Raw genomic sequence first — 144,179 nt, forward strand, 5'->3', positions numbered from 1 at the left:
TAACAGACCTGTCTAGTCAAGCATTTATTGCAACCTTAAAGCGTTTTTTTCAGCAGGAGAGGCAAGTGTGCACGCATATTTTCAGATAATGCAACCAATTTTGTTGGTAGTAACGCAGAATTAAAGAAATTGAATAGGCTAGTCAGCAAACCAGATGATGAATTAGGTAACTATTTATCGAGTGAGAGCATTGATTGGTCGTTCATTTCCCCTAGAGCTCCCAATCATGGAGGTCTTTGGGAGGCAGGTGTCAAATCTATTAAGTTTCATTTGAAACGCGTAGTAGGCAATTTGAAACTAACCTATGAAGAGTTTCTTACAGTAATTGCTCAAATTGAAGGCATTTTGAATTCTAGGCCCTTGCAACCTTTATCATAAAAACCAGAGAATTTTGATATCTTGACACCAGGCCACTTCCTGATAGGCAGACCTATCACGGCTATTGCAGAACCTAATATTTTAAACGTTAACGATAATAGATTAAAGAGCTGGAAAATATTGACTAAAATAGTGCAAACAATTTGGAAGTATTAGAGAAATAACTATTTGAGTGCAATGCAAGGAAGAGCTAAATGGTTCTTTGAAAAAGACAATGTCAAGGTTGGAACTATGGTAATTTTAAAGACTGATAATGTTCCTGTATGTAACTGGCCTCTTGGCAGAATCGTAGAGATATTCTTAGGTAAAGACAATAAGGTTAGAGTAGTTTCAGTGAAAACGAAAGGAGGAATTTTTAAAAGATCAATTAATAAAATTTGTCTTTTACCTATGGCAAGTTTAACAAAATGTATATTTGTAATTAATTATTGTATTTTCTTATTATAGTAGTTTGATTTTGTTGATGTTATTACTTGATGCTTACAATTATTTACCTGTATTTCGTATTGTCACTCTGTAATTTTTTATTGTAAGATCTAATTTTGAATGATTACATCATGTCAAGGCGGGCGGTATGTTGCGCCTGCGCGCGCATTTCATTACTAACGTCGGCGCATGCGTCTTGAGCTCTTGGAGTTTGTAACATGAGATTGTGAGCTAAGAGCTGAGAGAATTCGTGGCTTCGAGTGGCCATGAACGATGTAAATTAATGAGAATTAAAGTGAGATATAATACAGTCCATTGTTCCTGAGTTTATTGAATTATAGTGTAGTGCCTGTGCAAAACAGTACCTAATCTGAATATATTTTTATGAATATTTAATAAATAAATAAACAAATAACAGGTTTTAAACAATAAATTTATTACATTTCAGTTCATTGTAAATTAACACAAGAGTTCTATGTCTCAATAGGAAAAATTGGTAAAATTATACAAATACTGTATTACAATACAAATAATAAAACAAAATACATAACCAAAAATAAATAACTTAGTGAATGTGTAAACATCTTTAAAAATATCGCTAGTCTTGTATTCTTTCAATAAACAACACAATCCCATTTAATTATAACTTCGTTGTTTTACTTCATAAATAATGATTACTTATTGCAGCAAAATCTGTATTAAAATCAGATAATAATCTATGAAAAAAAGCTTCCAGAAGCCGAAACCAAGAATACAAACAACTTTCTGAATGTAGAAATAATTTTAACATATAAATTGATCCATTTGTGAAGCACCGATGATTCACACAGCTTTAAACAATACAAAATTTGAGTCACACTCGATGAACATGGCTCCGAAAAGTAAGGCCGCTATGAATCATCGATGATGTACATGGCAGTCAATGTGTTAAAGTGCATGTAAACACTCAATTACTAAAATAAAATAATTTTTTAGCTAATCGTGCATAGTTTAATATCTGTACAGCTTAAAAAGAACTGTGTAAACTGTTTCATTTGACTTATGAATAATTTAGTGGGCAGTTTTTTTATTACGCACATCGGTGCTACATAAACTGCCATAAAAAATCAGCTAGAATAAGCTAATGTTTGGTCTTCATGACAGCTGGACGTGCTAGTCATGAGAACAGGCAAAGGCCAAATGCGATAATTCTTTATATCATGACCTGCATTCTCAAATATAATTTTTTAAAACTGTTTTCGATAATTCGAATAATATTATATACCAAGTTCGCAATGCCAAAAATGAAAAAAGTGGCAAGCATATTAAAAAAATGTGTTTAAATTATAGCGATTTAAAAATCTAGTTAACTGATAAATGTACGAATTATTTAAAATTTATAAAAAGTATTGTCAGTCTGTTATTGAACAGTTACATTATTTATTATATTTGTGAGACGAAAATGCATAGTTTCTAGAGATTCTTAGATTCAATAACGGTAACTGTTAAAAGTTAGCTTTAAAAAAAAATGTGGATATTGTTTTTAAATATGATTAAAAAAATGGCATAACATTTGCATCATATTCAAATATCACACGAAATAATTTTAAAAAAGTTTCCCTTTATTTAATTAACAGGGCATAACATGAAATCATTCACAAATATTCAAACGTGATGAAATCGTTCATCACCTTATTTGTGACGGAATAAAACAAAATGCAGTAAACTCTCTAGTTGCGTCCATCTCTGAAAAGAACAAAATATGTCTAAGACTAATATCGGTACTGAAAATCACTTTCGCACAAGATCGAAATCATATGGAACCTTGAGAAGTAGAGAGGATCACCTCAAAAACAGGTAAGATCTAAATACTGTTAATTTTTAAAAAAGTTAAAATAACTTAATTTTTTAGAACTATCCTGAAACTGAAACTGAAAGCGAAACTAACGATATATTATTTCAGTTAGGTGTTGCGTTGTTTAGAATAAAGACATAAATATATGAGAACTTCATTAATGTTTCTTAAACTTTTTATTTACACAGGAGTTCATCTGTCAAATTTATTGTAAATCACTTAAAATTGCTGAATATGAATTATTTTAAAATTACGCTATGAATATACATTTATAACAGAGAAAGGAATGTGACATTCCAAGTCATTTTATGTCTCATGATTATCAATAAAGCTCTAAATAAACATCGGTAAAATAAATTAACATCTCTCTAAGATCTAATATGAGGTATGGTTTTTTCTACAGCCAGATAGGTCGTGTATCGTGACGGCATACTAGACAGGACGCAGATGAAGAGCCCCTATGGCAGTCGGTCTCATTCCTGCAACAAGACAGTTTTCAACTCCAGGATGGTTCTTGGAGGGGGAAAAATTGCCCTCTTAAGAGCGTCCCAGACATGCTTTATATGGATATATTATTTCAGTTAGGTGTTGCGTTGTTTAGCCAGGTGGCAAATATCCTCACTTTCCAGGTTACTGTTGACCAGCTGAGCCCCATGTGGACGAGCTTTGTCATCCATTAACAGGAACACCGGACCAACTGCGCTCCTGAAACATACGATCTAAGATTGCCTCTCTATACCTCATAGAAATCAGAAAGCGTTTGTCAAACACATGAAGGGGGTGTGGGGCCGTTCAGCATAATACCTACCCATCTATTACACATCCACCACCGTAATGATCCTTTCCCATGATGAGGGGAGGGATGGTATCGTGTTCCAGGCTCTTTCCAGATGCAGACACAATAAGAATCAATGGCCAGGCATATCTCGGCTCGTGTAAAAAGCACGCACTGAAGTCTGTGTATTGAAGTGAGCGGAACGCAAATCCTTTGATCCATATCCTTTGATTATCTAATCATTCCGAAATATGTTTATCAATTTCACGCTGCTCTGCGGGGGAAGGGAAACGACACAGCGAGCAATGAATTGGAAGTTGATCTGTCAGCACTATCCTTATCTTCAGAGCAGATGTTTTTATTTTATTTGGCTTATAATTCTTTACTAAATGCAGTATTTCATCTCGATGTACTCGGTCTCTGATATGATTTAAATCAAGTTCCTAGTCATTATAATTCGCTTCCGATAGTGAAGAAAGTGACTCAGAGGTTATTGAAAACGAAAAAATTTCTATTGACAAATTAGTCGGTATTCTCGACACAGCAATTGTAGGACTTGAACAGCGGAACTTTGTAACTAAACAAGAAATTATGTCTGTTTAATAGAATTAAAGAGGAAGTATTATCACATGAAACGAAGCAAATTAAACAACTTACATTGAAAGAAATGTTTAATAAAATAAACAAATAAATATTTGGCTTTTTCTTTTTGTAAATTTTGATACCCTTTAGATCATAATTGCTCTTTATTTCATAAATTACGGTTTAATATTTTTAATTTTATAATTTCTGCATGCCATCTTACCAGATTTAAACTGATGATCTATAATCCGGAATCGCCGAAGTCCCGACGAGTCCGGATTAACGATTTTTGACTGTATTATGCAGCAAGGATGATAAATACTTCAATAGAATAACAAAATGTAGCCCAATGAAGATTCAAGAAAAAGATTAAGAAATGCTCATGTTTTTTATTACATTGCTTCTTAAGCTAAAAAAAGTTAGAACTACCGCGAGTGATTTGTTTTCTCATAAGCTCAAGATTTGATTATCTCTGAAAACAATCATCTTGCAGAGGTAAAATGGCAGTATTGAATAAAAATTCTAGTGAATCTAAAGTAAAATGAAATAAGTTTTGTACACACACTACAGTTAAAAAAAAAGTTGTGGTTGGATAAAAATGCACTTGGTTACATATGCGGCATTAAACTGACATTTCAAGTTTAATAATTAAATGCAAAAACAAATTTAGATGGAAAAATCAAAATTTTATGCATGCACACACACACACACACACAGGGGTGTTAAGGAATATTCTTTGATATCGCCAAGAGATGGCGTTAGGAGTCCATCTATTGGCTTACTTGACCTTTCCCCTTCTGAACACGTGACTTGAAAAAATATTCTTCTTCTTGAAGGTAGAATTTCGATGCACTACGCAATAGAATTCGATTGAGATTTTAGCTGGAACTATTCAGTTCTTGCCTTTTGAGCATTAAATATTCGATTCAGGCATTTTAGCCTACATTGTATATATGTAAATATTAAGTTTAATTAAAATTTATGGAAAACCCTCCAGGCCATGCATCTCGTCTTTTGGATTATGAGTGATTCGACTTTGATCTAAAACTTTCGTTACATAATGGTGCATCGGCTCCAGAAAAGAATCTGATTAATTTGAAGATTTGTGTTTTTCGCCCTTTGGATTAGCTTTGTAAGCGAAGACTTCTCACGGTAAGTCTCCTTTGATAATTTATTAAAATGGAACAGAAGACACTAATTAAGAATCGAGCACATATACGTGCTTCTGTAACTCAAATTATTAAAAATGTAGATGAGTATTTAAAAGAAGAAAATCAAGAAGAGTTAGAAACTTGTTTGGAATTGTTAACTAGTAAAGACACGGAACTACATGATTTAAATGAAAAATACAAAATTTGATTGAAGATGAATCAAAATTAGATTCAGATATTAACACTTCTATAGAATATAACGATAAAATAATAATAGCGAAGTCTAAAATCAACCGCTATTTAAGGAAATACAATACTCAAAATATCAACACGAATTTAAATAATTCATCTACAGAAGTTGAAACCAAAAGACAGATTGAAGGCAATGTGAAATTGCCCAAACTGTTAATTTACAAATTTTCCAGAGATTATAACGACTGGATGAATTTTTGGAATTCATTCAAGGTTACTATTCATGACAATGTTACACTTTCGAAGATAGAAAAATTTAATTATTTGAGAACTTATTTATGTGGAAACGCAGCATCAGCCATAGAAGGTCTCTCAATCTCAGAGGCTAATTATGACTCTGCTATAGACATTCTTAAAAATAGATTCGGTCAAAGTGACCTTATTATCAATACACACATTTCTAATCTCTTAAATTTAAATCCCGTTCAAAGTTCAAGTGAAGTGGCAAAATTGCGAAAACTTTATGATACAATTAATGTTCAAATCAGAAGCCTTTTAGCATTCGGTGTGAAACCAGAAACATATTCCAACATGTTTATTCCAATTTTGATGAAAATTGTCCCGAACAATATAACTTTAGAATTTCATCGTACAAATACTGAAAATCCTTCAACCTATGATTTAAACAAATTTCTAGACTTTCTCCGATTAGAAATAGAATCGCGAGAAAAGATTAATTCGTTATCCTTTCCACGCAAGTCAAACCTGGAAATGAAATGTATTAACAGATATCCATCGACGCCGAAACATAAACAAACTGTCACCACACATGAATTTATGGCAGCCGCGTCATCAAATGGAAACTGCATTTTTTGTTTTCAAAACCATGACTCAGAGTCCTGTTTATGCCTTACAGTTAATGAGAAGAGAGATATTTTGAAAAAACAAGCGCGTTGTCTGCTTTGTTTGGCCCATAAACACAAAATCTCACAGTGCCGGCAACGCCAAACTAAAACTTGTAAAATTTGCAAAGGTAAACATTCAGAAGCCATATGTTTTAAATCCAGTTGGATAGTTAAAAATACACCAAGTGGTAAAAAGGATAGTATATTAATTTCGAAAAATGATACACAAACTAAGGAACAGAAAGAAGAAATTGTTTCTTCCGTTTCATATAATGCAAATAATACAATTCTTTTACAGACTTGCACGATAAAAGTTAAAACAGCTAAGGAAAAGGTGTTTGCCAGACTTCTCTTGGATAGTGGAAGTATGAAAAGTTTTTGTGCTCGCGAGTTAGCGGACAGATTAAACCTCGAAGTCATAAGAAAAGAAAAATTGACTGTCTACACTTTTGGGAATACTTCTCCCATCCAAAAGAATTATGACGTAGTTAAATTAACTTTAGAACATAGAAGTTCTCCTGATTCTAGAATAGAAGTTGAATTATTAGTAACTGATCATATATCAGGTACAGATATTCCACCTCCTAAATCAGAAGAAATTAAGCAAAACAGACAAAAAATTTGATGCTCGCAGATTTTCCCGATTGTAAAAAACCCATTGCCATTCTAATTGGTGCAGATTATTATTACAACATAGTAATGGGACACGTTAAATGCTTAAGCAAAAATCTTGTTGCAGTGAAAACTATTTTCGGCTGGTGCCTACATGGACGAAAAGGTGATGATGATGTCTCTTTAGCTTTCAATGTAGTTGTAGGGGAAGATTTGATTTCCAAACAAATAACAAAATTTTGGGACTTGGAAAACTCAGGACTTATTGATAAGAGGTAAAACTTCGATTCAACTGAAAATGAAGTCGTCGAATATTTCGAATCAAATATAACATATGAAAATTCTCGCTATAAAGTTAGATTGCCTTGGAAACATGACACATCAAATCTAAATAATAATAGGGAAATCGCAGAACAAAGATTTCATCGACTTAGAAAACGATTTAAAAAAGATCCTAATCTATTTTCCAAATACAGGAATGTATTAAGAGATCAGTTAAAACAAAATATTATCGAACCAGTTTCAGAAATTTCAAATGAAGAGGATGTCGTGTTTTACTTGCCACATAGGGAAGTTATACACGAGGATCGAGCTACAAGTAAATTACGTATTGTTTATGATGCATCATCGCATGCCCCAGGATCTTTTTCTTTAAATGACTGTCTACATGTTGGGCCAAATTTATACCCTGAAATATTCGAAATATTGTTAAGATTTCGGTATAATCTAATAGCCTTCACCGCAGATATAAAACAAGCCTTTTTACAGATTCTCATACATGAAAAGGATCGAGACGCAACCAGGTTTCTGTTTTCCGATTTCCCTAATGATGAAACCATTTCTCCCGACATATATAGGTTCACTAGAGTTTTATTCGGAATAAATAGTAGTCCATTTCTACTAGCCGCTACCATTAAACATCATCTGAAAAAATATAATAAACTTTATCCTACAACGGTTAACTTTTTGAATGAGAACATATATGTAGATGATGTGATTGGAAGCCAACCAACGATCAATGAAGCATTAACCACGAGTCTAGAATCGGTCCAAATATTTAAGGAAGCAAGCATGCAGCTTCACAAATGGCATAGTAACTCAATACAATTACATGAATTGTGGGTAAAACAGGGTATCGTTCCAGATGAAAATCCTGAAGATTTTAATAGAGAAAATTTCCCATTCAAAGTCTTAGGTATGGCATGGGATAATTCAAAGGACTTACTGTATTTTGATGTTTGGAACTTATTGTCTTTCACATCTAAACCAATAGAAAAAAAAAACGATTTCTTCTACAAGTGTTGGGTCGGATATTCGATCCGATTGGAATTTTAGGACCTTTCATTGTTAGAATAAAGTGCTTAATACAGAAGATTTGGATGTCACAAATAGATTGGGATGAACCGTTACCTGAAGATTTGTCCTCTGAATGGAGAAAGTGGTGTGAAGAGCTACCTCAAATGGCTGAATTCTCCATCTCTCGTTACCTTTTCATGCACTCGAACATTAATGTCGAAAATCTCAAACTACATTGCTTTTCAGATGCAAGTGTCAAAGCCTATGGTACAGTCGCATATTTACGTTTCACGACAGAAAATAAAGAAATCAAAACGGCCTTTGTCTCTTCTAAAAATAGGGTAGCCCCACTAAAATCCCTTACTTTACCGAGGTTAGAATTAATGGGGGCATTGTTATCAGTTAAGTTAGTCAGCAATACTCTGAAAGCACTGAAATTGAGAATTCCGTGCTATTTTTGGACAGACTCAACAATTACTTATTTTTGGATGCAGAAACAACCTGAAGCCTTCAAACCCTTTGTCAGGAATCGTGTCGAAGAAATACAAAAATTGAGTTCACCTCAAGATTGGCATTATTGCCCAGGTGTCGACGAACCTGCAGATCTCGTATCTCGGGGAACGAAGATTTCCAAGTTAATAAATGAGACCATTTGGACGCAAGGTCCCCAATGGCTTCAACTCCCTCACGAACTTTGGCCAAGATTAGATATTAAAGAAACAATAGATGAAAACAAGCTGGAATACCGAAAGAGATCCGGTGATATACATCAACTTGAATGTACAATCAAAAAAAGTGCAGATGATCTTTTTGACATATCAAAATATAGCAAATTAGAGAGGGTGTTGAGAGTCACTGCTTGGACAACACGTTTCATTAAAAAATTAAGAAAAACTAGCGACATTCAAGGAACTCTCACAGCTGAAGAGTTACAAGAAGCAGAAAATTTCTGGATAAGATCAGAGCAAAAGAAGTTTTTTGCCGAAGAATATAAATCCCTCAAAGAAGGTAATTCAGTTGGAAAAAATTCTCCTTTGTATAATTTTCTTCCTTATATTGATCAAAAGGAAATCATGAGGTTGAGAGGAAGACTGGAATTTTCTGACTTCTCACTAGATAATAAACATCCAATAATCTTACCTAAAAATTCTCGACTAACGATTCTGATTGTATGCAAAGAACATGAGAAGATAATGCATGGAGGAATTGCTGCAACTTTAGCTAAAGTCAGATCACGCTTCTGGATTCCTAAAGGACGACAGTTAGTCAAAAAAGCATTAAAAGGTTGTACAATTTGCCAAAAATATTTAGCTAAACCAGCAGACCAGATGACAGCACCCTTACCAAAGGATAGAATCCAAGAATCGCCTCCATTTGCAGTCTGTGGAATTGATTTCGCCGGACCAGTTTACGTAAAGAATTCTAAAGACACTAAAAAATCCTATATTGTTTTGTTCGTTTGTGCAGTAACCCGAGCTGTACACTTAGAACTTGTATCAGATATGTCAACAGAATCCTTTTTACTTGCATTTCGCAGATTTTTGAGCAGAAGAGGAAACTGCGTAATCATCTACTCTGACAACGCCAAGACCTTTAAGAGGACAAAGAAAGAACTTGAGAATTTTTCAAAAGTTTTAAAAGATGACAAATTCAAGAATTTCATTGCCAAAGAAAGAATCCATTGGAAATTTATAATCGAACAAGCCCCATGGTGGGGAGGGTCTTATGAGAGACTTGTTAGATCTGTTAAAGAATGTTTAAGAAAAATCGTAGGAAAAGCATTGTTGACTTTCGAAGAAATGTCTACACTACTTGTCGAAGTGGAGTCAGTTCTTAATTCACAACCTCTAAGTTACGTTTACAACGACAATGACGAGCCGCAACCGTTGACTCCAATGCACTTCTTAAACATTGGACAAACTGATTTGAAGTATCCTTTGACCTTTGCTAGAATCATCGGTAGCGAAACGACAAGAAAAACGCTGTTAAAAAGAAAACGTTATCAAGAATTGCTGTTAAAACAGTTGTGGTGGAAATGGAAGCAACAATATTTATTAGATCTTAGAACTGCCCATTTCTTGAAGAATCCGCAACTTCAACCAGAACTAAAAGTAGGAGATGTTGTTTTAGTCGAAGGAGATAATAAAAACAAACTCTTATGGAAACTTGGTAGAATCATAAAAATTATTCCTGGACGTGATGGTAAAGTCCGATCATTCGAATTAAAAACTGGTAATGGGACTTTAAAACGTACTGTTCAACATCTATATCCTCTTGAACTTTAGATATTTTGAACTTTAACGATTTAGTTATGCTTTTTTCCTTTTTTGTCTATTAATGATTAAATTGAATATCCTTAGTTAAGTTTGTTCAGTTAAGTGGAAAATATTTTAAAATTTAGTTCATTTATTAGTTATAACATTTATTATTTGATACCTGTATTGGAATTGAAGTGTTTGACTAATTAGTATATTTTAATATTTTTATAGAATAGTGATTTATGTACTTGATTGTATGTATAACTGAGTTAGATGAACTCTTGTCAGAGTTCAGGTGGGGAGTGTGTTAAGGAATATTCTTTGATATCGCCAAGAGATGGCGTTAGGAGTCCATCCATTGGCTTACTTGACCTTTCCCCTTCTGAACACGTGACCTGAAAAAATATTCTTCTTCTTGAAGGTAGAATTTCGATGCACTACGCAATAGAATTCAATTGAGATTTTAGCTGGAACTATTCAGTTCTTGCCTTTTCAGCATTAAATATTCGATTCAGGCATTTTAGCCTACATTGTATATATGTAAATATTAAGTTTAATTAAAATTTATGGAAAACCCTCCAGGCCATGCATCTCGTCTTTTGGATTATGAGTGATTCGACTTTGATCTAGAACGTTTCGTTACAGGGGGGAGGGTAAAGATGAAACTTATTTGTTTATTTTTATTAACAACAATTTATTCTTGTACTGTAATACATAAGAATTATAACTATCTCTGCCATATTCACTAAATGGAAAAAATGAATAAAAGTTTATATTAGGATATTTGAACACAGCAAAGAATATGAGGGCTATCTGCCTACCTTAAGGAAAAATGGCTCACATTTACGTTACACATAGGAAAAACCATACAGCCTGTACTTTCACCTATGATCAAACTTCCAGCATTCAGCAGTCTTAACTACTCAGCTACGTGTGGGACTAAGTCAATAATCAGAATTAATATTTAGATATTCTATGACTTGAACCTAAGTATAATATATAGTGTTTATTAAAATGTTTTAGGTAAATCTAATGTAAAAAAAACTTAAATGTTTCATTTACTGATATTTTATGTATGAAATATATGTCTTCTAGAAAAATTTTAATTGCTTAGATAAGAAGAAGTCTTTTGAGTAAAAAAAATCAGTATGTTGTAGTTCTCCATCCACACATTAATAGTTCAAAGCACATTGAAATCATTAGAAATGGGCTAGCCGTAAAGGTGGTTTTGTGGTTTTTCTGGATCCTAAATAGAATACCAGCCATAAAGGTAATTTTTATCTTTAGATAGTTAAGTCATTGTGTGCTTTTTCATAATCATTAAATGCTATGTTACAGAAATTTAGGTCAGTTATCTAATTTGTGATTATATTGCTCAAATGTGTAAAGCTTAGTTAAAATTTTGATGTAAGCACAATATCAAGATACCACACTATCTTGAACTTTTAATTATATCAGTCTTTGGAAATTTTAAGGTATTTAATTTTTAAATGTGTGAGTAGTAAACTAATACATATCCATGTCATAATACATTTTAAGCTAATAATGAAATGCAAGATCATCACAAAGAAATTGGATTATTTTTATAATTTAACTCAGAAACATTAAATCATTATTTAGCATTTTAATGTACATTTTTGAATAAGAAACTTGATTATACACAGATCTAATGCTTTTTTAGAATGAATTATAAATAATTAAGGACATCAGCATCTCCTCAGCTGGAAATGGAACCAAAATTAACGAAACCACAGCACTAACAATTCTGTTATTAAATCAGCTATTAAATAACAAATATAATTACTAATTTTTCAATAATTTAAAGTGATTATAAAAATATTTCACATTATAATATAAATGTTTCTCCCTACAAAATGGTAAAAGCATTAAAATTATTGACTAGCTTTTGAACAATTAAGTACTATGTGACGTCATTAGATTATTTTGAAGCAGGAGGTGTGAAAAATATGCTATGTTCTCACAGGAACCCTGGAACTCTCGACTATGCATCGAGTCTGTTTTCAATTACACCTTGAAGACATGTGGAAGGACAGGAGAAAATACTTTATAACTATCTTACAAGTTAATGATCAACAAACATTTTGAAAGGAACAGAATACATCTACAAAGACAAACTATTAGGACAAACTGGTAATATTTGAGTTGATCTTCATCACTAAAATAACCTTAAAATACAAGTTCTAGTAACCCAGTAGAAACATAAAATCATTATTTACCATCTTAATGTACATTTTTAAAAAAGAAAATGAACTATACAGAGATCTAATGCTTCCTTAGAATGAATTATAAATAGCTAAAGATGTTAGCATTTTCTCGCCTAGCAGAGGAACGCATAAATTCAAGAAATCAGTGTTACCTACTCTGCTATTAAATCAGTTGCATGTTAAAGTTTTAATCTTTAATTTGCACAGATTTAATCAATATATATACTAATTTTTCAATAACTGGAATAAAATCTTTAAATCTGTTTATTTTTATGGAGTCAATAAACAGTTTATTTTTGTATTTCTTATATCAAGTGCCCAGAAAATATCCAGTATGATCATTATGTATTAGTTTCTATACTATATTAACTTATCAGTTGTATTTTGCTGTTTAACTTGAAGCGAAAAATTAAAATCAATGATACTTAGCTTTTAGTTGCCTTTCATTTTTTAATTAATCTCAAATCAAACATAGCTCAGTTTGCTTTATAAATGAAACTAGCTATTCAACAGAAAATTCTTCAGCAAAGCATGTGAGTGCTATTTGTCAAAAGGGAGGAGTGCTTTTGTGGAAGACTTTCTAGAGGAAACTGGTTGGTATCCAAGTTACACATTGGAAATTTGCAAAAATGCTCATGTAGCCAACCCTTTCGATTGGAATCCAACTCAGGTCAAACTATTAGTATTCAGTAACTTTACTGCTTGGCCACTGATGGGATCCAAATCAAACATATGTTTAATTATGAAAATGAGCTTTTGAACAGAAAATTCTAAAAGAAACGATAATTACTTATCCAAAACAAAAGTAACATAAATTTATCCAAACCATTTTAATTTGCTAATTAAAGGATATTTAAACAGTTTATTTATAATTTGAAACCATGCAATATGATTTCTTAATTTTTTACAAGGTTTAACCATATACAACATGATACACCATTTACTTATTATTAACTAATTGTATGAGGTGCATAGAAATTTGATGAAAATCTCAATTATAAAATATAATTTACATATCACAATGACAAGTTTACATAAGTAAGTTGAATCAAGGATATTTTGTTGTTGCATATCTGTTACAATATAAAAACAGGATCAAATTAAATTAAGATAAATTAAAATTATTAAACATTTATTATTATACTTGTTTTGTGTTATAAAAACCTGCTGAAATCGGTGTAGAGTAATAGCTATTCTGATCATTCACAATTTACGAATTTTATTTGAGAAAAGATAACATAAGTTCAAAATTATAAAAGAACAATCTAACTATGAGATGATAGAAAATAAAATTAGGACTAATATTTTGAAACTACATTTGTTCATAGATTAATAAACCATGCTTCATATCGAAAGACATTTGATGATCCTGATAAAAACTTAATTCAGGAAATACTGAAAAATTATTTCAGTGATACGAATTATTGTTATAGTATTAAGTGATTAAAAATTACCCAATATAAAAATATTTCAGAGTATACTGTAAATGCTTCTCCTTATAAAATAGCGTTTAATACGTTAAAATTAGTGATTAGCTTATGGAAAATTTCTGTCTGCATACGAACAACAAAGAACAAAAAATTTCAGTAAAGAACAAAGAAAATGCGCGAAGATCCCAAAATCACGACAAATTGGCGACATTTCAGTTGCTCTTCATTACTATGACAAACATAAAGTTCTTCTTCTAGTAACCCGGAGACAAACCTCTTCATCTGAACGTCATGCGTGATTGACATTCATTATAACCAATGAGAGGGTGCCATTTAGTGGGAGGAGCGAGAAGAGGTCCGGTTAATAACGTGTCCCCTAATACTAGCTGCCGCCAGATAGGTTGACTGCAGCGCTAATTCAGTGCAGCGGTTGCGCTGTACCCTTCCCACGCAACGACTCCCCCCCCCGTCACTCGTAAACAGAACTGCAGATCGTTTTAGCACCGCTCAGGTTTTGTTTAAAAATTTAGTTTATTTAAAGTAAAACATTTATATTGCAAATTACGTCGTTTTGGTTGAAAAAAATCCAGTAATATAAAAAATTTATAAAAATAATATAATTTAAAAAGAAGGTAAAATAAGAAAATAATATAATTTAAAAAGAAGGTAAAATAAGAATAAAATAAATTTCTAAATATTCAAATATTCTTACTTTGCACCAGATGATTTTTTATAATAATGATGTAACAACTACATATGTATATAATTTATTTTACAGGAAAAAATTTATAGAACCAATGTTTTTATATATGAGTAATTTTATTAAATAATTTCAAGAAACAGGCAATGAGTAGAAAATACTAAAAATTTTATTATTACTAGTAATAATACAAATAAAACTAACAAAATGTACTTAAAATTCTTTTACACCAAACTACAGTCTTTTTTTAAATAAAATATTAATGTATACATACAGTCAGAAAAACTGTTGATTTTAATACAAATAAATATTATTTTTGGATTTATTGCTAGTTGATAATAACCTGGCTTGAAAACCAACTTACTTAACTCTTTATATCACCACACAAAATTGTAGCCATAACACCTTTAATTTTTTAAAAAACAAATGAGGAATTAGCATAAAATAATTATGAAGCATTACTACACTTTTCAGCAACTTCTTGATTAGATGTTCCAGACAGTGGCATAAATAGAAGTCTTGGGCCCCTATGCAAAAACATTTCCTGGGCCGCCTCTCCCAATAAATTTAATGTGCTTAAAAATAAAATAACATCAAGGATTCCTGAAGCCAATGTTTTCATGATGATTTTTATCACATCTGGATTAATTGTTAAAAAATAAAAGCACCTTCTTAGGGAACCAGTTAAAAGGTACATGAAGAAAGAATAAAAAGGAAAATATTTTCCCTTAACCAGCTGTTGAAATGCAAATTTGCTTTGGTCTCGGTATTTGACGCCAGATGATTTTAATTATTTAAGACTTTAATTTAGCAAACTTATAAATAATTAGTTATATTATAAACTGACAAGTGAGTGAATCACAGAGTACTATATTAATATATAGTACTCTGTGATTCACTCAGCTCACAAACATGATTTATGAAATAATATACAAGTAATAAATAAGAATTTTTATAATGTAAATGATACATTTGTTAAATATAAAACATATTTATCATAAACTTCATAAATAAAACTATTTGAATATATAATTTTTGTAGAAAATATGTATGGTAAAGTTTTTTTCTGTCCTTTTAAAAAAACTTTTGGTACACTCAACTACTTGAATACATTATTTTTATAAAAAAATATGAATGTTAAAGTTTTTTTCTGTTTCCTTTTAATTTTCCTCATCCTGTACTGCTTGCTCTTCATCTCTAATTCCTCCCCGTCTCAATAAGTGTAATTATAATGCTGGTGGTCAAAATTCATCATAAAGACAAAAATCCTTTACTAAAATTTGTGTCTAACCTTCATTTCTGCAAAATTATTTATCAATACTTGAACATCCATTTCAGCTTCAACGCTCAATAGTGATAGATTTATTAACACCCAATCTTGTGTCATAGTGTTTCTTGAATATATTTTTATTATTGAAAATGACCTTAGTGAATCTTTACTTCAAGGTAACTTGGCGATTTTTTGGCGACCAACCCTGCGAGTTTGTTTTTCGACGCCATTTTGTTTTAACGAAGCAAAGGCATTTTTTTTTTTTTAAATTTTAACTTGGTATCCATGTACACAATGACCTATTTTCACTTAAAAAAAATCAGAGAATTGCACATTCCCTTCACTTTAACCATCTACACATCAACCTGTTTTCACTTAACAAACACATAAATACTTGTTTAGGAAACAAGTATAAAGTTTCTTCATAATTAGTTAAAATAAAGTTGTATGAAACAAGTTTTGGATCAAAAAGCAAAAATCAGTTAGGAAAAGCAGATATATTTTAGGAGCATTAATATTTACGATCATTGCTGTTTTATTTGCATCTTGGAAAGCTATTTATGTCTCAGAAATTAATGATCTCAGATTTCCTGTCTTTACACTGCTTATAAATTAAGAAGTATCAATTTTTTATCTTAATCAATAATTATTATTATTCCCTTATATAAACAAAGTTGAGAAGTGGAAACATAAGCTGCTTCACTTTTATATCTCTGTTAAAAATTCAAAGTTTTGTAAATGTATATGTAACAAATATTTTCAATAATGCATTAAAACACTTAAAAAATAAATAACAAAATAATTGCCACCATAAAATACTGAAACAAGCATGAATACCAAAGTGATAATTAGATGTCATGCCATAATTGGTTCAAATGATTTGTATTGACACACAATTCACTTTGGAAATAAGAAAGCCCATTTTTGAAAAGATGATTGGAAACTCATAAGAAATTATCTTCTGCAAATTTACCTTAAAATGGACATAATTCAATGCTGTACACATTAGAGCAATTTAGAATATCCAAAGTGAAAATAGAAAAAGCAATATTTTCATTTCCATTTACGAAATAACAAGTTGAACATTATTTCGAAATAACAGTTGACAAGTTAATAATTAATTTATTTTTTATTTTTATCAATACATTAAATTACGTTGTTTGCAATATAGAGCATAAAAAATGACAGCTTTACAATAGTAATATACAATATGAATAATAAAATAGTATAATGGTTTAAACAGTAGGTTAAATGAAAAGAAATATCCATGAGGAATATGCACACAATGTTTACAACAGAAAGAATATATATTTCACACATTATTGTAGCATACTAACCATACATAATAATATGAATATACTATACATAATAATATGAAAAAAAAAAAAAACCCTCAGCAATTCACACAAAGTAGCACATACACCCTTTGCTTTTAATTTAGTTAATTACATTTCTATTAATGTTTTCCCTTTTGTAGTTTTTTCAGATCTGTGTTATATTTACTAATTTTTCTATTTTTTTCCCGAAGATGAATTTTTAAAAAAAAAGCAGAGGCAAAAGATACAATCTTCTTTTTAACATCATTTGAATTAAGTTCACAGCACAAAAACTGAAATACTGGTAACTGTGATAACACATTTTTCAGATTTTGCAAAATGTTACATATTGGCAAGTGGTGGGAGAAAAAATTATTTGCTTTCTGAAGAAGTTCAGCAATGCATTTTGTCATGCTTTCTGACGGATGTGTCAATCCTCCTTCCGTTATATCCTGATTTTTATATTCTTTAAGGTATAAAAATAGAGTATGCTGCAGCATTGGCTTTGTTCTGTCTGTCAGTGAAATACTGCATATATCACACTCATTAAGATTCAAGGAATATAATACCTTTCTGGATAAATATCCACTCAGATAAGCAACAACATTTTGTAACAAATTATCAAGTCTTTCAAAACATGCATCCTGACAAGGGGAATCAAAATCAATGACAAGAGAGTCATCAAAATCATCATTACTTGTAATTTGTCCTTCTTTCACCTCCTCCTTCTGTACTTCATTTTCCTCAATTGTAGTTGATGGTACTGCAGACAAAATGAAAAAAATAAATTTATCCCCATCTGGCTCACAATTTGAAAACTTATTTGTGTTACGGAAAGAATTTACACATGCAATCTTGAAAAGTGAAGAAAATTCATAAGCAGATGGATTTGTGGGATTGCCCCCACTCCCTCGGATACGACTGAAAAAATTTTCAAGACAATCCTGATTGCACCTCTTTGTCATAAAATATTCCCGTTCATGTAACATTTCTTCAGAAAGTTTTAGTATTGCTCCGAGAGTTTGCAACCAGCCTATTCTGCTACGTGGTCCTGAAGCATGCTTTCTTGGACATCTTGGTTTTGTGCAAGCGACTGCAAAAAAACCCATGATTCAACATATGCTATCATCTCTTTCCAAAAATTAATATGTGCAGAACCTTCTTTCACTGCACAATGGAGCTGTTTTCCTCTTAAAGGATTCTTTCGAGTTCCATTCATGGAGTCAAATAAATTGTCAATCTTTAGAATGAACTCTACTGTTGGAGCAGCACTTGCTTCTATCAGTCCAGACAAAATACACAGGTTCATTCCTGCTGCTACTGTGTGGCTGAACACTTGTGCAGCAAGAGCAACTTTCATGGAGTTTAATCCCATTGTATTTAAGTGTGCATCAGTCATTTTCGGTGCACAGCGGATAAGCAGTGTTTTATCTACTTCATGGAAGTCTCGAATGTATTTGAAAGATACGAATCCTTTACTTGTCTGCAGGTCATACTTCATAAGATTCCTCCTCAAATTTTTCAAAAGATGTGGTGGATCAAACAAACAATAAATAGTCTGTCCATTAAAATCAAAGAATGGTTTAAGAGAATCCACTCCTAAAATTCTAAACAACCTACTATTATTTTCCCCCTGGTCACAAACCAGAGCTTTAACTACGGCATTAGCATCCGATAATTTTGTTAAAGCTTCTGTGAGTATTTCTCTCAGTCTTTCTGCATTTATTGCATGGTTGGAGAAGTAAAATCCAAGTGGAAGTTTCTTCTTGCTGGTTAAACTTCTCAGCATTAATACTAGTACATGATTTGCAATTGAATCACTGGGAAAACCACCTAAATCCTCAAATCCAACTATGCGATCATTTTGTTTATCATGCACTAGACAGGGTTTCAATGACATCTCATCAAAGATCAATGCAAACATTCTTTCGTGATTTTCCTTATTTTGTAAAACTTGTTTTAGTGCTGATATCTGCACTGATTCCTGTACATGACAATTTTGATGAGACAAAACGTTGAAGAGTTCGTTCAGCTGGAAGTTCAAGGAACTCTTTCAAAACACGATAAGCTGCTCGACTTTTGCTGTAGATGCGGTAGGCATTGATTTTATCTGAATGCGTAAAACGTCTTCTTTTTGTTTTCTGGGTATTCAATGTTACCTGGCGTTGAATAAAAGAAGATAATTTTTTACTAACTCCTTGACTGGAAAGGGTTTTTTCAAGAGAATGAGCTGTAGAAAATTTCTTCTTAGATGACACAAATTTTAATTTCAGCCATCTTGCCATGTCACGATATTTTTTAACTTTTTTTGACAATTGTGATTTTCTGGGTGTGTATTTTTTCCCAGAATAATGTGACTTCGGTGTGCTACAGCTCACTGGTGTTGAAAATGACTGCTGTGGAATGAGAGACATTAAAGATGCATTACAAGTTGAAAGTTCAGTGGAGCAGACATTTTGATAAAGCTTATTGGGTCCTTGAACATTGGATATTAATTCCTGTTGAAAATCTGACTGATGATGTTCAGAACTTGGCACTGTGATATGATTTATCTCGGGCATTTTATCTCGAACTGAACCATTTGTCACAGAATTTGGCACTATCATGTGACTTAACTCAGGCACTTTATCTGGAACAAAACCCTTAGTCACCTGGAGTTTTGTAGAACATGGTACTGCATTGTGTACTAAACGATGTTTAGTAGTGATATTAACGAAGCACCAATCTTCAAAATGTACCATACATAGATAGGCTCTTTTGTGTAGGTCAGAGGCAGGAACACCCACAAGCTTTTTATTCTGCGAAGCCTTGACCCAAGCTTGACATCTAAAACAAAAAAAGATGGAAAATAAATAACTATACATATTAACTGCATTAGTTTAATGTATAATATAAGTTGCATTAATTTAGTGTTCTGGAGATAACCCTAATACTGCCCCCTCTCCATGAAGTAATTTTACTTTTTTAAGCATCTATGAAACACCAGCATACTTTTAAATAACAGATAATGAAATATTGATTAATGTGAATTATCCCTCTCCCCTACATTTAAATTGAAGCCTGTATTTCCTGAAAAGATGAAAGCAAAACTAGTGTCTTCATTGAACAATTTATTATAGGTTTGCCCCCAATCCTCTCCATGAAAATGTCATACGGACTAATACGATTTTTTTTTCTCATATCAAATAACAAAAATGAATAGAAAAAATAAATTTGACAATATTTTTTTCAATCTATGGGGACCAAAACAGCAAATTTCATGGCCCACGGGAATCATCACGTTCACACAGTAAGAGTCATTTACTTTTTATCACTTTACTTGGATAAAACAACTTCATTATTCTATTGATACCCATTCACCAATTACATAATCGTTTACCTGTAATTTGGACATCCATATTTTGTTTACTATTGTAAACAGTGCATTTTGCCTACACCTTTATAATTGGTAAACTATTCCTAAAAATAGATTTACAAACTAAAAGCATGTTCTTTTATCAATCATTTCACCTTAACAATCAAAGATCATTTTTTTATTATTATTATAATTCACGCCAGTAGCTTAGTCTAGCATGCAGTTAATGTAAAAGTACTGTAATGTGTTTTGTTTCAAACATTTCTCTCTTAACACCTTTTGATTATCCAGATCACAAACAAAAGCAATACATTAACAACTTTTAAGTTGCTTCAAAAATAACACCATTACTTTTAACAGGGTTAGGTGGCTATAATGTGCCAAACCTAAAGGAACTGTAATATAAATAACTCTGGATGTGCAATATTGCGGGAAGAAAAGGTCTAAGCTTCACTTTTTTTGTTTCTGAACCGGCAAATAAACGCCAAACAAATAAATGGGCGATTCTGCACTTAAGCCGAATTTTTAAATATCAATTTTTGTTTCCGAGTTTGAGGTACTTTATAAATTTTTCAGCAAAAGTTCAGGATGAGATACAAATAAATTAAATTTAACGAAATAATTTTTTATGACAAAAGTGGAAAGAAATCATAAAATAATTTAGTACTAACCTTTGTTCTTCCTTGGGAAATCTGTAGAAATGTATTCCATCACTTTTTGATTCAATCTTTCTATTACAGCCTTTAAATCTGCAGTAGCGATAAGCCATTACGTCAGAAAAATGAAAATAATAATGAAATTGGGTCTGAAAAGATCCGTTTGATAGAAACTGCAAAGAAAAATGTGCGTGAGTCAAATCAATGCAGGAGCTCTTGAAACCAGCATGGGCATTACGTTCAAAAACAACTGTAAATGGGGAGCATGCGCAGTTCAATTAATTGTGTTTCCACAGCGCAACCACCAGGAGCGCTGCGATCGCGACAGAGCGCAGGTTCGTCCATTGAGCTGATGACGCTTTATTATATATACAGCTTTGCATTGGACTAGCGTCTACATCACAAAACGGCAGCCTACGAGAGAGGCGATTCTATTATTTTCATCGGGGAGTAGGGAAGTTAGAATGGTTTTCTGAGGAATGCCAACGGCAGTGCACGATGTTTGCTTACATTAGGAAGTTCAGAAAATTGTAAAGGTGGATTGCCTTAGTTTCTGCGGTTACTTTCAGGGAAATATTAGGCAGTTTTTTTGGTTTGCTGATAAAGGGCAAATAGATAATTTACCTTTATAAATCCGCGTTTATCTGTTTAAACTTCAGAAGATTTAAGATGAAGTGAATATATTTAACACAACGGAACGCAAGCTTAAGACTTGTAAATCTTTTAAAAAACAATACATCGATAATTAAAAATATTATTTATAGTTCATTATTAAAAACTTTTTTTAAATGCATAATTATCATATAATTAACAATTCATCCATGCATTATCTCATTATTTATTATAATTAGAAGAGAAGATATTTTTTAATGTTTAAAAATTTGCTGTTGCATTCCTCAGAAAACCATTCTAATTCCCCTACTCCCCGATGAAAATAATAGAATCGCCTCTCTCATAGGCTGCCGTTTTGGGATGTAGACGCTAGTGGCACATTGGAGGCATGTTCATGCGCAGATGGTCTCTGCGCAACCAGTCGTACGTTTAGCATTTTTACCATGTTTGAGTTAGCCGTCCGACGTCGTACGGGTAGACACTTCCCACATTGGAGGCATGTTCATGCGCAGATGGTCTCTGCGCAACCAGTCGTACGTTTAGCATTTTTACTATGTTTGAGCTAGCCGTCCGACGTCGTACGGGTAGACACTTCCTATGATCACAGAGTATACTCCGTGCGTATGATTTTAAAAATAAACACTTTCAGCGAACGGTGAGTTTTGTATTGAAGCGGGTTTCTGAAGGGAATGTTTGATAGACTAGTTTTGTATTATAGTTGTGCGTAGATAAAAGGTTATCATATTCGACTACTCATGCAATAATATAATGCAACAACACCATTAATTGAGTATCAATATGCATATCTTATCGACGTGTAAAATTAAGTTTGTGTTGATTTAATTGTTCTGATCATCTGAAGATCAACAGTTCATTATGAAATTATCATGTATAATTGTTTTCAGGATGTTTAAAAAAGACTGTTAAATATCTGTGTGCATTTATTTCCATTCATTTAAAACCTATCGATCTATTAATTTTATTTGTAGGCATTGGTGTTTCTGAGAAAGTACATAATTGAAATCCATGCATTTTTAGGACATTGGTTACTAGATATTAAATGATAAATAACAAACTAAGATTTTATGGTGATAATATGTATATAATACGAATTTGTAATATGATGAATAACATGGTCGAAGTCCGGGTTTTCATCCGCAGAGAACCCGTTGGCGCCGTTGCATTTTTACTCGCCAAGCTCGCGGTTCATCGACGATGAGCCGAGCCGTAAACGTGATATTTTGTAAACGTGATTTTTAGTGCATGTAAATTCAAGTTAGCAGACAAAACAATATATTAAGCATATGGTAGTAAAAATTCACAGATAATAAGCATGTAGATGTAAAACTAACTGGTTAAGCGTGATATACGAAAATAAATATGTATTAAATTCAAGTTAGCACAGAAAACAATATATTCCTTACACCAGCAGTGGTTTGCTAATTTTGATGACCATGGTGATGCATCAAACTATTCTGTCATCTTAGATAATCATATTTTTTATTTCAATTTAATCATCTATTTATATCACACCTGCCATCCTCTGAAAGGTTATTGTTAAGCATTAACAATATATTATCTTGTTAAAATTTTACGCAATAAAAATTTATTCATTCTCATAGTTTTAGATGCAATAACCAATAATAAAAATAAAAGCATTACTTAATTATATAAAATGCACATGCATATTTTTGCAGCCTACGAAAACAAATTATTTTAGGGCAGGGGCGTAGCTAGAGTTTCTAGCGCCCAGGGACAACTGAAGAATTTGCGTCCCTTTCTGTGTGCCAGAAATGGAAAATATTTCATTAAAAAATTTCGTAGCATCAATTTGGCGCCCCTTGAATGCTGCGCCCAGGGACAGATCCCCCCCTTGCCCCACCCTAGCTACGCCACTGTTTTAGGGGTTGGAAACCTCATAGTTCTGCATGCTTACAGCCGTTAATAATTAAGAACACAACGTGAATAGTCGTGAAAATATGGCGGGAATTAGCATTCACCCCTCCCGCCATATTTTCTTTCTTTCATCCCGAACCGAGAATTGGCATCTATCTACGAAAATATTTCTATCTATTCGTTGTTAAAAAATTCAGAAAAAATAATAATAAATAAGAGAATAATAAATGCGAACAACAACAGTGATAATTCAACAAAGTGAACACAAGAGGAATGGTTGCGAACTTCGAACAAGCGAATAGGATAAATCTGCTGGGTTACCAAGTTTGAACTATTATCGCCAAAGTTGGCGATGTTTACATTTACCGGGTTCTCTGCGGAAGTGCTTCCCAAAGTCCTTTTCATAATTATAGTAGTATGTGGTAAAAATCTATTTACAGGCACCTCTTGGCGGCTAATCTTCCACAACCGGGCTAAGTTGGTGTTAAATTGTTTTGGCCTTCAAAATTTTGCAAATTTTTTTGGCTCAATGAGAGCACTAAGATGGGATTTTTAAATGTAAACAGAATGGTAACTTTTAAGTTCTACAGTAGTAAAAGGTTTAATCCTAGTATCCTGTGCATGAGGGATTTGGCTACTTTTGGCGACTTTATGATGAGCAGTAAACGGAACATGTACGATGAGTAGTTAAACGAGTCATTTTGGTGTTGGCGATAATTTTCAAAATCACGCCAAGGCTGCACTGTATACTAGGATTTTACCATAGTAAAACACTGTTCGGTTAATCTTTGAAATATGGTAACTTGGCGAAAATTTGGCAACCAAAACTGCTACAGCAACCTTTTACTTTTTTTTTTCGCCGCCATTTTGCCTTAACGAAGTAAAGACAGGTTTTTTTTCTTTTTATTTACTCAACATTTTTTCCAACAATCTGCTTGCCAAATTACATTTATGCTAGAAATTTTATGGAACAAAAGTGCTTAATCATGACGAATATTAACTGCAAAATTGGGAGAAAGTGCACTCCTTGCCGCGTTTTTCAGAATGACACATACACGGTAACCATGTGCACGTCGACCTATTTTTACTTAAAAAAACATCCCAGAATTGCACAAAAAAGGCATTGCGCATACTCTTAACTTTATCCATGTACACTGCTTTTTTCTCATAAATTAGAAAAATTTGCACGAAAATGCAGGAAAATTGTGTAAATCTTTAAATTCGGTAAAAATGACATATATGAAATTACCTGATCGCGAAAAAGTATATACCCTTTCTAAAGATGAACATTTGCATGTATAAAATAAATAAAATATCCAAAAACTTTTCCCTCTAAATTATCTATTATAAATGTCACCTGCGAATTTATAACACAAACATTAAAAATGTTTGCAAATACTTAGTGTCAAATATTTAAATTATTTCCATGCACTGAACTACTTCAATTCTACTGAAACGTATTCTAAAATGCTACAAACATATAATTCACAAAATAACTATCATTTAATTAAAATATAATTAAATTAAAAAACATTACTTAAAATATAAATAAACACATACATTAAATTAATAAAAATTAACTTAAAATCTTAATTACTTTAAACTAATTCATTGCTAATAAAAATTTTCCAATAATAGCATATTAATTGATTTATTCCTTATATTTAGAACAATGCATAAAAATAATATCCTCATACTACTTACCTAATCTTCTACAGAATCTTGAGTGCATGGCGGATCACAAAATGTCCATTTTCACCAGATTTCTTGCACCACCATTCAAACTTTATCTGTAATATCCTTCCTTTTATACAATCTCATTTCATTCCCACACAACACACAATGAAGCTAAATACAAAATGCTAAACGCAATAAAAATTTCGAATTCACTTTACATAGGGCCATGGTATCCAAAAATTAAGCAACACTTTTTCACAAAACACACAATGAAGCTAAATACAAAATACTTAAAGTACTGCAGATATTTTTCCAAATTTCCCCCCTTTTCCGATTAAAGAACTGTGATTTGTCCATAAATGTCACATGACATATCTCATGATCTCTCATTTCTCTCGCACAAAATAATGCGTAATTGGAACTGGGAACTTCTCACATTATTGCCAAAGTCCTAGGTAGTAACCTTTATCGCCTACCAAAATGTTGCCAAACTGCCTGTTACCATATTCCAAAGATTAGCCCACCGTTATTTTATGTAAATTGATTAGTAAAACGAGATGATAAAATAGTAGATGACTAAAACAAAGTCTATCAGCTTTGCAAGTAAAAACATAGTCTTATCTATGTAATCATGCTAAAATAGTATAATGAAGAATAAAATAATAAATTGTACAGTCAAAAGTCGTTAATTCGGACACCCATAATTCGGAATGATCTATAATCCTGACATCAAAACTAAAAACTTTCTGCGCATGCGCCGCGTTGACACATGCGCAGAGGCGTTCACGCTTGCGCGTAAGACCTTTTACGACTGCGCATATGAGTGTGCGCAAGTGCAGAATATGTTTTAGCGTGCGCATTTTATGTATAATGGACGTATAAGCTAAAATTATCTAATTATCTATTTCAGTTAATGTTGATGATTGCGTTGTTCCTTAATTTTCGAATTGCATCCGGCATATTATTTTTTGCAGACTGTAAGAGCAATTTTATAAAGGTAAGCTTAAACTTTCGATTATATCAAATAGAATTTCCGATATATATTTGTTAATATGTAAAGGATCTAAAGCGAAAGTATGTTTTGAAATCCGAAATCTGTTTATCAATTTCACGCTGCTCGGCGGCGGGCGCGTAATGAATTGGAAGTTGATTTGTCAGCACTATCCTTATCTTCAGCGCAGATGTTTTTATTTTATTTGGCTTATAATTCCTTACCAAATGTAGTATTTCATCTCGATATGCTCCGACTTTGATATGATTTAAAACAAGTTCCTCGTCATTATAATTCGCTTCCGATAGCGAAGAAACGTGACAGAGGTTATTGAAAACAAAAAAATTTCGATTGACAAATTAGTCGGTGTTCTTGACACAGCAATTATAGGACTTGAACGGCGGAACTTTGTAACTGAACAAGAAATTATGTCTGTTTAATAGAATTAAAGAGAAAGTATTATCACATGAAACGAAGCAAAACTTAAACAACTTACATTGAAAGAAATGTTTAATAAAGTAAACAAATAAATATTAAGCTTTTTCTTTTTGCAAATTTTGATACCCTTTAGATCATAATTGTTCTTTATTTCATAAATTACGGTTTCATATTTTTAATTTTAGAATTTCTGCATGCCATCTTACGAGATTTAAACTGATGATCTATAATCCAGAAAAATCGATAAGCCGGAATCGCTGAAGTCCCGACGAGTCCGGATTAACGACTTTTGACTGTATAACACTTTCCTCGAACTTCAAAAGTGTCAACCAAGTAAATATATTCAAATTCACTAACAACGAATGCATCATAAACTCGCTAAAATATACAAGTTACTATTGTCGTGGAATTCAATGCACTAAACAACTTTTGTTTGAAACATTGCACATCTTTCGAATGCCACCTGCAGGAAACAAAACTAAAAAAAAAAAAAATAATTAACTGACCTGGAAAACATCAACTAGATAAAATTGAATAAAAACACTCATAAATTATAAACTTCATGTCATCTGAAATCCAAAATTCTCCTACCAACAACAGCTTAACCTCCTGCAAATATTAAACAGTAAAACTTTTGAAAACAAACACAGTATCTCAAAATTAAATTGAAAAAGAAGAATCTTCTGGCTATATCAAACTTGCACTCATTACAAGCACAAAAATAAAGCTCTAGGTTTGGCACAGGAAAACATGCAGCTGGAAACAACAGCCAAATCAAAATTGCGCCAAATTAAAAACTCGCCAAGTTCGGCGCTGATCCCAATTATGGAAGATTAACCCCATTGGCGATTTTGAGTGGTACATGGACATCAATTTTGGCACCAAAATAGCAAGCCAAAGAATTGCACAAACTCGGTATTCATGTACACATTGACCTATTTTCACTTAAAAAAAATCAGAGAATTGCACAAACTAGGCATTGCGCACACCATTGATTTTGTCCATGTACACATTAATCTGTATTCACTTATAAAGGCAAAAGAGCAGCCAATATATATATATATAAATTCAAACAAATTTAAATTTTAACAAACATGTATATATGTAAAAAAGCAAATTTAAAGTTAAAATAATTAAAAAATGTGCAAACATATAAAAGATTTAATTTTCGAACTAATCTACAATATCATTTAAATTCAGATAGCATAAGAAAATCAAGTGCAAAACCAAACCATGAAACATAATATATATATATTTATATATATATTATTATTAATGTAGTTTATTGAGAGTATATATATATAATAATAATTTATTTCCTAAACAGTATTGATTAATTGATTATATTATCTCCTAAGTTTAATTAAAGTAGAATTATTTTAAAAGTGTGCATCCATACTGGTAAGTTATATTTTGAAAGATGTTTTGAAGTAATTTGAAAGCAAAATGTTAATAATGTTTTAACGGGGACTGGAGTTAAATCATCACGAAGAATAATATTTCAATTCTAAAAGGAAAAATTAAAACATGTAATTATTGTCATTGATCGGAAATTAGTTGACTTTTCAAGGGGAACAAACCAACTCCCGTTCAATGAACAATAATGGATAAAAATACGTAAATATGAATGTTTCGTCTTTACTCGAGTTATAAGTTAAAGCCAAACCGGCAATTCTACTCAGGCCAAATATTTCCACGAATAGTTGTTACTCAAAGAACTTATTCTCATGAAGCATTTTAGTCAATTCAATTTGGAGTAAAAATCAATTACTTTAGAGAAATCCTGTAAAACTTGAGTACCTGTCCCCGACACTATCATCTTTATGTATTTGAGTACTATATTATTTGTAGAAATTAAACATTGGAAATTGTCATTATGAAATCGAATTCAAAGTAAAGTTGAAATAAACATAGAAGATTATAAAAAAGATAAATAATGCAAACTTTGTAAAAACAAATCAAAGAAAACATAAAAATAATATAAAAATAATATAGGAAATAATATAAATAAGATCAGTGAATGTACATGAAGATGATGTCAGTACATGAAGATGATGTCAGTTGATGATGGATGACTGTCAGTTGAAAGATTTGTATATAGTGTAATTACTCAATTGTATATATTGTAAAAAGCTAATTGTCTTCAGACATATACTGTTACTATACTGTTACTAAAAAAATGGGCCTATTTCCTGCCTTTAGACTGACTGTCTATTAGCTCTTGGACAGCGAAAATGCCTTTTTCCTTTCTTAAATTCTTAATCATTGCGACACGACAATTAGCCAGAAATTAATTAATTTCCATTCACTAGTATTTTCAAAAAAATCTTAACAGACGGTCTCTCTCAGATAAGAACTCCACAAAATACATCCCTCAAGAATTCCAAGTCCCACCCACTACCATAAATTACTTCACCCAAGTCTTACCGACTGATATTATTCAAAGCCCCTACTGCCGCTAAGAATTTTCGGACACCCTACACTTCTGAGTCAGACACGAAGAGAACACTTTGCCAACTCCCCCACTAGAAAGAATGTAAGTTACTTAATACCTTTCTGGCCTTTATATCTTCATGTACATTCACTGATCTTATTTATATTATTTTCTATATTATTTTTATGTTTTCTTTGATTTGTTTTTACAAAGTTTGCATTATTTATCTTTTTTATAATCTTCTATGTTTATTTCAACTTTACTTTGAATTTGATTTCATAATGACAATTTCCAATGTTTAATTTCTACAAATAATATAGTACTCAAATACATAAAGATGATAGTGTCGGGGACGGTTACTCGAGTTTTACAGGATTTCTCTACAGTAATTGATTTTTACTCCAAATTGAATTGACTAAAATGCTTCATGAGAATAAGTTCTTTGAGTAACAACTATTCGCGGAAATATTTGGTCTGACTAGAATTGCCGGTTTGGCTTTAACTTATAACTCGAGTGAAGACGAAACACTTTCATATTTACGTATTTTTATCAATTATTGTTCATTGAACGGGAGTTGGTTTGTTCCCCTTGAAAAGTCAACTAGTTTCCGATCAATGACAATAATTACATGTTTTAATATTTCCTTTTACAATTGAAATATTATTCTTCGTGATGATTTAACTCCAGTCCCCGTTAAAACATTATTAACATTTTGCTTTCAAATTACTTCAAAACATCTTTCAAAATATAACTTACCAATATGGATGCACACTTTTAAAATAATTCTACTTTAATTAAACTTAGGAGATAATATAATCAATTAATCAATACTGTTTAGGAAATAAATTATTATTAACTAACTTTGCAGCAATTGCGCAAGTAATAATAACTTGTATTCGCACTAAATGGATTTAAGTTCATACAACATTATATATATATATATATATATACTCTTAATAAACTTCATTTTAAATCAAACAATGAAATAACATAAAGAAAGAAATTCATCTTAGCACTACACAAAGGAAATATCCATTTATCTTATATACAAATTTCCGTATCTTCAGTTGTCATATAAAATTCCTTAACAGCATCCTAAAATTATCTGAACTAGAATCTGCATACTGCATTACCACATAAATTCACAAAAATAAGATAAAAAAATAATCCTCCGATGTTCGACCATGCGCATTTCCTTCCTACAAACAGGGCCCTTATAATGGCTACTAAGTAAACCTTCATTTACAGACCAGTAAATTAATGTTTTTTTCTCTTTCCTTCCAAATTGTACAGAAACTCTAAATGAATCTTACCATATTCAGCCATTTTACCATGTAAACCACAAAATAACAACATACTTCTTATCCAAAATCTGACACACAAACAAGCCTTTCCAAACCTTTTCCCATTATTCAAATTCACAGCAATCATGCAACCAGTTATGTCATAATAGGGTTTCCATAGCATTCAACTACTCAGGTTACCATAAATGAAACAACAACTTGGCGATAAATGAAACAACTTAGCGATAATCCAAGGGGCACCCTTAAATCTACTCTAACCTAGTGTGTAATTTAAAAATGTAAAAAACAACTGCATTTAAACACCTCTGGAATTTTTTCACTTTTTTTGTAGAAAGTTGCACAGATAATGTTATTATCTCATGAGAAATGTTTACTGTGGCAAGAAAAGTAGGATGTGGGCATTCCATGTAATCTTTGACCAAAATGCACATCAGGAAAGGGATAGGAATTGGCTGTTATAATTTGAAGTAATGGAAGTAATCAAAAGCAGTTCTATTTTAAATGTGAGAGCCCACAATTGTATTTTATTGCCGATTCTAAAAATGGGAAAAATTTTCAACTAGAATTCTCAGAAAACATGTTCAGTTGGTTTTCTCAGAACCCCAACCCATACGATGATGTTCCAATCTTGGAAAATGACTGATTTCACATGTGCTCTACATTTTGCCAGCAAATAAAAAACTTTTTTAACCAAAGTGAACCAAAGAATCCTTTAGTCTTTGTGTTCTTAATCAGTACTACCAAGTGAGCAAGTTGAAAGAAGTGTTCTAATTTTGCAAATTCTACAGCACAGGTGCGGAACTTTTTATTTAATTAATGGACTTATATCTGAATATTTTATTAATTGAATATTTTACTCATTATATAAGTTTTATATTTTGTTACACATTCCAGAAGTTGTTTCTACCAAACTTCGTACATTTTCATACATTTTATAACTGGTTGCATACATTTAGAATAAATAATATTTGTAGAAATCACTCTGAAGAAATCCTTTTTTGAGCATTATACAGTAAACAAATTAAAATACATTTTCCCTCTTTTTCTACCTCGGGACAAAACTTGAAAATTGAGTTAATTTTTGGAATATGGTAACATGTAGTTTGGCGACATTTTGGTAAGGCAATACAGGTTACTAGCTAAGACTTTAGCATTGTACATGGATAAAGTCAAGAGTGTGCGCAATGCCATTTTTGTGCAATTCTGGGATGTTTTTTTAAGTGAAAATAGGTCGATGTGTACATGGATGCCGTGTATGTGCAATTCTTAAAATCACGGCAAGCAGTTTGCAATTCTGCACTTTCTCCCAATTTCGCACCTAATCTTCGTCATGATTAAGGACTTTTGTTCCATAAAAGTTCTAGCATAAGCGTAATTCGGATAGCAGATTGTTGGAAAAAAATGTTGAGTTAAAAAAAAAAAAAATGCCTTTACTTCGTGAAAACAAATTGGCGTCCAAATAAAAACTAGCAGGTTGCTGTAGCAGGGTTGGTCGCCAAATTTTTGCCAAAAAATCGCCAAGTTGCCATAATCCAAAGATTAACCAAAAATTAATATTCAACTTGCTTTCAGTGTTTCAACGTCCAGAGACGTGCTTGAACTTTTTTTTTAGAAAAATTGGTTTCATATGAGAACAAATATCAAGGTATTCAAATTTTTCTCTTCTCAAGAATCGAGCATAAGATGCAGTTAAGAATATTCAGCAACTTTTCTTACTCAACTTTCAATTTCTGGCAAATCGTGTAGCTGCTTGGAAGTTTCCATGTTTCTCTTATGGGTAATGTAAGCATGAGCCAGTTTTTCTTAGAAATTCACCCATGAAAATATTTATCCTTATAAGCAGATAGCCTTTGTGTACATAACAAGTAATCCAATCTGGTCTTACTCTGCTATCAGTTGCTATGTAACTGGTCAAATAATGGTGTGTAAAATTTTATTGAATAAGAAATGCATTAAAAGTTAATTTATTTGAATATGGCAAAGCATATGAGGGCTACCTACTAAAAGGGAGGGATGCCATCATGGAGGATTTAAAGAGAAACTGGCTCATATTCCAGCTATCCATGAGGATATTACAAAAACTAACCATGTAGCCAGTCCATTTGCTTGAGATCAAGTCTGGGTTAAATGATCTTAACCACAGTATTCAACAGTCTTAATTACTTGAAATGCATAAAAGAGTGTAATTTTATTCTGCTCTATATTTAATTTGATTTAAGCTTATCACTGCTATGCATTGAAGTTCAGATGGTTGGAAAAATGGGATGTTGAGAGAATTAATAAATATTTTGCAGAAATGAAATTAGAAAGATGCAAATTTTAATAAAACAGGTTTTTTAAATATTTATTAATGGTGACTTTTATCAATAGTTTTATTCATGAAGGTTAGAATAAAAGAAGATGCCATTAAATATATATAGGTTTATATGCATATCTGTGTAAAAAGCATGTATTTGCCTTTAACACAATATGTAAAAATTTATTAAATTACTTATAAGTGCATTTGGAAATGAAGGATTTATTCATTCATAAATGCCTGGGAATGTTAATGTGAAGAAATCTAGTTCTTAAGTATATCTAAATTTAAAATGATTGTAAATATTATATAAATATATAATAACCTTAACATTTACTTGTAAACATAAACTGAAATTCTGTCGACAAATAGGTTTATAAAACTACATAAGCGAGAATTGTTCATACTGGAAAACAATCTGTTAAAAGGTGTAAAGCATAGTCCATGAGATGCATACTTAAGGAAGTAGTAAGGTAGAATTTTTAGAATATGCAGTGTTGAAATTAATGGTAAAAAAATTGATAAGTATTAAAAGAATTATTACCTGACATTTCATAACTCGGTTACAAATTTTAAATAATATTGAAAAAAATATTTTTTTATACCTTTCAGAAATGTTAAGAAAGTTAAGTACATGGAAAGCAGCAGCAATATTTCATTATTAAAATAAAATTCTAATTGAAATTAACCAAACAGAGCATTAATTATAAAGTGACCAATTTTTGATTAAAAATGCCTCAGAAGCTAAAAATCATCTCATATTTGAGAGAAAATTTCATAAAGAAGCTCTGTGAATTAAAAAGAAATAATGTGTAGTTTTAATATTAATAATACAATAAATTTTGATTTTAATTTTTGTAATTGTTAACCGAATAAAATTTAATTACCTTAAAATTTCTTTCTAATGTAATTAATAAAAACATGTGAAAATGTTTTCATCCAAATTAAAACTGATCTGTGAGAAGTATAGAATTTAATTTCATTCAATGTTGTTTAAAAATATATTCTTTTCACATACTTAGGACTCTGAAATATTGTAGAAAAAGAAAATATAGACATTTATACATATAATTTACAAGCTAATTATAAAATATTTCCCTACGATCATGTCAAAACCTGTTGATCTGAATGGCAAGTCACTGAATATTTTAATCTCGAAGAGGGGTTGCTCTACTGCTTTAAGGCAGTGCATGAGAAAAACCATTTCGGGCCTCTCCTCTTATTTCCTACCTCCATGGTTTTATCAATCACATTGTAGAATCATTAGGTTTGCTAATGAAAGCACTATGAAAAATCACCGATGCCGTTGCCAGGATTCGAACTCCAGACCTTTCGATGGTAGCCAGACATGCTTTCCAATTACATTGCAAAGGCATGGGGATAGAAGAGAAAAAATGCTTTACAACATTAGTCAATCACAGTATTACCTTAGTTATCAAAAAGTTAGAGCTGAAGGAAAGAGAATTAGGGACATAGAGCAATTAAATGGGAAGAGAGGGGGGAACTTGAGCAGATATATCTTTTATAAAAAAATTATATGTAGTCGAACAATTTTGTTTATGAAATTTCCAAAATAAATGTTTGTTTTAAGGATAGAGAATACATTTTTGCTTTTTGATACAAAATAAAGTATTGTAATCATGAAAAATTCCGGGTATCATATTTAAATGAAAATATCCATTTTGATTGCTATCGAAGGAAATTTAATGATATTGTGTGATATCTGTACGTAAGGACAGAATAAAGGAGTTTTTTACCCCAGATGAATTATAAAACTGATTTAAAATGGGTTCAGAAGAGATTTTTTCGTGGCGTCTGTACGTACTTATATATGTATCTCGCATAACTCAAAAACGAGTAGTCTCAGAATGTTGAAATTTTGTGTTTTGGACTGCTATAACATGTAGTTATGCACCTCCCTTTTTGGTTGCAATTGGCCGCACCAAAAGTATATAAATATATATATACCCACTTTGTTGTTACTCGGCTCTGTGAGCTCAGTTTTTTTTTTAATTCTTATATGTTGGTGAATTGCACATTTTTTGCTTTAAAATGATTGAAATATGTTGTTCTTAACTTCTAGTTAAGGTTTTTATGCTTTTAGTTAATCTGCATGCAATAGTTGTAGAATTATAAACAATTTGAAAGTCGTTTAAGCTTAATTTATTTTACCATAGCAGCCATATTTGTTTACATTTGAAACTTATCAGAATAGTGAATTAAGTCTTTCTGAACCTACAGTGTCTTTTTGCCGAATGGGACCAATAGAAAACTTTTAGTTTTGTGCACTGGAAAATCTGCTCTCTTGCCTGCTGGCCGAATTGCTTGTTTTTGCATAGAAACTGTAATTTTAATTGTAAAAATTGTTTTAACTGTATTTGATGTTTTTCTATATCTTTCGATTTTTCATGAAGATATCTTTTGTTTTTTGTGTATTCATGCATTGCCATGAAGTGATTGAATAAGAAATATACAGTCAAAAGTCGTTAATCCGGACTCGTCGGGACTTCGGCGATTCCGGTTATCGATTTTTCCGGATTATACATCATCAGTTTAAATCTGGTAAGATGGCATGCAGAAATTATAAAATTAAAAATATGAAATCGTAATTTATGAAATAAAGAACAATTATGATCTAAAGGGTATCGAAATTTATAAAAGAAAAAGCTGAATATTTATTTGTTTACTTTATTAAACATTTCTTTCAATGTAAGTTGTTTAATTTGCTTCGTTTTTTATGTGATAATACATTCTCTTTAATTCTATAAACAGACATAATTTCTTGTTCAGTTACAAAGTTCCGCTGTTCAAGTCCTATAATTGCTGTGTCGAGAATACCGACTAATTCGTAAATCGAAATTTTTTCGTTTACAATAACCTCTGTCACTTTCTTCGCTATCGGAAGCGAATTATAATGACGAGGAATTTGATTTAATAAATCATATCAAAGATGGAGTACATCGAGATGAAATACTACATTTAGTAAGGAATTATAAGCCAAATAAAATGAAAAACAAAACCTGCCTTGAAGATAAGGATACTGCTGACAGATCAACTTCCAATTCGTTGTGCACCGCGTCATTAAAGATAAAGTTTAGATAAACAAAGGATATGCCTTTATCCATTTTTTACAGCGATTCCACTGTTTGTTTAATGGACTTCAAAATATACTTTCGCTTTGTAGATCCTTTACATATTAGTAAATATATATCAGAAATTCTATTTGACATAATCGAAAGTTCAAGCTTACTTTTATAAAATTGCTCTAACAGTCTGCAAAAAATAATAAGCCGAATCCAATTCGAAGATTAAGGAACAATGCAATCTGCAACATTAACTGAATTAGATAATTTTAGCTTAGCTTATACCGTCCGTTATACATTAAATGCGCATTTGTAAACATATTTTGCGCACGCGCACACGCATATTCGCAGCCGTAAAGGTCAACGCAACGCATGCGCAGAAAGTTTGTAGCTTTGAGGTCCGGATTATGGGTGTCCGAATTAACGAATTTTGACTGTATCTGTAATGAAATTTGATTAAAAATTTTTAAATGAAATGCAGGAACAAATGTATATAATTTAATATTCAGTGCAAGGAAGTAATGTGTTGTACACATCAGGTTTTTTTTATGTTCAAGAAGAGTTTGCATTTATAGTTATTCTTATTTTATTTATTTAGTTTGTAAATTTCTGAATAATTCATATATGGAGCTACGTAAGTTATGGTGTAAAATTAACGTCATTTCTTTTTGTATGTTTATCTGCATGCTGTCTGTCTGTTAGTCTATAACTTAACCAGCCATTTATTCATTTCTTAAAAACAGTAAATAATAATAATTATGACAGAAAATATAGATGTGCAAATTTCATAAAAAATTCAAAATATTATTTTATAGAAAATCTGATAATCTAGGGCTTCTGCCATTAACTCCATATTTTACATGTTTCCTTTTAATCGTGCATTTTACATAATACATTTCTTTTCTGTATAGATTTTTTTTTTTGTCCCTGATGAAAGAAAAATATTATAAAAATGTGATCCCTGAAAACAACAAAATTGGATTAAAAGCCAAATGATGCCAGGAATGAGGTTCCGATTTTCACTGTTTGTTGACCTAAAAATACAGAAACGAAAAGCAGAGGAAGGGGCACTTAATTTTTCTTGCAAAAAAATTCTATTATGGGTTTTTCACCTTGGTACCCTAAAAGCATGGGTGTAACTGAATAACATATTCAGCCTGACCAAAGTCATCATTTGTGAGAAACCACTGACTGCCCTCCCCCCTTTTTAGAGTGCTGTAATCATAGGCCACAAACTCCATTGCTGCATTTATGTCATTGCTGGAAATATAACGGAAACAAATATGATGAAAATTTCATGTTATCCGATAATAAAATTTTTGAGTTAAAAAGGTATGTCATTTCTTTTAAATAAATAGCATTTAGATACATAAAGAAATCTAATTTTTGTATGCTCATCTTTTCCTTATTTTTAGATCTTTCATTTTTATATCCACAGTATAACCTGTCAATTTCGATTTTATCTTATTATTAGAAGTGGGCATTATATGCCTGAGTATATAATAATTAACAATGTAATAATGGTAGTTGAAGTTTTGATAATATTAAATTTAAAATGATATAGTATTACTATATTAATATACCATAACCATATAGGAATTATGTAGGTACTTCCTATTTTCGATACTATACCGTGTTAATGATTCCATATAGATACTTCTTATTTTCATAAAATTTCCATATTCCTATTTTCATAAAATGTCATTTCTTCCTATTTCATAAGGTATACCATATTGGTACTTCATATTTTTATAAAATTTATATGAAAACTAACAGAAAAGTTAATGTTATTTTTCTACACTGAAGAGCCAAAGCATTATGATCACCTACTCAATAATGCATTGCATGACTTCTGGCCTGCAAAACATCTGCACCTCACCTTGGCATGGATGCCACAAGTTCTTTGTAGATGACTGGACATAGATTGTACCAAATGTCTGAGCAGTGGTCACGCAAAGTCAAGATATCCCGACAAGGTGGTGTTTGATCTCTGAGCTGCTTTTCCATGACATTCTAAGTACGTTCTATTGGTTAAAATACAACAAGTTAGGTGGTCAGGACATTAATTGGAAGTCATCCTTATGCTTCTCGAACCACTCTAACACAGTTTGAGCCTTGTGACATGAGGCATTGTCTTGCTGGAAGATTCCATTTCCAGTTGGAAAGACATATGCCATGTAAGAGGGCAACTGGACTGCAGTTGTGTTCAGATAGTCCTCAGCTTTCATGGTCTGTTTTACCACAACTAATGGTCCCAGAGCTGCCCATGACAATCTTTCCCAAAGCATAATACTTCCACCATCAGCTTGTGTATGACCTGCTGTACAGAGGGGGAGGAGCAACTGTTCACCTGGAAGATGGCATACCCTGACACAATCATTGACATGATGAATGAGAAATCATAATTCATCCGATCAGGCAAACTTATCCATGGTCCAGTCTGAATGTTTGCGAGCCCATCGAAGATGTAGTTGAGAATGACGCTTGGTCAACACAGGCATACAAGTGGAACATGTGCTGTGCAGTCCCATATCCAACACTGTCTACTGAACTATGTGTTCTAAAACACTTGCACCTGTATTATGTTGTCAGCTGAGCTACTCTGTGATGCCGATTTTGCTGTACCAAGCAGGACAATCTCTGATGTCTTTTTTTCTTTGATGATGTGTGGATGTCCAACACCTTGGCATCTACTGCTGCTTTTACTGTCATTTATCCACTTTTAAAAAATTCCAGCTGTGACAGATCATAAACAACCTACCAGTCGTGCAATTTCGGAGATACTTGTTCCGAATCTTTGGACCATTACAATCTGCCCTCTATCAAATTCACTTAGATTAGCAGCCTTTCCCATCTCTTGCCAAAGTAAATGCAACAATGGTTCCTTATCTCCTCCAGCAGCAGTTAAATACCATTCCCACTTTATCACATGCCCTCTGCATCATTCAGATGAGTTCATTGAAAAACATAGAGATAGTCATAATGTTTTGGCTTATCAGTGTATTGTGATGTCTTATTGGTCACTTTGATTGCCTTTATTCAATAACGTATCCAGAAGTTTTTCCTGGATTAAGTCTTGTTTTACATTGTTCATTCTCTTAAATCCAGAAATCTTTAAAATTTAAAATTCAATACGTGCAAATATTTTGATCATATGCCAAGAATTTTTATATAAAAATGCAGTACTTGATGAATGTATATTCAACTTTAAAACTGCATTTTATACGTAAACTATAAAAGCAAACTTCAGAGCATGAATAAACATGTCATTCAGCGTCTGTCGAAAATACATATGTCCGAAATTTGTATTAGTTTCCTACGTAAACTATTTATTATAGTTCTGGGATTTAAAGAACTTAAAAAATGGCCAGCAGAAATGTTTAGCAGTTACATTTTCTGTGTTAGCTTTGGCATAGTGGTGACTTTTTGAAAGAGAAACCAACATACTAATGTAAAATGCAATGTGAGGGTGAAAAAAAAAAGAAAGAAAGAAAACGAGAATATTTTTGGTCTTTGAAATAGAAAAATCCATTGCTATTCTTGAAAGAGGTATCTGCCTTAAAATGTGTAGCTCCCTTCCCTTATAAAACTATTTACCTAAAGTTGCAAATTTTGTGTGATTTGTAGATGGTGATTTATATTTCTAATAGAAAAGGAATAATAAATGCATATTGAACGTAGATGGTTGCAGTGCCTGTATTTTTTATAAGAAATTGTATTCTTTTTTTAAATTAAAGTTTGTGTATTATTTAAAATAATGATAAATATGTGTTTGTAATTCAGACTTTTTCATTTTTTAGTAAGCAAAAAGAAAAAGAATGTGGCATAGAATAAAGAGTTTTGGTTTTATGTTTTCCCATTTTCCAAAAGTGCTTAAAATTTCAAAGAAGGAAAGGTATATCAGCTAATATTGTTCAAGTGTATTTATGCCTGTTACTTGGTTATATATTTCCATTTACTAAAATTTCATCAAATTGCTTATGTAGTTAAAACAAGTATTAAGTTTTGTATCTTGCAGAATTAAGAAAATAACATTTTCTAATTTTAAAAATTATATATTTCAATTTAATAATAAATGGAGACACTGAACTTTCAGAATTTCAAGACCAATTAAAATTACATAATGTTTTTTCTGTCATTTGCTCAATAATATAAAATTTTGGATACTTTCTTATTATCTGCATGTCCATGAAATCTGTTACATTTGCAAATTGCTAAAAAACATCTGTTTGACTATTATTATGACTCATAGATACTGCCCTATTTATAAATAACAGTGAAAAGCATTTATAAGAAAAAAATTTAGTAGAGAAAAGCAAAGCTGTATAGTTAAAGAAAGCTGTATGCATTTTTACAGCAGATGTAATTGCAGTCCACGTGTATTCAAAGACACTTGTGTTATGCTTATGCATGGGTTAAGCTGTGGCACATCTTTGTTCTATGTATTATGGAAAATTGTCAGTTCTGCCAAATATGGAAAACCAGAGGGTTTAGATAATTAGAAAATACAGTCAAAAGTCGTTAATTCGGACACCCATAATCCGGAATGATCTATAATCCGGACCTCAAAGCTACAAACTTTCTGCGCATGCGTCGCGTTTACACATGCGAGTAAGACCTTTACGGCTGCGAATATGCGTGTGCGCATGCGCATAATACGTTTACACATGCATGTTTAATGTATAACGGACGGTAAAAGCTAAGCTAAAATTACCTAATTCAATTAATGTTGCAGATTGCGTTGTTCCTTAATCTTCGAATTGGATCTGACTTATTATCTTTTGCAGACTGTTAGAGCAATTTTATAAAAGTAAGCTTGAACTTTCGATTATGTGAAATAGAATTTCCGATATATATTTACTAATATGTAAAGGATCTACAGAGCGAAAGTATGTTTCGAAGTCCATTAAACAAAAAGTAGAATTGCTGGAAAAAAAAAAAATGGATAAAGGCATATCCTTTGTTTCTCTAACCATTCCGAAATCTGTTTAACAGTTTCACGCTGCTCTGTGGAGAAGGGGGGGAAACGGCGCGGCACGCAATGAATTGCAAGTTGATCTGTCAGCACTATCCTTATCTTCAGGGCAGATGTTTTTATTTTATTTGGCTTATAATTCCTTACTAAATGTAGTATTTCATCTCGATGTACTCCATCTTTGATATGATTTAAATCAAATTCCTCATCATTATAATTCGCTTCCGATAGTGAAGAAAGTGACACAGAGGTTATTGAAAACGAAAAAAGTTCGATTGACAAATTAGTCGGTATTCTCGACACAGCAATTATAGGACTTGAACAGCGGAACTTTGTAACTGAAGAAGAAATTATGTCTGTTTATAGAATTAAAGAGAAAGTATTATCACATAAAACAAAGCAACTTAAACAACTTACATTGAAAGAAATGTTTAGTAAAGTAAACAAATAAATATTAAGCTTTTTTTTTTTGTTGTTGTTGTTGTTGTAAATTTTGATACCCTTTATATCATAATTGTTCTTTGTTTCATAAATTACAGTTTCATATTTTTAATTTTATAATTTCTGCATGCCATCTTACCAGATTTAAACTGATGATCTATAATCCGGAAAAATCGATAATCCGGAATCGCCGAAGTCCCGACGAGTCCGGCGAGACTTTTGACTGTACTGATTTTTAAGTTTGTAGTAAGTTTCTTAGATTTTAGCAATAATTTTTTAAATAGGGAGCTTTAAAAATAATTAATCTAAAAAATATTTTATAATTTTGTTAAGCAAGTGCTTTTCAGTACTGTTCTTTTGCTTGAAATACCTAAAATAGGTAATTAATAACTGCTAAGTTTGATTTTATTAATGTCATATACTTCTGATACTGTAATTATAAGACAAAGTCTGAAATTCAGCTACTCAATATCCCGAATAACTTAATATCCAGGTATCTGGACCACCAGCTAAAAAATGATACTAATAACATAAATTAATTAATTAAAAAAAACTCTTTACAAAGTCTAGAAACGCAGAAAATAACAATAAAATGAAGCAAGTATGTTGTAAACAGTTTTTTCGCTGGGCTAACAAAGATTCCTGCATGCCATTTTCAAACACCTATTGGTTAAGGAGTCAATTGTCACCAATAATAATGATTTGATTGACACTGCACTGATGTTGGCCAGGATCACGCTTCTGGTGTTTGTGTGTGGGGGGGGGGAGGGGTAGGACTAGCATTTCACATATTGCCACCTGGTGGAATCTGTCAGTCCTGAAATTTTAAGGAAAAAAAAAAAAAAAGTGGCCCATTGCCTCACGAAATTTTAAAAATTTTGCTATCCCTAATTTTTGCTGCTTGGTATTCCTTTAACCCTTTTGTCCTGAACAGTACACATGTGCACCACTGATATTTAAAAATACTTGCAGGATATATTTAACGTTATAACTAAATGAAAAGTGTACTACTGTGGTATTTTAAGTACCATGAAATCCTCCCAGTGTATAACACCAGACGAATTCCACTAAATGTAAAGTTATATTTGTTAATAAACCAGTGAGTACCTCTGCTATGCATTTTACAGTAAATTTATGAAAGAACAAACTTGATTTTATACATAATTTCTGTAATATTTATAATACGTTTAGAAAAGAAATAGAATATCAGGTATGTATGAATTACTTAGAATTTAGAAATTATTTATGTTTTTGTTTATATGGTATATATATGTACCAACTGATATTATTAGCAGTACATATTATTATTTGTACATATATTTACCATAATTTACGCAAATTATTGTAACATTGTAACAGACAATAAATTATGCGGCTTTGGGTACATGCATGGCCAACTGCAATCCTCTAAGGAAAAACAATGAAAAAATAATGAAACTACAATGAGTAAACTAATAATAATAGAAATTGCTTTTGTTTTTGTCTGAAAATCTATTATTCATATTGAGGTACCAAAGGGTTAAATTCTAAACTTTTTACCGCTTCTAAATTCCGACATTCAGTGTGGCTACGCCAACTGTATCTGCTCTGGCACTGGCCTTTTGCCAGTTGGGATTAGCATTTTTCTCTGTGTTCTTAACAGTTCCCCCCCAATGTTGCTATGTTCGTATGTTATCTTGCTAGATTTAAACGCATGCTCTAAAATCCAGAAATTTCCGAAATTGCCAAAGTTCTTATGATTCTGGATCGCAGACTTTGTGCTATATAGTGCTTTTGTAACTATGCAAAGCAGCTACTATGTTTAATTTTCAGAGGTGGCAAACATTTTTGTCTAATCTGTGATTTGAAAGTTTTAAATATAATGAAGTGCTCATTCAGTGGCCTCTTTAATGAGAAATTTATATTTTTGTAACAGCAAGTGTCAAGTTTATGCTGTAATATCTGTATTAATAGTAACTGATGTTATTAATTTGTGAACTATTAAAGAACTTGTTTTTGTATCAGTAACTAATATAAATATGTATTGCTATTTTAATTTATTGTTATTTTCAGATTTGCCTGTGTTGCTGTAGCAAGCTCTGTGGTAGTTTATCATTACATTACCCATAATAAGGTAATTTTTCATTTTAAATTGTTTAAAATATTGATAAAACATTATTGTGATAGTTCTGAAAAATATGCTTACAATACAGTGTGAAATAAGATTGGAAATAATCAGTTGAACATTCAATCCTTTATTTCCTATGTACAGTGTTCAGTGCCGAGGTGACAAGAAAATGTGTATTAATTGATTCAAATTTGTATTTAATGTTTGATTAGTGTTCAAAAGTAAGCATTTGTGGCTTTGAGACAAACAGTAAGAGGAAAAAAAAATCACTAGAAAACTATAGGTGTCATTGGTACAAATTTCAGTGCGTGAAGTAGACAGAAACATCCAAATAAGTATATATGAAGAAACCATTTTGAAGTCCAGAGATTGAAAAATTTCCAGAATTTAAGTGTAAGTTATGAGACCAAATTAAAAAGTTTCATAACTACAAAATCAATATTTCATGTGAAATGCTATTTTTCAAAGGACTGGCTCTAGAACAATTCTAGCTAGGGGTTCTCAACAAATTCGATGAAATTTTAAAGGGGTCAGTTATGATTGGGGGTTGATAGCCGACTGTGCATGTGCAATTAATGGGCATTTATTAACAAAAAAATTATATTATTAAAACTGATAGTTAATTGTTTATTGATATAAAGCTATATCATAAAGTAAGAAAAAGAAATATGTAAATTAATTATAAGGGGGAAAATGTGCTAAAAGTATTGAATATATTTTTTAAATCAGCAATATTTTTAATATGTAAATTTTTCGTGCAGTAAGTGAAATATTAAAGCAAAATTTAAGAATACAAGAAAATGCAAAATGTTAAGAATGCAAAACTGGAATGGAAAACAAGAAACTGGTTGAATATTTTTTAATGAGGTGATTTAAAAATTAAATTAAGCAATTTTACACCAACTTATAAAATATGCATTAATACACAAAGTGCAACCATCACTTTTCAACTTGCATCATCCACCAAGTGCACCCAAAAGCAGTCTTTTGTGCAATTAAAATCTGATTTTTGTTTCTGAAAACCTACTTATACAGTACAAAGTCTTTAATCCAGACGTTCATAATCCGGACCTCAAAGCTACAAACTTTCTGCGCATGCGTAGTGTTTACGCATTTCATAATACCTTTACGCATGCGCATATGCATTTACGCATGTGCATAATACGTTTACACATACACGTTTAATGTATAACGGATGGTATAAGCTAGACTTAAATTATCTAATTATCTATTTTAGTTAATGTTGCAGATTACATTGTTCTTTAATCTTCTAACTGGATCCGGCTTATTATTTTTTGCAGACTGTTAGATCAATTTTATAAAAAGTAAGCTTGAACTTTCGATTTTGTCAAAAAGAGTTTCTGATTCTGGAGCTGCCAAAGTGTCTACAACGCGAAAGCATGTTTTGATGTCCATCAAACAAAAAGTGAAATTGCTGCAAAAAAAGGATAAAGGCATGAAGAAAGTGACAGAGAGGTGAGTGAAAACGAAAAAATTTTGATTGACAAGTTAGTCGGTATTCTCGACACAGCAATTACAGTACTTGAACAGCGGAACTTTGTAACTGAACAAGAAATTATGTCTGTTTAATAGAATTAAAGAGAAAGTATTGTCACATGAAACGAAGCAACTTACATTCAAGGAAATGTTTAATAAAGTAAACAAATAAATATTAAGCTTTTTCTTTTTGTAAATTTTGATACCCTTTAGATCATAATTGGTCTTTATTTCATAAATTACGATTTCATATTTTAATTTTACAATTTCTGCATGCCATCTTACCATATTTAAATTGATGATCTATAATCCGGAATCGGTGAAGTCCCGACGAGTCCGGATTAAAGACTTTGTACTGTATTTGTAAAATTAAAAATAATGTAACAAAAAATAATTAATCATAAATCTAACAAACTAATTTTTCAGAACTTTGTTATGTTCTTAAAATTGTTATCTTTACATTATGTATGTGCAGTTGTTTGTGCTATATATTATTAAAAAAATATGGGAGAGTTCAAGTCAGGAGGAAAACTACTCCTTTAAAAGGAGTTAGTGCAAGAGAAAGGCTCGGAACCACTGATCTTGGAGCTAAGTAGGGTGTCAAACCCATAAAGACAAAAACAGGTTGGGATGTCGCCTAAAGAATAGCAATTGCCTTAGGTCGCCTTTTGTTCTTGAATTCTATGTGTATATTTGTGAATGAAAACCAAATAAATCCAGGGGATGCTCACTGATTTCTTTATGATGGAAGTAAAAAACTTTGTGATCGTATTTTAGGCTGGAAGGGGGCAATTTTTTTATTATTACATACTGGAGACTAATCTGTTGCCAATGCATGTTTGTAAAATTTGTGATACAACCAGGTATAGAAAAAGAGTTTAAAATTTGTGTTTGGTATGAAACAACTTAATCTGAAAAAATATAATATATTTTAATGCTTGTATTTGCCTAATTTTAAAATGATCACTCTATTTATTTTCAGAAGAATGTTCTATTCCTAAGACAATATATAAAAGCTTTTTTTTATTTGGGTTTAAAAACAAAATTGGAAAGATTTTGTTGTGGTTTGTAATTAGATAGATACAAAGAATTTAGAATAGGTGATCTGTCGCTTTGTTATGAAGGTTAACTTTATTTGTTTTATGTCTGAATAGGTGTCATTTAAGAAATGATATGGAAACAATCTGTGCAATATTGATTTGACTTAGTATTTGTATATTTTTCAATTCACCAATTTTTAGGAAATGGAAACTATCACCAAACAATGTTATTTAGCACTTTGTGCTTGTTAAAATTAACTTCATGCACAGTGGACTAATAAAAGGTGTATTTGCAGAATGGAAAAGTAAGCATTGGCACAACAGCAATCAACATTTCAACTACTGAAGTTCAGAGTTTATGTTGGCAGACTGACAAAAACGTACATTACGTCATATAACGCTCTGATAGGGAATGAAAGCTTATGAAGAAAAGAAGTCACATTAATCATTGCATGTTGGCATATTTGGAGGTTTAAAATAATGACACCCCTCAACAATTAATCCTTGATAAAAGAAAATAACATACCCTAAGATACCATAAGGGAAAACAACCAATTAATACATAATATGAAATTACACTTAATAAAAGGTTTTTCCTAAAAGCTTTCAGTTTGTTTGTTCCTAATAGTTTTGTTAAAATATCTGCAGTCATTTCTTCGCTTGGACTCCCATCAGCGTCCGAGCGGTAAATTCGCTACACTGCTAGTTTAGTCTGGGGTTCAAATCCGGCAAATGGGCTGGCTGCATGGGCATTTTCATGGTTTTCTCCATGCATAACATGTGTACAACTCAGTTTCCCTTAGAAAGTCCTCCATGAAAGCGACCCTTTCCTTAGGGAGATAGCCCTTGAGTGCTTTGCTGTAATTAAATAAACCAAACCAAAACTATTTCTTCAGTGAGCAGATATCAGAGGTCATAATTGTTATCTTGAACAAGATCTTTCAGAAAATAATATTTAGTGTCTATATTGTTTAGTTCTTTGATTACACATGTTCCTATTTAACATTTTGATGCAACTTTGATTATCCTCATAGAAAACACAGACAGTGTTGGTTTCATGCAAAGTCTTTCAAAAGTCTTAAGACAAACTGTCTTCTGTGCTGCTTTGGCAAGAGCTATAAATTCTGCTTCAGTCAATCATAAAATCACCCACAGTTGTTTTCTGCAGTTCCACATAAAAAGACTGCCTTGATATGTAAAGAAATATCCGGAGTTAGATTTCCTATCGGGTCGTTTCTCCAATCTACATCTACATAGTGTGATAGGGAGTTTTTTCCCCTTCTCATTTATATTTCACAGATATAGATTAAGATGAATTAATTTCAGATATCTTAAGAGCCTTTTAACTTTTGTCCAGTTGGCTTTGGTTGGTTTTGATACTTTTGTGGCTAAGATGGAAACACCAGCTGCTATGTCTGGTCTGGTATTGACTGCTAGTGCAGTGATCCTGTTGCACTTTTAAATTCCTCAGCTGTACTCTAAGCTTTTGAATCCTTCTTTTGCTTGTAATATTCTGGATCAGTAGGAAATATAGATGTTTTACAATCATTCATGTAGTATTGTTTCGGCTTTTTTGAAATGTAGTTTAATTGGTCTGCATAGAAGATTCCCTCATTGACACTTTGAAAATGTATACCTAAATAGAACTAAAGATTTCCTAAATATTTCATTGTGAAATGTTCACTTATTTTGCTTTCACAATTTTCAAGTAAATCTACTATACTTGCTACAACAATCATATCATTCACAGGTACAATAATGTGTACAAATCCTTCTTTATCTTGTCTTGTATATAAGCAAGGGTCATTTTGACTTTTACTTCAGAGAATTTCATTGAGTTTTTGGTTCCATTCATATACTCCTTGCTTGAGCCCATATAAATTCTTTACAAGCTTGTAAACTATCACCTTCAAATCCAGGAGGTTGTTTCATATATGTATCATGGTATAAATCTCCATTTAAGTATGCTGACTGGATATCATAATATCGCACTGCCTTTTTTCATTTTCCTTCTATGGAAGAAGCATTCTTAAAATAGTTGACTTGATTGTAGGATCAAATAGTTCATCATAGTCATTCTCAAATTTTTGCTGGTATCTTTGAGCAAGCAGTCTAGCTTTATAATCAGATATTTTTCCATCACTATCTCTTTTGGTCTTGTGTAACTATTTGCAGCCTGTAATGGTTCTACCCTCTGGAGCATTTGCCAAAATCCATGTACTGTTCACATTTAAAGCATTAATTTCTTCTTGCGTGGCTTGATTCTATTTTTCCTTATTGGCACCTGAACAAGCTTTATGATATGGTGGTGGATCTGCAGCTTACTCTGACTGTGATGTGAATGAACAAATCTAGGAGATCACCTCAGTTCTGTATTTTCAGAAACATCCCCTTTTTTCAAATTATATTTAAAAGTAACTACATCTTCAGTATAATTTTGTCTATCCTTAGGATGAGGATCTTTTGAATAAATGATACCCATCCTGACCAATTTTGATACTGTCAGTATTTGTATCCAGCAAACAATAATCTTTTGTTTCATCTTCATATCCAACCATGATTCATTTAACATTAATGTTGTTAAATTTTGGCCTCTTCTCCCTTGGTTTATGCACATACATCGGAGTACTGAATGCTTGTGTATGTGTTAATGATGGTTTCTTCTTGTGCCGTTTATCATAAGGATTTACTTTATTTCATTGGCAATCTCTTTTGAAAGTAGTTTGCTGTAATTATACCTGCACCCAGGTATTTGTTTGGAAGATTAGCACTTTTTCATTGTGGAGAATAAGGAACAGTTTTCTCGTGTATTATTCCTTTTTCTGTTGGCATTCTTTCAAAGTCATTGCTTACATATTTCCCTCCTTGATCTGACTTCCTCATTTTGGTGCTTTCTCAAATTGTGTTGATACTTGTTTCATGAAGTATGTCATACGTTCTTTAGTTTCTTTTTTATGCTTCAGAAGGTAAATTGTAGTGTATCTACTATAATCATCAATTACTGCTGTTATATATCTTAAATGTTTCTCTATTAATTGTCCTTAAAAGTACTTCATTTCCATGTGGAGAAATGTGTACAAACTCTGTGTATATTCCATGCATTTAAAAAAAAAAAAAAACAGAAAATTACACAAATTTTGATCCATAAAATTAAATGTTTATGAAGTTGTACTTCATGGAATGTGAATTCTTGTGTTCTGTAACTGTTAGGCAATATGCCATATTTCTCAAGAAACAAAATGCTTTCTTTTTCATCTGCTAGCAAACTTCACGGTTCTGTTACAGCTCCTTATGAGAAAATGCAACAAAAACAAACAGTAATGCCCAGTGAATATAAAGGTTACAAACACTGTTTATCTGCTGTGTATGCACACATACCTAAGTTGCCAACACTAGTACACTAGTAATATCACTTTGATTCATATTTAAATGATTTTATGTGTTGACTTGATCATAATGAAGAGGACTGTTTTGTTGCTATTTTAAATGCCATTAGGAAGTTTTGACTATCAAAATTATTGCCTTAAGTTTTAATGAATTTTCAAAGCTTGAACTCTTATTTATTTAAGGGTTTTATATGCTATATCCTTTAATCTGTATCTCTTCATTACCTAATTAAATAAAGAGTGATTTGTGGTTATTTAACTAAATGAAGAGCAATCTATTTTTCCAGTGGCTGGAATGATTAGCTCAAGTTTGAAGGAATTTCTACCAAAACCAAATTTCATGGTTGACGGAAACATATGTAAACACTGTTTTTTTAGGAGGGGGACTTATTTTCAATGCAAACTGAAAAAGTAGAGTGAACATGATTTGAACTGTAGTTTTGGCCAATAGTATGGGCAAGGGGACATACATATTAATTAAAAAATTTTTATAAATTAAAATTTTAAATGCATTTATAGCCATGAGTAGACAGAAAAGAACATGAAAAATATGGGTGAATGTAAATATGAAGTACATTATAGAAGGGAGAAAGTTAATATCTATAACTAAAGATACTATAGCTTTTAGGAAACCATGACTTACAGCAAATAAGATTTTCTTTAAAACTTGCTGTAGCGATTTCATAGGTTTAATCACACAAAATACTTTTAAATTATAGAATTTTAATACAAAGGGGGCATGATTTGCTTGAATAAATACTATACTAATGCATAAGGTCCATTCTAAAGTCTTATTATATGTAATTCGCATAAAATTTCTGTTTTTTGTTGACGGAATGACACTTAGTGCCAGATTTAAACCTTGACATGAAATTTAACTAGGCGGTGACCACCCAAATGATATATAAAACTTCACAAAAAGAATAACTATTTTATATATAATGAATATAATATACGTAATGCTTAATGGGCAGAGGGCCAAATTTAGCAATCCTATAATAAGCAAAAACAGACTGCTGTGTATGTGGAGTAGATGAAACTATTGTTCTATGTGCATAGTGATCTGTTTTCACTTAAAAAAACTTCAGAAAATTGCATAAATTTGGCACTGAGCATGAATTCAGTGAAGAATAACTATCTGCACTTGAACACAAAAACAACTGAGAATCTAAAATAGAAAATTTCTGGGCTGATGTTCATTCTTCCTACTTCTCCGCAATGATGACAGGGTGTTGACAAGCTACCACATTCGGAACTTGGCAACTGACACTCATTTAATAGAAAAAGGACAACATTTCTTGTAAATTAAAAAAAAAATATTTGTATAATTCTGTAACATTTTTCCAACTTTTAATGTATTAATGATTATTAGTTTCTCCTTGCAAGGTTTATTTAGCAACATCCTTCACTGGAGAAAATGAGGTAAATTTCATGGCTGATCCAATAACAGACCAGAATGATTTAAAGAAGGTAATTTTTTTTTTAATTTAAATTTTGCTTAGGTTTCATTTCGGGTTTTTCTTTACAGAGATTATCAGATTAACTGCTTGCCTGATTATCCCGAGTTATCTCGGGTTCGTATATATTGCAGTTAATTATTATCCCGAGAAAACTCGGGCGAAGAAGAATTTGTTAGTACGATTTCTTTTATCACGTTTTTACTCGGTCTGGAGGAAATGAAAGGAAATATTCAGCTTTGATTGGCAGTTTGCCAAATTTTGTTGGTTGCGCCGTTCTTTTGGAGGGACTGGTCGCGTGTTTCCCTATTTATAGTATACGTTGCTTGTGGATTAGCAATGTATAAAGAAGGATGCATGCGTTGGAAAAAAATAAAATAATGGCGATGATGGAAGATAGTGAAAGCGATGATTTTTCAGATAGTGATTATGAAAAGGTTGGGGAAAAAATATAAAAAAATCAAATCCAACGAGACAGTGTACTCTGTGCTCCCGTGAAAGAGATTCCAGCGGTAAGCCAGTAAGAAAAGAGACCAGATACCAGTGTAGAACGTCAGGTATCACTCTGTGTTGTCCCTTGTTTCAAAAACTATCATACAAAGATTAATATTTAACCTTTTTTTCGTTTGCCTGAGATAACTCGGGATAGTAAATTAATATTAAAAATAAATGCTTTTACACCTTCAAAAAATTAAAAATTCAATTTAAAAATCTACATATTTTGATTTGTTTGGTTTTGTTGTATTTAATAATAAAATAAAAAAATGTGATGATTTTTTGCAATTTTTTTCAAAAAATGTGTAAGGGAAGCGGTAAAGAGAAGAATAAGCTAACTATATGGAGGTGCCTCTTTAGATTACTGAAATAACTAGTTCCTTTTCAGAAGGTGCATGCTAATGGTTGTTTGAATACTTAAACAAGTACCCAATCATATAATGAGGCAGCCATTTCTCTGATGGTACCCTGCGTGTGAAATCGCAAAAAAGCCTTCAGTAATGTATGGTATTTCTTTATTGACTTGTAGATACTTTTTCTTGTGCACACTAAACCTCAGCTAACTTATGCTTTTCTTTAATTTTTTTAACTAATTAGCGTTATGCATAATATGAACTTTGCCAAATAAAGATTGGTAAGAAGTGAAGAAATAAACTGATCAATTTGGCATTTGGAGTTGAAATATGTAAAAGTATTATTTTTTAAGCTGCTAACGTGATTAAATATTGTTATTGACAGAACATATGAGAATATAATCAAGGATGGAGAAAGTTTGAAATGTTTCTAAAATAATGACATTTATTGTGTTGAAAAGAAAGAATCTAACAGTGCCTTCAGTAAATGAGAAAATAGAGCCAGAGACAGAATACAGATATGGGAGGAATACAAAGAGGAGTATATAAACTCTGTCAGAGACTCTCAAACAGCACCTTTATAGCTTGTTTACGAAGAAATCTAATGACTTCAAAAAAATTGTAGCTGCTAGAGAGATGGCAGAAAGTATAGAACAAAATGGTGCATATATGATTCAATGAAATTTTCTTATGTTTCTATACTATACTACATCATTTGTATTTATCATCAAAAACTGCAGAACTTTCTGGATGATTTAATATCTATGAGTTGCAGTCATCTTGAACAAATTGAAGAGGTATTTCGTTAACTCCATAACCCTTTTGCTGTGTTAAATAATGATTTATTAATTATTAAATTTATTAACACTTTTGCTGTGTTAAATAATGATTTATTTAGTTAAATATGTAGTAACTTGCTTATGATAGGCAATTTATTTCTTGCTTTGCATCAAACTTTGGATGAATTTTTTATCTGTTGGTTAAGTTCAGCATATGCAACAAGAAGTCACAAATTCTTTATGTAAATACAAAGGTAACAGCAAAGTTAGTTCATTGCTGAATGATGTATTTGATGCTCAAAGGATTGATGACATTAGCTAGGCTAGATTGCACAACTGCTTGCTATCACATTGGTACGAACAGGTATGGCATCTTCTGTTACTGTGAACTTCACCTTTTCTTGTCATTTTAATAATAAGAATATTACAAACTTTGTTACATGATGCTGTGGTGCTTGCATGCATCCCAGAATCTATATCCCTCAGCTAAATCCATGTGTTTACCTGTTCTGCTAGAGCTGTACTGGTTTACTTGCAACAAGCCTGGTGAGCCTCAATTTTGTGCCCACTTTAAATTTTGAGTTAAAGTATAAAGTTCACAATAAACTGTTTTTATGACTTGAAATGAGAAATTGGTGGCTCAAATTGTGACACAAGCTATACTGAGTAATGTGTTCTAATTATTCTTTGGTGGTCACCACAATAATGTGTAGGATAATTTTAAAAAAAATATTTATAATAATAAAAATGAATGGGCATCTTATGGAAAAGTTTTAATGCCAGTTTCATTATGCATATGAAGAATGATGAAAACTAAATTAATGTAAAGAAATGAAATATTGTTAAATGTGTGGTAAACAAGGTATTGTAATAAAAATAAAATATTACATATTAAAATTATAATAAAAATATTGTAATAATTAGCCATCATAATAATGTACAGATTATTGAAAAATATTTATAAATATTTATAAAAATATAAATAAGTAAACATTTTAATGAAAAATGTAATTCCATTACGCATGGTAAGCACAGTGATAATAAAGTACGTTTCCCACTGAAGTAGTATAAAGAAACAATATATTTTTAAATGTGAAGAAAATGAAATATTACATTCCCATCTGAAGGTAAAAGAAGTTATACAGAAAAATATAGCCAATGTCAGTCTGTTTTTCTTAAATAATATTTATTTTAGTTGATATACTTATATAATAAAACTTAAACAAGAGGGAAACTTGTCTTAGGTCAAGTGTTCTTAGCCATAGCATTCAAAAATAAAAAGAATATATTAATTATGATATGTAAAATCATAGATTTGATGATTTTTTGAAAAAAATCCGAAGCTGTTAGAAGCTAGGAGTTTGAAATGTTAAGTCACATAATGGACATGTCTACATGAATAAATCATTGCATGCTGCAAGACTAGATGTTTGAAGTTAAAATTCTTAAAAGCTGCAAAGTTTTGAAGTTGAAACCTTACAAGTGATTCATGATCCATATGAAATTTTATGCTTTACTTTTAAATAATCAGTTCTGTCAAATTTGAACTGTTGTATGCTTTGTTGTAAAAAAAGGCATTTGTATAAATTTTAAAATGTAGTTTCCTTTTTTAGCACAAAGGGCATTAGCCCAGAAAGGCTATTAATTTTATTTTGGCATTTTGTGTTGAAAACTTTAAACGTTGGTTCACTTTTCAAACTTTTGCCACCAAATATTACAGCCATGTATTATATTTAATGAAATTAAACAATGAAGAATCTGCATATGTATGTTTCTCACATTGTGGTAAAATGATGGTACATAGAGCCATCAAATTTCGAATAACGGACGTTTCCACCCAAATATGGGCATCTGAAAGCCAAAATTTGGAATCTGTTTTATTATCTATTTCGTATTTTGTAAAACTTTAATGAATTTTTGATTAACAAAGTCAACGATTTTAAAGTGAGCAATCGCAACACTGAATGAAAAAAATTATCTCCAGCGCACAAGACTGTGTATCAGAAATCCTAAAGATATGCTAATTTAAAAATTATTTTGCAATATTGCTGTTGAACTGAATTTTGTGGTTTAAGGCAAAGAACATGATATTTAAAAAATAAAGGTAACACACAAAACCTTAAAAAAATGCCCGTTTGAGCGTAATGTAAAATTTGAAAGCTTTCAGTTTTTTTTTTTTTTTTTTTTAAATTCATCTTTATGATGTTGAACACTATTTTATTCGCATTTCAAATTTTAAAAGTCCAGAAATGTACTTGAGAAATATTATTATTTTAAAGACATCTTTCTGATTTTAAGCATCACTGCACTTTTCTGATTTTTGAAGTCTTAAAATGTGAGTGATAGATATTATACATAATTGAATTCATTGTTAAAATTACTAATTTTTGAGTGGTAATATTAGAATTATATATGTATAGTATATATCTTTCTTAATGATTGCAGTTGCAATAGTTAATAATAAGTATATTGCAGAGTACAGTTTGCATCATTAACGAAAGAGTTCAAAAGAAATTATGCAAGGAATGAAATAGGCTAATGAAGGGGTTAAAATCCAAGTTAAAGAATGACAGACCTCTGTCATGACTGTTGTGCAGTTATATGAACCATATTTATAGAACTTTTCAATTATAAGAGATTAGAGATAATTTTGATTTAATATATTGCATCTTAAAAGAGTAAGAATTAAACAAATGCTACTTGACCTAGGAAAGAATTTCAAACTGAGTTTGTTTATTTATAAATATTTTGTTCAACTAGTATAGTTTTTATATTTTCTTGTTATTGTAATTTCTTTTATTGGTACAATTATATTTTATTATTATGAATACATAATAATGATGCATTCACATTATGCTGTCAATGAGTTTTTTTTAAAAGTTCAATAATCATAAGGCATCAAAATAAAGTATAAAAAATTATATTTTATTAAAAAATTATATTTTATGTAGAAAGTTCTTAAGTGCTACTCACGCAGTAATAATATATGTTTTATGCATTCTGCTTCTGTCTTTATTTTAGTTCCTTACATATTGTATTTCATTTGTTTTCTTTTTTCATTATATTTAGTTAGTTTAAAGAAATAAATTATTTCTTAAACTCTAAACTAATATTTTTTTAGAAAAGCTCTACTGATATGAAAGCTAGAATGGAACTTATGATTTTAAAAGCCCAGGTAAGTGCTTTCAAAATTATGTTTTACTTTCTTTTATTTTGTTTGCTTATTTATTATTATTTATTTTATTGTTTATTTTATTAATTTTTTATGAGATTTACATGGAAATTTTGTAAAATGTTAATTTTTTTTAAGGCTGACTTTTGCAAAGCTTTGGAGAAATATGAAGAGAGAAAATTTCGTGTAGATCGTTGGGAAAGGCCTGAAGTAAAATTTCATTAAAAGATCCTCGTAAATTTTAAATTCTATATTTGTGATATAAAAATATGAAATTAATTTATTTATTAAATTTATTTCTTATGGAATACATGTTAGTAAATATTAGTCTACTATCATAATAATTGATAGTGTACTACTGGTACTATTCCATTAGAGCGGCGTCAGTTAAAAATTCTAAAAAAATGAGAAGAAAACAATGCTACAACAACACGCCAAATATTGTAGCTCAAGAATTTAACATTGAAACATCCAGGCTCAAGATTTCTAGTTTTTGTTTGAAATATCTTCATGTTATTTTTTTTTTTTTTTTTTTTTCTATATTTCACCACTTTTTTTAGTACAATGGCCTACACAATTTGGCAACTACCTAATGACGAAGAGGCTGCCGTAAAATTCTTTCAAAACAAAGGAAATAATTCATAACAACTGACTTTGTTCTCAAAAATCATTTGATGAAGTTAACTTTTGACTCAAACAAAGCTCCTATATGTTGTTACATATGTTCTTGCTGTGAAAAAAAAAAAAAAAAAAAATTAGGAAATAAAACATGGTTTGAAGGCTCACACCTTTCTTTCCTCAGTGTCATTCGTTTTATTTATCTGTGATGTCAGAAATTGACAGCGATTGAATTCTGCCAACTTCAGCTGGACATCAGCCATAATACGACAGTAAAATTGGGATAACTACTTGCGGGGCGTATGTGCAAGTAGTTTGATGTCTCGTAAAAGAAATAAAATTGGTGGAGAATGCAAAATCGTAAAAACAGATGAAGTCTTTTTAAAAAAACACCAAAAAAAAGTTGGATGCGTTCTTCTGGAACAATGGATGTTCGGGGGTTTATGCAGAAAAGCAAAGAATGTTTTCTAGTCGCCGTTCCCGATCATTGTGCTACAACATGGTGACTGCCATTGAGGAAAACATCATGGATGGCAGCATTATATTTTCAGACTGCTGGAAAGGATGCCATACCCAAACTGAGGAGTAATTGTAGGGAGCTGGTAAATGGAGTAATAAATGTCAGCGGGCACTGCTTGCCATCCTTTAGAGTCACATTTGACTTATGTGGTGTCGGTTATAACAAAAACTGAATTTTTATATAATATAATAGTGAATATCTGTAATTTTATGCCACCTGTTTAGATTGAATTTCATTTTGTTTTGTTATTTTTTATATATGTGTAGAGTATTCTTTATGCCACCATGTTTAGATTAAATTTTGTGTTGTTATATTTTATTTATCTGTAGAATATTCTAGATTAAAAAATTAAAAAGAAAAATTTACTTTTTTTAAGAATTATGAAATGAAAAATTTAAAAAAAACTACTTTTTACAGAATCAATTTTTTTTAGTCTTTTGAACTCTATTATTATTTCATATTTTTTTACTTGGCAACTATTGATGGTGGGAAAAAATGGCTGATTTTTAACTGATGCTGCTCTATTGGAATAGTACCATACTAGAGGTCATGGTAGTTTCTTATTATTATAACCTCCATTTAGCCCTCTTGCTGATGGACTGCGGTAAACTGGGAATCCTACTCAGAGCTATTCTTGAGATCTGCAGACTCTAATTGATCATAATTATGATTGTCAACTGTTTGGTGGTTTTGAAGAGCTCTAAATGCAGTTATTGCCTTAGTGCACTTCATTAACAAGAGGGCTCTTGGTATCATTTAATGACATAATGGCATTACATTTATATTCAGTAGTTGAAAGAATTTTATGTAATTATAATGAATTTATCTCAAATTTTTAATTTGCTTTAACTGCTTAAGTTCTTTATTTATACTTTGTCATTTTTTTAGTTTTATACAATTAAAAATAAAAGTTTAAATTAACAATCCTAAAGTGTATAATTAAATATAAAGTATTATAGCTGTTATTATAGCTGTTAGAGTATTATAGCTGTTAACATTCTATTCATGTCATCATCAAATGTAATTTAGGTTTTACAACTTCATTGCCTCAATTTTTTACATATATTCTATAAAACTCTGTCTCTATATATATACACTTTATTTATTATATATGCTTCTATATTTTACAGATTCACTTCTAGTATGTAGAATTGAGTTTATGTAATGTCTATGCTTTTATAATTAATCAGACTTCTTTAAGTACCTAAATTAAACTTTCTAAATTATAATTAAAAAGGTTGTTGTTCAAAAAACATGTACAAAAAAAAAATCTTTTTCTCACTTTTATTTACTTAATTTGTTAATATGCTTACCACAGTTATCTGAAATTTGCCATCCAAAGTTCATTGCAAATTATTTAGAACAAGAATTAGTTTTTGTTTTAAATTGAGATGTATAATTTAATTTTACATGTGTTACCTGTACTTAAGTAACATTTTTGATTAACATTTTGATTTGATGTTTGAAAAAAATGTTTTAGGGAGGTGGTGGAATAACTTGTATAATGGAGGAAGGCGAAGTATTTGAGAAAGCTGGTGTCAATATATCTGTTGTGCATGGAGTATTACCCCCAGGTGCAGTTCAACAAATGAGAGCTAGGTATTTAAAACAAAAATTATGGTATTTAGTTTATCTATAACTAGTGGAAGTACCTGATACCAGTTAAGTTAGATTGAGAGTAATGTATCTAACAACAGAGACAGAGTTGCCAACTCTCCCGATTTAGGCAGGAGACTCCCGATTTTCGACCGCTCTCCCGCCAACCTGATTTACAACATATTTCTCCCGACTTTTTCTTATTCTTAAAATTTCTCACGATTTTTATGGAACTTGGCTTAATACTTCATTATATGAATTTAAAAAAAGTGATTTGGGAGTCTGAAAGCAACTGAATTTTCTATTATATCTAAAACAAAATCTTGCGAATCAGATGAGAATTTCTGCTTTGTGAGTGAGAGCATACATATCCAGAAACGTCGTTCTCCAATGGGCATCAAGCTCCACTGCGTGTAATCTGGTATATATTAGCCAATGAGCACAAAGCAAGCTCAAGGCTGTTATTTGAATGTTCTTAGTTTCGTTATTTCGTTCATCTTGTCCTGAGTTGTGTGAGTACACGTGCCTTCGAGAAATAGTTTTAGAAATTATCATCTTTTGTTATGCCTGTGAGAAAGGGGAAATACTCGTGTACGTTTCAAAAATCGTACACAGTTGACTTTTCTTCCATTATTTCCTCAAGGAAATGTAATAAATTTGCAATGTGTACCGTCTGTCTTTGCGATTTTTCGATTTCCATATGGTGGATGGGCGGATGTTCTTAAGCATGTGCGTTCACAAAAACACAAGCTTGTCCTTGTGTTTTTGAAAAGTAATTTTGAAAAAAACGAAAAATTAAATTTTTCTTCAGAAACAAAGGATCAAAAAGTTATTAATGCAGAATGCCTGTTGTCTGCCTTTTTACTGACTGGCAGGTTATTGCCAGCAATGCAGTTCTGTGAACTGCGTATCTGGCTCTATCAAACTAGCCACAATAGCGACATCACGATAAGTCAATCGTCACGTACCTTTTCACTGGAGCACAACCTCAAAGAAGACAAAAATAAGTTTTATCTTCATGTTAGAAGTATGTACTGTTGAGTATGTGATTACATACTACATAAATTTCCAGTCAACAATGAAGTGATTTTGCATGCTAAAGTTGCTGATGTTTCTGCTCTAGCAAATGCATCTTTTTCTGATATAAGGTACTTTTTGAACAGATTTCCTGTGTTACATCATTTAATCATGAAAGATGATATTGATGTTGCCATCGATAATGTTGCAGTCGCAATTTTCCATGAACATAAAATCAGCAAGGATTGACACCCAGTGGAGTTTAATTGGAAAACTGAAAGGTGCTGATGGAATTTTAAAATATAGTGAACTGTCTAAAATTATGTTAGAAATCTTGACAGTTCCCCATAGTAATGCAGAGTGTGAGAGGAGTTTCAGTGTTGTTGCGAAAACGAGGACTAAATTTAGATATAACGTTAGTGATGACACATTAGAAAAACTTTTATTAGCAAAAGCAGGCCTATGTGGCAAATGCTGTGAACAAAATTATGAAGTTTCTTTTTTAACGAAAGCAAAATCTGCCACTGTTCATAACATTTGTACGAAAACTGGTTAAACTGTTTTTTTTTTTTTTTTTTCCTTAAACGATGCAAGTATTCAAAATGTTTTTTTATGTGTAAGGTATTTTTGTGTTGCTTGCATTTAAGAATTAGTAACTATTTAAAGTTAATTCATTATTAAAAACTATATTTTTATCATTTAAAAAGTCTTTTAACATTGTGAAAAATCTCCTGATTTTGTAAAAAAATCTCCTGATTTTTGAGTGTCATAGGTTGGCAAGTATGCAGAGAGAATGATACCACTGTAATCCTTCTCTAATAACGATGCAAGAAATACGATTCATGTTCATACATTTTTTAGTGTGATGCGATATGGAATCCACATAAAAAATTTGTATAGGCAAATAAACTAATTCTCTCACATTATATCAGAAACAGTAGCACACAATTTTTAATGATTTTCATCTTTCTTATCAAAGGGTCATAAAAGCTAAAGTTCTATTCAATATTTCACCTGTATTCAATTTTAGTCAATTAAATGTGGCAAAAAATTGATCATAATTGATCAGAAATCAATAATGTGAACAAACAAACACACAAACAGACATTCTTCTTTATATATCTATAGATTTTGTAAAACTTGTAAGTTTTTGATTAATAAACTGTACGATTTGAAATCGAGCAGTAGCAAAACTTTTGGAAATAAAGCATTTTTATCTCCTACGAATTTTTGGAATTGTGAGTAATGTTTTTAATGTTTGGCAATGCTATTTTTATTTCATCGTAAAACTTAGAAATTTTTTATTAACAATCTCCAAGATTTGAAAGCAAGCAGTGGCAACAACTTTCGAAATAATGCAGGTTTTTATCTCTGGCTTGCGAGACTGGTTTCCACTTGGAAAAATGAGAGTGAAAATTATAATTTTTCCGAAGTTTTAGTTAATATCTCTGATTTTAGCTACTTTTTTTTGGAAAAAAGTGGACATCGACCTTTTCCAGGACCCAGAAAAGAATTGTAGAAAGTTTGACGATAGCTATAGTAGTGACTGAGTTATTAGAGGGCAAAGAAACATACTTTCTTCTTTATATATATAGATTGTAGGCTGAACATAATTTTTCTCAGGTTATAGAAAAAATTAGCAGAAAATGTAAATAGCGAGTTCAAGATTTCAAGATTAAACATGTATTGTAAAATACCATATATGACTGACTATTCAGGGAATTGATATTGGAATTAATGCAGTCTGTCAATGTGTAAGGTGAAATATTGTATGATGAAAATGAAAAATTCATTAAGGCAACATTTATTAATTTGTCTTTTACAGCCAAATTTCCTCCAGACAGAAAACTTGATAAATATTGGAATAGTTGAAAGTCAGGCACGAATTCTTGGAAATAAATCGGTTGAATAAAAACTTCCCAGCTATATTGCTACAGTTGTTTTCTGTGTCTTTTATGGGACTATCCATTCACTCTGCTGATAAAATATAGTTTAATGATGATTAATTAGTGGTGGTCAGCTTATTTTCAGTGCTAAATGAGAGGTATAGAATGGTTGATATTGATGTTGAGATATTCATCTCACCTGTTGGTAGATACATATCTCAGCATTAATAGTATTGTTTCAACATTCTAAGCTTCTTTAAAAGATAATAAGTTCTTTAATTTAGAGGTGAGAAATGAGAGTTTGAAATCTAAACACTAGATATTTTTTCAATTACAAATTAATTACAACTCATGAATATTTTAACATTTGAAACAATAACTGGCATTTGCCTTCATTGCTGTTAGGCTTAACATCAATCTTTTTTTCATTTTCATGCATGAAAACAAAAACGTGTTCTGAAGCTTCAGGGTATCGAAATGGCAACATTAATTTATAATAACTGTTATTTCGTAGAAATGTTTCGTTGTATATTAAACTGTATCCCTTCATCTTTATCTTTCTATGCAAAGTTGTCCTAGCCACTTTATTTGTACATTCATCTTCCATGGTCCACCAAATGTTATGCTTTAGTATTAAGCATACAGTGTTCATTTTTCATCATCAACTGATGCAAAAGTCATCATGTTTCCCTGATGTACAGATACTGGTAGTGATGTAGTATTGCAGTAAATTTGCAATCAGTAAGTAAATTGCAGTCAGACATGAAATATGTATTTCTTTGCTTTAAAAGAAACATCTGTGTTGCCTTTGCCTATTATTATGTTTTTATAGGAGCATTTATTTATTTATTTTGCAGTTTGCCATAAATTGCATTTATTTGATTGTTAGTGTATGTTAATTGGTATGTCTTTAGGGCATATTTTTTTTATATTCATGAATTGTATCTCTTACATATACTCGACTGATTACAGCGTTATTTTGTAATTTTTGTAAATTCATTGATTTTTCCTTTTGATTAATTTTTTTAATAATACGTAAAAGCCAAAAATCTTAAAATTTGTGATATAAATTGAAAAGATAACTTTGCAAGCATTATTAAAATTTAAAAAGGCTGAAAGATTATGACAAATTGACCTGGAAAACCTGGAAAAGTCAGAAAGAAATTTTTGGTAAACACCCCATATCTTATTTTGTTTTAAAGAATTCTGCCTCCCCCCCTGTAAGGCAACAACTGTCTAATTTTGAATTTTGTGTAATTTTATATATTAGCTCGATCTTTTCATGGTATTTTAAGAGCTGATAGTCAGTCTGTATATTGTTGGCACAATCGTTTAATTGAGGATATTTCTGTGTGCCAGTTATCCAGAATTTTTAAAAAGAAAATAGTTGGTTTATCTTAATGTTAGAACTGCAGCTGTGATAAGTATTGCTCATTGCATCAATTTTTTTTATGTGTAGTTGATGAAACCATTGAAAAGCAGTATGTTTAATAATTTTTAATTTGAATATTTAACTAAAAGTATTATAATTTTTACTGATATACTTGCAGAAAGGAACATGTACAGATTTTTAAAAAAATAATTATACTTTATTTGAAACATCATTAGCAAATACAGTAATAATTTATTGTAATTTTAATTCCTGGAGTTGAAGTGGAATTTATTTAAAAAACATTTCTTCTTAGCACTGTTTTTCTCTCTTTTAGGGGCAAAAATTTTTCCAACTCAGATAAACTTCCATTTTTTGCTGCTGGTATCAGTTCTGTTATACATCCTGTAAGTGAAATTGTATCGTTTGGCAATTGATAATTCTGTTGCATTCATTTAGTTGTGTAATTATTCTTTATTTTTCAAAAAATTATAGTTACTTTTTGATTTATTAATTTTAAGTTCTGGATGAATTTAAACTCTCACAATTAAGTAACATTTGGTAGATAATACAGAAATATGTTTTCAAGTGCATTAATTAAAATATATAAACATTTTTTATACCTTTATTCGTTTACACTAAATTGCCTTCAAATTTTTAGGTGATATATTAAGGTAAAGTAAAAAATAAATTAACTTATCCATCAACCTACTAATGGCCATGCTGATAACACTATTAACCATTGATAGCTTGTTCAAGGTTTGATTCGTAGTTCGTGGATTGGTTGCAATGAATTTTCATGGTTTTTTTCACCATAGTGTGAATAGCCAGTTTACTATAAACAAATTCCTCTGCAAAGACATCTCATAAGACAAATAGCTATTGCATATTTTCCATGATCACTTTCATAGCCAGCCAATTTCAATTATGGGACAGATTTAAATATCAAATGATATTTCTGCAGTAAAACTAATTATAAGAAAGTGTAGAATAAGTAAAAAAAATAGTTTTAAATTTATATTTATATATTGATTGCATATACAGTCAAAAGTCTTTAATGCGGACGTCCATAATCCGGAATGATCTATAATCCGTACCGCGTTTACGTATGCGCATACCTTCACACATGCGCATATGCATTTACGCATAATACGTTTACGCATGCGAGTTTAATGTATAACGGACAGTATAAGCTAAGCTAAAATTATCTAATCATCTATTTCATTTAATGTTGCAGATTGCGTTGTTCCTTCTAATTGGATCCAGCTTTTAATTAATCTTCTAATTATTTTTTCCTTAATCTTCTAATTATTTTTTGCAGACTGTTAGAGCAATTTTATGAAAGTAAACTTGAACTTTCAATTATGTCAAAAAGAATTTCCAATTCAGGAGCTGTCAAAGGATCTACAAAGCGAAAGCATGTTTCAATGTCCATCAAACAAAAAGTGGAATTGCTGCAAAAAATAGATAAAGGCATATCCTTTGTTTCTCTAACCATTCCGAAATCTGTTTATCAATTTCACGCTGCTCTGCGGGGAAGAGGGAAACGTCGTGGCGCACAATGAACTGGAAGTTGATCTGTCAGCACTATCCTTATCTTCAGGGCAGATGTTTTTATTTTATTCGACTTATAATTCTTTACTAAATGTAGTATTTCATCTCGATGTACTCCATCTTTGATATGATTTAAATCAAATTCCTCATCATTTTAAATATCACGAATACACATCAAATAGTTTTCTGGTTGCAATTTTCTAATTTCGACTATGCATAATGTATGCTTTATGCATGCGCGTGTTGAAAGAAATGTTTAATAAAGTAAACAAATAAATATAAAGCTTTTTTTTTTTTTTTTTTTTTTTTTTTTTTTTTTTTGTAAATTTGATACCTTTTAGATCATAATTTCTCTTTATTTCATAAATCACGGTTTCATATTTTTAATTTTATAATTTCTGCATGACATCTTCCCAAATTTAAACTGATGATCTGTAGTCTGGAAAAACCGATTATCTGGAATCACCAAAGTCCCGATGAGTCCGGATTAAAGACTTTTGACTGTATTATGTTTTCTGCATGTAAACACTCAATAAGATTTTTAGGATTTTAAAAAAAGATGACTATAGTCTTTATTTCTTTAAACTTTAGAAGCAGACTTGTACTTCCATTTGCAAAGCTTTACAAAATAAGATGGAGAATTTTAGAAATTAACAATGATTCTCTTTAATTATAAAATAACATATTTAAATATTCTGTGTGTACTGGAATGTCCTTGTTTGTAAAATATTTATTTTGCTGTAATAATTTAAAATATCATGATGTGCAAAATTTATAGATATGTAAGTATTTTTCATTACATAATAAAATAATTTATTAATAGCTGAGTGTAATCAGTATAAACACCTTTGTATTTCTTGAAAGCTTTAACATAGTTGATATGTAGAATAGAGGCAATTTAAGCTGTATTTGTGAAACCCAGATTTAAAAGGAGAATTGGAGAAAAGAAGAGAATATACAAATGTGTATGGAAACAAGCTGAGCAGTGAGGGAAAATGCCACTGTAATATAATATGCATATTAATGTTTTGTGTAAAATTTGTTCTTAAATAAATAAAAAAAAAGACAAATATTAAGGCTATCTCATTATACTCAAGTAACATTGAGGAGTGTTTAAGTAACTGGTTATAATGTAAGTTATTGGAATATGAAAGATTTCATGAGGGCTATCTTCCTGAGGGAAGGGACGCCTTCTTCGAGCACTTTCTAAGGAAACCTGGCTCATATTTAAGTTACACATAGGGAAAACCATGTAGGTAGCTAGCCTTTTCACCTGGATTCAAACTTAATATGAACTACCAGCATTCAGTGGTTTTAACTACGTAGCATATTCGGAAACTAAGTACCGTTTCATTCTAGCGCCGTCGCAGCGCTGTAATAGGCATCCCGCGCATGCGCACTAGTCTTTCTTGTTCACTGACTTTGAATTGTCGCCATTTTGGTTGCTCTATGTTGTGTTTTCAGTTTGCTGTGCTCATTCGAAATGTTTAAGACAATTAGTTCTCCCGCTGACTGTGAGATTCGTGCCGTGATTAAATTTTTGAACGCGAGGAATGTTAAACCAGCCGAAATTTATCGTCAAGTGACAGAAGTTTACGGTGAATACGCGATAAGTGATGGAATGGTGAGAAAGTGGGTAAGAATGTTTAATGCAGGTCGAACAAATGTCCACGCCGAGGCTCGGAGTGGTCGGCCTTCTGTTGTCACCGATGATTTGGTAAGGAAAGTTGATGAAGCAATTCATGAGAACAAACGCTTCACAATGACAACTCTTTCAGAGGCATTTCCACAAATTTCACGTACTGTTTTGTTCGAAATTGTGTCTGACCACTTGAATTATCGCAAACTGTGTTCCCGATGGGTTCCACAAATGCTCACTGATGTTCACAAAACAAAGCGACTTGGTAGTGCCCTGACATTTCTCATGCGGTACAGTGATGAAGGAGAAAACTTTTTAAACCAAATTGTGATAGGTGATGAAACTTGGGTGTGTCATTTCACACCAGAATCGAAACAACAATCGATGGAGTGAAGACACACTCATTCTCCGAAAAAACAAAAGTTCAAAGTGACAATGTCATCACAAAAAATCATGTGCACTGTCTTCTGGGATAGGAAAGGCGTTTTACTTACCGAATTTCTTCCCAGAGGTGAAACCATTAATGCAGCACGATAGTGTGAGACTTTATTCATTTGTTTTGAATGGCACGCCTTAGTAAAAAACTAAGGCATGCCATTCAAAACAAATGAAAAGGAATGCTCAGTAAAGGAATTGTGTTGCTCCATGACAATGCTCGGCCTCATACTGCTGGTGTCACTCAATCGTTAATTCGACAGTTTCATTGGGAGCAGTTCGATCACCCGCCGTACAGCCCGGACTTGGCGCCATCCGACTATCACTTGTTCCTGCACATGAAGCGCGAGCTTGGTGGCAAGCGCTTTGGATCTGACGATGACACGGAAAATGCTGTGGAGTCATGGTTATCGAAACTGGCGGGAAGTTTCTTTGACGATGGTATACAAAAACTGGTCACCCGCTATGACAAGTGTTTGATCATTGGCGGAAACTATGTTGAAAAATAGTTTAAGACATGTATTTTCATGTAAAAATAAAATTGGATTCGAAAAAATTGTTTTACTTTTTTTTTTTTTTTTTTTTTCAAAACGGTATTTAGTTTCCGAATACGCCTCGTATTAAGCTACCGGTAGGACATAGAAATGAGAGAAAAGAACTGATAGAACAAGAAGATATGTTAAACAGCAAAACATTTCATGTCACTGGTATTGTTTTTATGAAAGAGTGGCATGGTTATGTTTCTAAATAAAATTTGCAGTAAGAAGAAAAATTTTAAATAATATTTTCTAATTCAACAAATAAATATTTTATAAAAAATTTTATGCACCATACCTTTGTAATCTAATTGTGCTTTTTTCAAGTAACTATTGTTTTCTTTATTCAGCTTAAGCTCTTTTATGTGTAAGGATTAGTTAGATTTCTACTGAATGAAATATAAACAGTGTTTGTATCGATTATATGAATAGATTTATTGGAAGAGGGAAAGTACTTTATATGAATTATTATTTTAATTTTGTATGATTATTTTGTAATTTGAATTTTGGTGATTACTCAGATGTCTTGAAAATTTTTAATATTAAATTATGTATCTGTATTTTTTATAGCGAAATCCAAATGTACCTACTATACATTTTAATTATCGATACTTTGAAGTGCAGAATGATGATGGCACAACAACTTGGTGGTTCGGAGGTGGTACAGATATGACTCCTTACATTTTAAATGAAGATGATTGTCGACACTTTCATCAGACTTTGAAGACTTGTTGTGATAAGTATGATAAATCATACTATAGTCGCTTTAAAAAGTGGTGTGATGAATATTTTTATCTTAGACATAGAGGTAAATATAATGTTTTTTTATTGTTATTTTTTTTAATTTAAAAGGTTCAACTATTAAGTCTTGGGACTGCTTCTAGTTAGAATATTTCAGTGTAGTTCAATTTTATTACACTAATCCTTGTTTATTGCAACAAAACTTTGGCAATAAGAATATTCTAAAATTGCTTCAGATTGAAAATTATCACTCAGTGCAGTAGAATTAGAAGATAACATTAAAAGTATTTATTTTAGAATATCATTTAAAAGTAGAACTTGCTTTGTTCTAACTGGTTAATGCTTGCATTTATAATTTCATTACGGAAGTTATTAAGTACTGTTTTTGGCAAAGAATGCCAAAAACTGGCCAGCAATGTATGACTTGATTAAACATTTCACACATTGCCTGGGCATTCTATAGAATGTCAAACAACAAACTGGCAAAGTAGGAAATACATCTCCGTTTCATTTCAACTAACTGATACTACTTACTACAAGTTAATAAATGATGGGAAAAAAAAATAAAAAATAAATAAAAAATAAAATAAAATAAAAAAAGAGATGCCAAAATGACTACTATGAAGGATCAAGGGGATTATTGGTTGCTTAATCACTATGATGATATGTTTGTGGAAAACAAAATGAAATCATTTATCCTGCTAAAGAAGGTATCAGTACTCTGTAGTGTTACATCATGGGCACTGAACTATTTCACATACTTTATACAACTCATTTGGCTATTGGACACAGAGGATGTGACGGAATGCTGAAAGAACTTTCAACCAATTACACAGAATGTTATTGAACTGTACAGCCACCTTTGTGAGCCTTACCAGAAAAAAACAAAGAGTTATTAAAAAGGGCATTGTTTTGAAACCTATGATTTTTTTCTGATTTAATTTCCATTGTCAGGTAGATCTGATTGATTTCTAATCTCAACCAGATAGGGAATACAAATTTTATTATGGTGTATCAAGATCATCTCACTAATTTTTTTTTACATATTTTGAATGAATGTTTTTTTAATGTCTCATTATTCTTTCAGAATAAAATTTTGAAATGTCTTTTAACCCTTTCGGTCCTAATGAGCATATACGTCCCAGAGATTAGACTTCATGCCCTATTGGGTAAATAGAACCCACTTTTAAATGAGTTTTTATATTTGAAGTGTTTTTAAGGAATTAAAGAACAAATACATGACAAAAGAAACATGGCAATACTTTTAGATTGCAGATGGCGCACTTATGTTTTTGAGCACTCCGATTACTGAAGTTTTGATTTGTATATATATATATTTTTAATTTTACAGTAAGTACAATTATATTTAAGGCATGCTTAGTATGAAATAGTTCTTATTGTTCTTCTTAAGTAGTAATTTAACTTTTTTAATGTCAGATTTAAGAAATTTTGAATAAATCCTTTTTGTGGGATATATTGTTTTGTGGGATATATTTAATAATGGATTAATATATCCCATCAGTGATCAAATTACTATATGCTGATTTTTATGCTTAAACCCATTTTTAGATTATAAAGATGTATAGGTAATGATAGAAAGACTTGAGAAAACTCCTTTATCTACGTTTGAAAAACACCCTGTTATACTACTGGCAAAATCTAAACTCAAGGAATCACTAATTTGGGAATTCCACAATAAAGTATTTCATTCCGGCGTATCTCACATGCTGGTGCAGGTGGGAGAAAAATTCTGGATATTAAAAGCCAGACAAGTTATAAAATCGCGACTAAGCAAATGTGTTATTTGCAAAAGATTCAACATTTCTCAGGAGACCAGATGGTTGCTCCATTACTAGCTCTTTGAGTGGAACAATCAGCCCCATTTATAGTTATTTACACCCCACCCACAGTCCCTCTCAGATTTATACAAAACATGAGAATGGATTTGAATGCTTAGACAAAAGAAATGCAATGAAGTCATCCTTACCCTTGGGCACCACTCCAGGAGCATTGAGTAATTCAAAGGGTCTTCCATACCTTGTCAGTCCCTGTCATAAGGACCAAATTAAACCAAACCCCCAAGGATAGCCACACCATCTAACCATGTTGTGACTCCACAGCCAAAGGGCAGACAAGACAGTACCAGTATGGTCCCTGTCAAGTTTGAACCATTCCCTGAATGAACAGAGGTTCTAGTCCTGTGAAGACTGATTTTATACCCCCATGGTTGAGACTGCTTAAGTACAGATCCTAGCCAGTACTTCCCAACCCTGAGTCAACCCCAGGGGGGAGTAAAAACAAACAATATATTCTATTGATAACCTGTGCTATTACAAGAAGTGTTCATTTGGAACTAGTTAGTAATATGATGGCAGATGCATTTTTGCTTGCCTTCCGAAGTTTTGTTCCTTGAATAGGCTTGTGTTCTGGATCTTTTCTGATAATGCACGTACTTTCAAATGGGCTGAACTTAAGCAGAAACAAATTTAGTCAAAAAATGAATCACCCAGAAGTAAAAAATTTTAATGCTGCCAACAGATATTTTTTGTTTACTAGATTAGTTTATTCTTTATTCCTTTTCTCTGATTACCTGATTAATTATACTTGGATTATATTTCAGCAAACATGTTTATGTATGAGATGTGAATAAAAATAAGAAAAGCTTGGACAACATGGTTCTTCATGCGAGAATCATGCTTATTCCTTAGTGTGATATGTTATTATTTTTTTCAGCATGTGTTTTATTCTGAGTTGAATATGTGATGAATTTTAAGCATATTTTTTTTAATTTGTATTATTACTACCATTTGTTGGTGCTATCAGCTCCCAATTGAATTAGGTTTTGAACTGCTTTTTACTTTGTATTTATTCATTTTTATGCATGGATATTCTACATATCTGTGTGTATATAAACGTAAAATATATGCATATACCATTTGTTCAAAAAGTATGGAACATTCCAGTTCAGAGAATGTGGTTGGCAAAAATACATTTATTGATTTGAAAATGCAGATCACTGATTCCCTTCAAAGTATTCTCCTTGGTAACGGGTACACTTCTCCTACTGCTTTCGGCATTGTTGGAAACACCTTTGGAATGCAGTTTTTCGAACGAGGAGCAATCGTTCCATCGCATTCCACATGGCGTCTTCTCTTGACTCAAATCGGGGCCCTTTTAGCAGCATTTTCAGTTGGGAAACAGCCAAAAATCACACGAAGCCATGTCAGGTGAGTAGGGAGCCTGACAAACCACAGGAGTGTTGTGTTTGGTGAGGAAAGCTTGAATCAAATGTGTAGAATGGACAGGTGCATTATGATGGAGCTGTTGAGATTTTGCTGCCCACAGATTTGGTCATTTATGCTGTACAGCATCACAAAGTCGATGAAGGACCTCTTGGTAATACTTCTTTATGATGGTTTGGCTTTGCAGGGTGTACTCATGATATACCACAACATGGGAGTCAAAGAAGATGGTCAACAGGACTTTGCTGTGGACCTGCCATGCTTTTTTCGGTCACAGGGATGATAGATATTGCTACTGTGAAAACTGCATCTTGGTTTCTGAGTCGTATCTATACACTCATGTTTCATCCCCTGTGACCATGGTGTTCAGAAAGTTAGGGTCACTCTTGGCATTGTCCAGCTTGTCCAAATTCCATTCTTTATGTTCCATTATTAATAGCTTCAGAACAAATTTCACAGATGCACTCCTTATGCCCAAATTCTCTTGCAAAGTTCAATGTACCAATCTGATGCTTACCTTTGCCTCCTTCTCAATTTCATAGACTGGAATATGACAATCCTGCAAAACCAGAGTCTGCAGTTGCTCAATTACATTATCATTACGGCTTGCTGAAAGCCTATATGAACGTGGTTCATTGTCCACTGATATGTGGCCACCTTTGAAGTGGTTGTACCACTTCTCAATGCAAGAGGTGCTCATGGTATTGTCTCCAAATGTCTGTTAATCTTGTGGATAGTTTCTGCTTGGGTATCGCCAAGATTTTAGCAAAATTTGATTAATTATCACTGCTAAAATTTTTCAGTTATTTTCCAGCTATTCCACAAATGCTGAAATCTGACAAATGCTCACTACACGTATTCACTCGTTGGTCGACTGCCAGCCTGTTTTCCGTGGGTGGGAGAAATTCCTGAATGCACGTACATGTCCCTTCTACATTGTACCCTTAAGAAAATCTCCTAAGCTAAAAATCTCCTGGTTTATGCAGGAAAAAATAAAAAATTAGACTGTATACTTTTTTGAACAACATAGTATATGTATATGTGTATAGATGCATACACATGCACTTAGTACATTACAGGCATATTGCGATTATGTGTTACTTTACAGGAGAATGTCGGGGTGTTGGTGGTATCTTCTTTGATGATTTGGACACTCCTAGTCAAGAAAGTTGCTTCCAGTTTGTTTCTGTATGTCTTATTTATTTATGCATTTATTCTGCTTTTAATTTCTATACAAAACCATTCCCAAAAATAAACATTTCCCTTCCCCCCTTTTATTTGTATTTGAGTATGTCTGCCTATTTGCTTATTATTAAAAATTAGCACTTTTTTTTAAAGTTAGAATACTTTATCAAGAGAAGAGAAATACACTAAAGTAAAACCTAAAATTAGGCAAAATAGCAACTTAGAATACTGGCAAAATTTTTTTGCTTCTGGTGAAGAGGGTTTTGCAATAGAAATCAATAGAGCCTGTGCCTTGAAATCAATTCAGTTTTGTTTGAAACCTAAACTAAGTATAAGGTTGCTGTTTTGCATAATTTTAGGATATCTTATTTTGGATATCACTGCTTTTAATTTTCAAAGTTTATGAGTTTCTTCTTTCCAGTATTTTTCTAACAATGAATAAAAAATTTGGTTAAACCTTTTAATATTTAACACATTTGCTGCCAGTCATGCGCTGGATCATGATGTGGTGTTATCACTGAAGAGCCAATCACGTGGTGGCACATCATTTGGGGTGATGCCCCAGGTGCCAGTCATGTGCTAGTGTGGGAGAAAAGCTGCACCTTATTGTTTATTCTTCAGTTCAGTTGGCATTACGCTTTGAGTGTGTATACTGGTATTGACGTGGAGTGAAGATTTTCCTGGTGAGAGGGATGAGAAATTTTTTTCTCCAAAAGATGTCCATGAAATTTTGAATTTAGAAAAATGAAGATGATAAACATACCATAGCAGAATCATGGAAGGGGCAACATGTCAACAGCTTGATTCTGCTATGGTAGAAAACACAATTTGGGAAAATAACTCCATGAAACAATTTCCTTTCACAAAATTTGAGTAGTTGCTGTTTCTGCTGACAGTCCTATGGATTTCTTTCGCGTCTTTTTTACCAGCAATGTGTTGAATGAAATAGTTGTTGAAACTAGTGACTATACTTGTAAAATACTTTGTCACTGGGAAAAATAAGAACATTTTTAATGTTAATGCTTTGAAAGACACCTCAAAAGAAGTATTTGTGGGAATAATTTTAGATATGGGAACCATACAAATGGAATACATATAAGATTACTGGAAAACAGATGCTTTTTGGTTTATGTCTATTCTCAGATAATACAAGTAAGAATCAGTTTCTGTTATTACTGACAGCATTGCACTTATAAAAATTCCACAGTAGAATGCAGAACTCACAAAGGAACAATTATATAAAGCCAGAAGTATGGTGAATTTGTTCAATGCATGATTATCTTAATTATATTACCCGGGATGAGAGATTAATTTAGAAGAATTAATGATATTGTGGCTGGGATGACTTATTTTTAGACAGTATGTACCAAATAAATGTTGTAATATGGTATCAAGTTGTACATGATAACAACACCTATGCTGTGGTTCTCAAATTTATAGTATATGGAGGTATGTTGGATGATTCTAGTGGGAAAGGAAATGTACAAAATACTGTATGGAATTTATATAATGTTGTACATGGGACATAGTATATTATAATAGCTATGCACTAACAAAATTTCTTGCTCATAGAAAACTGCATTGCGCTGGAACAATCAGAAAGAACAAAAAGACATTTTCGAAAGTGATAGTGAAGAAAACCAAATAAAGAGCAAACTATAGCAAAGTAGAATGGTTTTAATGGTTGTTAAATGGAAGGATGAAAGAGATGTCACTTGATGTCTAATGACTAAAAAAATGATATTGTAGAAAAGATAAACAAGAAAGATGAAATGAAATCAAAACCATTTCCTATAATTCAGTGTAATGAATTTATAGCATCAAGCAAAATCAAATGCTTGCCTATTATCCACTTAAAAGGAAAACCATTACGTGGCCTATCAAAATTTTTTACGTATTTTGCAAATAATGATGACAAATTTCCTATTTATCTGTAACCAATATTACAATGGAAATATGTCACTTTATGACTTTATGACTGTTATTTATTAAGGATACAATGTTTAATGAAACAGCTATCTGGCCTTCATGTGATTTCTTTGTATCAGAACATGTGTTCAAACTGTGAGAAGAAAAGAAAGGTGGAAAGCACTACAAAAGCTGTGCCAAAGTTGCAATTCCCAATGATAAGATACCATTTATATCTGAAAAGTTTGTGAAGGCTTTTCTGGCTATTGTTTAGATAGTGCAAAGATAATACATGAATTACTTTCTGAAATATGTAGTTTGTAATAATGTCATTGTAACTAATTTGTAATAAATTCATTTGTAATATAGACATCTGTTTATGATACAGTTTCATACGAAATTAATGCATACTGTTACTAATTTTGATTCATTTTTTAAATGCTACGTGCCAGCACGTAATATGTCATTAGAGAGATAATTTTATGTGTAGTGCCAAGCATGCACTGGCATGTAATTATAAAATTCTATGATTAAAGGCTTAGCAATCAGTACAATACACATAATCATCTTTTATTTCCTCTTTTAAATCAGATTTCTTATAATTAATAAATTGACATATGGGTACTGTAATGACCTCATGGATGAATAAGGCACCATAAGGAAAACGAAACAAACATTTATTATAAATTAACGATCAAAGAGTAACGGTAAAAAAATTAACATTCAAAGAATAATGGTAAACTCGGAGCACTACCTCGCTCCTACAACATAGTTAATCTACCACCTGCCTCCTCTGAGGCTAACATGCAACTGTAGTCTGGCTCACCGCAGCCAGATACATGACACCCCCCGGTAAGATTGTGCTATGCCAAAGCGAAGCAGAATCTGAAAACTGAACCAGCAAATACAAACTTAAATTGTATACTCCACATACCAAATTAATTCAAAATATATGAACATGTATACAAGATGTAATAACATACTTTGAAATAAGTGCAATAAACATTCATCTCACAACAGATGAACAGACGACTTGATACAATAACCGGAGTTCTATAATAAAACATATATGCAATACTATTTCAAAACACAATAATGCAACATTAAATGAAAACCAGTAATTTGTTTTTCAAAACAGATGGAAAATAGCTCTCGTACAATTCCGGAACGATAGAACAATAACTAATGCACAGTTTTAAACATATTAGTTCATACTTAGTTCACACCTATTTCATTCACCAACTAGTCTTGAAAGACTATCTGCATTTTTTAATTGTGCACCAGGGCAATGAGAAATATGAATATTATAACGCTGAAGTGCCATTGCCCATCTCTGTAATTTGGCAGAATGCGGTGCCGACTTATGCAAATATAATAATGGATTATGGTCTGTGATCAGCTCGATATTTGATCCAAACACCCAATACTCGAACTTTTTTAATGACCACACAACGTCATAAACCTTACGTTCAATAGTTGACCAGTTCTGCTGAGTCTTCGAAAGTTTTTGACTAGCAAAGCTGATAGGATGCAAACTGCCTTTGCTGTCTCATTGTGACAAGCAAGCACCAACACCATATGAACTAGCATCACACTGTATGGTGTAAGGTTTTCCTGGTTCTGGAGTATACAGTTTTGGTGCTTCACACAGTCAACGTTTCAGTTCTTGAAATGCTGATTCCTCAACATCAGTCCATGGAATTATCTCAGGAATTTTCTTTTCGTAAGCTCCGTCAATGGGCGAGCTATTTCTGCATAATTCTTTATGTAATCACGATAATAGTTGAATAAGCCTAATGCACTCTTTAGAGCAGTCTTTGTTTTAGGACTTTTTATAATTTCAATGGCTTGTAATTTTTCAGGATCAGGTTGATGTCTTCCAGCTCCTATTATATGTCCTAAATACTTTATCTCTGAACGTGCAAAAGCACATTTCTTTACGTTCACCATAAATCTGAGATCACTTAATGTAGTTAGCACAGCATCTAAATGTTTGAGATGAGAATTCCAATCTGGTGAAAAGATAGCAATATCATCAATATATGCTTTGCAAAAATCACTATGTTTTCTTAAGGCATCATTCATCACTCGCTGAAAAGTAGAAGCTGCATTTTTTAATCCAAAAGGCATCACTTTCCAACGATATTGGGAACGATGTGTCTTGAATGATGTTAAATCAGGACTTTTTTCTTCGAAAGGTATTTCCCAGTAACCTTTCAAAACATCTAAACAGGTGATAGTATTCGTGTGTCCAATTTTATTGATTAGATCAGTCACATTCTCCAATGGAAAATCAACAGGCTTGGTTACTTGATTCAAGAATCTGAAATCAATACATAAACACATACTTCCGTCTTTCTTGGCAACACATACGACTGGGTATGCTATTTCAGTTTCACTTAGCTCAATAAGACCCAAGCTCTCTAATTCCTCGATCTGTTTATCTACTTCAGGTTTCAAAGATTCTGGGATCTTATAGATATATGGCTTTTTTCTTTCAGCTCCAGGTAACAACCGATCTATGTTCACTAACGCTGGCTATTTGGATCTCACCAGAAAATAACGCAATGTGCTTGAGTAAGAGCTCGTGTAATTCCTTTTGTTTGCTACCCTCTAAATGACTAATATCCACCTCGATGTCTCTTCTAGTTGCTGCGCAATCTCTTTTATTTGGAGTTGCATGAATTTCCTCAAACTCAGAATCATCTTCAAATATCACTCCCACAGTTTGTGCTCGAACATAAAATTTTCTTATTTTGTTCACATGAACATGCCTCACACTCCCATCGGTAATTTAACTTTATAAGAATGAGGATTTACTCTTTCAACAACTTCACCTGGACCTGTCCACCTAGCGTATAGCTTGTTGCTAGAGTCTGGTATAAGTAAATATACTAGATCACCATTTTTAAATTCTTTCAAACTTTTGCGACGGTTAAAATAATATGCATAAGCTTCTTGTTTTTCCGTGGCAGATAAAAAAGCGAACTCAGATGCTTTCTCTAAATTTATCTTTAATTCTTGTAGATAATCAACTGCTGAATTACTCAGATTAAGAGGTAATGGTATTTCACCGGACCATGATGATTTTAACACAGCTAAGGGACCTCTAGCTTCACGACTGTACATAAGCATAAATGGAGATACACCTGTAGTGCAGTTTGGAACTTCACGATACGCAAAAAGTAAATAAGGTATGTGCTTGTCCCAATTAACAGGATCTGTGCGAATTACATGATGTAACATTTGTTTAAATACCCGATTATATTTTTCCACTGAGCCGTTTGATGCTGGGTAACCAGGTGTCGAAAAACGAGGATGAGTTCCTAACCTTTTTTCGAATTCTTGAGTTAATTGTGAGGTAAAATTAGTGCCTTGATCACTACAAATTATTTCTGGAATACCGGTTCTCATAAAAATATCTAAAAGAGCCTCACAAAGCTTTAGCAGAAAGACTTTTTAAAGGTATGACTTCTGGCCATTTTGAATGATTATCTATCAAACACAAACAATATTTATGTTTCCTTCCTGAAGGCGGTGAAATTTCACCAATAATATCTATGTTTACTGTATGAAAGGGATATGGCGCACGAAAAATAGGAGTAATTGGAATTTTATCCGATTGTCTTTCTGGACTTCTTAATTTACATCTTTCGCATGTTCTACAATAATTTTCTACATCTTTGGATATGTTTGGTCAATAAAATGAAAGTTTAATTATTTCTTTAGTTTTCCTCATACCTAAATGATTTCTGAATATGGAATCATGAGCTAATTGAAGGACTTTATTTGATAATTCTCGGGCAAAACTAACTGTTGTATGTTTTCCCCACAAATTTTTTCTTTATGAAATAATAATTCGTCCTGTAACAAGAAATTATTCTTCCCTAATTCTGCGTCCCTAAAAGAATTTATTAATGTTTGGCAGTTTCTCTGATCGACCTTAAATTTATTCGATTCCAAATAACTGTTTAGTTTTTCATCATCCTGATTCGCAACTGAGCTATAAAAAAGATTTACATTTGACAGTTCAACGGCACCAACCTCAAGTTGTTTTTGTTCATGAGTTTCCGGTTTCATTTCAGGGTAGACTATTGATTCATTCTCGTCTTCAAATATGCGATCCCATACATCTGGTGTATTAAACATTGAACATTGAGCTTATCTGTCAACACGAAAAGAGCTTCTATGCGCGAATATTGACAACTGTTTGGTTTTTGAAATAAATGGGAATAGTTGCTAACGTTGCCTCTATGACATCGCCAAATGCAGAACTTAGAATGATTTTACCCTTACTTTCTATTTTTAAATCAGGAATTAATGTAGTGTTCAAAATTGGTATTTCCGTACCTGAATCTTTTATAGCTTCTACTTGCTTCCCTGCAATGTAAATAGTAATCTTTTCCAAGGAATAAAAATTAAGTTTTCCGTCGGAACACTCGCGTTTTTGTAAATGTTTAGAATTTACATTTGTAACAACTGCATTGTCCTTTAGTTTAGTTGAAGTGTTAACTTTCAGTTTGACAGGGATATTATCGTTCTGTTTATTGGACCTCTCAAATTTATTTCGCCTGTTCGAGCAATCCTTATCCAAATGTAAACTGCTACTACACACATAACATTCTCGCGGTTTAAACGAATGTTTCTGTTCATTTACCACTGAATCTTTTCTTAGCGCTGGTGGAATATATTTAGAGGTTTTGTTGCATGAATCACGAAAATTAGTGCATTTTTCACCTCTTATGTCATCAAAAGATTTACCTTTTGTGATGAAATAAGTGTTGCATTCCTTCGCTAGTTCTTCTGGACGTAGCCAACTTTCACCTTGTCGAACTGCAACATGGCACACTAAATCACTATCCAATGTTTGAAAAAGATTGTCAGAAATTATTAAGTTAATTAAAGACTCAAAATCATTGATGTTTCTACTTTTACAATAATGGATCCAACATGATCTTAAACGAGAGGCGAACTGCAAATGAGTTTCCCCCATCAACATTTGAGCTTGGCGAAAATTTTCTAAACATATAATTGGCAATGGTTCATATTCCTTAAGGATTAAAGATTTAATTTTTTCATAATCTTTCAAATCATGATCTTTAATATATACTAGAATATTAGAAGATTTATCACCTATCAGTTTAAGTAAAATTTCAGACTTAAGCTCATTTCGTACGTTCTTATGCTTAAAAGCCCTTTCTATGGAATCAAAAAATAAGTTCCATGCTTTACCCTTTATAGGTACAGAAATCGATAATGCCTGTACAGCTTTCAAAAGCTTATCTAATGAAAGTGTATTTTCTACGTTGTTACTAGATTCGTTCTACTTTCGATTTGCATTAAACGCAATTTCACAATTTCTTCTGACTTTTTCCTTTCTTCAACCATAGTATTAAGAAATTCAATAACAAAATCTTTATCTTTCAAATATTCTTTAGAACTTAAAAGCTTATCTTTTAATTCTACAACTTTTAAACTAGAATCGGCTTCTTCACCGAGTTCCTTCAACACCGAAATCAAACCACTTTTAACTACTCCTTTAAACATATTTAGAAGAAATTTTCCTTAAATTTACAACAAAAATTTTTTTTTTTTAAATACACCAATTATCTTAGCCCCATAATCCACCAGAAAATCCTACAGCTATCAACCTGTCTCACTGGCAAATGTTGCAGATTCATGGTGAAAATAGTTTTAAGCCATCTGAATTGTTGTCTGGATGGTAGAAATGCTATCTGCAATTTCCAAGCCAGTTTGTGGAATAGAAAGAGGACTGTTGAACAGGTCACTTTTCTTGCCAAGTGTATTGAAAATAGTTTTCAAAGAAATCTACCCTTGTGGTATCTGTGGGGTGTGGGTGTAGGAACTAGTCGATAAACAGATTAATCTAGGCATATGGGACAATCTACTTAAGTGGCTAAAATCTTTCCCTGCCCAATGTGTTGTTAGGGTGAGATGTCGAGATGTTAACTCTGCTTTTATCCAACTGAGAAATGGACTACCCCAGGGTGCTGTTATGATGCACCTTTCTTAATATCACGATAAATGACCTTACTGACAAACTACAAAAAAATTTTTGGTGTTGACTGCTTTCTCTATGTAAACGATGTGCTATCTATGTTACTGATTCATCCAAAGAGCAAATGAGAAAATGAATTTAGCTTTGATAAATGGAAAAATGATGTGATGAGAATCAAATGGAGGTAAATTTAAGTAAAACGGTTTGCAAACTGTTTACCCTTTCAATGAAATTTCTCACCTTTTCTCAAAATCCAGTCGGCTTCGTTCGCTCTGGTTCTCATAAGGGAGCGTGATGTAATGACCTCACGGATGAATAAGGCACCATAAGGAAAACGAAAACGTTCAAAGGGTAATGGTAAAAAAATTAACATTCAAAGAATAATGGTAAATTCGGAGCACTACCTCGCTCCTACAACATAGTTAATCTACCATCTGCCTCTTCTGAGGCTAACATACAACTGTCGTCTCTCTCACTTGCTGGGCTCTGCCAGACAGCTGATTGGCTCACCGCAGCCAGATACATGACAGGTACAGTGTTCTTCTATATCAGGGCAGTGACTATCAACACAACTTCACATGACCAGCAGTGAAGGTGTTAAGAAAGAAAATTTTAGTAAATAAATCAGTTTGAAAATCTTAATTTATATAAGAATTCCAAATTATGCTGATCAATTAATTTAGTTAAAAGATTTTTATGCTGAATCTCTTAAATGACTTTACTACTTGCGATACATTGTAATTGTTGAATTTTGTATAGTTTTTATTTCTTACTTTGCATCTGATAATGATGATACATTATACATTTTCTTAAAATGTTTTCAGTTTTATAATAAACTAAATAAACTTGGATTCTGGCTAATAAAGTGGACAGATCATTTGCAATTTTATTGCATGTTTTAACATATGACTTTATTTATTTATTTATTTTGTTTGTTTATTAGTCCAAAGGGGCTTTCTCCCTGAAGGACTATATTTTTCGTTTTACCAATTTGCGTTGAATCACTATAAATGTCTGTTTCACTTTTCAAACTGTTGCCACCAAATGTTAGAGTCCTGCATTATATTTGAAGAAATTCATTAATGAAAAATCTGCATAAATCTATGTATATTTCTATCGTATTGTGATAAAACAATGATACATAGAGCCATCAAATTTTTAATGACGTAATCCTCGTAAAAATATGGGCATGTGGAAGCCCAAATTTGAAATTTGGAATTTATTTTATTATTGATTTCATATTTTCTAAAACTTTAATGAGTTTTTGAGTAACAAACTCAACGATTTGAAAGCAAGCAATGGCAACAATCTATGGGGAGGGGGAACCTTTTTATCTCTAACCCACGGAACTGTGTATCGGAAATTCTAAAGATAGGCTGTAAATACGCATGTACCTTCTTTGTCACTAAAACTCAATTCAAATCAAAATATAAAGAAATCTCACTTACCTGTCAGACGTATTCTCGCCTTTTATCATTTTCTCTATATTTTATTGACGACACAATTAAATACATTTACAACAAAGAGAAGCACATATGAACTTTGGTTAATGTTTCGCGTACGTGTTACATCTCTCGCAGTCATCAAGGATCTGCACTAGTCCGAAGAATTCAAACGCACACAGCGCCATCTGGTGCAATACAGTTTCTGCATAGGCTCATTTTAAAATTATTTTGCGACATTGGTATTGAACTGAAATTTATTACTGCGAAGAAAATGATATTTAATAAATAAACATAACACACAAAACATTAAAAAAAAAACGCCCCTTTAGACGTAATTTAAAATCTGGAACCTTTTAGATTTTTTCTTTTTATAATTATTATATTAATTTTTTATTTTTAAATACACCAATTATCTTAGCCCCATAATCCACCAGAAAATCCTACAGCTATCAACCTGTCTCACTGGCAAATGTTGCAGATTCATGGTGAAAATAGTTTTAAGCCATCTGAATTGTTGTCTGGATGGTAGAAATGCTATCTGCAATTTCCAAGCCAGTTTGTGGAATAGAAAGAGGACTGTTGAACAGGTCACTTTTCTTGCCAAGTGTATTGAAAATAGTTTTCAAAGAAATCTACCCTTGTGGTATCTGTGGGGTGTGGGTGTAGGAACTAGTCGATAAACAGATTAATCTAGGCATATGGGACAATCTACTTAAGTGGCTAAAATCTTTCCCTGCCCAATGTGTTGTTAGGGTGAGATGTCGAGATGTTAACTCTGCTTTTATCCAACTGAGAAATGGACTACCCCAGGGTGCTGTTATGATGCACCTTTCTTAATATCACGATAAATGACCTTACTGACAAACTACAAAAAAATTTTTGGTGTTGACTGCTTTCTCTATGTAAACGATGTGCTATCTATGTTACTGATTCATCCAAAGAGCAAATGAGAAAATGAATTTAGCTTTGATAAATGGAAAAATGATGTGATGAGAATCAAATGGAGGTAAATTTAAGTAAAACGGTTTGCAAACTGTTTACCCTTTCAATGAAATTGCATATTGTGTCTCTCTTATATAAAGAAATAAATGTAACAAGAGTGAGTGATGCTTGCTATCTCAAAGCTTACTTTGACAATAAACTAAATTGGAAACATCATTCAACTAAAACGGAGATGGTCCATAGGGGAATTGATAAACTAAAATTATTAAAACAATTCTGTGGTATTTCTTGGAGATATACTCAAGAGACCCTAAACACTGTCATCTATAGAACTTAAATCAGACCTGTTCTCGACTGCAGAGATGATATCTTTGCCACTACCCCAAAGTGCTGTGAAGAAATTTTGGATAGAGTTCAAAATAATGTTTTTAAAATCATCATTGGAACCTAACGCTCTAGATCAGCGGTCATCAACCCTTAGAACTTCATGGACCATTATATATATAATTTTATATTTGGCAGACCTCTAATATGAATTGCAAAAAAGAAAGGTAAATACATTTATACAATAATAATCAGCAAACTACACATATTTCATTCACATTGAAAAATTACATGAAAATTACAAAAATCTAACCTTCTTGAATAGAAAGCTTCACATTTCCATATCACTAAAAAGGAACTTCACGAAAAGCAAATCAGCAAACGCAAAGCAATATCAATAAACTGATAGTGTTATGCCGCCAATTTTTAATTAATGTAAACATAATAATCATCGCTTAGTCGGCAATGGCGCCATCCATCAACAGTTAGACAAAACAAAAACAGAAACTTCCAATGATGAAATTATAAACAAGAATGTGAATGAACCATCTGCATTCTTGTTTATAATTCCATTAAGTTTCATCCACAAAAGTCCATCATTTTACCTATTGACACCGAGAAAAGCTGTGTTCTTAATGACTACAATAGTATATGTTTGTAATTCAAAAGGAAAGAAAATTCCAGTTTGCACTATTATTGATAACAGCAGCATATCCATGGATGCAAACTCTCACTTTCAAATGTTGCTAGATACATCTTAAAATTTTCTAAATTCAGAAGGAATTTGGCTAAAAGTAGTAGCTAAAATTTAAAAAAATATATACCGTAATTTCCGGAAGAAACGCCACGGCGTTTACGAGTTTAAACCCATGCGGCATTTAGGAGCACTAAAAATAAAATATTTCCTATGATGGCCATTGTACATAGTTTGGATGGCCTTGTCATTGTGCATAGACTGGTGCTGTTCCCACACAAAAGACCACTCAGTTGCTTTTTGCGAACGTTATTTTGTTTACATTCTTTCCCTTGAACGGACCTACATACCTTATTCATCCTAAACGAGATCTCAGAACAATAACATTCTTTTCCCTTTCAAATCAACATTCTCATCGGTTTGAATAGTCTCTCTCCTCTGCCATTCGATGAATCTTCCAGGACCCATTACCTCCCCACCCCTGCCTTTTCTGCAATTTTTTTCAAAGGCGGACACGACTCCACCTGCCTCGCAATAACGAACTCACTGGCAATGTATTTCCCCTTCAGCATGAATGGATTTTTCTTGGCATTCTGCCAAATACAGATCCCATCAGTTTGGGTACAAGTACTTGTTGGATAGTTTTTAAGTAAGAAGGGAGCGGAAAATTTTTGAAAATGTCTCTAAACAGCACAGAAGCTATACATTTCTTACCTTTAATTTATTTTTGAGTTATGGTTTCATTTCATGCATTTTTCTTAACTGGTATGTCATATATCAGGACTTAGGTTGAGTTTTTGCATCTATACGGCCCACGACGATGTCACACGCAATTTAATCTATTGCGGCGTTTCTGTGTAATTTTAATTTTTTTCATGCCATTTTTCTCGAGTGCGGCGTTTACGCTGATGTGGCCTTTCTTCCGGAAATTACGGTAATCCATATTCCATAATAGGTTTTGTTACTCATCACTTTTTAAACTGAATCTTCATAAAAATATAAATAATGCCCCAATTTTTCTGCGGACCAGCAAAAGGTTATCGGAGACCACCAGTTGGCGACTGCTGCTCTAGACTGATTTTTGCAATGGAAGTTCAAACTCACCTATGAGCCCGTAATTTTTAGAAGAAACAAGCAACTCTTGAAACTGTCTGAAAGGTGCCCGAGATTATCCTTAGCCCATTGGAGAAATTGCTTTCCTAGTCAACCCAGGTTAAAAATGCACAGGACTTTCCTCACTGCTGCAGTAGACGTCAAAACAAACTACAGTCAAAAGTCGTTAATCCGAACACCCATATTCCGGAATGATCTATAATCCGTACCTCAAAAGCTACAAACTTTCAGCGCATGCGTCAACGCATAATGCGTTCACGCATGCGCATAGGCATTGACGCATGTGCATAATACTTTTACGCATGCACGTTTAATGTATAATGGACGGTATAAGCTAAGCTAAAATTATCTAATTATCTATTTCAGTTAATGTTGCAGATGGTGTTGTTCCTTAATCTTTGAATTGCATCTGACTTATTATTTTTTGCAGACTGTTAGAGCAATTTTATAAAAGTAAGCTTGAACTTTCAATTATGTCAAATAGAATTTCCGATGCTGGAGCTGCCAAAGGATCTGCAAAGCGAAAGCATGTTTCGATGTCTATCAAACAAAAAGTGGAATTGGCATGGATAAAGGCATATTCTTTGTTCCTCTAATCATTCCGAAATCTGTTTATCAATTTCACGCTGCTCTGCAGGGGGGGGACGTTGCGGCACACAATGAACTGGAAGTTGATATGTCAGCACTATCCTTATCTTCAGGGCAGATGTTTTTATTTTATTCAGCTTATAATTCCTTACTAAATGTAGTATTTCATCTCGATGTATTCCATCTTTGATATGATTTAAACCAAATTCCTCGTCATTATAAATATCACGAGTACACATGAAATAGTTTTCTGGTTGCAATTTTCTAATTTTGACTATGCGTAATGTATGCGTTGAAAGAAATGTTTAGTAAAGTAAACAAATAAATATTACGCTTTTTTTTTTTTTTTTTTTTTTTTTTTTTTTTTGTAAATTTTGATACCCTTGAGATCATAATTGCTCTTTATTTCATAAATTACGGTTTCATATTTTTAATTTTATAATTTCTGCATGACATCTTACCAGGTTTAAACTGATGATCTATAATCCGGAAAAATCGATAATCCGGAATCGCTGAAGTCCCGACAAGTCCGGATTAAAGAATTTTGACCGTATAGCGTATCCTTGTTTGCAAACACTTTTATAAAGCAAGTTGTTAGCCTTTTGATTTTGCCTTTCCTTCTTATAACCTCTCTTTTGTCACATTTGAGAAAAAGTATGAAGCTGTACTTAATGTTTTAAAAGCACATTCCTTGGTGACTATACATACTCTGTATCCCAGTGGCTACTGGCTCTATATCTATACGGGTGGCTCATCTAAACCTGATGGTGCGGCTCAGCTTTTTTTACTGTGATGGCGCTTTTGAGGACTCTGTGGCAGTTGGGTTAAATATTAACGAATTTTGAGGCTGAGATAGATGCTATTCAAGCCTTTAGATTTCCTTCTATCACAAATTATAAAAAGATTGTCTTTTTTATCGAATCTCAGGCAGCATGTTTTGGCCCTTTGCTCCTACCAAAATGATGACTCTGCATGACTTTCTTTTACACATACTCAGAATGTCTTGAGGATAAGGTCTCGTTAGCAATATCCTGAATTCAAATTGGAAAATTACTTATCGGTGGATCCCTAGCCATTGCAGTATCCTGGTCGACGAATGTGCTGATCGGCTCACTAACGAGGCTTGCAAATTATCTCAGCTGTCTTACTCTTATCCTTTTGAAAGAGTTTGTACCATGATAAAAAAGAAGATGGTCAAAAAGCTACATAATACTCAAGCCACAGGAAAAGTCTGGAAAAATCTTGTATTAGACCTTTTCCTCAAGACATTCTGAGACACATTGTGGTTGCAAACTTTAGAGTCAACACTGCTTACAACTTTTTATATGGACACATAAGTGTTGTTTCTTCTTCCGACTGCCCCTCTATTCTGGAGGGGACTATATGGATTTTAATCATATCTTGTTGTGTCCTAATCTTCAAGACAAACACTTCTTTGTTGCTGACTTTAATGTTGTTTAAATTCTACTGGGCTGCTCACGTGGAGTTATGGTTTGGTTCTTGGACTCTTCTCCGATGTAGGAATAAAAAAAATAATATTTTTCTTGTGGTCATATTGCATGTATGCTAATTTTTAAATGTTTAATTGGGCTTGATGTCATGGCATTATTTTTAATTTCAATGTATTTCATTTCTGTAGTTCATGGTATTATGACTTGATATAATTTGTAGTATTATTGATTACTCCTTTTGTTTATGTTTGTGTATTTGTAACCTTTTATTTCTTGCACATTTCACTAATTTGTGTTCCCTTTTAGACATGTGCCAATAACATAATTCCTAGTTATATACCAATTGTTGAAAAGAATAAAGACAAAGGATATTCATATGCAGATCGACATTGGCAACTTTTACGTAGAGGAAGGTAACTTGTCATGCTTATTTATCCTATGCAATAAAAGGAAGTTTGTATAACAAATTAATTTAAGTTTAAGTTTTATGTTTAAGTTAGCACAGCGCTATACTTAATATAACAGTTGCATTTAAACTGAAGTGAAAAATTTACAGATTAAAAAAAAATCAGATTTTACTATTTATAGCTTACAAAGTACAGTACAAAGTTCGTAATCCGGATGTCCATTATCCCGAATGATCTATAATGCGGACCTCAAAGCACAAACTTTTTTTTGGTATTCTTTACGCATGCGCGTTTAATGTTATGCATGTGCATTTAGCACAAAAAAACGAAACAACTTACATCGAAAGAAATGTTTAATAAAGTAAACAAATAAATATTATTATTTTTTTTTTTTAATTTTTTATTTACCCATGCGCATTTAATGTTTATGCATGCGTGTTTAGCACAAAAAAAAATGACAGTTACTTCCTATACCTATTAACAAACCATATCATTTTTTGAAATTCAAATTATATTGGGGAACTTTTTATATCTGTTCTTTTGTGTTAAGACATTTTATTGACCTGTCAAATCTGAAGTATGGTATGTCGTTTAGTTCTTAAATAAATATGGTATGTCGTTTAGTTGACATTTATCTCCAGATTTCTCTGTGGGACTGTTAGGCTTGGTGATGTAAGCAGGAAATATTCTTGAGTATTTTTTAAGGATGAGATGATTTATGTGATAACAAAGAAACTGGGCACACATCTTTAGTAAACAGCAACTTCATCTTGCTCATAAAAGGAAAAATTCACAGGGGCAGGAATTTTTCGCTAATTTCTTATTCTGTATTTAATTTTACATTTCAAGTCTGTTGTTATGTGATATATGATGTTACGAAAATTCAGAAGTTGGGTTCTTGTTAGACAGCCCAATATGAGATAAAATGTTCTTAGAGTAACATCATCCCTCCTAAAAAGAGTTAAATGCCCTGTGCTTTTTGACTTATTAAATATGAAGTTGACATGTCATCTTAGAGCAGAAGAGACAAATGTTTTGTATCACTTTAGAATGAAAACAGTTTATTATATGTTGTTATCAGAGTGGTAGGTTCCTAAATTACAAAATGTGTATGTAATGTTTTTTTTTTTTTTTTTTTGTTTTTTTTTTTTTTTTTTGTTTTTTTTGTTTACTATCTGTATTATGTTTGCATTGACTGAATGTGTATTTGTGAATACGCATTATAAATACACATTCATATGCTATTATTTTGATATTTAGCAAAGTTGAAGAAAAAAGTGAACGAACATCATTCGTTGGCAATGCAAAAGTATCATTTTTAGTGGTCTAAATTTTTCTCCACTCTGTTTCTCTCAGCTTATATATACCAGTGGTTGAGCTGATACCACTGACTGTTGGTAGTTCTTGAATCATGCCAAATAGACTTGTTGCATGGATAATTTTGTAGTTTTTCCCCATGAGTAATGTGAATGTCCCCATGAGTAATGTGAGCAAGTTCTCCTTAACCAAATCCTCCCAAAAAGCATGTTTCCTTTGGTAGACAGCCATTGCATGCTTTCCATTAGTTAAAATCATTTTGTTAATTGCTTGAATAATCAAGCAGTTAACAGATATTGATGAATCAGCAATAAAAAGGATTTTATTAATGTTTGCAGCATTTTCCCTATTAATATAAACAGGTTTTCTGTCTTTGATTTTATATGCATAGGAATTTTTAAAATTAAATTTGCCAAAATGTATTTATTTTTCAGGTATGTTGAATTTAACTTGATTTATGACAGAGGAACAAAATTTGGATTGATGACTCCTGGAGCCAGATATGAGAGTATTTTAATGTCTCTGCCACCTTTTGCTGTAAGTTTCTTTTTTTACTTATTCAGTCACTGTTCTATGTTAGTATTAAGTTGTGTGATTAATATGTTTAAAATATTTATGCACATTTATGATGTTAATGTGTTAGATTAAATGCATTAGAATTAGATGTAAAAGGTAAAAATGTGCCATTTCCTTACCCCCTCCCCCCAAAAAGAAAAGATACCTTCTTATCTGTCTTGAGATCTTGCTAATTTTGTATGTGTCTAGTCACAAGGAAGGTTTATCATTCATTCAAAAAGTTCAAACAAAAGGAAATTTTCATTGAGTTTTGTATCTGTGTTTCATTTTATGTATACGGTACTGTACTGAAGTATGAATAAATAGCAATTAAAACTATTGACTGAGATAAGTTTAGAAGGAGAGTTTCTAAAAAAATTATGTTTGTTTTTAACATTTTTATAACCCATTGCAGTTTATTTTTTACTGCGTAGCAACATTATCATCATGTATCAAAACTTTCATGGCCTTACTGATGAATGTATGGTAAATCTGTGCAACTTAGATTTCACCCTTTATTGTCAATTCCGAGAAGTGTAAATTTTTTTATTCATCGAAAATTCCCCCCCCCCTTTACTTTTGACGATTTTTCAAAAGTAACATAAGGAAGATGTTGAGGCAAATTATTGAATTGTAATGTGAGGCAATGAAAAGTAATTATGATACTGAAATAATTAATAATAATAGTGATTTAATATTATAAAAGTTAAGGAAATTAAGCTATTGAAAAGAACTTATAATAATGGTATTACTTTTGAAACTACTTAAAAAAATAATAGCTTCAAAAGTGCATAACATAACTTACATAATATGTTTTCTTTTTAAACAATTTATGAATAACTTCTTATATGGCTTTGAATTGTAGTCATACACACAAACTATATTCTTTTTGCTAATTCTTATTGCAAAAAGAATATCACTTGTATGTATGACTTAAACATGTTCTTTGTAGATTTTGAATATTGTAAGTAACGTGATAAAATGTATATTCTATGAAAACTGAAAAAAATTGTTTAAAAAATTTTGAAATCACAATATTGTATCTTCTTTTTAGTTACACAGTTATTAAGTTTTCAAATTAAAACAATAAAAGAAATTTGAAGTTTAGTTATAAAATCGCTTTTTACAGAAAAGGGAAAAATCTTGATAAATATTAACATTATAAAATTACTACACAAGCTCATGCATAAATATAAACAAACCAAAACCTAGTGTGTAAAGACTTTTATTTATTTATTTATTTATTTATTTGGAAAGAATAATATAATCTGAAATTCTGTGTAAGATTTATTTTGAATAACTTCAGAAAGACATGACAATCATGTATGTGAGAAGTTTAAAAGAATAATTTACTTTTTAAATGTTTGATTTTAAATCTATGTATTTAAATCTATGCATTCAGAGTACTTTTCTGTAATGGACATTTATGACTGTTTTCATTACTTCATATTCAAGTTTCAAAACTTCCAGTGTTTGAAAGTCTGAGTTTTACTATCCCAGTCTTAATGTATTTATTCATGGCCTGGAAAATCTGCCGTCTTAACCATTCTTGCATACTTAGTCTTAAACCTCCCCATTTTTAAAAAACAAATTTTATGTATATTTGATATTTTCTATAGCTACATATACTAACATAGAATAAAATCTATTCCTTCTCCCCCTAAAAGAGTGCAGCTTTATCAGATTTCTCTTAGTTTGATTTCAATCAATCCAGTGTTTATTCTGTAATAGCTGAGTTTTAAGATTAAAATAATTGCATGCTATTTTAATCATAAAAATCAGCTATTGCAGAATATCCTGTGAACTGATTGTTTTGTTACACTCTTTTGTCTTTATTTTGCATTCAGTGCTTTCACCTTTACCTTATATCAGACTACATTAAATCTTGCATATAGAAAGTCTTCCTTCAGTTAGTTTTATTTTATTATCCACTTTAGTTTGCATTTATTGGATGAATAATATAGATTTGTGGACGAGAACTTTAATAATTCATCTCACCTAACATATTGAATATGTAATAAGTCTATTTTAAGCATCCTTTGTAATGCAGTCCTTAATTTTTATTATGACTGATGTTGAAATCATTTATTTTATTTTAAATCATAGCTGCCAAGTCTCCTATTTTTTTTAATCGCATTTCCTACTAAATCACCTGGTTTTTTTATTTTTAGCATTTGCTAAGAAAAATATCTAGAAATTAGCGACATTTATTGAGCTATGGAAACTTAAAATTGTGAAAATAGCATTCTCTCACCCTTAGTGATTTTCAGCATGTTGTTTCTTACCAAATTTTGTCTGATCTGAATTGTTCTAATTTACTGTGGTATGTTTAATCGAATAGTATTTTATTTAATTTCATATGAATATATGTTTAATCAAATAGTATTTTATTTAATTTTATCTGAACGTATGTTTAATTTTATCTGAACATATGTTAATTTTATTTGAACATTGTTAAGTTTATTACACAGTGCTATGTGTATTAGTTATCAATTTTATTTTTGTCATGTTTAAAAGTATTTGGATAAATAAAGGCTAGGATTTTCTTGTGCAAAAAACTCACAAAATGAAATTAACCAAAGAACATAAAGTTCAGAATATCTAAGTTAATACTTAACTAAAAGCAGTAGATTGCATACTGTATGATCGCCAACATTTTTTTTCTTCCAGATGCATTGTATATACTTGGCTTAGCTGCATTCAAATACTTGGTTTAGTTCTATTTCTTTAGCACTGGAAGTTTTTTAAATTCTATCTGGTATATTACTCTCTGTGACAGTATTTAAGTTTTTTTAATTTAATTTTCTGTATGTTGTAAGTAGCTAATTTATTTGTGCAATTAAATTACATTTTACATTTCCTTCCTTCATTTATGATAAACATATTGTATATATTTCATATTTATTGTATATGATTTCTTTTACACTAAAGAAGATATGGTGAATATTCATTTTCTGTACATTTTGTTAAAAATACCACCTTTTGTGTATATGGTGGTAATTCATGATTAATGTTCTGATTTTATGCGAGACATTATATCTGAAAAATATTATCTAAACAATTTTTTTTCTCCGTTTCAGAAATGGCAGTATTGCCATACTCCAGATGAAAAATCTAAAGAGTATAAGCTGTTGGAAGTATTACAGAAACCAAAAGACTGGGTTTAATAGTTCTGTTCATATTAAAAAATTACTGATACTGGTACAGCAGTCATTTACCTAAAAAACAAAGTCTGTGATACACTAGAATCTATTGTTCTAGAACTGAAAATACACTCTTGTACCTGGTTGATAACTGTTAAGAATATAAGTTACCATGATAATTCTCAATAATACAAAACTACTTATTTTTCAACTTGATTTACTTTATGAACAGTTTGTTTTTTCACTGATTTGTTTGTTTATTAATTTTCTTATGAATTTTTGTGATCTAAAATTCTTTTTTGTAGTTAAATAAACATAAATATTGTTTGTATTGTATAGTTTTATATGTGTATTTTATATTTTCTACGATTAATACAACATATTTCCATGTGCATTTACCTTTAAGATAAAAGAGTTATATAATTTAATACTTAACAGTTGCTTTTATAGACACACAGTTCTGTATTCCATCACAGTTTGTAGGTACTTTTGCAATGTTTATGACAGAATTTCAACAGTTTTAATTTCAAATATTAGTTCACTTCATACCTATCATTGTTGCATGGAGATAGTAGAGATGCCACATATATCTGGAAAACATTATTAGGCTTGCCGTCCTTTTTTTTTTTTTTTTTTTTTTTTTTTTTTTTTTTTTTTTTTAAAGCTACAACTAACAGGATACAGCATGCATCAAAACAAATATTACTGAAAGTCATGTATAATTTGCAGGACTGCTATGTAATCAAAGCATTTATAGCTTTTGTGAAAATTTAGCTCTTGAGGTAAAAGGATTTTATCAATATAGCAAAAAGTTTTTATTATTTAATATTATTTTTTTTTCCTCATAAAATTGTCAGAAAGATAGAGTTTCTTAATAATTACAAATGAATTTTATGAGCAAATTCAAAAGCTTCGATCCCGTAACATTACTATGTTAGCAATATATATTTTTAAATTGTTATATTATTAGTGTTAATACTGTTCCTTCAAAATTTTATGACTGGAAATATATGTCAAGCATAATTAGAGAAGACTTTGAATTTTTTAAATTTTTATAGTAGGTTAAAAACAATTTTTTTTTTCAAAATGAAATTATTTTACTTTCTCAAAAATCAAGTAACCAGAAACAGAGCCTAGTATTACCAGACATTTTAATGCACTGAAATTACACTAAATCGTCCTTCACATAACAACTGCATAACTTTTTCAAACACAATAATTTCTTGCATAGTCTAACTTATATTAATAAATATATTTTGGAATTTTTATTTATTGTTTTTCATCATGTATTCCCCCATTTTTTAGCCCAGAAGAGCTTTCACCCAAATATGAGCACCTGGAAACCTGAATTTCCAATTTTAAATTAATTTTATTATCTGTTTCATATTTTGTAAAACTTTAACGAACTTTTGATTAAAAAATTATGATTTCAAAGCGAGCAGTAGCAACACGGTATGGAGTAATACATTTTTATCTCCAGTGTGTGAGACTTTCTATCAGAAATTCTAAAGATATGCTGTTTTTAAGCCCAAAGGGAAATTACCCCAAGTGTTCTCAAAGTGTGTATGTGTGTATAAATGAAATAAAAGCCCCTTTCAGCGTAATATCAAATCTGAAATTTTTCACTTTTTTCTCTTTTAAACCAATTTTATCATCTGAAAATCAAGATGAGAAACTGAACCGAGTAATTTGATTTCCGAACAAAGCAGTTACTGTAACACATAACAAATGAAAGTAGTTATGGATAAACTACTATATTATGGATAAACTATTACAATATTATTTCTTTGAAAGAAACCTACATTCAGTACATACTGACATTAATATTATATCTGTCGGATTATTAAAGCCCTAGGGGCATGTCACATGAGTGAATCTTGTCTGCAACTCCCATGAGGGACATCAGAGGAACTAAAAAGAAGGGAAGCGAACAAAAGACCAGGATTTTGAAAGATCGAATACATTAGCAGTACATGAGGTTACAATGATCTGAAATTAAAATAATAAAAGTAAGTTGAAATCACATGTTTAGACAATTTTTTAAGTGCAAGAACACCTGCCATGTCTGGGTAGCTCAGTGAAGAATCTGCACAAAATATGTTTCAGTCTTTAAGAATGAAACTGTATTTAACATATGAAACTTTTATTGATAATAGAAAAAACAACCTGGAAGATGAATTTCTGTAACATACGTGCAATTTATCAACTAATGGAAAAAATAAGTCTTTGTCAATAACAACTATTTTTAATTAATTCTTGATCAAGAGCAGATCTGGAATGCTTGGAGAATCAGGAGAGTCAGAGGTATAATAGGGGAAAGGTGGAAGTAAAAATATAGCTATTTTTTAAAAATCTGTAAACTATTACAGATTTGGTGAAAAAATAAAAATGAATTTAAAAAAATTGCTTTGAGATGCATACCTTCACCATATGGTCAACCGAAGTTACAAATTTTGTATCTTTAGGCCACTGCCACCCTGTCGAGTCCCACGACAGAAATCTCCCTGGGTTTCCCCCTTAATGGAATGATTCTTGTAAAAAATTTCAAAATAAGTTTCATAAGCATTTATTTAACTAAAATTAAATAGTGAAAATGATTAGGAAAATAGATCTAGCAGACAAACATATATTTAAAAAAGCTTATTAATCTGCCATTTTTTATGTTTAAAAAAATGCTTTTAGTTTTTCTATTAAAAAAAAGAGAGAGAGAGAGTGCCTAAAACCCTTTTCTTTGGGGGGGGGTGATTTCTGAAAGTTTCATAAAAATTAATGTTTTTAGCTACTGCATTTACAATGGAAAAGATTGTGAGGCCGTTAAGCTTTAGTTGGCTCATTGTTGATCGAAGATAGCTTTTAATCATCTTCAATTTTGGAAAGCTTCTCTCACAAGAAGCAACTGAAACACACACTGTCAAAAGGTTTTTAGTGCCAGATATAAATTAAGGACTTATAGGTCCATTTCCACAATAACAACATTTCAATGTCACAATGATAACATTTCAATGTCATGGCATTCTATAGTGTCCTGTAAGATTTGATGACATTTTATAGAGCTAAATGTGTAACTCGATTATTTTTCTCAAGTCCTAGAGGAATTTTGCCTGAGGGGGATTTCCTTTCGCACCCTCAAAGGTGGTGTTGCCAAATTGTGCAGCATTTCCTTAAATCTAGAGAAGCATATATTAAATTTGTTTAGAAAGTATTTTAACACATGCTATGCATCTTCTGTGCATAAAGCCATGAGCGGCTGCTCTGGTGGAAAACTGCTCACAAAATTATAGCATCAACATTTCTTACATAAACGTGGCACATTTATACATAATCACCCTCCCAGAATACAAATTTCCTTTTTTATATTCCTATATATAGGGTGTTCCATAAATATTTGTAGAAACTTAATGTTTTTAGTTTCTACCAGTAGTTTCAAGATATCGAATATCAGATATAAATATAGTTTCAAGATATTGATATCGAACTTGATAATATGAGAAAAGGATTGAGAATTGCATAGCAACCCGTGATTGGAAATGTCATGATAAAGTGGTATCAGAGTTAAAAGAAATGAAAGGACACAAAACAGAGATTGCCAGAAGTATTTATTGCTTATAAATTTTATATACTATTGTAATAAATGATACCATTTCAAAATGTTACTAAAGATGTTCAATATTTCCACCATTACGAGCAATGCTACTTTACACTGATAGCATGGTAAAAAAAAACCTGAATTTGCTTGGATTTCTACAGCAGTGCAGACAGTTCTTGCACCTAGATCCATTTCAGGCTCGTCTGGTGTTTCATATACAACAACTTTAAGTGCTATCCAAAGAATGAAATCCAGGCTGTTCAGATCTAGAGGATGTGGGGACCAGGCCATCATCAACTGTGCCCAATCTATCCTTGAACAAACACACTCTCAGATGTTACTGAATACATCTTCCATAATGGAGAAACACCCCATGATGTTGAAACCACGTGTTGCATCTTACATTTTGTGGCACAGGGTGAAGTAAACCTGGTAGAACTTGTTTAAAAAAGATGAGATAATTTGCTGATGTTTATATGTTGAAGGTTGGCGAACTGTGGCTTGTGAGCCAAATGTGGCTCTTTGGCTCTTTAAATGTGATTCTTCTACAAAATGGCACATGTGGGCACGTTCACATAAAAGCAAGAAAAATCTTGAAAATGCAACACAAAGGCTATCGAATTTTACACAAGCATGAAAACAACTGATTTTAGTACAATTGTACTGACAGGAATCGCACTGATATCCATTTTCCATTATGTCTCTACCTCGATGAGATGCACTCATTTTATGACCGAGGCTCCCTATGACAGTTTTCATTGTGTCCCTACCTCGCTACCTCATTTTATAACCGAGGTTTCCTACCTGTAGAATGGTGTTTGAGACACCAGAGTGCCTGAGCCAAAGCTCTACCCCTTGTAGAACAGTTTGATAATTTTGAAAGGTGGTATACAATAACTGAAAGATAAATTGAATAGGTGCTTTTTTTTAATAATTTTGTTAAGGTCAGATAGGAATACTCGTTAACGTATTAATAACAATTGAATTGCTCTTGTTAACATATTAATAACAATTGAATTGCTCTCGTTAACATATTAATAACAATTGAATTGCTGTTAAGGCTGGCATAAATTAGTGCGAGCACAAAAATCGATGAACTGGTGACTGTGACAAGAATGAGGTAGTGCAAACATAGGCAAATTGAATCCATTAAGAATTATCAGATACAAAATTTCAAATACTAACATGAACATGGAATAATTATATAGTGCAATACCTATAACATACACAAAAGTGAGAATGCAGACTTAAAATTTTAAGAGTAGCAGATAAGAGGAATGAAAATAAATATACATATGTCAAATTATTAGTGTGGCATACGTACATGATCCATACTTTTAATTGGGCCATAGGCCTATCCATATTTTCCAAACTGTTCTAGCTATAATCACAGATTTTTAATGCTGGAATTATCAATATTTTGCTGCCTTTAGTGAAATTTTTTGGCTAACTTATAATAATGAGTGTGCAGTAACTCAATGCCTAACTGTTCATGTATTCTATTATCTCTTACATACCATTCAGCATTTACAATTTGTTGTAGAACAGTATTTTGGCAGACTTGCAGTCTTTTAATATTAGTTTTCTTGGTAATGCCCAAACTAGACTTGCATAACACAAAAGTGGATGTAGAATGGACTTGTAAATGAGTAACTTGTTATCAATAGATAATACATTGTTTTGAGCAATTTCAGTTCAATATAGTTTGGCTTTACAAACTCAAAACTTCTGGATAATAGATGTAAGTGACTTATTGAGGATCAATTGTTTTTTCCACGTTGACGAAGATCTTCTACTTGGAGAGCAAGTCTTTAGCGTGTGTATGTAATTTCATAGTTGTTGTATAACTGGACCTGGAAATGCACTTTGTGCTAGGACCGCTGTGTCGTCTGCATACATAGCTAATGCTGTGTCGTGTGTGGTAGGTATGTCGTTCACATAAATATTAAAAAGTGTAGGTCCAAGCAAAGATTCTTGCAGGATGCCAGCTGTGATGGCATGGCTTGTGAAATTTTTGCCAGAAACGTTAACAACAAAGTGCCTACCTGTCAGGTAGGACATAATAATGTTTATGATGTAGCTCGGGAGGCTCAGGATGTGTAATTTGTAAGTGAGGCCATCCAGCCAAACTCGATCAAAAGCCTTGGCAATGCCGAGGAACAAACCACTAGTCACTTTCCAGTTAGCCATTCCCTCTGCAGTAGTTTCAACCACACGGTAGAGTTGGTTGGTCATGGAGAGATGTCGTCTGAACCCGAATTGATGTGGAATAATAACATTGTTGGAGTCCAGAAATTCGTTGATTCTTTTGAGTATAATAGCTTCACATATTTTGCTTGCTGAAGATAATAGGCTTATTGGTTGATCTATAAGATCTAGGTTGCGATACTGGTTTGCCAGGCTTGAAGATAGGTATAATCTTAGCTGTTTTCCATTGTCAAGGAAAGTATTGCCAGGTGGGAATAATATTGCAGATTTTAGTTAGCATAAAGATGGTCTTCACAACGATTGAGGTTCCCTGTGACCATCGGGAACTTGGACCTCCCATGGTTAAAAATTAAAAAGTACCCTTGGATGTGATTTCTCTTTCCTTGATTTGAATAAAAATGGTCTTCTTTGTTCAAGGAAAAACATGCATACAATAAAGTAATGCCAGATAGCAAGGAATTTATAACAAGCTGTGTTAACCTTCCATCACACATGCTTGGCAATTTTATATGAGCACACCCATGTCTTATTTTTGTGACATCTGTTATTTTACCATTTTTGGCACAAAAAACAACAAAAATGTGTGAATATTGATAATAAATTTGTTAAGACATAAACCTTATTTTTGAAAAATACAAATGATGTAGCGTTCAAATGAAGGTAAGTTATTTTTAAATGCTTATATTAGTCAGGTGGAAAGGCAATGTAGCATTACTTACTTCTGCAAAGAAATTCACTTTTTACTGGTTAGAAAAACTAATTTTAAACTAACTTGAATTTTAATATTCTTATTTACTTCTAAAAAAGAAAAGAAAATAAGAATAAGAATAATAGAAATAGACTAGAGTAATAATAGGAAAACACGAATTTCTCAATATTCAAAGTTCACATTGCATTCCATGCAAATAATTTTGATAATAGAATGACGTTTTGTATCTGTATCTAAGTCATGTCTTGCATTTCATAGATGCTGATGATCTCATTTTTTCTCAGACACACAAAACGCTTGTTTGTCATTTCGATGAGGATTGCTCTAGTACTTGATCATTAGGAGCATAATTCCGACTTAGAAATGCCTGGATTTTTGCATGCGAATGAAGATGCTCTTTCATAAGACTAGTAATAGATAAATTAGAAGATTTGTCCTTACCAACGTAGAACATATTATCATTGTTTCTTTTTCTATAGCATCATTATCATAATCATTCAAAATACACTCTTTCGCAAAAAAATCAAAGCACCATGAAGGAAGTGGTTGCTTTTGATGAAATTGAATATGTGTATAGCTCATACACAGATAATAAAATGATTAAAAAATCAAGGTTATAGTACCTTGAATACGGCTCACAGTCACCATTCAGTGTCCAAATTAGTAGTTGGTCGAACCGCCCCTAGCGGCAATGCATGCTTGAATTCGTCGAGGCAAGGAGTGCTAGAGGTTCCTAATGTCATCCTGCGACACATTTTGCCAGGCATTCATCAATTTTTGCTCCAGATCTGCGATATTTTGTGGTTCTCGAATCTGGTGGCCTACCATGCTCGATTGGTGAAAAATGGCCTTTCTGCCCAAGGAAGGGTATCAACCGCACGGAGACAGTCCAGAGATATGCGAGCGGCATGTAGCTTGGCATTATCTTGTTGGAAATGGCCCCAGGATGACGTGCCATGAAGGGTAATGCAACCGGCCGCAGGATGGTGTCAACATATCGTTGAGCTGTTAAAGATGTACGGAGGATGACTAAAGATTACCTGCTGACATAAGAAATAGCACCCCACACCTTCACACCACGGGTTATGGCTGTATGCCTTTGTAAATACAAAGACTGATTGGGACCGCTGGCCGCGTCCTCTCCAGACACGAACACGGTGGTCATCTGCTTCAAGAGTGAAGCGGAATTCATCGCTGAACACTATACGATGCCAGTCCGGCTGCGACACCCGTACAGAGGCGAATGCCTTAAAGGCCTCTGTGAGCGTAACCCCGCCTCAGACAAGCGCCGTGAGATGGTGGACGGTACCATGGGAGGTGTACACATAGCTGTAGTGCGTTGAATAGTCGACAATGATACCGTTTGGGCGGTTCGGGTCTGGAGAACAATCATCCTATCTTGTCTCGCATTTGTGCTACTTGGCCTTCCAGAGCCTTCATTTCGCCGTTAATTTCCTTGCAGCAAGCATTGCTGCCAACATCAGCAGTGTCTGTACGCTGCAGGTGATGGTCTATTGCTCGGTATGACCACTCAGCTTCACGCAACCCCACAGTGCGACCAAGTTCGAAGTCGTTTAGTTGTCTGTAAGGTCTTCGATATCGTCGTAATAGCATCTTTAGTTGCTTCTTTATGGAATGATAATGGCAGCAAAAAAAAAATGATAAATTTTCCACCTCTGTTACTGGTTTTATACTTTGCGAATTGCTGTAACGAAAGTTCTAGATCAAAGTCCAATCACTCATAATCCAAAAAATGAGATGCATGGCCTGGAGGGTTTTCCATAAATTTTAATTAAACTTAATATTTACATATATACAATGTAGGCTAAAATGCCTGAATCGAATATTTAAGGCTCAAAAGGCAAGAACTGAATAGTTCCAGCTAAAATCTAAATCGAATTCTATTGCGTAGTGCATCGAAATTCTACCTTCAAGAAGAAGAATATTTTTTCAAGTCACGTGTTCAGATGGGGAAAGGTTAAGTAAGCCAATAGATCAAGGAGGTTAGAATAGAAGGAGGGAGGGTTCGCAGTTTCCTCCACTATCGGGGAATGAAACCGCCGAACAAGCGGCGTCCATGTTTGTGACTTCAAAACATTGCATTACGGCAGTGACATGTACGTGTTTCTAAGCTGTTCCGTGCATTTATTTTCTAGTAAAAATATGTTAAATTTATAATGAAATCCCTCGCTATTGTTGAATTTTTGTTTTAAAGTAATAAAAATGATATCCATAATTTACTATGTACAGCAAATTATTAAGAAATAGTTCGAAATCTAAATGCCTGCGATCCATAATTTACTATGTACAGCAAATTACAGTCAAAAGTCGTTAATTCGGACACCCATAATTCGGAATGATCTATAATCCGGACCTCAAAACTAAAAACTTTCTGCGCATGCGCCGCGTTGACACATGCGCATAGGCGTTTACGTGTGCGCGTAAGACCTTTTACGACTGCGCATATGAGTGTGCGCAAGTGCAGAATACGTTTTCGCGTGCGCGTTTTATGTATAATGGACGTATAAGCTAAAATTATCTATTTCAGTTAATGTTGATGATTGCGTTGTTCCTTAATTTTCGAATTGGATCCGGCTTATTATTTTTTGCAGACTGTAAGAGCAATTTTATAAAAGTAAGCTTAAACTTTCGATTATATCAAATAGAATTTCCGATATATATTTGTTAACATGTAAAGGATCTAAAGCGAAAGTATGTTTTGAAATCCGAAATCTGTTTATCAATTTAACGCTGCTCGGCGGGGGGGAACGCAGCGCGTAATGAATTGGAAGTTGATTTGTCAGCACTATCCTTATCTTGCGCAGATGTTTTTATTTGGCTTATAATTCCTTACCAAATGTAGTATTTCATCTCGATATGCTCCGTCTTTGATATGATTTAAAACAAGTTCCTCATCATTATAATTCGCTTCCGATAGCGAAGAAAAGTAACAGAGGTTGTTGAAAACGAAAAAATTTCGATTGACAAATTAGTCGGTGTTCTTGACACAGCAATTATAGGACTTGAACAGCGGAACTTTGTAACTGAACAAGAAATTATGTCTGTTTAATAGAATTAAAGAGAAAGTATTATCACATGAAACGAAGCAAAACTTAAAACAACTTACATTGAAAGAAATGTTTAATAAAGTAAACAAATAAATATTAAGCTTTTTCTTTTTGCAAATTTTGATACCCTTTAGATCATAATTGTTCTTTATTTCATAAATTACGGTTTCATATTTTTAATTTTAGAATTTCTGCATGCCATTTTACGAGATTTAAACTGATGATCTATAATCCGGAAAAATCGATAATCCGGAATCGCCGAAGTCCCGACGAGTCCGGATTAACGACTTTTGACTGTATTAAGAAATAGTTCGAAATCTAAATGCATGCGCATAACATTAAAGCCTTTAAAAAATGATGTTTCTGCATATTTCACGAATTTGCTTAGGTTAGAAAATAAATCTTAATAAAATAAAACAGATTTATGGGAATTCATTGATTTCAGTTTATGCGCATTTCATATTTATTAATCTCAAAGAAACTTCCTTTAATTAAGTTGAATTACAGAAATACACCTATATAAGTTTTTGGATACATCTTTCCACATGTTCAATTGTGTAAATATTTTACTTAATTTTATCACTATACTGCCCAGAAATTTGTAAGTTTATACAACAAATTTTTAACAACAGAACAGTTTATCTTAACTTAAAAAAATGAATAATAATTAATATATAAAGAAAAGCATTGCTTTATTTAACACCTTTACAATTAATAAAAATAGTAACAACTGATTTCTTATTTTTCATGAAAGTTATAAAACGAATTAACTAAAACGTTCAAATTATACAATTTAAATCCTACCATATAGCATTGTGTCTTAAGGAATGAAGATACCAGCTATAAACAGAAACATTAAAATGTATTTAATATATTTTGATTATATTTATATTAAATAACCTATTTTAAGTCCTTTTTTTTTTCACATCTGGAAAGAAAACTACATGACATTGTGATATTTTTGACATAGTTGTCATATTACATAAAAAAAAGAAAATTAATACTTACGTGTGAAAAATAATGCCCGGAATTTTTTTCGAGAATCTATTTGTGCATTAATATGCAATACAAGCTGACATGCTTCAAAAAGAAAAGAAAAAAATGTTGCAATGACAGACTTCCTTGCACAAGTCATGGTGATAACAGGAAGATGGCCGCCAAGCTTCACCGTTTGAGTTGAACCTTCCCTCCTTCTATTCTAACCTCCTTGCAATAGATGGACTCCTAACGCCATCTCTTGGCGATATCAAAGAATATTCCTTAACACACTCCCCACCTGAACTCTGACAAGAGTTCATCTAACTCAGTTATACATACAATCAAGTACATAAATCACTATTCTATAAAAATATTAAAAAATACTAATTAGTCAAACACTTCAATTCCAATACAGGTATCAAATAATAAATGTTATAACTAATAAATGAACTAAATTTTAAAATATTTTCCACTTAACAAACTTAACTAACGATATTCAATTTAATCATTAATAGACAAAAAAAGAAAAAAAAAAAAAAAACATAACTAAATCGTTAAAGTTCAAAATATCTAAAGTTCAAGAGGATATAGATGTTGAACAGTACGTTTTAAAATCCCATTACCAGTTTTTAATTCGAATGATCGGACTTTACCATCACGTCCAGAAATAATTTTTATGATTCTACCAAGTTTCAATAACAGTTTGTTTTTATTATCTCCTTCAACTAAAACAACATCTCCTACTTTTAGTTCTAGTTGAAATTGCGGATTCTTCAAGAAATGGGCAGTTCTAAGATCTAATAAATATTGTTGCTTCCATTTCCACCACAACTGTTTTAACAGCAATTCTTGATAACGCTTTCTTTTTAACAGCGTTTCTCTTGTCGTTTCGCCACCGATGATTCTAGCAAAGGTCAAAGAATACTTCAAATCAGTTTGTCCAATATTAAAGAAGTGCATTGGAGTCAACGGTTGCGGCTCGTCATCGTCGTTGTAAACGTAACTTAGAGGTCGTGAATTAAGAACTGACTCCACTTCGACAAGTAGTGTAGACATTTCTTCGAAAGTCAACAATGCCTTTCCTACGATTTTTCTTAAACATTCTTTAACAGATCTAAAAAGTCTCTCATAAAACCCTCCCCACCATGGGGCTCGTTCGATTATAAATTTCCAATGGATTCTTTCTTTGGCAATGAAATTCTAGAATTTGTCATCTTTTAAAACTTTTGAAAAATTCTCAAGTTCTTTCTTTGTCCTCTTAAAGGTCTTGGCGTTGTCAGAACAAATGATTACGCAGTTTCCTCTTCTGCTCAAAAATCTACGAAATGCAAGTAAAAAGGATTCTGTTGACATATCTGATACAAGTTCTAAGTGTACAGCCCGGGTTACTGCACAAACGAACAAAACAAAATAGGATTTTCGAGTGTCTTTAGAATTCCTTACGTAAACTGGTCCGGCGAAATCAATTCCACAGACTGCAAATGGAGACGATTTTTGGATTCTATCCTTTGGTAAGAGTGCTGTCATCTGGTCTGCTGGTTTAGCTAAATATTTTTGGCAAATTATACAACCTTTTAATGCTTTTTGACTAGCTGTCGTCCTTTAGGTATCCAGAAGAGTGATCTGACTTTAGCTAAAGTTGCAGCAATTCCTCCATGCATTATCTTCTCATGTTCTTTGCATACAATTAGAATCGTTAGTCGAGAATTTTTAGGTAAGATTATTGGATGTTTATTATCTAGTGAGAAATCAGAAAATTCCAGTCTTCCTCTCAACCTCATTATTTCCTTTTCATCAATGTAAGGAAGAAAATTGTACAAAGGAGAATTTTTTCCAACCGAATTACCTTCTTTGAGGGATTCATATTCTTCGGCAAAAAACTTCTTTTGCTCTGATCTTATCCAGAAATTTTCTGCTTCTTGTAACACTTCAGCTGTGAGAGTTCCTTGAATGTCGCTAGTTTTTCTTAATTTTCTAGTGAATCGTGTTGTTCAAGCAGTGACTCTTAACACCTTCTCTAATTTGCTATATTTTGACATGTCGAAAAGATCATCTGCACTTTTTTCGATTGTACATTCAAGTTGATTTATATCACCGGATCTCTTTCGGTATTCCAGCTCGTTTTCATCTATTGTTTCTTTAATATCTAATCTTGGCCAAAGTTCGTGAGGGAGTTGAAGCCATTGGGGACCTTGCGTTCAAATGGTCTCATTTATTAACTTGGAAATCTTCGTTCCCCGAGATACGAGATCTGCAGGGTTGTCGACACCTGGGCAATAATGCCAATCTTGAGGTGAACTCAATTTTTGTATTTCTTTGACACGATTCCTGACAAAGTGTTTGAAGGCTTCAGGTTGTTTCTGGATCCAAAAATAAGTAATTGTTGAGTCTGTCCAAAAATAGCACGGAATTTTCAATTTCAGTGCTTTCAGAATATTGCTGACTAACTTAACTGATAACAATGCCCCCATTAATTCTAACCTCGGTAAAGTAAGGGATTTTAGTGGGGCTACCCTATTTTTAGAAGAGACAAAGGCCGTTTTGATTTCTTAATTTTCTGTCGGGAAACGTAAATATGCGACTGTACCATAGGCTTTGACACTTGCATCTGAAAAGCAATGTAGTTCGAGATTTTTGACATTAATGTTCAAGTGCATGAAAAGGTATCGAGAGATGGAGAATTCAGCCATTTGTGGTAGCTCTTCACACCACTTTCTCCATTCAGAGGACAAATCTTCAGGTAACGGTTCATCCCAATCTATTTGTGACAACCAAATCTTCTGTATTAAGCACTTTATTCTAACAATGAAAGGTCCTAAAATTCCAATCGGATGGAATATCCGACCCAACACTTGTAGAAGAAATCGTTTTTTTTTTCTATTGGTTTAGATGTGAAAGACAATAAGTTCCGAACATCAAAATACAGTAAGTCCTTTGAATTATCCCATGCCATACCTAAGACTTTGAATGGGAAATTTTCTCTATTAAAATCTTCAGGATTTTCATCTGGAACGATACCCTGTTTTACCCACAATTCATGTAATTGTATTGAGTTACTATGCCATTTGTGAAGCTGCATGCTTGCTTCCTTAAATATTTGGACCGATTCTAGACTCGTGGTTAATGCTTCATTGATCGTTGGTTGGCTTCCAATCACATCATCTACATATACGTTCTCATTCAAAAAGTTAACCGTTGTAGGATAAAGTTTATTATATTTTTTCAGATGATGTTTAATGGTAGCGGCTAGTAGAAATGGACTACTATTTATTCCGAATAAAACTCTAGTGAACCTATATATGTCAGGAGAAATGGTTTCATCATTAGGGAAATCGGAAAACAGAAACCTGGTTGCGTCTCGATCCTTTTCATGTATGAGAATCCGTAAAAAGGCTTGTTTTATATCTGCGGTGAAGGCTATTAGATTATACCGAAATCTTAACAATATTTCGAATATTTCAGGGTATAAATTTGGCCCAACATGTAGACAGTCATTTAAAGAAAAGGATCCTGGGGCATGCGATGATGCATCATAAACAATACGTAATTTACTTGTAGCTCGATCCTCGCGTATAACTTCCCTATGTGGTAAGTAAAACACGACATCATCTTCAATTGAAATTTCTGTAACTGGTTCGATAATATTTTGTTTTAACTGATCTCTTAATACGTTCCTGTATTCGGAAAATAGATAAGGATCTTTTTTAAATCGTTTTCTAAGTCGATGAAATCTTTGTTCTGCGACTTCCCTATTATTATTTAGATTTGATGTGTCATGTTTCCAAGGCAATCTAACTTTATAGCGAGAATTTTCATATGTTATATTTGATTCGAAATATTCGACGACTTCATTTTCAGTTGAATCGAAGTTTTCCCTCTTATCAATAAGTCCTGAGTTTTCCAAGTCCCAAAATTTTGTTATTTGTTTGGAAATCAAATCTTCCCCTACAACTACATTGAAAGCTAAAGAGACATCATCATCACCTTTTCGTCCATGTAGGCACCAGCCGAAAATAGTTTCCACTGCAACAAGATTTTTGGTATTTAACGTGTCCCATTACTATGTTGTAATAATAATATTTTTCTTCAACTAAACTGATAACTGATAAAATTTTTTTTTAATTCATAGAATGGTTAAACTGAATGTGCTAAATGAAATGTAATATTTAAGTTATTATATAAACATATTTCTTTTTTGATTCCAAAGCAAACACATACAGCATTCAGTCCTATTAATATCTGCCCACCAGCGGCCGAGCGAAAGTCCCTGAACACTGGTAGTTCGGTCCGAGGTTCGAATCCCGCGAACGGGCTGGCTGCATGGGCGTTTTCGTGGTTTTCCCCATGTGTAACGTGTATACGAGCCAGTTTCCCTTAAAAAGTCCTCCACGAGGACATTATCCCTTCAGGCGCATAGCCCTCGAGGCTTTGCCATAATCACACACACCACACCACCTATTAATATCTAGGATTTACTTCTCTGAAATAAGAAATGAGGATGACAATCCAGAAAATGACTACATGTTTCATTTCGTTATTATTTTTATAAATTAAACAATACATAAGTGAAATAAATATGGAAACCTAAAAGATAAAATTCTAAATATACAATATTAATAACAAAACATAATAGAGGATATGCAACGATTCTTTCAATATGTTTTACTCATTATTTTATATGAAAAGTTAACATCTTCTATCTGAATACTTTAGGAAATTTTTATTTTTTATTTTTGCTAAAAAGTAAAATTCAAAGAATTAAGATTTAAATTAAAATTAAGTCCCAATTTTTATATAGAATTACATAATGCAGCTGCTGATTAAGTATTACACTTCCTTTCAGTTATAGCTTGAATAGTTCATTTGTTTATGTTTCTTGTTGCTGCTTTACATCAAGAAATTACAAACAAATTTTAGAATGTAGCAACTTATAATTTTATGCAATTCCTTTTCTTTAATCTATTAAAATTAATCATATATTACAGGAAAAGCTCATGCGAGTTCATCTGAAAAAAAAAGCCACAAGTAAACTAAGATTTCTAAATGAAACAAGTACTGCAGAAACAATTGGACCGAAAGTAGGCTTTAGCAAAAAATTAATTTAAATTTCAGCCAAATTAGATTCCAAACATTAGGGACAAGTTTGTACAGCTTTATAGAATAAATATTCTTAATTTGAATTTCTTCTATATCGCTACACTCAGGGCTTAATTTCCAAAATTAGAAGTGCCGGAACCCTGTGGAAGACCGTTAGTAAAGAGGAACAAGAGTAAATAAATAAATAAAATGACTATTAAAATCATTTATTATTCAAAAATTAAATAGTTAATTATTATCAAATTAATAAATAATTATTGAATTAATATTTATTAATTATTATCTAGTCATTAATTGATAATTGATTATTATTTATTAAAATAATTCAATAAAATGCAAAGAGGTAAATTAACATTTAATAAGGGATTTTTAATATAATTTTATTGCTGCTAAAAATAAAATTTTTGAGATTAAATTTCTACTGAAATTGTAGTTCCGTTAATTACATAAAAGAAGTGCCGGAGCCTTCTTATGTAGGGCTCCGATGCGTTCCGGCTAAAATTGTCATTTATCCCATGAACTGAAAAGTACCGGAACCGGCACAATTTAAGCTCTGACTACACTACATATTTTCCAGTTCTTGTGAAATGTGGGTTTTCAGTCTGTTGAAGCTAAAATGAGTAACAGTATAAACAGCTGAATCTTAAATAGCAAATTCTGTAAGGAAGTTTGGAAGATTTTTGGTGAAACAATAAATTAGTGAGGGAACTTTTCGTAATTAAAACTTATTCTATACAGTAAACAATATTTTAGGTAGTTAAGTTTCAACTCCAAATATTAGAATTTTTACTTTTCCAATGAAAAACAGAAAATATTTCAAAAGGAAATATGAAACTACTATGAGATGCTACAGAGAACTTCAGTGAAGTCACAGCCGAACGAGTCGCTGGCTTTTCGTTTGTTTACTCTACAGCCAACTCTAGTTCTTTCTACGGACTTTGGGGTCGCCGCTTTTTCGGATGGCCCAGACTGTCCTTTCCCCATCGATAGAAAGACTTGTGTCAACGATAGGGGAATGGCCGGTTTATCGATTACGAGTTTCAAAGTCCGTCTCGTGTAGTGCTGTAGAAGTAACGAGAAATTGTGTACCCGTATGTATTCGTTACTCGTTACTATCGTATCGTTACTCGTTACTTTCGGTAAAATCGATCGATATCTGTATACTGAGCCTATTTTATCGGTCTACGGCCCTGAAAAGGGCTTTGAAACGTCGCATTGCATTGAATCACGTGAGCTATTCTAGTTTTCCGTCGCCTATTTTTGGGTAGAAATAATTCACTTTATTTTGGCTATTATTTTTTGGTGCACTGGATATGATGCATTATTAAATTTTCTATTGCTGTCAGGGCTTAGTTTCTAAAGTAGAAGGGCCTACGGAAGGCCGTCAGGAAAACAGGAAAAAATAAAATAAAAAATAAAGAAAGGAAATAAATATTACAATAATAATATTAATTAGTAATTAAAATAACAAAAAATTACTTATTAAAAAACTTAATAATTAAAATAACAAAAAATAGTGATTAAAATAATGAATAATTAAAGTAACATAATAATTAGCAACTGAAATATAAAATACTTATAAGTACAATTTAATAAAAATGTAAAAACAAATAAAAATTAAAATAATTTTTAAATTTATGATGACTAATTAAATAATAAAGTAAAATACCAGATCTTGTCTTATTGGCTTAGTATCGTTTCGTCCTTTCTCATTTAATCCCCAGCTCGAAAAAGTGTTATTTCGTTCGCTGCCTTCCCCCACCAATTCCCTCTTTCCCGTTTCATCCGCTGTTTGAAAAATAGGTGTTTACTTTACGATAAGGCGAACTTCAATTAAAATGTTTTAGAAGAGATGACTGTTTCTACTTCGACTTAGCTTTTGATTTTTTAATATTATTTAATATTTTATGCAGACAAATTATGTTGAGCAGAATAATGAATTTCAGACGTGTTCAAAAGGTGTGTATCTGAATATAATAACATTTTTGTTGTATAGTATCCATTTTTTTAATTTCACACATTTCTAAAGCAACAGAAGTACGTATCACTATTTTGGCACACACATCAAAAACATGTATAATTAAGATTAATGTTACATTCCTTATTAAAAGTAATGGGTCCTCATTAAATGCAACCATTCATGCTTTTAGAGGATTTTACATGTGGTGGTCTTAAAAAGATGATGTTCACTACCAATGTTTGTTTATGTTCCCAAAAATAGAGATCTCTTAAAAGGTGACCTCTTAGAGATGTCGTAAATAGATGATTTGCTATAATTATTTTCCGATAGATAATGGAATTAATGTAATTTAATGTCAATAACTCAAGGAAGCAAGTTTAAATACGGTGCAACAAAAATACAGAAGTATTTTAAATGACGAAAATATTCATATTTTGTCAATGTCAAATTTAAAAAAGAATTAGTTTTGGGCAAATTATGAAATCTAACTTTTAATGTCGTCTTCTGGGTTCTATATTTATATTTGGAAAACTTTTATACTCGTTATGAAAAAGAAAAATACAAGAAGTTTGAGTCCCGTAGGACAAAGATTGACCAGGAAATTTAGTTTCAAAATTTGCAATGTTTGATGCCATTTGTAACTTGCCTTTGGGTATCGCTTAATTGAGTTAGAATAATTCGAGGAAATAAGTTTAAATGAAGTGCAGAAAAAATAAGCATAATTTAAATAGTCGTAGAAGGAAGTCATGCGGAATCCATATCAAATTTTCACTTTTTCATAATGACCATAAAACTTTCCCAAATACAAATACAGAAACTGGGAAACCGCATTAAAGATTAGCTTTCGTTATTTGTCCGTTATTCGTTATTTCTTTTGCTGCTTGCCCCATTCCCTTCATCAGAACCGCTAATGACGAAAGGGTGAAATTTCCCCGATTCATACCCTCTCCAAAAACTCCTTGTTGAGGCTGTTATTTGTTGAGACAAGGAATGCTATATTATAAATGTCAACTTGCTTTTTACACTTAACAATAAAATCGATAAAAACATTCGCAAATGTATAGGTTAAGTAAGAATAAGAACTTAAAAGAAATTTAGAAATCTATAAAAGGTAAGGAAAGTTTTATGTTACTTTATTAGAGATAATAGGGAAGCACTAAATATTTCATAATGCTATGAGTATACCTTTATTCATTTAAAAAATGGCCCACCAGCGGTCGAGCGGTAAAATCGCTGAACACTGGTAGCTCCGACCTGAGTTCGATCTCAGGCAAACGGGTTGGCTTCATAAGCGTTTCGTGGTTTTTTTCCCGTACCAGCTTACAAGCCAGCTTACCACGTACCATACGAGCCAGCTTTCCTAAGAAAGTGCTCTACGAAGGCATTTTTCCTTTTAGGCACATAGCCCCAGTGTGTTTTGTCATAATCAACTAAACCAAATCATTTAAGAAATATATCAGTTGATCACTGCTCAGTGTACATCTGTTGTTTGCTTATAAAAACACTTTGTAAAGACGTTTCCACTATTTTGCTAATAATTCTGGAAGGCTCATAGAGTTCGAAATTATGTTACACTAACATCCGAAATTATGTTACACTAGCTAACAGAGAACTTAAGTCTGCTTAATACAACAAAAATCTGCTTGACTTGCTTTCGTGTCTTTGGGAAACGTAAGTATATGCAAAAATAAATATTAAAATCTATCACGTATATTTGTAAGGATGTAAAGCATACTGTTTTGGTTCACGATAATGATAAATATGCATCATGTTACGACAGTTTTAAAAGATCACAAATAACTATACATATGGTAGACTTCTAACAAAATTTCTGTTACAATATGAACATGCATTTATTATTATATGAGTCGTAAAACGGCCCACCAGCGGCCGAGAGGTAAAGTCGCTGAACACTGTTAGTTCGGTCCGAGGTTCGAATCCCGCGAACGGTCCGACTACATGGATGCTTTCGTGGTTTTCCCCATCTGTAACGTGTATACGAGCCAGTTTCCCTTAGAAAGTCCTCCACGAAGGCATCCCCCCTTAGACTGATAGCCATAGTGTGCCTTGCCATAATTAAATGCACCCATACACACATGAGTCGTAAAATTCAGTATTCGTCACTTTTAGATTCTAGGTATATGAAAAATTTTTTTTTAATTTTCGTTTTGTTTTTAAAAATTAATTCACTTTATAGCTTTTCTTCAATTTATTATAAATGAATAGGAGTTTAAATTTTGATATATATATAATATGATATAAATTCATCATTCATTAATAATATTTTATGTATAACAAAAAAATTATCATTAATGTTCCAAATTTTAATTTTTTTGATGATTTGTCTTACATTTGTTGTATATTTGTTGAATGCATAGCTAAATATTTCAATTATACACAATAAAGGTTATGCAGAAAACAATTCAGCTGGCATGATAGCTAATTGCAAAAGAAAAATTAGAGTCTTATTGCTCTTAACTCTTAGTACAAGCAGCCATTTTTAAATTGACGTTAAAATAAATTTATTCTATGGTCTATTAGAAAATATTTATACTGAATCATTTATTGACGATTTCTAAGAGGTCGCTTTCTGAAAGAAACCTGTATTTTTGAGAACATAAACATACGTTGATATTGAACATCACTTTTTTAAGATGCCAGAGCAAATGCACAGAGCTCCAAAAATCCTCTAAAAGCATAGACGGTCACGTTTTAAAAGGCTGACTACTTTTAATAAAGCTTGTATATTAATGTTCATTATACATTTCTCACATTTTTACTTTCTTTCAAAACAACGATGCTGTGGTTCAATTGCTTTAGAACTATGTGAAACTAATAAAATGGGCCCTATGTTATAAAAACCTAATTATATTCAGATACACACCTTTTGAACATGTTTGAAATCTATTATTCTAATCAGAATACTTTGTCTACAGAAAACATTGAATCAATATTAGAAATCGAAAGCTAAGTGAGATTAAAGTAGGAAGAGTCACATCGTCTAATCCATTTTAATTGAAGTAAACAGGTGCTTACTTTATCGTGAACACCCGTTTTTCAAACAGCGAATGAAAAGAAAAAAAGAGCCCACCAGAGCTCGAGCGGTAAAGTCGCTGAGCACTAATGGCTCGGTCCGGGGTTCAATTCTCGGCTAACGGCTAGCTGCACGGGCGTTTTCATTGTTATTCCCGTGTGTAACTTGCATATGAGTCAGTTCCCTTTAAAAAATCCTACACGAAGGCCTCCCTCCCCGTAGGCAATAGCCGTAGTGTGCTTTGCTGTAACCGAATAAACCGAAACCGGAAAAAAAAAGGAATTGATGATGGAAGGCAGCTACGAAACGTCGTTTTAGAAGAATGGGCTACATAACCAAATTTCTATCTATACTCTGGTAAACAGTATATTATTTGCTCATCAAAAGCCTAAATTTAGCTTATGCTCGGCTTAGTTCTTAAATTGCAATTTTAGCCACAGCCCCCAAACAAGACGATGTTTGGTATTTTATTTCATTACTTAGTTATTCATTAATTAAATTTTCATTTGTCTTTAAATTTTTATTGAATTATAATAATAATCATTTAATATTCTAGTTGCTAATTATTTTATTATTGTAATAGTTATTTTATTTATTTTTATTTATTTATTTATTTATTCATCTCTCCTGATTGCCTTCCATAGAGCTCCAGCACTTCCAATTTTAAAAATTAAGTCCTGACTACAACCAATGATTGCGGAAATAAAAGTCAAGTAACTGATTTAGTGATAATTAAATAAAATAAAAGCCAAAGCTTTTATTTTCGCCTTACTTGGCTTTTATTATATATTTATGTCATAATAAAAGCACAAGGAAAAGACGGAACACTGTAGATGCGTGATTAGACCCAGGCTGAAGAAGAATTTGATTGCGTAGTATTTAAAGAACTTGGCAGTCGAAGCAGTTTTAATTCCATTTTTATTTCCAATTGATATTTGTGGCCACAATCACTTGGCACTCTAGTCGTGCCTTTCCACAGAAGATTTACATTTTTGATATTGTTGATATAGAAAGCAAGCCAGCGAAATTACATCTTAGCACAGTAGAGAGCAAAAGCTGAAGTGCGTAGTTATGAAAGATGGAAGCACGCGAAGAGAAAAGTTTTGGTTTACAAGGACAGTTTCAGTTCCCAATGATTACGTCATCAGAGCTGCGCCGATCATAGAGTGATCTAGAAATGACGCAATGCAAAGAAGTTATTACGATTTTAGAATAGACAGGAAGAATTAATGTTTATAGTTTAATCTATAATTTTGATTCATATATTTTTATCTTACATATTCCCCCCTTCAAAAGAAAAAGGCGTAGCGACAGAGAAGCCTTTTTAAAGAGAAAGAGTTAAAACACTAGCAAATAAAAAAGAAAAACATAAATCATAAAATTTTTATTCTATAAAAGTATAATTTATAAATATCAATTTTGTTAAAATAAATTTTTAATTTTTAAAGTCCTATTGAATTTTTCAGCATTTCAGTCCAAAAGTCTTTTTGTTTGAGAATTCACATAATCATAATTCTTCAGGGAAGGTTCTTGTTATTACAGAATACCACAAAAACTTTTACATAATCATTACTTATAATTAAATGTAATGCACATAAATATTGAGACTTATTTCCATACTGATAAATTATAATTTAACATCATAAATAATAGGATTAAAATTTTCAGAATTTTTGGTTTCACCGTTATCATCTTTCATTTACAATTCCTGTATTTTACCAAACTGGAAGCCTCGCAATACTTCTAAACAAACATATCCATCAAATAGGGCTGTCCTCTTGAGCTAACCAGTGTGTTCTCTGCACTGGTGGCCCAGGGTGCCTAGACAGTTACTTGAAAAGACCTCCGTTCCTTGCATTAAGGTAACTGGCCTTTGAGAACTGCACTAATACATTCCATAATAAAAAAATATAATAATAATAATAATATTAATATAAAAATTTTACATGCATTCATAAAATGAGAGCCTCCAACATTATCTTGCATGAAGAGGGTAAAAGGAACAACTGTACAGAGGTAATTACAGGCCTCTGTTGAAGGAACTAGTACACCCTTAGCATACTATCCTTAACACACAATAACCCATAAATTTTAACATGCATTTACCATAATTTCATATTACTTATCTGTACTAATTTCACTTATTTTTTACACCTTTATTTTTAGAATAATTATAAAATTCGTATTCAAAATTCTCAACAAAATTTCAAAAACATAAAAACTTATCTTAATATCCTTCCCTATGAATAATTTAAATAGCTTAAAATTCGTTACTTAATTTGCTCACACACGTTTTATGAAAAATTAGAAAAATTAATGAACAAGAATTTCAGATTTTCTCAAAACACATTGCAGAAATTTTAACCAAAGTTGAAATGAAAACTATAGAATTCGCAACATATTAAATAATTTAGTTCCTGAGCTAGATTCACACGAATGTAATAATTTTTGAGCTGTTGAAAAAGCGGAAGTGCAAATAATTTTCTGTCGCACTTGCTTGCAAACACTAACTCGGATCGACCTTGAACCCGCTGTAATGCTAAATTCCTAAACGTTGATTCACTGATGATTTAACTCACTGATGATTTTTTCTAACTATTGTAGAGATCAGCAAAGCAAATTCAATATTCCTTTTCACTAGGCATTCGAACTTCTCAATTTATCGTGAGATTACTTTCAATCTGTAAACACTACACGAGATCATTTTTTGAAGCACTTGCAAAATACCACAGCAGAAGAATGATCTGTTATTTTTTAAACACTGAAAAAACAGACTTGATGATTCACTTCTTTCACATTATCTTGGATTTATCACAAAACGATCATTTGAAGAGCTGAATTAAATTTTCCATTGAGGTTTCAGGCTGCAGGAAACTATCCTTACCGGCTTAATTGTCATAATAAAAGCAAAGGAAATAACGGAGCAGTGTAGATGCGTGATTAGACCCAGACTGAAGAAGAATTTGATTGCGTAGTATTTAAAGAACTTGGCAGTCGAGGCAGTTTTAATTCCATTTTTATTTCCAATTGATATTTGTGGCCACAATCACTTGTCGTATATTTGTGGCCACAACCACTAGTCGTATATTTGTGGCCACAACCACTAGTTGTGGCCACAACCACTAGTCGTGCCTTTCCACAGAAGATTTACATTTTTGATATTGTTGGGATAGAAAGCAAGCCAGCGAAATTACATCTTAGCACAGTAGAGAGCAAAAGCTGAAGTGAGTAGTTATGAAAGATGGAAGCACGCGAAGAGAAAAGTTTTGGTTTACAAGGACAGTTTCAGTTCCCAATGATTACGTCATCAGAGCTGCGCCGATCATAGAGTGATCTAGAAATGACGCAATGCAAAGAAGTTATTACGATTTTAGAATAGAGAGGAAGAATTAATGTTTATAGTTTAATCTATAATTTTGATTCATATATTTTTATCTTACATATATATATATATATATATATATATATCAAGCAAAGTATGTGTGTGTGTGTAATTTACATTTAATTATAAGGACATATATATGTGTACTTTATATTTAATTATAATTTATTTGATATATATATATACATATTTACGTTTGGTAGTATTACCGATTGCAATAAAAAGGGAGGTGCACATCTAGATGTTATCACGGACCCATATACAAAATTTCAACGTTCTATAACTAACCGTTTTTGAGTTATGCAAAATGCATATATACGTACTTACACATCACGAAAAAAATCCCTTTCAAGTATCAACTTAAAGTCATAATCATTAGTCATAAGTATCAGCTTAGAGTATATGGGATTACATTTAACAATAAGTTTTTTTGAAAAAAAAAAAAAAGAGAGAGAGAGAGTCTTTCATTGTGTTCGTACGTACAGGCGTCAGCCCAAAAAATAATTCACATGGATTCCGTAATCGTCAAAAACGGATATTTCCGTTAAATTATGATACCCAAAAGTTTTCTCGATTACAATAATTACTACCATTTTATTTGATACAAGGAAGTAAAGAATCTATATTAACCTACATATTCTTATATAAACAATCCGCGATTCAATTCACCTATAGATGGCGCTTTCACACATTAGTATGGCGGATAAAACTCGGTATTTTGATTTCTGATCTGACTTCGTACATTCAAAAATGGAGTTACTTAGCTCTTCCGAAATGTTTGATTTTGTTCAAGGAGGCGTAAATTCTCGCTGTATTACTGAAGCAGAGAGCATTTTAAAAAGCTGATCATTTGGTAATGCACGGAATTTTACTTGAAATCCAATGTACAAGTTTTGGCTTTCTATTTAAGGATACGTTCTATAGCGTCCTGATCGCATGAAATCGAAGGACATTTCATTGTTCAAAAAGGACAAATAAAAATTAAAAAAAAAAAAAAAAAATCTTGTTCATGTAAAGGAGGAACTGCTGGCTGTTGTAGGAAATTGTGTCGCTGTTTTATTGTATTGTGACAGGTAGCTGATTTTAGCGTTCACTGATTGTAAACAAATGATTTCATATGTGTTTTACTTGGGATTTCTAGAAAATCTGTGCAGTCAAAAGTGTCTTTTTTTCCCATAAAAATGATATTGAATCATTATATGTATACTAAAATATATTGATCTATTATATGCATCTATTGTATTTATTATACACATGATAGCACTAATCATCAAATGCAATTTTGAGAATATCAACAAGCAAAGCACTTAAAAATGAAAAAAGACACTTGTTATAGAACTATTAATATTCTGTATGTATTATAGAAAATACATGCAATGAATAATACCATGACCAAACATTTCAAAAAAAAAAAAAAAAAAAAAAAAGCAGATTAAGTATGAAAAAGCAATCCTGGCATATAACATGCAGTTAACTTTTGATTACATGATATTACAAGCATTTTATTTAGTTTTGTCCAACAAGTGGTTTAAACAACTCAATATTGGTAGTTTAATCTCAGCTCAAATCCTGGTGAACAAGCTGGCTGTGCAGTTTTTATTTTTTTTGCATGTGTTTTGTGAATACGAACCAGTTTTCCCTATAAAGTTCTTCAGGCTGATAACCAATGTGCTTAGCCATATTCAAATAGCCTAATCTAACCTTACCTTTCCTTTAGATTCTATGTTCACATGTTATATCTTCATCTGTTAAGATTTGTTCATAACAGGATCACCAGGCTTCTACCAATCTGGCAGGAGCATACTCAAAACATGTCAAAACCATGTGATTTATAACAAAATCGATCATGTTGTCCTTGCAAACCTTTATAAATGTTACAAATTTTCTTAATAATCTTATTATTTAGAAATGTGTTTATTGTTGTTTTTATATGAACAAAAGTATTTAAATATATCAATTTTAAAAATAATGGAAGTGTTCTTTTAATCAGTTTTGCTTTTCTAATGCTGTTTGTAATTAATAACTTTATATCTGAGCTAAAAATTCAAGAATAAGTCTACTATTAAAAAGGTCTGTGTGATAAGTCTATTAATTAATTACATTGTATGAACTTCAACATCTTTGAATATGAAACACCGAACTAACACTATATGAAACATTCTATATGAAAACACCGAGTCCATTCCAATCTAATAGAAGAATAAATTATACTTACGAATTCACAGTACAAGCTTCTCTGTATTATATTACACAAAGATTAGAAACCAAGTCTCCACATAGGAAATCTTACACTGATATGATGGTCTTGTATTGAAACAGAATTGTAGCAACATAGATGATGTGAATTACATTATGCCAAAGAATTATTTCATCCTAAATAAATTATAGCATTTAGTTTAACCCAAGACTCACAAAACAAAATTTCAGATATGGGTTAATCTTTGGATTATGGTAACTTGGCGATTTTTTGGCTAAAATTTGGGACCAACCCTGCTACAGCAACCTGCTAGTTTTTGTTCGGACGCCATTTTGTTTTCACGAAGTAAAGGCATTTTTTTTTTTTTTACTCAACATTTCCAACAACCTGCTAGCCGAATTACACTTATGCTAGAACTTTTATGGAATAAAAGTGCTTAATCATAATGAAGATTAGGTGCGAAATTGGGACAAAGGGCAGAATCGCCCACTGCTTGCCGCGTTTTTACAAATTGCACATACACGGTATCATCCATGTACACGTCGACCTATTTTCACTTAAAAAAAATCCCAGAATTGCACAAAAACGGCATTGCGCACACTCTTGACTGTATCCATGTACACTGCTAAAATCCTAACTAGTAACCTTTATCGCCTTACCAAAATGTCGCGAAACTACCTGTTACCGTATTCCAAAGATTAGCCCAGATTTGTTGTAAAATTGGTGTCATGTTTTTCCCTATGCTATAATAACTCCACACATTATCTACATATTTTCTTGTCAGTCAAGAAGATTGATGGAAATATTGTCCTTTCAAAAATTATTGTAACAAATATTTCTTTTTAAGTTACATGATCAACAGAAACTATAGACATATAGCATATAAAAATACCTTGAAAAATTATTTGTGGAAATTTGGGAGGAACAGATGCTATTTATTTGGTTAGATAATCAACAGATAAAAGTGGTTTATTAAAAATTTCTCAGTGTTATATGAAACCACGGAGAATTTATGAGTACGTTTTGATATCATGCTTATCCATTATTGGGGCTAATGTACATTGTTATCAGTTTTTGTTAGCCAAAAATGGTCGAAAGTAGAGTAAAAATATTAGGAGTTTGATGATAATCATCAGTATACCATAATGTATTTGCATAGAAATATAATACCCAACAGCCAAAAATAAATTAAACTTATCAAATGAATTTTAGTATGCCATAATGGTTTTATGGGAAAATATAACAAACCTCTTAAACAACTACAATCATTATATACAACAGCCATTTCATTATAAAAAAGGCATAAATTATATTAATGAGATAAAATTTTTTGTAAGAGCTTCACTATCTGGTTATAATTCTTAAGCAAACAAGAAGCCATTTCCAGTACCATAATATAATTTTCATAAGAACTATCCCATTCCATTGCAGAATATTAAAAGGGTTTTGGTAGAAACAAGAAATTTTATGGCAATTTTCCAACTATATTCTAATATTCAGATTGTAGATTTTAAAATTTTATCATTTAAAAAGTACAATTTCATAGAATGCAAATTTTGGTACATTTCCGTTTCGCCAGCGCAAATCTCGCCAAGCAGACTTTATTAGCGACAACACACAGTATACACATAAAAAATATAGACAAATGTTAGTTCTAAGAATTTTTTATTTTAAAGGTATAAACATTTAAATGTCATTTAAAATTTTGTAAAAAAGCCAATAAATTTTCAAAAGGACATTAATTTAAGAATTTACTATGCTTTCATGGTAAAACATCCTGATTCGCCAGTTCACATCACATGACCCCAAGTGATCTCATTTCACGTAAAGTACACTACAAAAGTTCAATTCTCTCAGTAATTATCTACATTAATTTCAAGTTAAATCTTAATTTGGAATACAAGTTTAAATGCAAGAATTATTTCAGTTTGTACGATTTCAATAGCTTAATCAGAAATTATGTAAAACCGCATTGCTTTAATTTGCTAGTGCATTCTGATTAGAATTAATGAATTTAACCTTTGACTTTGCCTTTTCTATATTTTTGCCATTGGATGAGCAGTATGATAGCATCCTAATTCACATTACCGCCCGTGAAGACCACCAGCGGCCGAGCGGTAACGCCGCTGAACGCTGGTAATTCGGTCCAAGGTTCGAATCCTGTGAACGGGCTGGCTGCATGGGTGTTTTCCCCATGTGTAACTTGTATACGAGCCAGTTTCCCTTATAAAGTCCTCCATAAAGGCATCCCTTCCTTAAGGCATATAGCCTCCAACTAAGTTCTTAGAATGAAGATCTTCATTTTTTTGAGATAAAGTGTTTGTCATTTTTTTATTATTAATTTCTTAAAAATAAAGTTTCACTACATTTAAAAAATATTTTATATAATTTTGTTACAAATAGATTATAGATCTTATTATTAAAGTCTCATTCAGAAAGTTTACTTTTAATTAATGGATAGAGCCCTATTTCAATGAAAATCATAAGTGTACAAACACTTTGGGAACCACTGTAGTTCTATTAGCAACTCGAAATATATATTGTGATATATTCTAAAAGCAAAATCATGTAAAACATAATGATATAAATTAAATGTATATAACAAATATATAAAGCTCTATAATGAATAATGATCATAACAGTATAATAAATGTGAACACACGTTATATCACGGTAAATAACACTGCTGTGAAATGAAGAATATTTTATTAGAAATTTACCTTTTATATATATTTGATAACAAACTGTTATGAAAACAGATTATGCAACTTAAGAAACAAGTTATATGAAATGCCTGTTAAGTTACTACAAAATCATGACACCGTAAATAAGCCCCACATAGCACAAAAACATCCTTGGGTTATCCCAAGGATGCTGCTCGCGGGATATGCGCACATCCCGGAATATCCCGCGAACCTCTTAAACACTTCCCGAGTGCTTAATGTCACATCCCGGGATATCCTCAGGACATCCTAACCAAGTCCCATCGACAGCGTGCAGGATGTTATTAGGATATGAACTCCTACTTACTACATCCTCAGGACATCCCACAAACCTCCTAAGCACATCCCATTATATCCTAAAAACATCCTATCTATGTCCCATCGACACCATATGGGATGTTATTAGGATTTAAAGTCCTACTTACTACATCCTCAGGAAGGTTGTCTCATCCAGAATTTTATTACTAACCATTCATTTCAGAGCAAAATAAAACAGTAATTGCCATTTATATGACAATCAATATCAAAAATTTAAATCTGCATTTTACGCAACATAGAAAAACTTCAAAAGATCTACTGTTTACCATGCAATAAAGGCATTTTATTCTGCTATCAACTCTACCAATTATTAATTCCATTAAGTATATTCATTTTACTCTTTCTGCTCAATATATGCAATGTAAAATTTTCCATAAATTTATTAATTCATTTTATTTTGAGGTGAGCTTTTATTCAACTCTCAATGTCAACGAGAATGTTTAGTTCATTTTTTATTCGATCTCAAAAGAGAAATCAAAATACGTGGATTTATGTACGTGTATTTATGAATCAAAATACATGAGAAATCACAGTGAGAAAAGCACTGCTACCTTAAACTGTGATTATATATAACAAATGCAGTGAATTATAGTTAAAAAATAGTGAAAATATTTATATTTCTGAACTATTTCATATATAACATTTTCAGTTTCGCATATGTGGCAATTTAAGAGCTTTTTTATGTATACCAATTTTTTGAAATATCTGCAAATTTTTGTATCTTCAAGGAAAGCTTATTCTTTCACCTTTAGTATATAAGTAATGGTAATTTACCAGATAAAATTACTTAATGGGGAATACAGAAAAATATCTAACCACTTACCTTTGTGACTTCATCTGCAAAGAGACTAAAAAAGTAGTTCAGCTAAATCTGCTAAATTAATAAATATTTATAATAATGCTAAATTATGCAATATCTATTAATATGACAAATTTTTTTAAAGCTATTTATTTGGATGAAAAATAAACACATTCAGAAATTTATGGCACTATATTATGATTAACAGAGAAAAAACACTTTTCAAAATTCAAAATAGTTTTTATTAATCCAATTTATCACATTTTATTTGAATTCATGAAAAACAATCTTATATCCATGTATTCTTATGTATATAAGAACTCTTGATAAATTGGATCTCTGTCATTGCCTTTCACAGCACCTAAAATAAAAAAACACTCACAATTACTATATGTGAATATAATTCATAATTAAATTTAAACAAATGACTATTAGAATGCAAATTAAAGGAAGCATTTAAAATATTTTAACATTTAGTACCTATAAACAGAGTAGCAATTATTTGATTTTTCGATTATAGTAAAATAAACATGGGGGATGCCTTTTAAAATTTTTTATGTCAGAAAATAAACTCAAACCACCAGCTGAACATATGAGCAGTTTTATCAATCAGCCACTGGTAGGTAACCTGGATACTGAATCAACATATAAAGTTGCCAAGATAAAGAGAAAAACAAAATTATGATAATCACATCTTACCTATTCATAAAATTATTTTAAATTTAATGTGTAGGCAAGTCCAAAAAGAGTGAGAATGAATTTATTTTGCAACACAAAGTAAAGTCTTGCAGGAGCAAAAAAAACTTGTCTCATGAGATTGGCAAGTAAAAAATAATTAACTGCATCTGGTAACATTTATCTGACAACGCATAAGTAATTGTTAGCTACGTGCAGAAAATAAAATCTGATCAGGGGCGTAGCTAGAGGGGGGCATCTGTCCCCTGGTGCAGAATCCAAGGGGCGCAAAAACTGATGTTAGAACATTTTAGAATTAAATGTTTTCCATCCTTGGCAAGCAGTAGGAGGCGCGAAATCTTCACTTGTCCCTGAGCGCTGAAAACCCTAGCTATGACTCTGAATCTGATCATGTTAATGCAATTTTAAACTTTTGAATTTAACCGCAGAAATTTACCAAAGAAGTAATTGTAACAGTAGTAAATGAAGATGTGGCTAATCTTTACTGTATGGTACACCTTGGTTTCTGTCTGAAAAAAAATCGCAAAGTGGTATTGGTTGTTTGTGAAATGTGGAAGCCCATTGCGTCAAATAAGTTTTTCGGTAACCCTAATGTTGATAATGTTGGCAAAAGTAGCCTTTTTTTATTGTCAATAAAAAGGAGTTATTTCTGCAAATATTGCCAACGTGCTGTGATAAATTTAGTTTTGGGCTACCTTTTTTTAATAGTAAACCTTTTTTACTGTCCCAGGTTTTTGGTTCTTACCATTCTTTTCAATTGCTGTGTTTGGTTGCACGGAAGTGGTATGGTCTTGTATTTTGAACATGCTATTTATTATTTTGGTGTGGGTACCATCGTTTGAGTATGTCTGAGGTGACTAAGAGACGAAAAATTTAATTGAATTGCTTACCTGGAGGATGGTGGTGGGAAGCCTAAACATATGCATGTGAAAAAAAAGGTATGTTAAAAAAAAGACGTTTCATTTATTTTTGTGTGTTAATTTTTGTTAGAAGATTTGTTGTTTAATGTTTTTATGTTAGGAAATATGTATTTTTGGTAACTTATTCCTCTCTGTTTGTGTATTTTTGGTTGTCTGTGTGTTAAGACAGTGGCGAATTTTTTCTGGTAACTATGATATTTTTAACTTTCTGATTTTCTTAAAGTGAAAATAGATCAATATGTACATGGACAAAGTTAAGGCAGTGCACAATGCCCAGTTTGTGCAGTTCTCTGTTTTAATAGGTCGATGTGTACATGGACATAGTTTATGTATGTCTTTGACTTATTTTGGTTTCGTGTAGCGGCCACCTTGAAATTGGTGACGATCTTGATATAAAAAAAAAGAAACTATTCGCCAAGGGTTACAGTAGAGTAAATTTTTACGAAAGATGTTCTACCATAATCACCATTTCAGTGGTTTAAACACTAGTGGAGCAGTATGCAGAGATGAAGATTTGAGTTTTGTTTACACAGCATGATGGTTTAGGCACTCCAGCCATTACAGTGAACAAAATTATAATAAACATAGCCACAATAATTGTCTATAAATATTGATGTATAACACTGCATTAACTAATATATTTCTTATGCTAGTATATACAGAATCCTTAATCGAAGGGAAAATCAGAAGACTGTGCATGCATTTTCCTTTAACTGAAACATGGATTTGACCACACAAATCTCAGTCTTACGGGACATGCCACACTATGCAGATAGACAGTAAAAAGTGCTTGTGTTGTTTTTATTTGTTAGAGGTATGAAATAAATATACTTCTAGATTTTAATTTTTTTCTTTTCTTGTTTTACATTTGGATTACCTATCAAAAAGTAAGGAATTTTGATATTATTACAATATCGGAGTTAAAATAACAATTATTGGACATGTTAAAGTAATGAAAATTTTAAATTAGGTTAAAAAGTAACCCTTAATGTGGCATATTTTTTAATTAAACTCTATCGACATTAAAAACAACAAAACGTCCCTCTTTATTAAGGACTTTAATTAACTAATTTTAAATACGGAGCAATGAATGAATTTTTTCCCTTGCATGTTATAATAACTGAAACAAAATTACTCTGATACAGTCAAAAATCCTAAATGCAAGTACATAAAATTTACTTTAGCAATTTAAAGAGATGAGACACGCTGAACACATGAATAAATTTCTATCAAAGAATAATTTATTAAATTTGGCCCGTTCCATAGTAAACTTTAACCATTAGATTACATTATTACATCATGTTATCAGTTTGAAAAGCAAGTCATATGCCAAATCTTGGATGTAAAAGAAATGCACAAAATAATATACAGATTATTGAAAAATGATGTATACCAATGTTTATAGATATGATTCAATGTAACAGAAAATTTACTGTCACAACCACATTTTTAAGTGAAATGTATTATTTTAACATTTTACAATATTTAAGGTATGGCATTAAATGCAACATTATGTGCCTGGATATAAGTTAGTAAATTAAAAAAAAAAATAATAATAATCAAAGAATGAATGTCATGAAAATTTTCAAAAACAAGCAGAATTTAATTTAGAAGACCTTTAGACACTTATGATAAATAAATTTGAGAATTCTTCACCCAAAATTAAATTATAATTAACTAAAACCAGTTTGACTGACCTTCTACAAAATCCTTCAGCTGCAATTTTTTCTAGCTTGAAAACCAAATTCTTCTCCACATGGTAATAACATCTTAACCAGTTGAAATTCCTGCAGAAAGTTTGATAACACAGTAATAGAATTAATAGAATAGAAAAATTAACACAAAAGTATAGAGCATCATTTAAACTTAACATTATTACAAATTTTGGTGCTTTCTGACTATCTGCAAAGCTGTGAAAATTGGCAAAATGGTTAGTTTATGGTTCATATCTACTGCTCTGTTCACAAGTAGTAATTCAAATAAGCACTTTATAAGAAACAAGAAATTTTAGGATGCACACACACAAAAATATATACATTGGGTCAATATTCACATATTTTTCATCCAATGGAATACTATTCAGAAATAAAGATTAAATATAAAGCATGTAAATACATGTGTGCGGTATGCATATTCATAGTTTGCTATTATTGTGTGCATACTCTTGCTGTTTTAGCATAAGTTGAAGCTGTGAGGGCAGATGATAAGAAAGTATCAGAATTTTTCATGTATAAGAAAAGATTGCCCTGACAATAGTATCTCAGTTGTTTAGCACTGACATTTACATAGCGCATTAGAAATATATAGTAATATATGTATAATAAAAAGATAATTGCATATTATTAATTCATTTTTTTAAATGCCAAACTTTAACAATTCTTTCACATATAATTAAACAGAATTCTTTCACATGAACATCTAAAATCCATTTTTAACTAAAGAATAAATAATAAAACCATGTAAATTTCTTATCAAGCCCATCATTTCCGAAATGTCTACTTCTGAAATTTCCCAGCATTTCTCAATATATTATTAAATTACTAAACTAAGCATCAATGATCGTCATGTTCGTTAATGTGGCAATATCTTTCACACTTCTTTGTTACCACAAGTAACAAGTAGGCTTCAATAAATCTTTAACTGTTACATGCTACTTTTGTCTAAAATTTGAACAAATAATAAAATTAAATGAGCTCTTTATAATATGCTCAAAGAAATAATTTTGAATAAAATTTGTATGTTATATATTGGCCTGATTAAGGGTTCAGGAAATAATTCGGGTTTTCAAAGTGCTTCCAATAATTCAAATTTCAGCTTGTGTCAAAATCTATAACACAAAGATAAGCAAATTTCCTTATGAACAATGCATTTTAACATTATTCAATCACTGGCAATCACACAGTACTGATTGCTTCAATAAACATTACTGTAACTGTGTTATTTAAAAGACTGTAATGTTTTAATTATTTCCTTAATTAAAACATTACAGTCTTTTCCTCCTTCTAACACCAAAAGAAAACCCAGATAAGAAATATAAAAATATCAGTAAAAATAAATTATATTATTGAATGACACTTTACATTAATTACACTTATGCATATATTATTTTATTATAAATTATTTCAAAATCAAAGAAGAGAAGGGGGAGAAACTTTAATATTGACATTTCTAAAATGATATAAACATTAATCATTTAGTATAGTTTGTTATTTCAGGCAAAAAGAATTCACTTTTCTGGATAGCATTTATATTTCCATCTCACTTTCAATGAAACATTAAGAGAAATGCATATAATTTAAACACCAGTTTATTTTATTTATCAGACAGATTATGTCAACTCGAAAAAAACCTATCAGTAAAATTCGGTAGTAATAATTCTGAATGTTAGGCAACTTGCAAGATTCAACAAAAATTATCAATACTTTTATTATAATGACAATACTACAGTAACATGAACATAAAATTAAACTGCATATAACTATAATATAAGCCAGCATATAATAATGGTGCATTGGTTTCTAAAACAATGGGCTCGATGAAAAAATACATGTATTATGGTAGCTATTCATATTCTTCAGCTTTCCTAATATTCTCATGTTCACTTTACATAACTAAAGTATCTAAAATACAATAAAAATGCAAACAATATTTATCAGAAAATGTTAAAAGCAATCATAAGCATTTGATTGAATGACCATATTTTGTCTTCCTGCAAGTCGAAACTTAAAATGATATGCAGTTTGAAAAATGCTTAATCCTATTATAAAATATTCAAAAAAGATTAAAAAAAGGTACTGTTCTGTTATCAGGACCGGGTTCAGAATTGTATTTATGTATGCTTGTATATTTGTATGTTTGTGTGTCTACATATACACATCTATGCACATACTTACGAACACAGGTTCATACATTTCCGATTCTGGTCCCAATAACAGAACAGTACCCCCCAAAAAACTTGAATTACAAACTAGATTAAGGTAATGTTTAAACCATACATATTTTGGACAAAACAATGCAAACTCTTATTTTTATACAATTGTTCAAACTATTTAACATAAATTTATTGCTGCAATAAAATAATAAGCAATCTGATCACACATATTATTTTGAAACTGAACGCATAAACTAAAAAAAATTCAGTCATAAACATTTGGATAGCAGGGCAAATTAGATATTTGAAAAGACAGCCAGCCATTGAGATACACGTAATTCACGACAGACTGGTAACAATTCATAAAGCTGTGAAACATTTAACTGTCAAAATGACATAAATTCGAAAAGCAAAAAAAGTAAACATACAAGTATTGCAACTGAACTTACCTTTCATGCAACAAAAAATATCCATAAAAGTTAACCTCATGGCGCAGCCATTTTGGATTTCGTTTCAAATCAGACAGATGTTTACGGATTTGCGGAAGAATACGAGGAACTAGTAGTTTGCCGGATACAATGTGCAATGACGCGAAAGAATATAGTTCTGTAGAACTTCCTACATTATTCCGTAATAAACAGTACTATTTCCTAATTTTTTCTTTATCTAATTAATTAATTAATAGGGAAATAGTTAAATAATGCCGAATTCATTTTTAATGAAATGTAAAATTTTGCATGTATGGGACGACCACCTTCCGTCCAATATTTCTGAGAATATAAACACATTTTGGAATCTGAGAGTATCAGTAAATAAATATATAGAATATCGCCTCTCAAACGACCAAATCTGAAAGTGACCAATAGTTCTGAGATTATAAATAAATATTGATATTAAGCATTATTTCTATAAGACGACCATCTCTATGTAAGACCAAAGTTTCTAGAATCTTGAATAGTCATCAGAGATGTATCTTTACTGCGAAATTATCGCACGACTGTAATTCAATATCAATAGCAGATCGCGTGATTGAAAAACATTTTCTGTCCTGTAATTAGAGGAAAAAAATTTTCCTTATGAGGTATTTCTCCCGCTTTCCTAGCGTGCCTTCGTGGTGTAATAGTTCTGCACGCTGGGCCGGTATTTCAGAGGTCCGTGGTTCGATTCACGGCGAAGGCGGTTGCTAATTTTTCATCTCTACGGCTTCCCAAAAAAATCCTAATGTCTCTACAGTGGCGCCCGAATTAAAAAGGTGTTGGATGAGGTATATCCACACCCAGGATTTAGTGATTGGATCCCCTTAAAAAAAAAGGTCGGCCTTTAAAAAGAGAAGTAATATAAGGTATTTCTCCCGCTTTCCTAGCGTGTCTTCGGCCCACCAGCGGCCGAGCGGTAAAGTCGCTGAACCTTGGTAGTGCGATCCGAGGTTCGAATCCCGCGAACGGGCTGGCTGCATGGGTGTTTTCGTAGTTTTCCCCACGTGTAACGTGTATACGAGCCAGTTTCCCTTAGAAAGTTCTCCACGAAGACATCCCTCCTCTTAGGCAGATAGCCCTAGTGTGCTTTGCCATAATTAATACACCACCACCACACCTAGCGTGTCTTCGTGGTGTAGTGGTTCTGCACACTGGGCCGGTATTCCAGAGGTCCGTCCTTCGATTCCCGGCGAAGGCAGTTGCTAATTTTTCATGTTTCCTGCTTCCAAAAAAATACCTAATGTCTCTATACCCAAATTTAAAAAAAAATTCGTTTCCGTAATTAAATATATCTATATGTAATTTTACCTATATTTGTAGTAGGGTTTGTAATCTGTAAGTAATTATACATTTAATTTATACATTTTTTATAAAAAAATATGTTATTTAGAATTTTGCAAATATTCTAGAAAATGCTAATCCATTGAAAAAAATCTTTTCCATGACTAAATAAATTTTTAAAAACGTCAGAAAAAATAGCAGTTAAAATTAATAACAAAATAACAAGAATAAATCATCAATCATATCAATATTTTTAATGTACAGCATTTAGAAACAACTTAATAAAATACATATGAAAAATAAAATAATGTGCAAGTTTCAGATGTGCAATGTCAAAAAATTAAAACTGGTAAATTTGAGAACAAATATCCTCAAAATGTTTGACAACTAAAGTCCTCCGGACAATGCAGAATGAATGTCCTCAGGATGTGAAATTGGTGAACTCCTCAGGACATCTGAGAATCAACATCTTCAGGACATCCTGTCATATCCCGGGACATAGCGACTTAAATAAGACATCCTCAGGATGTTAAATTACGATCTCCTCAGGACATCTGAGAATCAACATCCTTAGGACATCCTAAGTATGTCCCGGGATATTGCGACTTAAATAGGACATCCTGAGGATGATTTGTGCTATAGGGGGCATATCATAAGACATATTACCAAGATAAATATAATTTGTTCCTTCTTTTACATCAATAATAAGTTTTTCTTTAAAAATTTTAGCACTAAATGCCAAAACAAATTTATTATCGGTGCCTTTGATGCAAGGTCACACGAATATAAACTTGATTTAGCAAATTTCTGAAAACATTAAAATCAAAAGTGTTAAATTACAGCAACATCTATTAAACTATTTTTTTAAGCAATTGCCTGGTAAATTTTAACTTTTATATAAAAACTGAATTACATTATGAATAAGTGACTAAGCTTGTACAGTATTCATGTTCATACATTGGAAATAAATTGCACTTAAATGAAAGAGCTGGAAATATAGTCTGCATGATGCATAAAATATGATCAAATCTATTTGTTAAATATTTGAATGAATGCTTACTTTCAGGGATGTAGCTAGAGAAGGACAGTTTTATATATCACTAGCGGGCAAGCCTGCTACATGAGGGAAGGGATGCTTTCGTGGAGCGCCCGCTTTATTCACGTTAGGTCACTTGATTTACATATGCAATCACAAGATATACGCTAGCTCGCATGATAAGCCCACCATTTGAGCGGCCTGAAGCCTGCTTTCATTGGCCTTTATTCGAAAGTTGGACCAAACTACCAGTGAAGCCCGCTTTCATTCAACGGGATTTGAAATTTGAAGCAAACTACCAGTGTTCAGCGATTTTTTTCCTGGGCTGCGCCCGCTGTATTCACATATGCATCCACAATTTCTGGACAGTACGCCGGGATTCGAAAGTTGGACCGAACTACCAGTATTCAGCGATTTTACCCGGGCTGCACCCGCTTTATTGACATTATGCATTCACAATATACTGCCAACATGTTACACATGCGGAAAATCACGAAAACACCTATGCAGTCAGCCCGCTTGCCGGGATTCGAAAATGGACCGAACTACCAGATTTAGCGCTTTATTCACGCATGCATACAGAAGATAGTGCTTAAACGATACACATGTGTAAAATCAAGAAAACACCCATGGAGTCAGCCCGTTCGCCGGGATCGAAAGTTGGACCGAACTACCAGTGTTCATCGGTTTTGCACGAATATGCATCCAGAAGACACTGCATACACGATACACATGCAGATTTTTATATATCATTCTAAAAAATAACTTAAGATTGATTTGCAACACTTGGTATAAATATATTTTTACCAAAGAATTAATATTATTTTCAGACTTTTTACCGTCGCACTAAATGTAGAAGCTGGACAATTTGAATATTTCATCTAGCCTCTTCATTTAATGATTTAATGTATTTTTACTCCCTTACTGAAAGCGATTGGCTTATATGGAAATACAGGATAAAATTTGTTTTAAATTATCATCCTGGTGCTTTAGAAATTCTAGAAGGCACTATAATGAAACCAGAAATTCTTCCTGTAGATGCTCCGATTGCTCAACAAGAGAAATATAATGAAACTGTTAAGAAGTTTCAAAATGCAAACACTAGTGCTATGATGGCATTAACGAATTCCATGACGGAAGAAACTCTGCAAAAAGTTATGAGATTTCAGACTGCTAGAGAAGTGTGGTTGGAATTACATATTTGAAGCATCATCAGAAAATCAATTGTATAATATATGCATGCAATTTTTTCAATTCAAGTGGAATGAAAATGATAATATGGCGGCTCATCTTTCCAAATTAAAAAACTTATGGAATGAGTTGAATTAAGGACTTGAAAAGAAAAATGAAAATAAGTTACCTGACATGCTACTCAATTGCAAGATTTTAGATGTCTTACCAGAACAATACCATTTGTTTAAGTCAAGTTGGTTACTCTTGGGTGAAGACAAAAGAACAGTTGATGAGTTAACAGCACAGCTTTGCTCTCATGAAAGAGAATTTAAAAAGTCATGAGAAAGGCAATACAAATGAACAAGTGGCATTAGTAATGTCAAAATCTGAAAAACAAAAGCAATCTAAAAAAGACAAATTCAGAAGAAAACCAAGAAAAGAAGACATTTGCAATTATTGCAAAAAGAAAGGACACTGGGTAAAAGATTGTAAACAGTGGATTGCTGATGGAAGACCACCCAAGAATAGGTTAACGAAAACCAATGAAGGAAATATAGGCAGTGTAATACTGATGTCCATTGACGAAGAGGCTAAGACTGATCGAACATCTTTTTGGATTGATAGTGGAGCTACAAGACATATCATGAATTGTTTCACATACTTTATTGACTTTATGAAGTTTGATAGTCCCTGTAGCATCAAGGCTGCTGGAAAAGAAACTTTAGTTGCTCTTGGTAAAGGTACAGTATGTGTCAAAACAACTATTGGTAGTAAAATCCAAAGAATTTACCTTAAAGATGTTAAAGTGGTATGTCCCTGAGATAAACAGAAATTTATTTTCTTTACTTGCTGCTCAAGATAGAAATCCGAATAGTAAATTTATTTCAACGGTTACAGAATGCTGGTTAAAGGTTAATGGTCAAGTAGTGCTTTTTGGAACTCGCAAAGTATATGGTATTTTATACAAGGCAGCTATCGAACCTATTATGCCTGATAAAATTATAGAAGTTCATGCTGCTGAAGCAGACAATTCCTTGTTAGAGTTATATCATCAGAGATGGGGACATCAAGATAAACGTCACATTAAAAACATTCTTGAGAAAGAATTAGGAATTAAAATCCCATTTGAAAGAAAATTGTGTGAACCATGCATTTTTGGCAAAGCACACTGTTTACCATTTGGCATAAGAAAGCCAGCCAGCAAGCCTGGTGAATTAATTTCAGCTGATGTCTGTGGTCCTTTTGATGAATTTTTCCAGAAGAAAAGATACTTAGTAGTGTTTAAAGATAGCTACACAAAGTTTCGTTATGGGTATTTTATCAAGGAAAAATCTGCTGTTGTAAATATGTTACAACACATGCTTGCACACGCTAAAATTTTAGGACATTCAGGCAAAGAATTTCTCAGCGATAATGGAGGCGAGTTTGACAATGACAAAGCACATGCTATTTTGCATTCTGAAGGTATAACTCAAACATCCGTATTCACCAACTCTTTAACTCATGAATTTTCGTCTTAACCAGTGCGTCAAAGCGAAATCGGTATTCTCCAACCACAAAACCGTGCGTTATACTTGCATCTGAGCATCGGATCCTGATTCACCGATGGCGGTGGATTATTACACTGGTTAATGTTAAGCATGCGCAGAACGATGCTAAGATGAAAACTTTGTAAAGATGGATGCCGTGGGTGATTTGTTGATGTTAGAAGAGCTGCAGTCATTTGAAAGGAGCGATCTCCTTTCAAATTTCCGACTGGTAGTAACAAACAGAGATTGTGATCTCGATGTTTTAGATGATATAGATTTTCGTCGGCGGTACCGTTTGAATAAAACAACGGTATCGCATATAATTGATATTCTAAGTGAAGATTTGACCTGCAGTGCTAAGAACAACTATTTAACTCCTGCCAAAAAAGTGTGTATTACCCTAAGGTTTTATGTTTGTGGAACCTTTCAATTAGTTCTTGGCGATCTAAGTTCGGTCAGTCAACCGTCGGCTTGCAGGGCAATAAATCGGGTATCACAATGTCTTGCGAAGCTATGCCCTCAGTATATCAGATTGCCTGATACAGAGCACGAAAGACGAGAAGTAAAATATGACTCTTCATTATAACATTTATTGTACACTATTAACATATATAATATTATAGAATATATTATTATCGTGTGCTTGAGACGTCAAATATATGTAGAAAATTTTGTGTAATAGTACACTTTATCACAAGAAAAATACAATTTTCAGTACAAATAAAATTGTCAGTACGTTCTTGTAAGACAGGGATATAAATTATGCTGAAGTCTTTATATGAGATATATTTTGTAAAATACCCTTTGCATGCAATGATGAGCATTGGAAATTAACAGAAGAATTTCAGTAATTTCTTGAATGTAATTTTGATGTCAGATTTTCAGAAAATTCAGTGGGAATTTTTTTCTTTTACATAGATGCACATAAATTTTGTAACAAAAACGGATTTTTAACTTCACGCTTCATTAGTTGGTGACATATCTTGCTTGATTAGTGATTCAATCTTGGGGGCCATTATAATAAGGATGTTCCAAAAAATTATGTTCAAATCAAATTGTGAAAAGAAATTATGGTTGTGCATTATCTGCCCAACTTATCCGCAGAGTCAGCAGTTGTTGATTAATTTTTCACCAGCCTAGCATATGAAAAACCTAGCCTATGGTGTCAACTCCTATTTCCAGCAATTATATATGTTATGGCTCATAAAACTAAAAAGTAGCCATTTAAAAAATGGTGGTGTCTTAAAAATGACATAAAACAGCAACGAATTAACAAAATTAAATACATAAAAAACATCTGTAATAAAATTACGTAAATCAAACATCCCTAACGAGAAAGACTTAAACACATAACATAAACAGTAATAAATTAAATTTAAACTGCAAAAAACATTCGTAATACAGTCAAAAGTCGTTAATTCGGACACCTATAATCCGGAACGATGTATAATCCGGACCTCAAAGCTACAAACTTTCTGCGCATGCGTCGCGTTCACGCATGCGCACAGGCGTTTACGAGAGCGCATAAGACCCTTACAGCTGCGAATATGTTTGTGCGCATGCGCGTTTAATGTGTAATGGAGTTATACGCTAAGCTAAAGTTATCTAATTCAGTTAATGTTGCAGATTGCGTTGTTCCTTAGTCTTCGAATTGGATCCGACTTATTATTTTTTGCAGACTGTTAGAGCAATTTTATAAAATTAAGCTTGAACTTTCGATTATGTCAAATAGAATTTCCGATATATATTTACTACAAAGTGAAAGTATGTTTTGAAATCCGAAATCTGTTTATCAATTTCACGCTGCTCTGCGGCAGAGGGGGGGGCAGAAACGTCATTATTAGATTATGATAGATTAGAAAGATTATGTCAAATAGAATTTCCGATATATATTTACTAACATGTAATTTGTATCTACAAAGCGAAAGTATGTTTTGAAATCCGAAATCTGTTTATGAATTTCACGCTGCGGATTGGAAGTTGATCTGTCAGCACTATCCCTATCTTCAGAGCAGATGTTTTTATTTTATTTGATTTATAATTCCGTACTAAGTGTAGTATTTCATCTTGATATACTCTCTTTGATATGATTTAAATCAAGTTCCTCGTCATTATAATTCGCTTCCGATAGTGAAGAAAGTGACCCAGAGGTTATTGAAAACGAAAACATTTCGATTGACAAATTAGTCGGTATTCTCAACACAGCAATTATAGGACTTGAACAGCGGAACTTTGTAACTAAACAAGAAATTATGTCTGTTTAATAGAATTAAAGAGAAAGTATTGTCACATGAAACGAAGCAACTTACATTCAAGGAAATGTTTAATAAAGTAAACAAATAAATATTAAGCTTTTTCTTTTTGTAAATTTTGATACCCTTTAGATCATAATTGTTCTTTATTTCATAAATTACGGTTTCATATTTTTAATTTTGTAATTTCTGCATGCCATCTTACGAGATTTAAACTGATGATCTATAATCCGGAAAAATCGGTAATCCGGAATCGCCGAAGTCCCGACGAGTCCGGATTAACGACTTTTGACTGTAATTGCTTAATATTCTCAGTCTTCTGTCTATATGCAACATGATCTATTTTAATTTACAAAAACAGCAGAGAATTTCAGAATTCTTGGCATCACAGAGCAATTTGACACTGAACGCCATGTACACGTTGACATGTTTTAACTTGAGAATCATCATAGAACTGCTGAGTTCTCAGCATCACAGAACAACTTGGAATTGTTCTCCATGTATGCACTGACCTGTTTTATCTGTAAAAAAATATATATATAAAAATTTGAATTGTGAGACTAAGCTGTATACAGATTGTGTTCATATGCTGTATGAAGCTTGGTGAGAGGTGAAATGTCTTGTATGAATACTCCGAGTTTGCTCAGATAGGAATTTTATCTTATGCAGAAAAGTTATTTTTGTTGTTTAACTTGTACAGGAAGGGGGAATTGATATTGTGGAGTTTTGGCTGAAATATTCAGATTTGGAAAACAGAAATATGCAATATTAAAAAATAATTAACTATGCTTTAACTTGCTTACATGGACCTCTTGTTGAAAAGTGATTTATTTATATGACTGATGTTCAGTCCAGGGTTTCGAATTCTGGTAAATGAGCTGCTGCATGGATGCTTTTATAGCTTTCCTGATGTTTAACGTGTATACAAGCCACTTTCCCTTAGAATGTCCTTCACAAAGGCAATCTTTCCCTTAGGCAGATAGATAGCTTTACCATAATTAAATAAACCAATCCAAACCTATACGGGGGATATTGTAAAAGAATGTAGAACATCCTTTAACACTGATAGTCTAGATGCTATACAAACTACACAGTTCAGTGCACATTTATTATTTCACCACTGTATTATTTTTGTTTAGCAAAGGCTTCTGCTAGACTTTGGACACACAATTTAATTTCTGTTGCTTTTGAATTCTGCTGCCCAGTTCTACTGCCTTCTTAATATTAAAAATGTTACTGCTCTGTGCAGTCATTACAGTTGTAATCGCCCCTTTGGCTATGGTGTCAACTTCTATTTTCACAGCAATTATATGTATTATGGCTTATTAAATAGTTTTAAAAACATTGATAGGGTGGTAGCCACTAGGTATTATTATTGACCTGTGCATTTAGTGTTTAACTAAAAATAAATAACTTAAAAATACATTTTTGATAATATTATTTAGAATCCTTTGTGGTACAGCCCAAAATTTTACTTCAAATGTGTAACTAGTAAATCTTAGTTATAAATGATGATTTTTTTTTTTACGATTTTTTAAAGTGCAGAAATGCCCTCTTTGGCACTTTTTACAAGAGTAAGAAGAATTGGATTTTTGTCAATTTTCTTTGACTTTTTAAGTGAAAATAGGTCGATGTGTAAATGGATAAAGTCAAGGAAGTGCACTATGCCATTTTTGTGCAATTCTGGGATTTTTTTTAAGTGAAAATAGGTCGATGTGCACATTGATACCGAGTGTGTGCAATTCTTAAAAATGCGCCAAGCAGTGGGCGATTCTGCACTTTTACCAAATTTTTGCAGTCACACTACCAAAAATGTATGGAAAAATAAAAAGCCATCTGGGGACAGGGTAACTAGCTTGGAACATAAGTACTTTTTGGCAACATGGTGCTTTCCCTCATCAATACGTTTTCTTGCCTTTTCAATGTGAATTACAGTTAATAAGAAAGTACAAAATTTTTAGTATAAAATAAAAGTATTAAATTAATTTAGAGTATGACTTTTAACTTTCTATCATTGAAAAATGAGCTAAAATAATAAAACTTACTCTTTTTAAATCATCTGCATCTATTTCACAGTTTGAAATTGTGTACTCATCTGAAATATTAAAAAATATGCATGTTATATGTACATGATAGCATATCATTAATGCAATATAATGATTGAATAAAAACAAATTTTTAAAAAGAAAATTTTAATGAATTTATTAATATATGAATTATAGTACTGCTTAATTAATTCTAGTTAAAAATTAAAAAAGTAAACAATTTTAAATCTTCAAAACTGAATAATAAGATGAAGTATTAGATTAATGTTACTATATATAAAATTTCTTTCTATTTAAACTTGAGTTTCTGGGATATCTTATAATTGCCTGCATTATTTAAAACAATTGTGAAGTGTTATTAAAAATGTATAGAAACAACTAGTTTAAGAAAATAGAAATGTGTTAAATCTTCTAAGACACTACTAGTATCATCCTTGAACAAAATGTTCATTGCAATGGGTGCCTGAACTGGAGTCCTATCCCAATCGATGTTATGTCACTTTTCAATCATTATTTTCATAAGAGGCATGAAGGCATATCGTGATGAAAAGCAATAATTAAAGGCAAAAGTCTCTTATGGAAAGAAGTAAAATCTTGAATTTACAATAATACATAATGTGAAATAAATCAGCCAAGCATTTTGATACACATGACTTTAACATAACAACAAATTCTATTACAGAAACACAGAATTTTTAAAATTCAGTAAACTTTCAGATTTAAGTAACAGAGTGTATTAATAATTAATATGTTTACATCTAATTTTCTTGAAAAATATTGTGGAGTGACGGTATGGCTTGTGGAACGTTTCCTGTATTACTTCACTGGTCTTTTATGCAAGGTGGAAAATATCAAGACATTGGATGTAATAATCAGATGTGATAATCAAAAAATATATATATAAAAATTTGAATTGTGAGACTAAGCTGTATACAGATTGTGTTCATATGCTGTATGAAGCTTGGTGAGAGGTCAAATGTCTTGTATGAATACTCCGAGTTTGCTCAGATAGGAATTTTATTTTATGCAGAAAAGTTATTTTTCTTGTTTAACTTGTACAGGAAGGGGGAATTGATATTGTGGAGTTTTGGCTGAAATATTCAGATTTGGAAAACAGAAATATGCAATATTAAAAATAATTAACTATGCTTTAACTTGCTTACATGGACCTATTGTTGAAAAGTGATTTATTTATATGACTGATGTTCAGTCCAGGGTTTCGAATTCTGGTAAATGAGCTGCTGCATGGATGTTTTTATAGCTTTCCTGATGTTTAACGTGTATACAAACCACTTTCCCTTAGAATGTCCTTCACAAAGGCAATCTTTCCCTTAGGCAGATAGATAGCTTTACCATAATTAAATAAACCAATCCAAACCTATACGGGGGATATTGTAAAAGAATGTAGAACATCCTTTAACACTGATAGTCTAGATGCTATACAAACTACACAGTTCAGTGCACATTTATTATTTCACCACTGTATTATTTTTGTTTAGCAAAGGCTTCTGCTAGACTTTGGACACACAATTTAATTTCTGTTGCTTTTGAATTCTGCTGCCCAGTTCTACTGCCTTCTTAATATTAAAAATGTTACTGCTCTGTGCAGTCATTACAGTTGTAATCGCCCCTTTGGCTATGGTGTCAACTTCTATTTTCACAGCAATTATATGTATTATGGCTTATTAAATAGTTTTAAAAACATTGATAGGGTATTATTATCGACCTGTGCATTTAGTGTTTAACTAAAAATAAATAACTTAAAAATACATTTTTGATAATATTGTTTAGAATTCTTTGTGGTACAGCCCAAAATTTTACTTCAAATGTGTAACTAGTAAATCTTAGTTATAAATGATGATTTTTTTTTTTTTTACGATTTTTTAAAGTGCAGAAATGCCCTCTTTGGCACTTTTTACAAGAGTAAGAAGAATTGGATTTTTGACAATTTTCTTTGACTTTTTAAGTGAAAATAGGTCGATGTGTAAATGGATAAAGTCAAGGAAGTGCACAATGCCATTTTTGTGCAATTCTGGGATTTTTTTTAAGTGAAAATAGGTCGATGTGCACATTGATACCAAGCGTGTGCAATTCTTAAAAATGCGCCAAGCAGTGGGCGATTCTGCACTTTTACCAAATTTCTGCAGTCACACTACCAAAAATGTATGGAAAAATAAAAAGCCATCTGGGGACGGGTAACTAGCTTGGAACATAAGTACTTTTTGGCAACATGGTGCTTTCCCTCATCAATACGTTTTCTTGCCTTTTCAATGTGAATTATAGTTAATAAGAAAGTACAAAATTTTTAGTATAAAATAAAAGTATTAAATTAATTTAGAGTATGACTTTTAACTTTCTATCATTGAAAAATGAGCTAAAATAATAAAACTTACTCTTTTTAAATCATCTGCATCTATTTCACAGTTTGAAATTGTGTACTCATCTGAAATATTAAAAAACATGCATGTTATATGTACATGATAGCATATCATTAATGCAATATAATGATTGAATAAAAACAAATTTTTGAAAAGAAAATTTTAATGAATTTATTAATATATGAATTATAGTACTGCTTAATTAATTCTAGTTAAAAATTAAAAAAGTAAACAATTTTAAATCTTCAAAACTGAATAATAAGATAAAGTATTAGATTAATGTTACTATATATAAAATTTCTTTCTATTTAAACTTGAGTTTCTGGGATATCTTATAGTTGCCTGCATTATTTAAAACAATTGTGAAGTGTTATTAAAAATGTATAGAAACAACTAGTTTAAGAAAATAGAAATGTGTTAAATCTTCTAAGACACTACTAGTATCATCCTTGAACAAAACGTTCATTGCAATGGGTGCCTGAACTGGAGTCCTATCCCAATCAATGTTATGTCACTTTTCAATCATTATTTTCATAAGGTGCGTGGAGGCATATCGTGATGAAAAGCAATAATTAAAGGCAAAAGTCTCTTATGGAAAGAAGTAAAATCTTGAATTTACAATAATACATAATGTGAAATAAATCAGCCAAGCATTTTGATACACATGACTTTAACATAACAACAAATTCTATTACAGAAACACAGAATTTTTAAAATTCAGTAAACTTTCAGATTCAAGTAACAGAGTGTATTAATAATTAATATGTTTGCATCTAATATTCTTGAAAAATATTGTGGAGTGATGGTATGGCTTGTGGAACGTTTCCTGTATTACTTCACTGGTCTTTTATGCAAGGTGGAAAATATCAAGACATTGGATGTGATAATCAGATTATCAATAAATAAATCTGACCTTATTATTGCATATAGCACAAAATTATATTGGCCAAAACAATATTATACAAACGTACTACTTGAAAATTGAATCTCTTGTATTTTACAAACACAGTGTAACAGAATTCATTAAATACATTAAAAAAAGGGCTTATCTTTATATCCTAGGATTTTTGCTACATAACCATTTTAGGTTGATCTTTACATTATGGTAACTCGGCGATTTTTTGGCAAAAATTTGGCAACCAACTCTCCTACAGCAACCCTCTATTTTTTTTTCTCCGCCGCCATTTTGTCTTGACGAAGTAAAGACATGTTTCTTTTCTTCTTATCTACTGAACATTTCTTCCAACGATCTACTAGCCGAATTACTTTTATGCTAGAAATTTTATCAAACAAAACTGCTTAATCATGACAAATATTCACTGCAAAATTGGGAAAAAGTGCACAATACCATACTCCTTACGCGTTTTTCAAAATAACACATACACATAAGCCATGTACACGCCGACTTATTTTTACTTAAAAAAACATCCCAGAATTGCACAAAAATGGCATTGCGCACACTCTTCACTATATCCATGTACACTGCTTTTTTCTCATAAATTAGAAAAATTTCACGAAAATACATGACAATTTTCTCAATCTTTAAACCCGGTAAAAAGAACATATGAAATTACCTGATCACGAAAAAGTATTTACCCTTTCCAAATATGAACATTTCCACATATAAAATAAATAAAATATCCAAAAACTTTTACCTCTAAATCATCTATTATATTATAAACGTCACCAACGAATTCATACCGCAACCATTACAAATACTTAGTGTCAGATATTTAAATTATTTCCACGCACGTTTGCTTCAACTAAAACGTATACCATATTCCTACAAACATAAAATTCACAAAATAACTATCATTTCATTAAAATATAATTAAATTCAAAAACACTACTTAAAATATAAATGAGCACATACATTAAATTAATAAAAATTACCTTACAATCCTAATTACTTTAAACTAAATCATTGCTAATAACAATTTTCCCAATAATACCAAATTCCTTTACTTCCACCTTACATTTAGAACAATGCATAAAAATAATATCCTCAAATAATTAAAAATACTAACTTACCAAATCTTCTTCAGAATCTTGATTACGTGGCGGATACACTTTTCTAATTCATTCAATAAAATTTCTGCGAATTTTTCCTCCATACTTCCTCCGCTAAATAAAAAGCAAACTTCTCTTTATCACAATGCCTAAATACCCATTTTGAATTCACTTTAGTTAGGGCCATGGGATCCAAAAATTAAACAACACTGTTTCACACAACACAGAACAAAGCTAAATACAAAATTTCCACATTTTTTCCCGATTTCCCACCTTTTCCGATTAAAGAAGCGTAATTTGTCCATTAATATCACGTGACATATCCCATGATCTCTCATTTCCCTCACGCAAAATAATGCGTAATCGGAACTGAGTACTGCTCACATTATTACCAAAGTCCCAGGTAGTAACTTTATCGCCTCCAAAATGTCGCCAAACTACCAGTTACCATATTGTAAAGATCAACTAAATTGGGTTCTTTTTAAGTTGCACTGTAATAAATCAAGAGTGGTCTAACATATTTACTGTAAGTAGATGTATATGCCACGTTATAAATGTGTTTTTACATCTGTCTAATTTTCTGTACATGGTACAGTGACAATTAACTCAGCAAACAAATGAAAGAGTTAAAACTGGTATATATCATCTCATACAAAATTGCATATTTGCTGTTTAAAACATGGTTAACAAAACCAAGTTATCTCATTCAAAATTGCATATTTGCTGATTAAAATATGGTTAAACAGCTCTAATATTTCTCTTTTCATTAAAAACTTTTGATGTGTTAATTATTTTAGCGTAATAGATTTAGACTTTCTAGCTGAAGTGCTAAAATCATGAATTAAATTAAGCAACATATTTTTAACCTGCATACGGTGAATAAAAATATGAAAAAGCAATTACTTACCAGAATAGGAAGTTTGCATATGATATAAATGATCACTATCATACACATTCTCCAGTGGACGTGTTATTGCACCCATGGCAAATAATGTTTCGTCAATATTATCATTTTCATTCGTTACAGCAGGGCCGCCTCCAGTTCGAAAAAGGGAAGCACTTCCGGAGAGAACCCGGTGAATGTAAACATTGCCAAATTTGGCGATAATAGTTAAAATCTGGTAACCCAGCGGATTCAACCTATTCGCTTGTTGCAATCATTCATCTTGCGTCCATTTTGTTTCGTTATCACTGTGGTTCTTCGCATTTGCAGATTTCTATTATTCTTCTTTTATTTATTACTTTTTTTTCTTAATTTTTTAACAACGAATAGATAGAAATATTTTCGTAGATCCCGGTTCTCGGTTCGGGATGAAAGGAAGAAAATAAAGCGAGAGGGGTGAATGCTAATTTGTAACACGGCTGTTCACGTTGTGTTCTTAATTATTAACAGCTGTACGCACGCAGAACCATGAGGTTCGAAACGCTCAAATAATTCGTTTTCGTACTCCGCAAAAATGTGCGATTTAAATAATAAAGTAATGCTTTTACTTTTATTATTGTTTATTGTCACCTAAAATTATGATAATAAATCAATTTTTATGGCGTAAAATTGTAACAATATATTGTTAATGCTTTCCTTACAATAACCTTTCAGAGGATGGCAGGTGTGACATAAATAGATTATTAAATTTTAATAATAAATACTATTTATTACTGATTATCTGTGACAGAATAGTTTGATGTATTCCCATGGTCATCAAAATTAGCAAACCACTGCTGGTGTAAGGAATATAGTTCAAATGACTCTTGAAAAGTAATGAAATGTGTAATGTTCAAGTTTTATTAACAATGCTACTGAAGAAAATTAGCTTACTGTTGAAGGTTATTAGTATTGTGAAATAAATTATGAAAAGGATGGGTATTTGTTTCAATGTAAATTGCTTTAACCTGCATGCAAGTAACTTAAAAAAAAAAAAAAAAAAAATGCTGAAAACTGTTAATCAGAGTTCATACACATTTCTGCTCACAGAAATTAAGGACCATTAATGAAAAAAATTCAGGACCTATGAGTAAACGCGAACTGAATAAATTCAATTAAAAATATTAGCGATGCCTGCATTTCACATTTGTAATACCATCCTAAAAATAAAATAGATCCATAAGTAGTATGTATTATTACTAAACATGAATTAACATAATTATTAATAAGTTTGAAAATGAAATAAACTTTAAGTAATTGATCAAGTAGCATTAAATATTTTACACTTATAATAGTTGGGCATATTTGAAAGAAGTGACATTTACATTTTACTAACTTTATGTAACTTTTTTTTTTATGTCTCATAATGTCACATACTTGGTCAGGCTAGCGGTTTAGTAAGTAGCAGGTTGATTTTATGTCAAATGGCATAGGTTAAAATGAGAAGTATCATAATCAGCAAAATTCATAACAAAAGTTAATAATTTAATAA

At 31.8% G+C, this 144,179-nt stretch overlaps 2 protein-coding genes and 1 long non-coding RNA gene across 9 annotated transcripts; 1 reads left to right on the forward strand and 2 right to left on the reverse strand.

Moving 5' to 3' along the window:
- Positions 1-19,290: 19,290 nt before the first annotated feature.
- On the reverse strand, positions 19,291-21,593 carry LOC118205224 (uncharacterized). The gene is made up of 2 exons (XM_035377527.2): positions 21,377-21,593; positions 19,291-20,176 (listed from the first exon to the last, which is right to left on the reverse strand). The coding sequence occupies exons 1-2, from the start codon at positions 21,472-21,474 to the stop codon at positions 19,291-19,293; spliced, it is 984 nt and encodes a 327-aa protein (XP_035233418.2). The 5' UTR covers positions 21,475-21,593.
- An 889-nt stretch (positions 21,594-22,482) lies between these two features.
- On the forward strand, positions 22,483-92,375 carry Coprox (oxygen-dependent coproporphyrinogen-III oxidase). 6 transcript variants are annotated; one of them, XM_035377523.2, is made up of 13 exons: positions 22,483-22,628; positions 39,894-39,988; positions 43,562-43,622; positions 50,926-51,009; positions 55,745-55,798; positions 55,934-56,005; positions 58,414-58,532; positions 63,139-63,208; positions 67,536-67,773; positions 72,057-72,136; positions 86,924-87,030; positions 88,776-88,878; positions 91,977-92,375. In XM_035377523.2, exons 2-13 carry the CDS (start codon positions 39,912-39,914, stop codon positions 92,061-92,063), a joined length of 1,152 nt encoding a protein of 383 aa, XP_035233414.1. In that variant the 5' UTR covers positions 22,483-22,628; positions 39,894-39,911; the 3' UTR covers positions 92,064-92,375. The 6 variants fall into 6 exon arrangements, with proteins under 6 accessions (XP_035233414.1, XP_085669793.1, XP_035233415.1 ...); XM_035377524.2 differs by lacking the exon at positions 22,483-22,628 and adding an exon at positions 22,685-22,708; XM_085813668.1 differs by lacking the exon at positions 22,483-22,628 and adding an exon at positions 41,652-41,755 and having other exon boundaries at positions 39,910-39,988; positions 50,912-51,009.
- Positions 92,376-122,317: 29,942 nt separating this feature from the next.
- On the reverse strand, positions 122,318-128,325 carry LOC146998216 (uncharacterized). Of its 2 annotated transcripts, none has more exons than XR_015040037.1 (3): positions 128,035-128,325; positions 125,412-125,501; positions 122,318-122,459 (listed from the first exon to the last, which is right to left on the reverse strand). It is a non-coding gene; the product is annotated as an uncharacterized LOC146998216 (long non-coding RNA). The 2 variants fall into 2 exon arrangements; XR_015040036.1 differs by lacking the exon at positions 128,035-128,325 and adding an exon at positions 127,608-128,008.
- Positions 128,326-144,179: the final 15,854 nt, after the last annotated feature.

This window comes from Stegodyphus dumicola, chromosome 3 (assembly GCF_044657685.1).
Source record: "Stegodyphus dumicola isolate Sdum_Otavi_A_Nest chromosome 3, ASM4465768v1".
In the NCBI taxonomy this organism is placed as follows: domain Eukaryota; kingdom Metazoa; phylum Arthropoda; class Arachnida; order Araneae; family Eresidae; genus Stegodyphus; species Stegodyphus dumicola.

Coding starts and splice junctions, on each gene's coding strand:
- Coprox (XM_035377523.2), top strand. CDS start 39,912: ATGTGGCATAGAATAAAGAGTTTTGGTTTTATGTTTTCCCATTTTCCA. Junction 58,533..63,138: donor GTTCAACAAATGAGAGCTAG/GTATTTAAAACA, acceptor TCTCTCTTTTAG/GGGCAAAAATTTTTCCAACT. Junction 63,209..67,535: donor TCAGTTCTGTTATACATCCT/GTAAGTGAAATT, acceptor TATTTTTTATAG/CGAAATCCAAATGTACCTAC.
- LOC118205224 (XM_035377527.2), bottom strand. CDS start 21,474: ATGGCTTATCGCTACTGCAGATTTAAAGGCTGTAATAGAAAGATTGAA. Junction 20,177..21,376: donor TTTCCCAAGGAAGAACAAAG/GTTAGTACTAAA, acceptor TTTTTGTTTTAG/ATGTCAAGCTTGGGTCAAGG.